The 144,179-nt window shown below is 40.2% G+C and overlaps 1 protein-coding gene across 5 annotated transcripts; it reads right to left on the bottom strand.

The window, feature by feature from the left end:
- Positions 1-44,718: 44,718 nt before the first annotated feature.
- ACSL3 (acyl-CoA synthetase long chain family member 3) lies at positions 44,719-125,364 on the bottom strand. 5 transcript variants are annotated; one of them, XM_065526166.1, is made up of 17 exons: positions 125,142-125,364; positions 98,171-98,229; positions 81,877-81,974; positions 79,523-79,937; positions 72,199-72,376; positions 70,550-70,659; positions 69,555-69,693; positions 67,318-67,468; positions 65,949-66,072; positions 65,629-65,700; positions 64,168-64,307; positions 61,700-61,872; positions 59,967-60,041; positions 58,066-58,257; positions 55,902-56,016; positions 54,500-54,657; positions 44,719-47,806 (listed from the first exon to the last, which is right to left on the bottom strand). In XM_065526166.1, the coding sequence occupies exons 4-17, from the start codon at positions 79,898-79,900 to the stop codon at positions 47,649-47,651; spliced, it is 2,163 nt and encodes a 720-aa protein (XP_065382238.1). In that variant the 5' UTR covers positions 79,901-79,937; positions 81,877-81,974; positions 98,171-98,229; positions 125,142-125,364; the 3' UTR covers positions 44,719-47,648. The 5 variants fall into 5 exon arrangements, with proteins under 5 accessions (XP_065382238.1, XP_005574486.1, XP_065382239.1 ...); XM_005574429.4 differs by lacking the exon at positions 81,877-81,974; XM_065526167.1 differs by lacking the exon at positions 98,171-98,229.
- Positions 125,365-144,179: the final 18,815 nt, after the last annotated feature.

Genomic DNA, 144,179 nt, shown 5'->3' with positions numbered 1-144,179 from the left:
TTCCTGCCTAATATTGTAATGTGGAATCAGGCAAGAGAATGCCTGCATCTTAAGGCAAGGATTATATGTATCTGGGGCTTATCTTTATTAAAAATTACCTTATCCTGAACCTGACCTAAACTCTTCTGCCCAAAGTGAGTGGTGGTGGTGGTTGTTATTGTTGACATGATTATCATGATGATGATAATGATGACAATAACAACCCATTTAGAATATGAGAGCAGACCTTTAACTACCATAAATTAAATTTGCTATGCTCCGAATGTTTGCGTACCCCCAGAATTCGTATGTTGAAATTTAACTTCCAAGCCTTTGGAAGGTAATTAGTTCATTAACATTCTGCCTTCACAAATGGGATTAGCACCCAATATGGTTTGGCTGTGTCCCCACACAAATCTCCTCTTGAATTCCCATACGTCAGGGGAGGGACCCAGTGGGAGATAATTGAATCATGGAGGGAAGTCTTTCCCATGCTATTCTTATAATAGTGAGTAAGTCTCATGAGATCTGATTGTTTTATAAAGAGGAGCTTCCCTGTGCTAGTTCCTCTCTCTCTTTGCCTGCTGCCACCTGTGTAAGACATGACTTGCTCCTTCTTGCCTTCTGCCATGATTGTGACCCCCCCGCCACAGACACATGGAACTATAAGTCCATTAAACCTTTTTTTTTTATATTGCCCAATCTCAGGCATGTCTTTATCAGCAGCATGAAAACAGATTAATCCAGTAAATTGGTACCAGTTGAGTGGGACACTGTTGCAAATACCTGAAAATGTGGAAGCGACTTTGGAACTGGGTAATAGGCAGAGGTTGGAACACTTTGGAGGGCTCAGAATAACACAGAAAAATGTGGGAAAGTTTGGAACTTCCTAGAGACTTGTTGAATGACTTTGACCAATGCTGATAATGATATGGACAATGAAATCTGAGCTGAGGTGGACACAGATGGAGTTGAAGTACTTTTTGGGAACGGGAACAAAGGTGACTCTTGTTATGTTTTAGCAAAGAGACTGGTGGCATTTTGCCCCTGCTCTAGAGATCTGTGGAACTTTGAACTTGAGAAAGATGATTTAGGGTATCTGGTGGAAGAAATTTCTAAGCAGCAAAGCATTCAAGAGGTGACTTGCATGTTGTTAAAGGCATTCAGTTTTATACAGGAAGCAGAGAATACAAGTTCAGAAAATTTGCAGCCTGACAATGTGATAGAAAAGAAAATTCCATTTTCTGAGGAGAAATCCAAGCCAGCTGCAGAAAATTTGCATAAGTAACAAGGAGTTGAATGTTAACCCAAAAGACAATGGGGAAAATGTCTCCAGGGCATGTCAGAGACCTTTGAGGCAGCCCCTCCAATCACAGACCTGGAGGCCTAGGAGGAAAAAGTGGTTTTGTGGGCTGGGCCAAGGCTCCCTGTGCTGTGTGCAGCCTAGGATCTTGGTGGCCTGCATCCCAGCTGCTCCAGCAGTTGCTCAAAGGAGCCAATCCAGAGCACAGGCCATGGCTTCAGAGGGTGCAAGCCTCAAGTCATGGCAGCTTCCATGTGGTGTTGAGCCTGCCAGTACAAAGAAGTCAAGAATTGGGGTGGGTTTGGGAACCACCACCTAGATTTCAGAGGATGTATGGAAATGCCTGGATGCTCAGGCAGAAGTTTGCTGCAGGGGTGGGGCCCTCATGGAGAACCTCTGCTAGGACAGTATGGAAGGGAAATGTGGAGTCACAGCCCCCCACAGAGTCCCTACTGGGGAACCACCTAGTGGAGCTGTGAGAAGAGGGCCACCATACTCCAGACTCCAGAATGATAGATCCACTGACAGCTTGCACCGTCCACCAGGAAAAGTCACAGGCACTCAAAGGCAGCCCATGAAGCAGCCAGGAGGAAGGCTATACCCTGCAAAGCCACAGAGGCAAAGCTGCCCAAGACCACGGGAACTCACCTCTTGTATCAGTGTGACCTGGAGGTGAAACATGGAGTAAAAGGAGATAATTTTGGAGCTTTAAGATTTGACTGCCCCACTGGATTTCAGACTTGCATGGGGCCTGTAACCCCTTTGTTTTGGCCAATTTCTCCCATTTGGAATGGCTATATTTACCCAATGCCTGTATCCCATTGTATCTGGGAAGTAATTAATTTGTTTTTGATTTTACAGGCTCATAGGTGGAAGGAACTTACCTTGTCTCAGATGAGACATTGGACTGTGAACTTTTGAGTTAATGCTGAAATGAGTTAAGACTCATGATTGCTTTTGATTTTTGTTGGGATTTTTTGTTTGTTTGTTTGTTTGTTTGTTTGTTTAGACAGAGTCTCATTCTGTCACCCAGGCTGGAGTGCGCTGGCATGCTCTCGCCTCACTGCAACCTCTGTCTGCTGGGTTCCAGCAATTATCCTGCCTCAGTCTCCCTAGTAGCTGAGACTACAGGGGCGTGCCACCATGCCCAGCTAATTTTTGTATTTTTTTAGTAGAGATGGGGTTTTGCCACATTGATCAAGCTGGTCTTGAACTCCTGACCTTGTGATCCACCTGCCTTAGTCTCCCAAAGTGCTGGGATTACAGGCATGAGTCACTGTGCCTGGCCACATGATTGGTTTTGAAATGTGAGAACATGAGATTTGGAAGGGGCCAGGAGCAGAATGATATTGTTTGGCTGTGTCCCCACCCAATTCCAATGTGTTGTGGGAGGACTTGGTGGGAGATAATTGAATAATGGGGGGAAGTCTTTCCCCTGCTGTTCTCATGATAGTGAGTAAGTTTCACAAGATCTGATTGTCTTATAAAGAGGAGCTTCCCTGTATGAGTTTTCTCTCTCTCTCTTTGCCTGCTGTCATCCATGTAAGACATGACTTGCTCCTCCTTGCCTTCCACCATGATTGTGAACCCCGCTCCCCTCCACCAGCCACGTGGAACTGTAAGTCCATCAAACCTCTTTCTTTGGTAAATTTCACAGTCTCAGGTATGTCTTTATCAGCAGTGTGAAAACGGACTAATACAGAACCCTCATTAAAAAAGCCTTGAGGGAGGCTATTCACCCCCTCTGCCCTGGGAGGACACATAGAAAGCACCAGCCATGAGGACATGCCCTAAGCAGACACTGAATCAGCTGATGCCTTGCTCTTAAACTTTCCAGCCTCCAGAATTGTGAGCAATATGTTTCTATTGTTTATGAATTACCCAGTCTAAGATACTTTGTAATGGCCACCCAAACTAACTAAATCAGAATTGAACACCAATTATTCTTTCAAAATGTTTGAAGTTGTATATTTGGAAATTAAGACACTATTATTGATTGAGGCTATTCTTGGCTTCAAATGGGAGACTTCAGGGACTGCTAAACCCCCAAACCAAGGAACGGAAACACTCACTGTGTTTATGATATTGGAACTTAAATATAGAGCAAGAGGTCTCCTTATGCTCATTCTTGCTGACCCTTGCTCTTCTCTCCAGCACTCCAGCCACAGCCCTGGTCCCCTGTACTGCCATTGCCCCTTCTCACTGAACTTTCACAAACTTTTCCACACTTATTGCCCTGGCATGTGCTGTTTCATCTAATTTTTTTAAAACAGAGTCTTGCTCTGTCACCCTGGCAAGAGTGGAGGGCCACATCTTTTCCTCTATCTACTCTGCGTTGAAACTTCAGCTCATTTCTCAATTTCCAGCTCAAAGTTCCTCCTGCCTCTTGGCAATATTATCTGATCCCAAAGAGGAAGCTCGTTGTTCAATATTTTGTGTGCCTATAGCACTGCACTCAAAGCTGTGTTATAGTACTTAGATATTAAATTGAAAGAAAGGAAATTGATTGAAAGAAAGAACAAATAAAGGAGAAAATATGAGAAAAATAGGAAGACAGCAATACCACAAAAAGTGAAGTGCAGATGAAGAATTTAATATAACCCAGTAATAACCAATAATTAAGAGCCAGGGCAAAATGTCTTATATGTGTGTATTTTTCTAGAAAGAGAATCCAACAGCCTGTCAGATTCTCAAAGGGGTCTGAGAAACAAAGTTTTTAGAAAAATACTTGTTGTACACAAAATGAAAAAGAGTTAACATAAAATATTTTAAAAGAGAGTGAAATACTTTCATGTATTTCTGTTGAGCCTTGTTATTCAATCACATTTGTGTATTGACAAAGAATAAGATAGTGAATATAAATAAAAAGCAGTTTTTAACTCTAGGGAGAATAAAAGTAGAATTATCCAATGAGTTCTGGCCTCAGATCAGACAAAGCCATATAAAATATTCAAAATCTAATAACATATGACTTCAGGTATATTTAAGTGTCGTATGGTCCTAGCAAAAAGAAAGGTTTCAAAGGTTCAAAAGTGCATAAAGTTTCAATTCTGAGGATTCTATAAAATTCAAAGATTTAAACATATAAAAGGAAAGACATGTACATATGATAAGAGCTTATCAGCCTAGTAGAGCTGTGGACTTCTCCCAGTTGACAGAAAAATAAAATAAAATGTGTAACTTCCATTCAAGGAAGTGAACTTCTGTCTCATAAAGTCAAAGAATCATTGACATTACAACATAAATAAAGTTAGTATGTTCTATCCAGGTCACAGACAAGAATGCAACCTCCTGGCCTAAATCTCTGCTACTAATAATATAAACTGTAACAAAACAAGGGTCAAGTGCCCAAAGTCCTTCCATTTGTTTTCGTGAATATACATCTACAGGTTCAAGGGTATGGGGTTCATCTCAAGGTTAGGTCAATTCTTTTTTGGCTGTTTCTTCCAATACTCAGGAAATACATTGCTACTACTGTCCTTTTATAGCATGAACATAGAATGCCAGGCCAACAGCAAATTTCACATCAACATATCTGGTCCAGCAGCAGAATGGGTCCACGTGGAGGGAGTCTGAAGAAAGAGGTGTCTTACATCCAAACGGACCAGGTCCTGTGAAACTCTCCTGGCAACCCTTGAAACTTCTTTTATAAAGATTATGACAGTGAGAGAAGTCTAACAGGGCTGACTCCATTCTGCTTCTAGCCTCACAGGCTGGCTGGCTTTGCTTATTCCTGGGCATAGGCCAAGCTAACCATGGGAGGAATTTAGTTTAGTTTAACTTGGAAGCAAGGATGAGAATAGTTCCTCCCTAAAACTCATTCTCCCCTTGCTCAGTGACAAAAACCTGGTGAAAAGTCATGAGATTAGGATTATGGGAGGGGCCTGAACTCCACTGAAATGTAGGTATAGTTTCTATAACCTCCTACTGCTCAGGAGTCATGTGGCCAGAGGTTACCAGATTTGCGGCTTCTCCGATTGCTCCTATAGACAACATTACTATTGTAGAACCTGAGATTGGTCTTTTGAGATGCTTTCAGACCTTTGCATTCTGGACGCTCAGTGATCCCACCTGGACTCATGGCTCATGACTCAGCTGACCTTTTTCACCCCCTAAACCTACCCAGAGGCAGACTCAGCACACAAGGACCATTTTCCACACCCTATGATTGCATCCCCAACAAATCATGTGGACCCATTCCCTAGTCCCCTGCCTTGGAAAAGCCTAACCTCCAAGTGTTTGGGAAGACTGATTTGAGTCTTAACTCCATCTTCCATGTGCTTAGCCTAGCATTAATTCAACTCTTTCTTTACTGCAATACCATGGTCTCAGTGAATTGGTTTTGTTTGTGCAGCAGGCAGGAAGAGCCTGTCAGGTGATTACACCTTTGTGGATAGAGTCTCCCTTCTGGGTCAGCCATGTACTATGAACCAGGGACCTATGGACCACGAAACTTACCTACATAAAAAGTGCCATCAAAGATGGGCATCTGCAAAGATAGATGAGTATCTGCAAATGACAGATACCACTTAATCTAAAAAAGAATCCCTAAGTTTCCCTCCCTGTGGCAGCTTTAGCCTACAATATAAAAATGTATGCCCCTGAGGATCTGATTCATCAAAACTAAATCTCAGAAAACCACATTGAGACACAGGATAGGAAACTTCAGAGCTGCCGGTGTGCTCTGAAAAACTCTGGGCCAATGGAACTAGCTGCAAATCAAGACAGTCTTGACCTTGCTCCAGTGGTCATTTGCTGCTGCTCATCGGGAAGGGCTCCTTCCTTGCCCCTCACTTTGACCACCTCCCTCAAGTTCTCCTTACAATAACAGTGAAGAATTACAAACTTAGGAAGTTATCATTTTAGCCAAATGAAATATAGATGTGATTTGTACATACACAGAAGGGAGTATAAGGAAGAAAGTAGGGCTCCAGAGTCACAACTTTATATCATGTATTCCTAAAACTTTAAAATGCTGAAAAAAAAATGTGACTTTTCTTTCAAAATGTACATCTGAATCATTTTTTCAAAAATATACTGAATTTACTGTGACTATCTTTGCTTTCAAAATGCATATTTAAGTCCCTTTTGAAAGTTTCCTATGATTCTCTTGAAAAAAAAAAAAGTGTGTGTGTGTGTGTGTGTGCGTGTGTGTATACATATATATTGCGACTAGGGAATGGGTCCTTGCGTCCTGCTAATTGGTTGTGACTGAAAACAGGTGTATGGAAAATGGTCCAGCTAGATAGATAGATAGATAGATACATAGATAAATAGATTTATAAAATAAATATTTAAAATAAAAATAAATAAAGACTGAGCCCAAAATAAGATGGCCTTGACCTCGGGGTTTTCAAATATTTGTGGCCATTTCAGAACCTTTTAGCAAGAGTCCATTTGCATTTCTGGGGTATAACCACACAGGAGCCTGAAACACCATCCTGAGCCCTAGTAGCTGAGCCACTCCTGGTGTTCTTTTCCACCTAATATTCACCCAGATGGGCTCCTGCCTCCAGGTCAGATCATTGTATAGATCTTTGCTACTCAAAATGTGGTACCCAGACCAGAAGTAACAGCAGCACTTGTGACCTTGAAAGAAATGCAGAATCTCGGGCAGGCACAGAGGCTCACACCTGTAATCCCAGCACTTTGGGAGGCCGAGGTGGGTGGATCACCTGAGGTGCTGGAGTTCAAGACCAGCTGACCAACATGGTGAAACCCCATCTCTACTAAAAATACAAAAAATTAGCCAGGCGTGGTGGTGCGTGCCTGTAATCCCAGCTACTTGGGAGGCTGAGGTAAGAAAATCACTTGAACTGGGGAGGCGGTGGTCACAGTGAGCCTAGATCATGCCATTGCACTCCAGCCTGGGCAAAAAGAGCAAAACTCCAACTCAAAAAGAAAAGAAATGCAGACTCTCAGGCCCCAGCCCAGAACTACTGAATCAGAATCCGTATTTTTCTAAGATTTCCAAGTGATTCCTACGCACATTAACATTTTGGAAGTCCTGGTGTCGAATACACTGTCTCTCCGACTATGGGTACCTAGAGAGAAAGGAAGAGAGGCATTCACATTGCTACCTCACAGATGGAGGAAAGAAGGACAGAGCCATGGGCCCTGACATTTTCTTGCTTGGAACAAGTAGGAACTAGATTTGGACAACGATGATTCTGTGACTCCCTCAGGTGCACTGGGCGGTTGCAGGCTTGAGTGATTTTTATAAATGTAATTAAATCTTACCCTACTTCTCTTTTGACTACTAGTTAACATTTTTTGACCATTTACTATATGTCACAAACCACTTTAATTTATAATAAGTACTGTCTCATAGAATCCCTTTAATGATCCCATGAGTAGGTTCCGTTACTACCCCCATTTTGCAGAGGAGGAAACTAAGGCACAGAGCCATGAATTAGCTTGCTGAAGATTACACGCTAGTAATCCACAATTCCCTCTAGGCACATTGACTCCAGAGCTCCAGCTCTCATCCTCCACACCAACCCCACCGCTCTTGCAGGATACAAAGCTGGGTCACATGGTCACGAGCAGAACCTCTATGCATATCTGCATTCAGATGATCAAGCTGTAGAATGGCTAGCCGAAAAACACAATGTTGAAAGCTCAGGGTTGCAGAAAGTCAGAGGCACACATCAGCTTCAAAGAGAAGGCTGTCAATGGAGACGGAAAGAGGGGAACGAGGGGGTAGCCTTCCCTCTGCCACACAGAAATGGCTCCAAGGCTGTGATGCAAGGTGGTCCCAGCTCTGTGAAAAGGCACTTTCACCTTTAAAGCACTTTGCTGAGAGGGAAAATCAAAGCTGATATCCTCCTTGAATAAAGCACTCGGGTCTACTGGGGAGTCCAAAAATAAAAGCATGGTGCTAAATATTTCTCTACCTGTAGCTACTGCTCACCCTTAAGAGGAGGGGCAAGGTGGAGCTGTTAGGGGAGCAGGTAGAGGAAGAGGCAGGTGGGGGACCGTGGTTGAAGCACTAGAAAAGGGCAGCCGGAAAGACTCGTAAATAGGAGTGGGGGAAGGGGCAGGCTTCTAGAGGAAGTGGTTTTTGTTGAGGCTGGCTGAGAGCAACAACAAGGCTGGGAACACCGAGGATGCCGTGGGAAGGTGAGTAACCCAGAACTCATCACGTGTGCTTCTCGAAATCAGAAGACATCTACTGACAGTAATATCTTTTAAATTGGAGCCCTGATAGCATAAATAAGGCTTCAAAAGTCTTTAAAAAGTCTTTATTTTGGTCAAAATACAACCTGATCCCTTTGCAGGCCATCTTGTCCTGGCTTCAAGACTTTTTCATCCTCCCTAGCACAGATGTCAGGTTTCCAAGCAGGCAAGTCTACCTTCAATATTAGAAGGAAACACAAGAGCAAAAAGAGATGAATGACGCAATCTAGTAGGTTGCAAATGGAACTGTTTGTGTGAGGCACTAGAATTGCATCAGCTCTACCAGGTCATGTGTGAAAAACAAAGTGATTACGCCCAGAGCAAGAGGCTGAAGTGCCCTCCACTGGCCAAACAGATTCTCCAGTAGCCTCAGCGTCACTGCAGAAATGGCTTGAAAGGACAAGAGTTTTTGGAAGTTGCTCCATCTGAAATCCTGGGGTTCAAAGATGTCGATGATGCAACCAATGGAAGAAACTAGCTGATAGTGTTGCTTCCTTTAATCCAAACTTTTAATTTTATTTAACATGGGAAATTTTCTTTAATCTTACAACAAAGAGATTTACTTTAAGTCTTTGATGTCTGAACCACAGAAGCAGAAATAGAAACATGCTATACTCAAGAAATCATCACAGATTTATCTTTTGTCTTAATGTTGTTTCATTTTGTTTGTTTTCATTTTTGAACCTCATTCTCCATCTTTTTCCAGGCATTTTTATTGGTAATCTGGTTAGCAAAAGACTAAAGTGACCTAGTTCTGCAGATGAAGCTGAAAGCAGATTCTGTTTCTCCAGCGGGGTGTACCTCGCTGTGTGAACACAGGCTTAGCAGACATGAGTGAAAAAGAGACAGGGGCTCTCTGGTGCCTCAGGACAGCTTTAGGCGCACATGGAAGAAGGGGAGGGTCTCTGGGCGAGAGAAAAAATGGGCACCTCACTCACCCTTCCAGGCAGAGTCCAGCACAGTCTTTGGAGCTGAGTTAGGCAGAAGAGATAGAGGTGGGTTGGAGGTTGTCACAGAAGCCTTTGAACATTGCAGGAGCCACTTCAGGCATTCCCCAAGGATAGCAACATCTCACAGGGACCAGCTTCACAGGTCAGGGAGGAACAGCTTCCTACAGGGACACACGCATGCGCAGTGTCTGGAGAGTGGCTCTGCTGGGCCAGGCTGCCCCATGGAGATAGCCAGCAGGATGTTCCTTTTATTTATTTTTTCCAGCTTTATTGAGGTGTAACTGACTGACAAAACTATCAGTTTAAGATGTACGATATGAGGATTTGATATATGTATGTATTGTGAAAACATGACCACAATCAAGTTTGTTCACACATCTGTCAACTCACCTACTTACCAGTGTGGGTGTGTGCATGTGTGTGTGTGTGTGTAGTGTTGAGAAGGAATGAAATCAATAGCTCAAAGAGACAGTTGCACTCCATTATTCATTGGAGCACCAGTCACAATAACCAAGATATAACCACCATAATTGCCCATTGATATGAATAGATAAAGAAATTGTGAAATACATATGTGTGTGTCTGTGTGTGTGTGCGCGCGCGCGCAAGTGTGTGTGTATAATTGGATATTATTTAGCCATAAAGAAGCAAATCTTGCCATTTGCGACAACTTGGATGAACCTGGAAGACATCATGCTAAGTGAAAATAATTCAGACACAGAAAAACAAATACGGTATGATCTTGCTTCTATGTGGAATCTAAAAAAGTCAAACTCAAAGAAATAGAGTAGACAAGTGGCTGCCAGAGGCTTGGGATGGGGGAAATGGGGAGAGGTTGGTTAAAGGCTGCTCCTTCTAAAGAGTGAGCTGAATGCAGACAAGGTGGCTAAGCAGTTACTGGTTAACCTGCCTGGGCACAAATAACCCTACAAACTTCTCAAATCAAATCTCTAAAAAGCAATCACACTATTTTATTACTAACTTGGGCACTATGACAAAATGTTATCATTTTGTTTTCAATTTAAGGTCTATAAAATCTTTAGTGATTTGTGGGAGAATTTGGTACACAAGACAGAAAGCCTAATTACAAAGACCCAGAAACACAAAAAGAGTAAGAGATGGTTCCCAGGAGCCGTTATCTGTGCAAAACCTTAGGGGTAAAATTTAGACCTTCTTGATGCCATGAGACCTGCCTTCCTGTACAGTTTTTCCATTAACTGCAGTGAGACCTTTGTCTAGTCACTTACTCTCCCAGAAGCCCCATCTCCTCGTTTGTTCAACATTCAACAAGCACATTTTGAGCCCTAAACACTTTCTGAGTACAATAAACTGAGATGGTTTCTAACCTTTCTAGATATAAAAGAACATATCTTACTTAACACCAGAAAATTTCCAAAACTATTCTACATGAATGTCATCATACTTTTCCTTTTGCTTCGTTTTTTAAAAAGCTATCTGAATGGCAGAAAACAATGGAGTCAAAGATACATCTAGTAATTTTATGTTTACTAATCAGAAGAGCATCTATGCAGACCACAAAAGTGGCAATAAATACATTTGCAAGACATAGTATTCGTGTAGTCTCAATGCCTGGTGCACCAACATATTCGCTGGCTCCTCACAAAAATGTAAAGGTCCCCGGAGCACAAGGTCCCATCGTTGCTCAAAATAGACAGTACTAGTCTAGGAGTCCAGGTGTTCAACCCCAGGGCACTGGACACTGAGAGGTGGACCTTGTCCTCTCCCAGGAAAACAACTTCCCCTAACTTTAAAGTACCACTGGACTCGATGGAAACAGTTCTGGCTTTACTTTAACCACCAAAGACTCATTGCCTGAGACAGTCTCAGAATTCTCAAACTCCCTTGCAATTCTCAAACCGTTATAGTCAGCAGATTTGGTGTTATTTATATTTTTATCTGTAATTTTCCTCTTCCCCCAATGCAGTTCTCATGCTCATGAGACAATGCTATCAGTAGGGAGTATCTGAAATCACTTCAAGAAAGAAGAATAAGCTGCTGATACATGTGCGAATCTCACAGACATAATGTTCAATGAAAGAAATTAAAGACAGAAGAGTACACACTGTGTGATTCCATTCATATGAAGTCCAAAAGTAAGCAACACTAACCTATGACGGTGGAGGCCAGAATCAAGGCTTCGTTTGGGGTACTGGCTGAGATGGTCATGCAGGAGCATTTCTGGAGGCTGGAAATTCTCTAACGTTGGTTTAGCTGGCAGCTACACAGGTGTACATATAAGTGAAAATTCATTGCATATATATTTAAGAAGTGTGCACTTTAAGGCAAATAAGTCATACTTCGATTTTTACATACAAGGGGAAAAGCAATGGGAATTAAACCAGGCAAATGGTTAAAAGGAACAGGTTGGTTCCGAAATAGAAACAGGGAATCTGGAAGAAAATCCTGGATGACTTCAGCACGTAAGATGAGTGGGCGTTGTCAGGTGTCCGGCAAGGGAGACTGGGAAAAAGAACTCAGAGAAGGGGGAGGAAATGGTATAGGGAGGGACAAGGGGACAGGAGTAGTTCTCAATGACTTGCAGATGTCAAAATAAGTCATTCAAACTCTAGGCTGTGGGGACTCCAAATTATTTTGAGTTTTAAAGAAATACGACTATGGTGACTGAGTCATGGGAGAGGCAGCTGTAACCTGGGCAGGTGTAACTGTTGTTTCTCTCATTATAGATTAGACTTCTTCCTTACCTACCTTGTTTTTAAAATGTTGTAAATGACTAAAGGGAGCCAGGGAAGACCCCTTCCCTCTTCACTGTTGATATTCATTATAGATTAACTTCCCTTTTACCTTTCTCACACAAAGACTTGATGGTTATCACATTTTCTAAAGACAGAATGTTGAATGCATTCTTTTAAATTGGAAAGAAAGCAAAAACAAGTCCTATGGAAAAGAAAACAAACTATAATGAATTACATTGCTGTAAATCACCGACAAGCCCTGTATAGAAAATGTTACAATCCTATCAAGCTTCTTTGTTTTCTGCCACTATAAGCAGGAAGGTAACTTTTAATTTTGGAGAACTGGACCCATTTTTCTGGAGTTTGTGTCTTCTGAAGAAAATGGTTATTCCCAGCTTTTCACTTGAATAAACTCTTAAAAGCTGGATTCTGATCCTTTTGATTATTTCATGCTGACATAGATAAAGAAGGATGGAGACAGGGTGATAGAGGGAAAAGACCTTCCAGTCGCATTAGTGAAAATAACATACACGAAAAAGCCGTATCTTTTCACAAGTTTCAGAAGTATCTGGGTAACTTTAACACTTGCTGGAGAAGCATCAAGTCTCCAGTCAAGGAAGCTTGAGTATCATGTCCAGGTGCCACTGTCAGAATCCAGAGCAAGCTGGGGACCCTCTGGAAGGATGTTCCGAACCCTTCAGAAATATCCACCCAATGGCCTGTTTCTGCTTGGAGAGGGAACGTTCACCATCTTCAGCTGGACAACAGAGTGACCTTCAGGGGCACCAAGCCAAATGCAGAGAAGAAAGGAAAGGAACGGAGCAGAGGCAATACTGGGCAACACCTGCGGTTAAGTGGAAAAACCTGGGCTTTTAAATGCACATTCACCTGTAGGGAAAAATTAGAATCAGGTTGGTTTAGGCTTAATAGTGTATTTATACTGCGTGGGAGAAGAGTTTTGAAAGCAGGGGCTTCTGCAATGCATCTGACATGGCTTGTATGAAAATACCATTTTCTTCTCTTAATTTCTATAGCACTTTGGTGAAGATACTTCTTAAGACATCTCTTACATTTTTTCTTACACTGTGCTTGTTTTAGATACTTTTGTTTTCCTCCACGTCAGGCTGTAAACACTCTGAAGACAGAAAGCAGGTCTTTTGGTCAGGCACGGTGGCTCGCGCCTGTAATCCCAGCACTTTGGGAGGCCAAGGTGGGTGGATCACCTGAGCTCAGGAGTTCAAGACCAGCCTGGACAACATGGCAAAACCCTGTCTCTACAAAAAATACAAAAATTAGGTGGGCATTGTGGCACGTGTCTGTGGTCTTAGCTATTCAGGTAGCTAAGGTTGACGATTGTTTGAGTCCAGGAGGTCCAGGCTACAGTGAGCCATGATTGCACCACTGTGCTCCAGCCTGAGTGACAGAGCAAGACCTTGTCTCAAAAAAAAAAAAAAAAAAAAAAAAGGTCTTTTCTTCTTGTGTGCCCCCCACTCCCCCGTGGCTACTCCAGTTGGAGGAGTGTAGCAGGTGTGCCCGGGACCTGGGCCCCGGTGCCTGAGCCACTCGTCTGCTGTGAAGAGGGACCCTGAGGGTGAGGTTCACCCCGCAGGCAGCCAGTTTTACCCAAATGCATTGTCTTTGAGCCAGAGGCACTGCTGCTTCTCTGAAAAAGGTAAAAATAAAATGTTTAAAATTCAAGAAGAATTTCAGAGAAATAGGGACTAGGTAAAGACAGGCCTGTGGCAGTAAATAGCAGACAGTGAAGGATGAAGAGAAAGTTTCAGAAGGAGGAAGACAAGGTCGCCTTGCCCTCTGGTCTCATTAGCGGAAATAACACTTACAGGAAAGTAACATCTTTGAAGATATTTGAAAGTTTCCTGGGTGATCATGAAATTGCAGGTGGCAGTATGAGGTTTTCAAAACACACAGAGCATGCCCTCTGAGAGAAACTCAATTGGCAATTAGGACATTGCAGGATCATAGAGCTTTTCTTCCCTTCTTTAGCTATGAGTCACAAGCTGCCAATTAAGAAATCAGTGACATGTAAGGAGCTTGATATTACCCAATGGGCTAAAGCCCTCGATGGTGATGACTAATAACATTGGTGTGTTCAGGATTTAATCTTTAACTTGATTTCCCGGGGTGATTAGATGATGAACAATAAGAGGAGTTATTTTATTTTTCAATAGATCCTTTATATGGGGATCTGGGTGATGCAGTAAAGCAGAAGGAATAAAGAATTGTATCCTCTTGCGTTCTTCCTCCTCCCCTTCCCCAGCAACAGACTTGTTAAGGTCAGCAGTCTTGAAGTACAGACAGGTGTTCTTGGTAAGATGTGCAGGAATTCACAGCGATCAGAATGCATGTGAACCCCATTGTTTTTACTGTGCAACAACTGTGTCAAAAGCTCATACAGGACAGCGTAGCAAAGATGTTTTTAAGAACATGAACTCAGAGTCAAGCAGACCTTGTTTGACTCCTAGATCTGCCCCTTACCAGTCTCAAGCAAGCTTCTTAACCCCTCTAAGCCTCCACTTTACTCATCTGTAAAACAGTGAAAATAACAGTACCCACCTCATATGATTGTTGAGGAAATTAAATGAGATATTACATGCAAAGGCTTCATGTAGTGCCTATTCCTGATAAAGTGCTAACAGACACCGGCTAATGTTATCATTATTTTTATTAGCAGCCTGTGAAAATGTCTTATAACTTAGCCATCTGTCTTTACAGAGTATAAACTGCGCTTCACTACTTCATCCAAGGAGAGAATAGATTCCTGTTGACAGAGGAAGATACCAAATAAGCTAGTCATATATACAGATTTCGGCCTATGTGCTTAGAAGACAGCTCTGTGATCGAGGCTACTGAAGACCTGTCAGGGGGCACTAAGATGGCCATTAAGATTTAAAAAGGACCTCTTTTTAAATATCACATGTCGTTGTATGTTTATGGTTCCAAAGCAAGCCACGATCTTCAAACACTTATCTTGTTCTTCCCATTGCTAGCATAGAAGGATCTCTTGGATTGGTGCTGGTTTGTTGCCAGAATATCAGTGGCCATTCTTTGGGAAACTCTTGGTTTTTCCCATCCCTGGTGAATAGGGTTATCCAGCCCTACTTACCAGGGACATTTAGAAGAGGACACTAGGAGAAGTGGGCATTTCTTCAAGAGAGGTCAAAAGAGGGAAGGCATGATGTCACTATCACTTCATATGAATGGCAAACACATACCAGTATATATAAACTACTGGCACAAGCACAGTCTCACTTACTGGCTCTGACTTACACACCAGGGTCATTGGCCGGGGCATCACGGACCAAAGCACAAATAGTGCTGGATGATAGGGTTCACCGCCAAGACAAAGAGGAGGAATGAAAACAGGGAAGGAGAAGTTTGCCACATGCTCAACTAAAGTCTCCTTACAATAAAAAGTCAAAAATTTATTTTCTCAGCCACATATCTGCTCAGATCTTACCATCTTCGTTTAGCCACCAAATTGTTGACTTAAAAAAATGGGGGGCCAGGTGCGGTGGCTCTCGCCTGTAATCCCAGCACTTTGGGAGGCCAAGACGGGCAGATCACAAGATCAGGGGTTCGAGACCAGCCTGGCCAACATGGTGAAACCCTGTCTCTACTAAAAATACAAAAATTAGCTGGGTGTGTTGGCATATGCATGTGATCCCAGCTACTCGGGAGGCTGAGGCAGGAGAATCACTTGAACCCAGGAGGTGGAGATTGGAGTGAGCCAAGGTCACACCATTGCACTCCAGCCTGGGCAACAGAGTGAGACTCCATCCCCCCCCAAAAAAAAGGTGGGGAAGTCAGGTTCACAAAGTTATAGAATCTTTTTCTTGGCTAAGACCTGAAGCTCCTTCATTTCTGTTAAAATTGGAAAATAATTCCCAAATGGCAATATGGAGTCCAGGGCTAGTGTGCAGTTCCTGAGAAACTTCTACAAATCACAGATGCCTTGAGCTTACTCCACGTGGATAGATCCCGAATTTTAGGGGAGGGTTCCATCCTTTTGAGCATCCCTGATGATTATGGCCAGTCTTGGGAACCCCTGAAACAGGCCATTTTCATGCCCAGCTTTACAGGGTCTGCATCTGAATGCCATGTTCATTAATTAGTGCATTTCCTTATAACTTACCAACAGGAAGTTTGCCCAGCAAGTTTCAAGAAGATAACATAACGCTGATAGCCAGTCCCTCCTATTCACCCAGGAGCTTCCATTCCCTTCTCCTCTGCTGCAAAAGTCTTTCATTTCTTCCAAAGTCCTGACACTTTCCACTTAAATTGGTCTTTACTTGAGTCATATCTAAACCTCCCCCATCTCACAGTGAAACCCAATTTACCCCTTCTCACTCTGAATACTTTTTCTGTTGAGATTCTTATATTTGCAACATGAGTGCATCCCCTGGACATATTGGCTAAATGTCCAGAAAAAGAATTGCTCCAGTGAGTGCTCAGTAAAACTCCTAATGAGACCATGGAGTAGATGCTTAAAATAAATTTTTAAAAACCAAACTTGTATTTCAGTTCTCTCCCCGTGTGTGTGTGCGCGCGCATGTGTGTGTACGTGACTGTGTGTGTGTTGAAAGGAAGGGAGAGATTTTTAATCAAATTTAAACAAAGCAATAATTTATATTCCAATGATGGAAAAAAACAATTTGGTGTCATATATGGAACCTGAGGGAAAGACAAGCTTCTCATTTATAATTTGGAAAGGTGCCAGGGGTAGAAGGTGGGAGAGCTGAGGAGGGCAGGGGAGCAGGGCTTTTTTTTTTCTTTTTTTAATAACGTTTTTTAAATAGTGTGACATGTATGGTCATGCCTAAATCTCCCTAAATTATATTTTAGAAAAACAATTCATTTAACCTCCAGTCTTCCTTTGTTGGGAAGACAGATGTCATGGAAACCTTGCCTCTGCCTAGAGCAGGAGATGGTAAAAATGATATCGCTATTTCCGTGGCTTCGAAAAGTGACGCTGGTCTCTGTGCAGGGACATTGTCAAGCATCAGGAACTTTTTCCAGGCTGAATCGCCTTCCGCACTCAACCCCAGCTACTCTCTGTCCATACGCTACCCAGCCTTCAAAGTTCAACTCAAACGTGTCAGCCTCTCCAGTACTTCCTCTGCCTTCGGTTAGGAGAGAGCTTCCTGTGCTAGAATTTAGTTCTTCACTCCTTGAGTTAGAACAGTGTTCTCAATTAGGGAAGATTTTGTCCTTTGGGGACTTGTGGCAGTCAGTGTCTGGAGACATTTTGGTTGACACAGTAGGGAGGGAGGTGCTACTGGTATCCAGCGGGAAGAAGACAAAGATGCTGCTAAACATCCTGCAATGCACAGGGCAGCCTTTGACAACAAAGGATTATCCAGCCCCAGATACTGGCAGTGCTGACATGTAGACCTCTCCCTCCTCCTCGGCCTTTTACCTACTTGGCTTCCAGGACACCACATTCTGCGGGCTTGAGTTTTCTCCAGCCTCGCTGGTCCACCCTCTTCAGTTACCTCTGCTGGTTCCTCCACACCTCCCCAAACTCTAAACATTGGAGCACGCCAGTGTTGGCCTTTATGTCTTGTCTACCCATTCTCACTCCAGTCTATGCCTTTAAATATCATCTTCAGACCTGCTACTCTCAGATTTATATCTGACTGGACCCTGCCCCTGAATTCTAGGTTCATAGATCTGAACATCTCCATTTGGACATCTGAACATCCTAATTCGGACATCTCAAAGGCATCCCACACTCAGCATATCCCAAACTGAGTTCCTGATCTTTCCCCACAAAACTTGCTCTTCCAGCTTATCTCAGTTAATCGCCATTCCATCTGCCCAATTGCTCAGGGAAATAACCTCAGAGTCATCCCCGACCCCTCTCTGCCGCTCAAACTTTCACTCAATCTACCATCAACTCTACTGGCTCCAAAGATATCCTAAATCTGACCACTTCTCTTCACTTCCACCGTCATTCCCTTTGGCGCTGGTCACCACGGTCTCTCACCCAGACAGGGCAGCTGTCTCATAACTGGTCTTTCGGCTCCTGCCTGTAGGCCCCTCTCAATACAAGAGCCAGAGTTATCCTTACAAAATGCAAGGCAGATCATGCCACGCCTCCATTCAGAACGCTCATTGGCTTCCAGCAATTCCCAAAGTAAAGTCGAAAGTCCTGACACTGTGCTGCAGGGTCTCATGTGATCACTCTGCTTGGAAATCTCTGGCTTTTCCCCCATTAGAATCTCTCTGACTCATATCCGGCCCCGCCCCTTCACCTGCCCCAGGAGCCACATCAGCCTCCTGGGTCCTCCCTGCCTCCTCCAGGCACCTCCCGACCCCAGGACCATTGTCTTTGCTGTGCCCACTGCCTAGAATGGTCTTCCCCTAAAACCACTGTGGCTCACACCATCAGTCCTTCAGGTCTTATTGAAATGTCACCGTCTCCAAGAGGTCTTCCGATGCCATGCTATTTAAAAGTGAAGCCCTGCACCTCCAGTGGTCAGCTGTAAAATCTTTCCCGTAGTGCTGTCCACCATCTGGCACACTCGTTATTTTTCTGGTGTGAGTTTTTGTCAGATTCAAGCTCTCTAAAGACCGGGACTCTTCCGTATGGCTGTCTCCACAGCATGCAGACGAGTGCTATCCACGGTAAATGCCCAGTGTGATGCACAGCTGAACCCCCCGCAGACTTCAAGATTCCCAGAACAGGAAGTGCCGTATCACCCACAGCAGCTTGCCCAGGTCTCCTTCCACGCCTTCCTGTATGACCTCCATCTCTTTTCCAGGCTAAGCCCTGCACAAGGAGCTTTTGTACACATTTGTCATTTCATTTTGTTTCCTGGAACCCAATCGATTTTTAATTGAATTTACAATCAGAATCCCGAAAATGTCAACGGTATCTTCACCGCGGTGAAAGCTTCATGCTGCTCTCCAAACCTCAATTTACCAGCAGCCTGGCAGAGGCTGCAAATCACTCTTCAGAGGTGGTGCCCTTGGAGGACAGACTGTGAGCAGGGTTTCTCCGCCATCTTGTGGACAGCTTGGGAATGACACCTACTGAAACACGTCTTCCATGTCCCAGCGTGTGTGTGTGTGTGTGTGGTGTGTGTGTGTGTGTGTGTGTGTGTGTGTGTGTGTGTGTGTAAGAGAGAGAGAAACGTGTACTGATGTCTCCTCCTCACACCAAAATGAATGCCTCCTCTCCTCACCAGTCCTCAGTGGTTGTGTTTTAAGCTGGTGATTCTATTTTTCAGTGAAAAAAAAATCCTCCTCCTGGTCCAGTAAGAAGAGAACAGAAGGCTCCTTGCAGTTTGGCTTCTCCCAGAGTGTCTCTCCCTTAGCAGCAGCATCTAGTTCACTCTCTGAATCAGGACACTGTGCAGGTAAGTGGAGTCTTCAGTATCTAAAGGGGCTGTCCTAGGAGGCATGATTTCAGCAGCACCATGCAAGGCCGGCACGCCACCCCCTAGTCCGGTGCACCCTCTGGAATATGTCTTTTATTCCACTGTCAGAACTCAGGTTTTAGATGTAAACACTCCTGGGAGAGAAGCACTAGTGTCCAGTCATACCGACCCAAATGACCAATAGCCAACCTACAGGTAGGAGGTGGAGAATGAGAGCAGAGAAAGGCGGCTAATCACCTGGGGGGATGGCAGGCCTGGGACAAGAAAGGCCACCTGACCCTCCAAATTCCACTGCACACACCTTACAATTACCCTCCTACTCGGCCTACCCATGCATAGTGTGAACTCACTGATTCCATCCTGTGTGTTTGGGATTGAAGAGGGAAAAAGGGCCAGATCCATCTTCATTGTGAAAATTCTACACTCCAAGGGTTTGTACAGCAATTCCACTACCTCAAGACCCTCGAACTATATTAACTACAGCCACTCAAGCTTGCCTGGGGAAAGACCGTGGACAAAGAGCCATGATCTGTAACCAGCGCATGATTTGTTTGAAAGAAGCATGCACTTCTGAAGTGTGAGAAAGTTCTAGAATCATTTTAGCCGGGCTCAGGGAGATTGTTTGCTTTTGTAATATGATAAGAAAATGGAAGAAAGAGTGTGGACTCAAAAGTAAATTTAAACTTTAGACCAGTATATACGAATTAGCATCAGAAAGGGAAGGGAAGAGAATAAAGATTTATTGAAAGCCCATTTATGGAATGCACTATCTAGCCACATTACAAACCTAAATTTAATAACCCTCATTAGAAGCCAGCTGTGTGATCCTGAGCTAGTAGTTTAACCTCTCTGAGCCTCATTTTCCTGATCTGTAAAATGATGTGCTGATGCTGTGAAAAGCAGTTGGGTGTTTCCTCAAAAAGTTAAACATAAAACTGCCATACGATCCAGTAATTTCACTTCTGAATATATACTTAAGAGTGAAAGCGGCCGGGCGCGGTGGCTCAAGCCTGTAATCCCAGCACTTTGGGAGGCCGAGACGGGTGAATCACGAGGTCAGGAGATCGAGACCATCCTGGCTAACACAGTGAAACCCCGTCTCTACTAAAAATACAAAAAAAACTAGCCGGGCGAGGTGGCAGGTGCCTGTAGTCCCAGCTACTCGGGAGGCTGAGGCAGGAGAATGGCTTAAACCCGGGAGGCAGAGTTTGCAGTGAGCTGAGATCCGGCCACTGCACTCCAGCCTGGGCGACAGAGCGAGACTCCGTCTCAAAAAAAAAAAAAAAAAAAAAAAGAGTGAAAGCACAAACTCCAACAGATATTAGTACACTAATATTCATAACAGCATATTCACAATAACCCAGAGGTAGAAATAACCCAAATACCAATGGACAGATGAATGAATACACAAAATGTGGTATAAACATACAATTGTTGTTTTGTTTTTGAGACAGGCTCTTGCTCTGTCACCCAGGTGGGACTACAATGGTACAATCATGGCTCACTGCAGCCTCAACTTTCTGGGCTCAAGTGATCCTCCCACCTCAGCCTCCCAAATAGCTGGGACCACAGGAACACACCACTATGCCATGCTAATTTTAAAAATATTTTTGTAGAAATGGGATCTCTCTATGTTGCCAGGCTGATCTCAAACTCTTGGGCTCAAGTGATCCTCCTGCCTCGGCCTCCCAAAGTACTGGGAATAGGTATGAGCCACAGCAACTAGAAAATATATTATTTTTAGGCCTTTTTCTAAAGGCCTAAAATGAATGAAATTAAGAAATTTAGGAATTAAGGAATGAAATTCTGATGTAAGCTACAACATGGATAAACCTTGAAAATATGTATGCTAAATGAAGTAAGCCAAACACAAATGGACAGATATTGCATTATTCCACTGAGATACCTAGAATGAGCAAATTAATAGAGATGAGAAGTAGAATAGAGGCTACTAGGAGCTGTGGGGAGGGAGGAATGGTGAGTTAGTGTTTAATGGGTATGGAGTTTCAGTTTGGGATGATGCAAAAGTTCTTGAAATGGTTAGTGGCAATGATTGCAAAACATTGAGAATGTATTTACTGCCACTAAATTGTATACTCAAAAAAGGTTAAAATGGTAAACTTTATGTTGTGTGTATTTACCACAGTGATAGAATAGAAGATAGATGTTAGATAGATGATAGATAGATAGATAGATAGATAGATAGATAGATAGATAGATAGATAGAAAATGATACTGGGTTACTATTCAAAGTCATGTCTTTCTTAGCCCTAAAAAAATATATATATATAAAAACATATATATATAAAACATATATAACATAGATATGCAAATATATAAATATATATAACAATTTAAATATATATTGCAATTTATATTTGTGGAAGGGATATATATATATATATCCCTTCTACTATATTGTCTAATTCTATGCTTATTGCGTTGCATATTTTGCTAAATTTTACTCTGTGCAAAACATGTATTGAATAGGTGTGAATTAATTAATTATACAGTTTTATTGACTATTGCAGTACAAAAGGAATAGACGTTATGATAAATTTTCTCAATACACAATACAAACTAAAAGGACTCTTCCAGTCCTGAGCTGGTTCCATCCTGAACCAGGTATCTCTCCCAAGAGGCCCCAGCAGGGCAGGCTCTTCCTCTACAGTTCGATGAGAAAAGTCTCCATGATGTACTTGTCTCATATTTACAATATTGAAGGATGGCTTTTTTTCCCTCTAGTTTTAATCGAGATGGAACATTCCAAGGCCAAGAAAATGTCATGCGTTCACTGGTGAGTAAGCTGGACACGACAGGAATGACAGTTACAGGACACAGCTATTTGCCAAAAACGTGACCTATGGGACTTAAGAACCATGTCACGCTGCTCTGCTTGACGGTTTCTATTGGATGACCTGAAATCAGAAACTTGGTTTTCTGTTGAAGAGAAAATTGTCCAGAGTACACTGGGCTATGCATGGGGGTGAGGGACACGTGCAAGTGTGCACATCCACGTGTTTACAGCCATGGGGAAGGGAGGAAAAATCACCCCTTAACTCAAAGAACTCTGGAAATTACAAGAGGGAACAACCTACTTTCCCTATTGAACAGCAACAAAAAAAAGAAGCAAGCAATAAGGGATAATCAACTGCCCAAGTTATGTTTTTACATGCAAGGAAAGTGAGTCAAGAGGACTATAATTTTGAAAACAAGTTATGGAATATGAATCTGTCCACATAGGGTACTTACTGTATTTTCTCATCTCTTTCAAATCCTGTAGAAGTGCATAGTCAAGACTGAAAATATAAAAGGCCATAAAAATGGACATACAAATGGCTCTCCAGATGTTTGAGTCAGTTCTAAGAGAAATCACATTTGTGAGAGCAGACAAAAATGTGAAACAAACAAAAAAAGGTAGAGCTTAAATGTTAAAGCAAACTCAATTGATAGACATTAATTGAGGACCTACAAAATAAAAGATACTGGACTAGCCTCCACAAAACAAAAAATAAAGCACAATTTCCTCCCCATTCTAGATTATAATCTAGTTGTGCCTTTTTGAAAAGGCAGTCCCATCAACAGGAAACTATCTTGATTTGAATGACTCGTTAAATAAGATAGAACGGGGGAATTCCGGCTCTAAATGGAAGCTGTTTAACTCCACCTTTAGCTGGGTTCCCTTTAAGATGATAGCAAGACAATTTAAAGGGAAAGAACGAGAATTCAAGCATGCTTCAGCAGTGTGTGGGGAATGCACATGAAGTCTTTGGCCTTGACCTTTAACTGGAATGCACATCCTAGCAGGGTAAGGGGACGTTGTCCATGCTCCTCCCCTTGGGCCCCTTTTTACCGTTTTTGTGTTTCCCACCTTGTTTCCTGTGCTTTTGCCAGCACCTGCTAGGGCATCTCTTCCCCTTCACGGCCCCCTGCAGGATTCAGTGGGAGCTTCCTTCTGTGGACATGGGAGAACCACTTGGCCTCCCGGTGCTCTGCTGCTCCTACCATTCCCTCATGGGGACCTGGAAGTGCATCCTCCACCTGTCACCCACATGCCCTCATCTTAAGGTCTGCTTCTGATGACCCCAGACTGAGACAGATAGGGGAAAGGTAAGAGCAAGCTTAGAACAGGGGAAGGAGAAGGAATGGGAGATTAGCCCTCAGAGGCTGCTATAGTTTGGCTGTGTTCCCACCCAAATCTCATCCTGAATTTTAGCTCCCATAATTCCCTCATGTTGTGGGAAGGACCCGGTGGGAGATAATCGAATCTTGAGGGTGGTTTCCCCCATACTGTTCTCATGATAGTGAATAAATATCACAAGATCTGATGGTTTTGTAAGGAGTTCCCCCTTTCACTTGGTTCTCATTCTCTCTTGCCTGCCACCATGTAAGACATGCCTTTTGCCTTCCATCATGACTGTGAGGCCTCCCCAGTCATGTGGAACTGTGAGTCCATTAAACCTCTTCTTTATAAATTACCCAGTCTCGGGGGTATGTCTTTTTTTTTTCAGACAGAGTTTTACTCTCATTACCCAGGCTGAAGTGCAATGGCACAATCTCAGCTCACCACAACATCTGCCTCCCAGGATCAAGTGATTCTCCTGCCTCAGCCTCCCAAGTAGCTGGAATTACAGGCGTGTGCCACCATGCCTGGCTAATTTTGTATTTTTAGTAGAGATGGGGTTTCACCATGTTACAGGCTGGTGTCAAACTCCCGGCCTCAGGTGATTTGCCCTCCTCAGCCTCCCAAAGTGCTGGGATTACAGCCATGAGCCACCGTGCCCAGCACGGGTATGTCTTTATCAGCAGCATGAAAACGGACCGACTCAGAGGCCCAGGTAGGATGCAATGAGGAGCCTTACTCCTTAGCGACTATGGTGCTCGGGCACAGCAGCCCCACAGAACGTGCATGTGGCCTTGTGAAGCAGCCCCGAGACAAGACTCAAGCTGCTCCCAGAGTCTGGAAAGGTTCCTCCAGTCTGCAAGAGATCTTGAGGATGACCCCAGAGCTCCTTTAGAGTTTGGCATTATTGTTCCACAGCCTATCTGGCAGCAATTTCCTGTCCTGGAGTTTAGAGAACTGCAAGAAGGAAGCCTCAACGTTCAGAAGGCAGCCAGACCTTCGCTCTCAGTGCAGCTACCTTTATCTCCTTATTCCCTAAAACCCACTAGGGGAGGGAGGATGCGTCTTTTAAAAATGTTCTTGTTTCATAGTTTAGGGGAAGGGAGGAGACACTCACTTTATATTCTATTTATTTATTTATTTTGAGATGGAGTCTGGCTCTGTCGCCCAGGCTGGAGTGCAGTGGCGCGATTTCAGCTCACTACAAGCTCCGCCTCCCGGGTTCACACCATTCTCCTGCCTCAGCCTCCCGAGTAGCTGGGACTACAGGCGCCCGCCACCACGCTCAGCTAATTTTTTGTATTTTTAGTAGAGATGGAGTTTCACCGAGTTAGCCAGGATGGTCTCGATCTCCTGACCTCGTGATCTGCCCGCCTCGGCCTCCCAAAGTGCTGGGATTACAGGCGTGAGCCACCACGCCCGGCCCACTTTATATTCTAATTAAATACACTCACTTTATATTCTAATCCCTCTGAGGCAGATGCAGGGATTAGACAGGAAGTCAGTGGAGGTGTCCTGTCATAAAAGCAAGCTATGAGCTCTTGACCCTAAGAAATACACGTCATTTTACCCTAGAGTAATTGAGTTTGGTGGCAGACCCGGGGGTTCCTTGCTCCGTGAGAAACAACAGTCTCATCCCCGGTGAGTTCACTTCCCAATAAGCCTCCTGAACTCATCCACTGTTGAGAAGTTACCTGCCACCAGTGAAATTTTATTCAGTTGCTGATATGGTCTTTGGATAGGCTGTGCCATTTCTTTGTTGATATCTATGTCATATTTTAGCTGGAAAAAATTTAATGCCCAGAGAGAACTTTCCAGACCTACAGTTTAGTGAAGACAGGGGATGAAAAAAGCCCACTGTGGCCAAAGTCCTGGAGAAAAAGAGGAAGTAGAAGTCAGTCTGTATGAGTCCGTTTTCATGCTGCTGATATAAACATATCCGAGACCGGGGAGAAACAGAGGTTTAACTGGACTTATAGTTCCACATGACTGGGGAGGCCTCAAAAATCATGGCAGGAGGTGAAAGGCACTGCTTACATGGTAAGAGAAAATGAAGAAGAAGCAAAAGTAGAAACCCCTGGTAAACCCACCAGGTCTCGTGAGACGTATTCACTATCACGAGAATAGCATGGGAAAGACCGGCCCCACGATTCAATGACCTCCCCCTGGGTCCTTCCTGCAACAGGTGGGAATTCTAGGAGATACAACTCAAGTTGAGATTTGGGTGAGGACACAGCAAAACCATGCCATTCCACCCGTGGCCCCTCCAGATCTCATGTCCTCACATTTCAAAACCAATCATGCCTTTCCAACAGTCCCCCAAATTCTTGATTCATTTCAGCATTAACCCAAAGTCCACAGTCCAAAGTCTCATCGGAGACAAGGCAAGTCCCTTCCACCTATGAACCTGTAAAATCAAAAGTAAGCTAGTTACTTCGCAGATACAATGGGGGCACAGGTATTGGGTAAATACAGCCATTCCAAATGGGAGAAATTGGCCAAAACAAGGGGGTTACAGGGCACATGCAAGCCCGAAATCCAGTGGGGCAGTCAAATTTTAAAGCTCCAAAATGATCTCCTTTGACTTCAGGTCGCACATCCAGGTCACGCTGATACAAGAAGTGGGTTCCTATGGTCTTGGGCAGCTCCACCCCTGTGGCTTTGCAGGGTACAGCCTTCCTCCCAGCTGCTTTCACAAGCTGGCGTTGAGTGTCTGCGGCTTTTCCAGGTGGACAGTGCACGCTGTCTGTGGATCTACCATTCTGGGGTCTGGAGGATGGTGGCCCTTTTCTCGCAGCTCCACTAAGCAGTGCCCCAGTAGGGACTCTGTGTGGGGGCTCTGACCCCACATTTCCCTTCCACACTGTCCTAGCAGAGGTTCTCCATGAGGGCCTTGCCCCTGCAGCCAACTTTTGCCTGTGCATTCAGGCATTTTCATACATCTTCTGAAATCTAGGCGGAGATTCCCAGACCTCAATTCTTGACTCCTGTGCACCCTCAGGCTCAACACCACATGGAAGCTGCCAATGCCTGGGGCTTCCAACCACTAAAAACAGAGCCTGAGCTGCACGTAGGCCCCTTACAGCCAACTGGAGCAGGTGGGACACAGGGCACCAAGTCCCTAGGCTGCACACAGCACGAGGACCCCGGGCCTGGCCCATGAAACCACTGTTTCCTCTTGGGCCTCTGGGCCTGTGAATGGAGGGCCTGTCTCAAAGGTCTCTGACATGGCCTGGAAATATTGTCCCCATGGTCTTGGGGATTAACGTTAGGCTCCTTGCTACTTATGCAAATTTCTGCAGCCGGCTTGATTTTCTCCCTAGAAAATGGAATTTTCTTTTCTATTCCGTAGTCAGGCTGCAAATTTTCCTCTGCTTCCCTAATAAAATTGTGCCTTTAATAGTACCCAAGTCACCTCTTGAATGCTTTGCTGCTTAGAAATTTCTTCCACCAGATACCCTAAATCATCTTTCTCAAGTTCAAAGTTCCACAAATCTCTAGGACAGGAGCAAAATGTCACCAGTCTCTTTGCTAAAACATAACAAAAGTCACCTTTACTCCAGTTTCCAACAAGTTCCTCATCTCCATCTGAGACCACCTCAGCCTGGACCTTGTTGCCCATATTGCTATCAGCATTTTGGGCAAAGTCATTCAACAAGTGTCTAGGAAGTTCCAAACTTTCTCACATTTTCCTATCTTCTTCTGAGCCCTCAAAACTGTTCCAACCTCTGCCTATTACCCAATTCCAAAGTCGCTTCCACATTTTCGGGTATCTTTTCAGCAACACCCCACTCTACTAGTACCAATTTACTGTATTAGTCTGTTTTCACGCTGCTGATAAAATCATACCCGAGACTGAGAAGAAAAAGAGGTTTACTTGGACCTACAGTTCCACATAGCTGGGGAGGCCTCAGAATCATGGCAGAAGGTGACTTCTTACATGGCGGCAGCAAGAGAAAAATGAAGAAGAAGCAAAAGCGGAAACCCCTGATAATCAAAAAAAAAAAAAGAAATGGCACAGCCTATCCAAGGACCACACCAGCAGCAAGGCAGGTGAGGGTCAGACCATATGGAAACTTGGGCACCAAGAAAAAGGAGACTGAATTCAGCATAAGAGCCATGAAATGCCATTGAAAAGCTTGTAAAAGAATATGATTAGCATATGGTCAAGTAATTCCATTGCTAGATATATATCTGAGAGAAATGGAAACACATCTGCACTCAAAAACTCATATGTGAGGCCAGGCACAGTGGCTCATGCCTGCAATCCCAGCACTTTGGGAGGCTGAGGTGGGCAGATCCTTGATGTCAGGAGTTCGAGACCAGTCTGGCCAACATGGTAAAACCCCGTCTCTACTAAAAATACAAAAATTAGCCAGGCATGGTGGCACATACCTATAATCTCAGCTACTCAAGAGGCTGAGGCATGAGAATTGCTTGAACCCCAGAGGCAGAGGTTGCAGCGAGCTGAGATCGTGCCACTGCACTCTAGCTTGGGCAACAAAAGCTAGATTTCATCTCAAAAAAAAAAACAAAAAAACTCTTCTATGTGAACCTCTCAGAAGCATTATTCAGAATAGCTGAAAAGGAGAAACAGTGAAACATACTAAGTGAAAGAATGTAGTCACAAAAGACTACATATTATATGACTATATTTATGTGAAATGTCCAGAAGAGGCAAATCCATACAGACAGAAAGTAGATTCGTGGTTGCCCAGGGCTGGGGTGTGGGGGAACAGGAGGTGACTGCTAATGAGTACAGGGTTTCTTTTTGGGATGATGGAAATAGTCTTAAAATTAGATTGTGGTGATGTTTGCACAACTCGGTGAATATATTTAAAAGCATGAATTTTATGCTTTAAATGGATTAATTGTGTGGTATGTGAATTATATCTCAGCAAGTTATTTTTTAAGACATAATTAAATTTACATTTTGGGAAGATCAGCCTGGCAGTCATGTGGGAAAAAATTAGAGGAGTGTAGAAATGTTTGCAGAAAGGCCAGTGAAGAGGCTGTTTTCACTGTCAACGTGGTTATAATGACAGAAGGGACTACGGTGGCAGTGGATGTGGTGGTAGAGAAAAGTGAATCACTCAAGAGAGACTCAGAAGGCACAAGACACAGGAACTGGTACTTGGTCAGCTACGTGCATGACGGTGAGGGGGAAGTCCAGCATGACTCCCAGGTTCTAGCCAGTTGGAGAAGTGCTACACTCACCACATTAGAGCAGAGTGCAAGCGGACCAAGCTTGCTTCTGTGGACGGGGCTATTATGAATTTAGCTTGGAGGTGCTTTTGAGACATTCAAGCAGAGATGTTTAGCAAATAGAGAAAGTGCTGCAACAGACATGTGTGGGTAACCTTCATGTTGTAGCAATGAAGCTCTGGGCTTGGGTGAGACCACCTGGTAAAGAGGACTGAGTCTAAAGAACTCCCTCTGTTACATGGCTGGACAGAAGAGGACAAGCTGAAGAAAGGCCACAAAATGTAGGGGAAAGCCAGGGAGGTCACCAGGGAAGATCTGTGCTTCAAGAACCATGGGTCTGTGGCATTGAATGGTGCTGTGAAGTCAAGGAAGACAGAGCTAAACTGTGTGCACTGGATTTAGTGACATCATGTTTTGGGGGTTCTCTGAAAGAGCTGCTTCCCTGTCCCAGAAGCCAGACTGTGTTGGGTTGGAGAGTGAATAAGAGGGGAGGAGATGGAGATTAGGTGTCTTGGGTTAGGTCTTTCAGATGCAGACTGGGACAAACATTCAAGTGTAAGTGATTGATTAAAATGCCCCAAGAAAATGCCAGTCCGGGAGGGAAAGGAGAACAAACAAGAGAAGAGAAAGAGGCCAACCAAGGTGCAATCTCAGCAAAGGCCAGCAGAGTGTGGCTTCAGTCGGATCCCGGATCCCACTGGAAGCCCTGGGTGTCAGTTGTTCCAGCCTGAGGCGAAGGAGCATGGCTTTCAAGCATTGCCCCTGAGTCACCCTGAGTAAATTCTAGGAACTTCTGGAATGTACTAGAATTACCTAGAATATATTCCAAGGCCTTCTGGATCTGTGGAGGGTGGAGGTGGGAGCTGAGTGGTTCTTGTAGCCCAAAGGCAGTCCTCATGAAGCCATAGTGCTGGGTATTAGAAGCAAAAGCACACTGAAGGGGGTCAGGCACATACACAAAGCAGGGATTCAAAGGCCTGGGTGGACAGCCAACACTGTCTGATACATCAGATAAGAAAACATTATTTTGAAAAGTTTGACTTTGAAGAATAGGAGAAAGAAAAAATCATAGCTGGAGGGGACAAGGGACGGTTTTGATTTAATGGGAACAACTCACAAATGTTTAAAATCAACATGAAGAGTCAAGTTGAAAGAGAGAGGTAAGCTATTCAAGAAATGAAAGGATAATTGATCATAGAAGAGTTGAGAAAGAAGAAAGAGAACAGGTGCAAAGCACAGGTGAAGATGTTGGCCTTCTATTGACGACTTGCAAAGGGCACTCAAATACGGAGCTTATTCAAACCTCACAAAATCATGAAAGACTTTTTTAATGTGCCTACTACATGCAGCCTTTTTTTACATGAACTATTTCATTTAATCCTGATAACTCAGTGAGGTAAAATACTATCACTTTACAGATGAAGAAACCAAAACTCCGTTAGAATTTTGATTGGCTGCATGTGACTGGAAACTCCAAGGAATAGTAACATAAACAAGGTAAAAGTTTTTTTTTTTTTTTTTTTTTTAATCTCATGTAAAAATGCCCAGTGGCAGGCAGTCTTGGATTGGTATAGAACTCCTTGATAATTAAGAACACAGGCTCTTTCTGTCTTGCTAATGCAGCCATCCTGATGCATGGCTTCCATTCTCAAAGTCACCCTGTGGCCCAAAATGGCCTCTAGAGGTCCAGCCATTACATCCCAATTCCAGGTAGTAGCAAAGTGGTGAAAGAGAAGGATCTAAAGTACCATATAATGATTCCACTTATTTCTCTTTTACCAAAATTTAGTCTCATTATCACACCCAGCTAAAGTTACATCTAGATTGCAGTTCTTTAACTGAACCCACTGCTGACTGAATAAATTTGGGGTTCTGTTGCCAAGAAGGAGTGAGAAAGTGGGGTAGGAAATCAGCCCTCTGAAACACTGAGTAATTTGTTGAAAGCTATCTGTACTATCTCCACTACTCTTCAACATGTACTATAATCTTAGACAGCACAGCTAGATAAGAGAAACAAAGCAGAATCATACAAATTTGAAAAAAAGTGAAACTATAGCTATTTGCGGATGACATGCGAGAATACCTGGATACTCTTAGAGAATCGATGATAAAACTATCTCAAAAGATTCAAATAAGATAGCAGGACAATAAAGTTAATGTACAGAAATCAATAGTCTTCATATACGTAAGCCATAACCAATTAGAAAGTTTTATGATAAAGAAAACCTCATTCACGAGAGCAACAAAGAAGGTATAGCAATAAACTTAAGAAATGTGCAAAATTTACATGAGAAAAACTTTAAAACAATTCTAAAAGATAGAAAAGTTGAACAAATGAGAGACATACTATATTTTTATTTTTTATTATTATAAATTTTTAAAATCTTTGTGGGTAGATAGCCATTGTAAATATTTATGGGGTACATGAGATATTTTGATACAGGCATGCAATGTGAAATAAGCACATCATGGAGAATGGGGTATCCATCTGTCCCCTCAAACATTTATCCTTTGAGTTACAAACAATCCAGTTACATTCTTTAAGTTATTTTCAATATACAATTATTATTGACTATAGTCGCTCTATTGTGCTATCAAATAGTAGGTCTTATTCATTCTTTCTGGTTTTTTTGGTACCCATTAACCATCCTCACCTCCCCCACAACCCCCACTACCCTTCCAAGCCTCTGATAAACATCCTTCTACTCTCTATGTCCATGAGTTCAATTGATTTTATTTTTGGATCCTACAAATAAGTGAGAACACACCTTATTTTTAAATAGGAAGAATCAATATCATAATGATATCAGTTATCCTTATTTTATAAATGTAATGCCATTCCAGCAAGCATTTTTATGTAGCTGGAGATATTAAGACTGAAATTTATATAGAAAAACAAACATGTAACAATGACCATTAAACACTGGAAAAGAAAACACTGAAAATGAAATTCTACAAGGAAGGTCTATCCCTACCAGACACTGGAACATACTATAAAGATTCCATAATTAAAACAGTGTGGTACTGGTGCATGAATGGATAAACTCAATGAAGTGGAATAGAAAGTCCAGAAATAGACCCAAATACACATGGAAATTCAGCGTATAACAAAGCAGCATCTCAAATCACTAGGGCAAAACTGACCTTTTAATAAACAGTACTTGCATATCTAAGTAGCCATTTCGATTAAGAGAAAATTAAATCTATACTTTAGACCACACACTGAAATAAATTCAAAATGGATTAGGAATCTAAATCTATTAATAGGTACCCACCCCCAGGCTATACCCATTCTCAGGCCTTCTGACTCCGAATACATCATTGGCTTTTCTGGTTCTCCAGGCTGTAGGTGGCACAGTGTAGGATCTCTCAGCCTCCATAAGTGTGAGCCAGTTCCCATAATCAATCATGTATAATCTCCTATTGGTTCTGTTTCTCTGGAGAACCCTGGCTTGTACCATGACTTCCAGGAGGTGAGTAGTAATGAGGGTTAAAGGGTGGGAGTGGGAGCAGGGTAAGGAGTTAGGGGAAGGATAATTTCCTGAGTGCATACCTTTTGGTATAATTATGTTATAGCATATATGTAGAATCACGTTAACATTTCACATATTCAAATAAAAAGGATGGGTAGATAGACAGATAATTAAATGAGAAGGAGTAGGAAAATACCCAAAATGGAAAGTAAGCAGAAATAAATTAACCTATTTTCAAGTAAAAAATATAAATACACTGAAAGGGATTGAACACTTACTAGAGTAACTTTTGAATTCAGAATTTTGACCATATGCCCTCAAGCTAAAGATAAAATGAACTGTAAACATTGAATTCTAGTTCATATCTTCACTTTCCACAGTGATAGGTTAGCAATTCTGAAATGACTTTGTGGCCAGGCACAATGGCTCACACCTGTAATCCCAGCACTTCAAGAAGCCGAGGTGGGTAGATCACTTGCGGTCAGGAGTTTGAGAACAGCCTGGACAACATGGTAAAACCCTGTCTCTACTAAAAATACAAAAATTAGCCAGGCGTGGTGGTGCATGCCTGTAATCCCGGTTACTTGGGAGACTGAGGCAGGAGAATCGCTTGAACCTGGGAGGTGGAGGTTGCAATGAGCCGAGATGGCACCACTGCACTCCGGCCTGGGCAACAGAGCAAGACTCCGTCTCCAAAAATAATAATAATAAAATTACTTTCTGTGTGTTCTAGGATTGAGCATTTAAGTGACTCTATTCTGAATAAGTGGAGTCAGGTTTATAACTGTTGAAGAGTGTTACAGACATGGAAAGAAGGAAGGCTAGAATGAACCTTGTGTTGCCGGGTTAGTATTGGAGGTACCAGTATGAACTCAAGGTTTTAGAATGGATGGATGGATGGACAGACAGAACAAAGCAAGGAAGAAAGGAAGACAGATACAGATAGTAATATAGGGTGTGTATGTGTCTGTGTGTGTGTGAATACATATGTGTATTTATTAATGCTGTCCTCTGAGACAGCCTAGAAACGGTGATCCCCTCCCTCAATAAGAATGAGTACATCAGGCCGGGTGCGGTGGCTCAAGCCTGTAATCCCAGCACTTTGGGAGGCTGAGAAGGGCAGATCACGAGGTCAGGAGATCAAGACCATCCTGGCTAACACGGTGAAACCCCATCTCTACTAAAAAATACAAAAAACTAGCCGGGCGAGGTGGCGGGCGCCTGTAGTCCCAGCTACTCGGGAGGCTGAGGCAGGAGAATGGCGTGAACCAGGGAGGCGGAGCTTGCAGTGAGCTGAGATCGTGCCACTGCACTCCAGCCTGGGCGACAGAGCGAGACTCCGTCTCAAAAAAAAAAGAATGAGTACATCTAGCACCCAGATCTTAACTGAGTCCTGACCCCCAGGGGGAGGTGAATTTCTTTATTTACTTATTTTTCTCTTGCCCTAAAGGACATTAACAGGACAACTAGAAAAATAATTGAATAAAATCTATAAATTAGAAAAGAGTACTATGTCATTGTTAACTAATCGATTTAGGTGATTGTAGTCATATAAGATAATGCCATTGTTTTTAGGAAATACACTCTAAAATATTTAGAAGTAAAGGAGTATCGTGTCTACAACTTACTCTCAAATGGTTCTGAAAAAGATTTGAGAGAATGATAAAGCAAGTATGGTAAAATGTTAACATTTGAAGAATTTGGATGAAGGGCATATTGGAATTCTTATACTATCTTTGCAACTTTCCTGTAAGCATGAAATTATTTCAAAATATAAAATTATTTTAAAGAAGCCAATAAAAAATGTTAGCTCAGGAATTCTGAAGGTGGCACAGAACTGTGACTGGTTATTAGAGTTCAAACTGTATTAAACACCAGTCCAGGGCAACTGACGTCCCTTACAGAAAAGGAACTTACAATGCAGTAATTACAGTTTCGGGGGGAAGTTGCCAGACTAACACCCCTTTTACCATTACAGTTTGCTACTTTTCTATTCGAAAACCGCAGAAGGAAATTCATTCAAGAAAATGTGGGAAATGCTGAAAGCTGTAAACCGGAAGATGATAGGCTAGTTTTCATTACGTTTGTGTACACACTTATATGTGCCTTTTCATAAAATTAGGATAGGATCAGCTCATGCTTTACACACTTTAATATGCTCCCAGTTTTGGAATATTATCATAAGCATTGCTCTTGCTATTAAAATTTTTTAAAGGTAGAGAGGGTTGAGTCAGTCATATTCCCCAGTGAATGACACGTTTGTGTGTGTTATATTTGTACTTACCTTCATTCCCTTCATCCCATTCTCCTCTTGTTTGTATGTGCTCCTGTAATGCACATAGCTCTGTGCAATGCATGCATCTTACACAGCTCATGCTGTTCTTAATGTTTGACTCAGCATGTCTGTAAGTTCCCTTTAGTCCATGACTTCCAACTGCTACAGATACTCAAATATTTTTAAATAGGTGAATTTTCAAGACTGCATAAAACTTCATCATAGGACTGTACCATCATTTTCATCTCTTTCCCTGGTGTTGGCAAATAGATTCTTGCTGCTTTCTTCTTTGTTTCTTGCTTCTCCCAAGTCAGGAGTAAGATGAGTTTGTGTGTATCTCTGCTGTGTGGCCATGCCAAGTCTCCTTAACATCTCTGAGCCTCAATTTTCGGCAACCCTAGGGTTGAACATAGACTTGTAACACTGATATGTGAAGGACCCAAACAGAAGGAGGAGGGATTACTGTGGACAAAGCACTTGGTGACAGCAGTCTATATTCTACAAGGCTCAGTTCCAGGAGCCCAGTTCCTAGAGTAAGGATCTCAGTTCACACTACAATCCGTAAGAGGCAGATCTGCTTTGACATCTTTTGCAAATTAAAAAAAAAAAAAAAAAAAGTGGGCAGGAAGGAGGGATCTAGGGAGCTTAGCATGTTGACCTTGGACTCATCTCCTGGGGTAGGGTGGAGGGTGCCCTTACACCTCACTAGCAATTTGATAACAGCTGGACCAACCAGGGAGCCACCACTGGAAAGATGACAGTGCAGCCTCTTAAGCCAGGAAAATCCCTGGGAACAGCACCACCACAACCACCATTTCCCCAGTGCAGAGGTAGGCACTGGCATGGGCATGGAGGTGGGAAGGTGTCTGGGCAAACATGGGCCCAGAGAAGGCTGCCAGAGATAGCTAAGAACATGCCAGAGGTAGCTAAGGGCATGCTGGTATGCTTTTGTTTCCCCAGAACCTCCCCATCAAGGTGAAAGGGACCCAAAGAAAGGCCGGGTAGAAATCCTGCTGGGACTGCGGTGGGTTTCGTGTTCCCATAGATGCCCCACAGCAGAAGGCTCTGGGGGAAGCTGCCAGGTGACAGGCTGCAGGTGTCTGAGTTCACCTGAAGGAGCCAGCCTCGAACATCATGAGGGGTTGAGAGAACCAACATCCATTAAAGAAAATGTGGTACATAAACACCATGGAATACTATGCAGCCATAAAAAGGAATGAGATCACGTCCTTTGCAGGGTCATGTATGAAGCTGAAAGTCATCATCCTTAGCTAACTAACACAGGAACAGAAAACCAAACACCACATATTCTCAATCACAAGTGGGAGGTGAACAATGAGATCACAGGGACACAGGGAGGGGACATCACACACCAGAGCCTGTCAGTGGTGCGAGGAGAGGGAGAGGATCAGAAAAAACAGCTAATGCATTCGGGGCTTCATACCTAGGTGACGGATAGGTGCAGCAAACCACCATAGCACACTTTTACCTCTGTAACAAACCTGCACATCCTGCACATGTATCCCAGAACTTAAAGTAAATTTTTTTTTTAAAGAAACAACATCCAGGCTATTAGCAACGATGTCCCACACCAGCCGGAAATGACACCACAGGGAGAGGGAACAAGGAAAAGCCAGAGGGTCTACAGTGGCGAATCCTGCCCCCTCCCTGTGAAAGTTACTTAAAAGTCCAGGGCCAGGGGCCAGGAGGGAGCAAATAAAGCCTCCAGAATAACCGTAAGTGGGCATGAGGCATTGCTGTGAGGCGAGGAACTTGTTCTAAACTGGGCTACGGTGATGATTGTCCAACTCTATAATTTACTAAAAATCATTGAATTATACACTTCTAAAATGGGTGAATTTTATGGTATGTAAATTATACCTCAATAAAGCTATTTTAAAAAAGAAAAAATCCTTAGATGGAAAATTCAATCATGAAATGTGGCCTTCATTTTAATATGCAAACCAAACCAGAAATAGCCAGAATGACTGAAGTCTCAAGAACAGGATAATTATGTTGCCTACTCTAAGCCAAAGTTAACAAAACTCCATTCTGAGGATACAGCAGTCCTTATGTTTGCACATATCTAATGTGTCCGTTTATACTTGGTGCTATACAAAGCACCTGGCACAAAGCCAACAGCCAAGTGTTGTTTTATTAACTGCTCAGGGCAGATGGTCAGTGCCATGCTTGGAACTGGAGACCAGGTGGACAGAATACAGTAAAGTGGGGTGGGGTTGAGGGGTTTGGAGTCAACAAGCCAAGACCAACAGGATGGCTCAGGAAGGTCTGGCAGCATTAGTCAAAAGGCTGGAGTCTGGGGCACCAGACCACATCAAACTAGTGTGCAGTGAGCTTCAGACAGACAAGGTTCCAACCTAGCTGTCACTTACTCTTTTAACTGCTGTAAGCCTCATCCTCATCTGTAAAACAGCATGAATAAGGACACCCGTTTTTGTGTCACTGTCATGCAGATTTATGGAGGTAACATGTATCAAGTTCTGAGTTAACTGTTGTGTCCTGTTGTTCTGTTTTTTTTTGTTGTTGTTGTTGTTGTTTTTGTTTTGTTTTGTTTTGTTTTTTGTAGAGATGAGGTCTCCCTACGTTGCCCAGGCTGGTCTTGAACTCCTGGACTGAAGAGATCCTCCTGCCATAGCATCCCGAAGTACTGAGATAACAGGTGTGAGCCATCATGCCCAGCCTGTATAATGTTCCAGAACTTACAAGCATGAGGATTGCTAATGTCTTGCGAGCATAGCTTCTCAACAGGTTTTTCCAATAGAAGTGATCATCTTTCTGTAGCCTTAAAAGCAAAGAAAAAGCAGGAAGGACTTGGAAGGGGGGGAAAAAAGGACATCCCAATTATAAAATTCAAAAAGCATTTTTTGAATTATTGTTACCAGTACTACAATAGGAAAACTGTCCTTTTTTCACGTATCTGTAATCATATCTAATTGTCAGCCTCGACATCACAGACACACAGGTGACTAGTGATCATGGGCGTCTTGCTATGGTGAGTCTGCGTTCTTCATCCTCTCTACCTGTGAGAACAGTATTGCCAGGGTTTGGGGTCAGGGGGGCAATAAGAAAATGGTGTTTTCTACTGCATGATTCCCATCACTGTGTATGAGCAAGGCTCTGTGTCCGTGCCACTTTGGGAAGATGGGGAGCTGCAGAGCTGGTGAACATCAGCTGCATGGTGGACAGCCCTGTAGGCTGGTGATTCAAAGAAGAGGAACGGGCGGCAGACGGTCACGGACAGCAACATCCATCACCCACGCAGCCCTGCTGCTTCCTGTAAATGCCACAGAAGAGAGAAGATGAGATATACAAACACAAAAGTGCCTTTGGATTTTACATCAAATTCCTGCCCTTTTTTATTTTACTCATTATTAGCATATTCCCGGGAGGCAGAACAAAACCATTTCTCAAATGACTCAAAAGGCATATGAAATTATTGCTTATTAGCAGGGAGGGAAGGGAGGAAGGAAGGAGGTGGAATAAAAAGGAGACACATGACAAAAAAAAAAACCTAACACAGGGCTGGGCGCGGTGGCTCACGCCTGTAATCCAAGCACTCTAGGAGGTGGAGGCGGGAAGATCACTTGAGGCCAGGAGTTTGCAACCAGCCTGGTCAAGATAGTGAGACCATTTCTCTACAAATAATTTAATTAATTAATTAATTAGTTAATTAATATATAAGCCAGACATGGCGGTGCACTCCGGTAGTCCCAGCTACTTGGGAGGCTGAGGCAGGAGGATTGCTTGAGCCATGATCACGCCACTACACTCCAGCCTGGGTGACAAAGCAGGACCCCATTTCAAAAAGAAAAAAAGGGAAAAAAGAAAACTAACGCAGGGTCTACAAAGGTTCAGAGGGACGGGACCTGCCTGGGTCACACTACGCACCATGTTTCCCCTTCTTTCCTGCATTTTAGCTACATTGATGATTAAAGGCTAACTGATGAAAAGGCTAAAGTGGCCTAAAACTGGATTACTGGATTAGAGTGATGATTTCGTAGTTCTATGGTTTACTAAAAATCATTGAATTATACACTTAAAATGAGTGAATTTTATGGTATGTAAATTGTACCTCAATAAAGCTATTTTTAAATGGAAAAAAAAAAAATCCTTAGATGGAAAACTTAAGCATGAAATGTGGCCTTCATTTTAATATGCAAACCAAACTAGAAATAGTCAGAATGTCTGAAGTCCCAAGAACAGGATAATGATGTTGCCATCCCAGGGACAGGACCTGCCTGTGTCATGATACACCATCTTTAGCTAAAATGCGAGTACATTGATTAAAGGCTAATTAATGAAAATGATAGTATATGCAACATTCACTCAGAATCTCTTAGCAGCAAGTCACATGACACTAGACTTGGAGGACACAAAGAATCACTAAAACACCCATTCTTCAGGAATTTAAATTTATCTGAGAAGTCAGGAGATATATATGTACACACACACACACACACACACTCAAAACCAAATAACAATTGGATAGTTTACAAAACTGCTAAGGTTTGATCTACCTTGTCATTCCTCTGTTAGAAAGTTGTCCTGGAGATGAGCTTCCCATTAAGCACAAAAATGTGAGTAAAGGCTTTGTGTTGTCACACTGATTCTAATGGTAAAAGCTGGAATAACCTAAGTGCCTAACAATGAGAGAATGGTTTACATTATGATATGTCCATTCTGTGGAATATTGCCTCGCCATTAATAAGGTTATTTATGAATCAGGTCCACTACATGCGTACCGACATAGGAAGATGCCCAATGTATGCTCACAATAAAAAAGGCAAGTTATAGAATCTAGACCAGGATCTAACTGCAGTCTGTATTAGTGTGTTAGGGCTGCCATAACAAAATCACAGACTGGGTGGCTTAAGCAACAAAAATTTATTTTCTCACAATTCTGTTGGCTAGAAGGGCAAGATCAAGGTGTCAGCAGGGCTGGTATCTTTTGAGACCTCTCTTTTTGGCTTGGCATCCCACACTCTTCACTCTGTGGAGACCTGTGTCCTAATCTCCTTGTGCAAGGACTCTAGTCATATTGGATTAGAGGCCACACTAATGACCTCATGCTAACTTAATCACCTTATTCAAGGCCCTGTCTCCAAATTTACTCACATTCTGAGGTACCAGAGATCAGGACTTCAACATATACATTTGGGGGGAGAGACAAAATTTAATTCATTATATATTTTCTAAAAACCCTGTGTGTATAGGGAGGATTTCCATTTTTAGTCTGTTATCTCCAAATTACTAGAAATTTTATAATGAGCATAAATTCATGTTATGCTAAATAAGCAAATCTTTCTAAAACTAATATGGTATCTTTACACCTGTTTGCCTAACATTCCAAATAAGATTAAAAAAAAAATCACAATAGCAGGGAGCCTCAAGCCTGGTCTGTAAAGGACGTCTGGTACAATCATCCACAGGTCTCAGCACCGGCCCTGACGAGGGATCACAGGTCAACACTGACACCAGACCCAGAGCCAGAATCCACCAATAAAACAACCGAAAGGCAAAGAAGCACTAGGCAACTTTCAGGGAAAAGATAGAAGAAAAGCATCTTTCTGAATTTCCCTTTTCTTATAGGAGCTGTTTTTAAAAATTAGCAAATCATCTCCTCTTTTTCAAATGGATGTTCTACAGAAAAATATACCATATGATATTGTATTAGTCCATTTTCACACTGCTGATAAAGACATATCCGAGACTGGGTAATTTATAAAGAAAAAGAAGTTTCATGGACTCTTAGTTCCACGTGGCTGGGGAGGCCTCACAATCATGGTGGAAGGCAAAAGGCATGTCTTATATGGCGGCAGGCAAGAGAGAATGAGAGCCAAGTGAGAGGGGAAACCCCTTATAAAACCATCAGCTCTCGTGAGACTTATTCACTATCACGATAACAGTATGGAGGAAACCACTCCCATGATTCAATGATCTCCCACCAGGTCCCTCCCGCAACATGTGGGAATTGTAGGAGACACAATTCAAGATGAGATTTGGGTGGGGACACAACCAAACCATATCAGATACTGATACTAATAAAGTTTTACATTTAACAGGAGGAGGAGAAAGGGCATAGCAAATCTATTGGACACACAAGAAGAAAATCTTCTTGAAAAGAGCTGTTTAGGGGCCAAGGTCCTATGTAATTCAGTTATAGAAAAATTAAAATTGAGTCATGAAGCAGTAAATAAGAGAAAAAAGTCAGATTAAGAACATGAAAATAAAGATATGAAGAACATGGGCAGAATTACAAGAAAAAAAATGGACATACAGAAGACAGGCACAGATACCCATGTATCATGTTATAAAGATGGAACAAACAGAACAAGATTGACAAACAAGGGTATAGTTGAAGAGAGCTTTCAAAAAATATATAAATATGAATGGGATTAGAAAATAAAAGGGTTTCTAGTTTCTTCTTTACTAGAACACTTAAGATAGTTTCAAATATTTTTTCTTAACAATTGATAATTTTGCTAAGATAAAAAAATTTTAAAGCTTATGGTCCATATTTTAGGTGAGGCTTCTTTACACAAGTGTGACTTTTTATTGTAGAAGTAAAGCCAATGTAAAGAATTGTGAAAGTATGAAGAGGAAAATGTCAATTACAATTTTTGGCCAATGTTGGCACATTTCCTTCTAGACTTTTCTCTATGAAATATACACACAACACACACACACACACATTATGACATAAAGTGCCTACTAAATTTTGATTCCTACTTTCTTCCCCCTATATAATTCATAGTATGAAATTCTCACAATATAAAAAGCTATATAAACATTTTTTGTGCCTCTATGATCAAGTGGATGGTGTATAATATTTAACTGGTATCTTACTTTAGTGCACTTAAATTGTTTCCAATTGATGGATTGCTATAAACAACTTCACAGTGAAGGTCTTCCTGGAAGAAATCTCAACCCACATCTCTTGAGTATTTTCTAAGGATAGATTCCTAGATGTGGAATTAGTGGGCAAACCACAGGAAATTTTTTCAACTTCTGGTGCATCTAACTTTCCTACATGAGGTGAGCTGCTGATCTGCTGAACAGGGTTAAAAACAGATTTGGGTGGCTATTTTTGACCATGTCTACCAAATGGCCAACTTTTCTTACATTTGTGGAAGCGTTTAAAGGAATTCTAAGGCCGGGCGCGGTGGCTCATACCTGTAATCCCACCACTTTGGGAGGCCAAGGCAGGTGGATCACCTGCGGTCAGGAGTTCGAGACCAGCTTAGCTAACATGATGAAACCCCGTCTCTCCTAAAAATATAACATTAGCTGGGCGTGGTGGTGGGCACCTGTAATCCCAGCTGAAGCAGGAGAATCACTTGAACCCGGGAGGTGGACGTTGTAGTGAGCTGAGATCACACCACTGCACTCCAGCCTGGGCCAGAGTGAGACACCGTCTCAGAGGAAAAAAAAAAAAAAAAAATCTCGGAGTTCTTGCCCCAATGCTCTCAAGACATCCAAAACATTCAAACCAAGAGACGACTGGAGTGAGGATGGCGTTAGCGCTAAGGCTGAGCAGAGAGGTATTATACAAGGCAGGCAGAGCATCTAGCAGAATAAGGGACTGTGCCCTGGCCACTCATGGAGGTCGTCGAACAGGGCACGTGACCGACAGAGGGGTTGGGAGCTTCGAGGGCAGCACATTGCTGAATTGTTACAGCTGGATATTTTATATGTGAGCACCTTCCCACACAACACCGTTCCTTTCCTACCAGGCCTGAAGCCCCATCCTTCCAGGCCCCCATTAAAGGCATTCGGACTTTCAAGTCTTCAACATCTTCCTCTTCCCAGATTCCAGACGAGGACCTTCTGAGTGGCAACAGGGCCCAGAATATGGTCATGGGGTTGACAAAGTGGCAGGGCTAGGCAGGGTGTTGGAGCTATAGGCTTTTATACATAGACATTTGAAAGTTGGGGCATCAAATTATTCGGACAATGTAGTTATATGTTTTTCATTTCTATTTTGAGGAAAAATGTGGAATTTTGCCTTTATCACAGAACAAATCTTGCAAAGCTATGTTCTTCTGACAGCTATGATCTTTTTTCTTGGGAGTCAGGGGTGGGGAAGGCATACACACAGCCCTCCTTAATGAACCGCTATTCTTTGCCACTCTCTTATACCTTTTGTATTCTTAATATGATTATGGTCATGAAGAAAAATCAGAGAGAATGATTTACTTCTACATGTTTCATGATAAAGTACAAACCCTTTACAAAGAAATATTGATATAAGCCACATAAACAAACATTCTGGAGTCCTCAATAATTTATTTCAGAACATAAAGAGGTCCTGAAACCAGAAAGTTTAAGAACTACTGCCTTAATCAACATGTGAAAAACCATACAGGCGAGAAATCCTATGAACATATAGTATCTAAAATCTCTAAAGACTGCTCCTCCCTTATTCAACATGTGAGAGTTCATACAAGTTAAAAACCAATAACCTACGAATATAAAGAGGGGAAATCTTTAGCAAAAAGCGTCGTTTAGTAACCAGTAAAGAATTAATACTAGATAAACTCCACAAATGTGGCCAGTGTGGAGAATTTTCCCCTTGTAGCTTGGAGCTTGATGAAACACGAAAGAACTCGCACTGAGAAGAACCCTACAAGGGCAGACAGTGTGGGAAAACCCACAGCTATAGCTCTTCACTCTCTCAACATGAGAAGGTACATTCCAGAGAGAAAAACCATAAGTGCACTAACATGGGAAAACTTTCAGCACCAAAACATTCATATGGGAGACAAACTTTGTTTCTACAAAAGTAATCCATGCAGAAAAGTCACTTTCTTATAGAATAACAAAAAACCCACACAGAACAACCTTTCTTCACAAACAAATGAGAATGAATCTAAGAAAAAAATCACCAAATGCAGGAAGTTGCTTTTGAATGAATCCCACCAAAGGCAACATAATTCAAAAGCACTAAATAAAGACACTAATGGGGGTTTGCTGAAAAGCATTTTGAAAAATCCAAACCAGAAATAGGCATGTAACATTAGAGGATACGTATGCACTGTTATAATTTTGTTAACATTTCAATTCACTCAAAACCAGTTACTCAACACCTCCTCTGGGGGCCATGCATGCACCATGTTAAGGCATCTGGTAACAGAGGCAATTCTGAGACGGACAGGCCCTTGCGGACTATATGCTTGCGTGTGGACCAACTAATTAGGAAGAAAACAGAGGCAGATTTTATCAGATTGAAGATAATGTTATTAAATAAATCAGGCTATATATCAGCATATAACCTGTTTAATGTTATGCCATAAAAACCATTCCATGACACTATAGACCAGCCTCATTCTAAAATCATTTGCATATTTGGTGTGGTAGAAATATTAAGTTACCAATATTTAAAAGAATTACCTGAGCAAAGTTAACGAAGAGAAATTAGGCACAACTGTCTAATGCAACACACACAGCGAGAAGATGCCAAATGTTTATGTAAAGATACCTTTAACTCGTTTTGTTACAGGATGACACAGAGACGAAAGTATGCTATGATAAAGTTACATACACCCACAAATACTGACTGGCAGTCAAAGATGGGATGGGTGAGGGAGATTCGTTTCCAAAATACAGCATGATACAACTCTTCCTCCCACAATCATTGGATTAAATGTTGGCACAAAGTTTAGATATTTCTGCCACATTGTAGATTCTACACCAATAATTTTGATGCCAAATTTTAATTTACCATCTCCATTCGAGATTTTATGCTGTATGAATATTTTGGAATTTAAAATTCTGACAGTATATCTTCTGGGCAGTCAAAACCAAAAAGGAGGAATGGAAAGGAGGAATTCAGAAAGGGTTAGGGAAAACTTAGAACATACAAAGGCTAGGAAACAAAGTAGATTATTAACAGAACTTCTAGAATAAAAAGTTTTCCTTTGGTTAGGGTGTTAGGTTGTTAGGCCAGGATGGAAAATTCCCCAAACTCCTTCTTCAACAAGTATTTCAGGAATGTCAATTAAAGTTTCACTTTTATGGAAAGAGTTTTTCCTAAAAAACAAAACCAAAAAAAAAAAAAAAAACCCAATATATTAACAGCTTTAATATCAGAAACTTCAATTTTTATATATCTTTATTCTTCAAACTTCATGTCAAATTACAAATAAATAGTCCATACCATGTAGCTCTTTATGATTTACATGTCTTCAGGCAGAAAACAGCAACAACCAAGAATACATCAGAAATGAACTCACAGTAAATAACCAATTTTAAGTAGAGAAAGGATATATGACATTTCAGTGTGGTCCAATATGTACACTGTTTAAAAGTGGATCCCCCTGTAAAACATCACAGATGTACATAATTCTTATGGAAAAAAAGGAGCCCACACATCAGAGATTTCTTAAAAATTTTTCAAAGTTGTATCACAGGGACTAGTTAAAAACAGTAAAATCTTGAGTATTTTAGCAGCAAACAAATAAGTTATTACAGGTTAATCTGTTTTTAAACGTTGCTGAAAAAGTTGCAAGCTTTAGAGAACATTACAAACATCAAATCCACTAGTGAAAAGCAAAGTAGTATTTAGAAAGTAGATACTACTTCAAGGTTTGTTCTGTGTCAGCAAAAACTTTTTAATGCAGTTTCTGCTAAGAAAGATGTCAGTGGAGGAGGGGTGGGAGAAAAATGGAGGTGGCCACCAGTCTTTGCTATAAGCTGCTAAACTTACTGGAACATGAAATGTTTACGAATTCTTCATACAGCTTAGCTTATTCCCAGTAAACAATAGTTCTTAAGAGCCATTCTTTTAGATCTATATCCTGTTGTCAAATATTTGTATTAGATTTAGCAATTTGAAATTCCTTAAAGTTTTCCTCCCCAAGTATCTCCTGGTTAAACCAGTGTTTCTTATATGAGTCATAATTGGGTGGTTTTTTTCATTGAACAATTTTTTCCTCTTGAAAGGGTAGTTTTAGAGGATATTATAAGTCACTAAAGATAGTTTTGCTTACAGAGAAATTTGTTGAAAAGGGGACTCTACTTACTTAATTTCATGTTCTACTGTGGCATCTGACACCTGCCAACTGACATTTTAGGACTGAAAGGAATTATAAACTTCATATGGGAAAACAAACCAAACTAGATAAAGTTTAAGCCTGCCTCATTAGATGGTTCAATCAGTGATCAGCTACTCAAGTCACAATTATCAGTATCTCTCCTTTGAAGCATTAACACTTTTTTCCTAGATACAATCTCCTTTTTCAATCACCTGAAAGCAAACAATTATTCTAAAGACAAGGCATCGGAAACAAATTCTCTCCACCCACCAAGATTTAATTTGTAGATCACAACATCCTCATATAGAAGTTCCATTTAATATTTTTACTTCTTCTTGGCAGTTATCCCAAACATTAATATTTAATTATGAAAAGAGAAAAGCATTCAAAACATAATACAAATATACAAGAATACAAGAAAAGTTTAAAACAAAACAAACACTGTATTGTAATGTCTCCACACAGGATGCTTGTGATGTGACCACACACTACATGGTCCTGGCTGCTCCAAACACTCCCCTTACTTTACACAGACCTAGGTTCATCTTTGTTTTTTTTCTTTTTACTGCCTTTTGATGCCTACAGTAACTGAGAATCAAGAAAACAACTAGTCTGACATGAAAAATGTGGTGCCTACGATTTAACGCCTGATTTGAGCATATCTTAATTGGTGTACTATTGCTTTTGATAATCCAGAAATAACAACAGACAAGCAGTAACATATGAAGAGACTTACTATGTATCACACAAGCAGTGTTTCTGAATCACAAACAATTTCAACACTGACATCAAAACCTATAAATTAAATCTTAACTCACATGGTTATAAAGTTAAATTTTCATGTATCTTAGTGAGAATGCTATTATCAAATGCATTCTAAATTATTTCATTTTCTAGTGTAGAAAGGTTATGGTAGAAAGGATAAGGTGCTTTTTAAATAAGCTACCACTGACTCTCTCACACACATCCATACACGCATCAGTGCAAACTATGAAAAATACTAATTTTCAAATGAGATATATGATTATCTAGACTAAAAGGAGACTTTGGGATAGAATAATTTTCCATGACTAATTTGTTTATAAATATAGATAACTCGATGTACATATAGGCAATGAAATATTCAAAGAATAACTTTATATACTCTTTTAAATTCTATCCTCTCTTTCAGAATTGCTTCCACTTAAGTTTGGACATTTTCTAGTTTCGACAGCTGAATAGAAGACTTCATTGAACATTCTGATAGTAAGCTACTAGAGACTAATTATCATCTGGTGCTACATGTGCTGTGTTATCTCCCTTACTATTAAACTATAACCCTCTCTTGCTATTTTGTTTCATGCATCACCAAACTTTATTTTTTCTAATAAAAAATAAATATATAAAGAAGACACTGACAGGCATATATTCACAAGATCTCAATTTCTTAAAACATAAGTACGGGTATATTTATTTCTCTCAAATGCATACAAGACAATAATTACACAGCAACAAATCTTTTGTTCAACAATGATTTGATTCACAAGCATTTGAAATTTACATAATTTCATATCAATACCCTTGTATTTTTAAATACAGTAAGTAAAAAAGCCCCCAAATAACCAATTCTTATATTTCCTATTTACCCCTCTATACATCCAAACTTTAAAAAGTTACAAACTGAACATTATACAGAACATATAAATCATGTTTAAAAACTTGAGGTTTTAAAATCACTGCTTCCCCGATATGATTCAGAAAAATTCTCATACTGACAAGTACAGTCATAGGTGGTAAAGTAAGTTGGTGGCGGGGAAAATGAAAGAAGAGACAGACACAAGTTTTCTGTCTTAATGTTTTACTAATCCTGTCAGTTAAAAATGGTGACGTCATGAGAAGTAATAGTTTAATATGAGGAATGGAGTTTGCCTCGCAGCTTGAGACATGCATTTCAAGTATTTTCCTATTTGATCTGAGCTCACTGTAGCAAACTGATGCCAGAAGAGAGTAATTATTTTCTTCCATACATTCGCTCGATGTCTGCCTGGTAATGTGTTTTAAGCTCTTTGCGTTTCAGCTTGAAGGCATCTGTCACCAGACCAGTTTCAGGGGTCCACGGTTCAGGGCTCAAACGAATTTTTACTGGAATTTCGAACTTTTCCAGACTTGCTAAGATGATTTTAAAAAAAAGAAAATGTATTTAAGTTCTTAGCAAATGGTGTCACTTCCCCACTTTTTGAGTACCCATCAAAATGCACAACCAACAAGTGAACCATGCATGTCACTTCTAAAGAATCCACTCCTCAAAATACTAACGTAAGTAAAACAAGAAACTACTTAACAAGTCCCCACCAAGAGGAAAATGAGCTAAATAAAATATGATAGAGGGACAAAACAGAACATAATTCTATCATTGAAAACGATGGCTCATGCCTGTAATCCCAGGAACTTTGAAGGCTCAGGCAGGAAGATCGCTTGAGCCAGGAATTTGAGGCCAGCCTGGGTAACATAGCGAGACCCTGTCTTGTCTCTAAAATAAATAATTTTAAAAAAATTTTTAATAGAAATAAAAAATAGGAGCTGGGTATAGTGGCATACACTTATAATACCAGTTACTCAGGAGGCTGAGGTGGGAGGATGACTTGAGCCCAGGAGATCTGAAGATGCAGTGAGCTATGATTGTGCTACTGCACTCCAGCCTGGGCAACAGGATATCTAATAGGATATCCAATAGGGTATCCAACAGGTATCCAATAGGGTATCCAATACAGTCATGCATCTCTTAATGACAGGGATATGTTCTGAGAAATGCATCACTTGGCAGTTTTGCCATCATGTATATAGCCTATGGCCCCTTGGCTACAAACCTGCACAGCATGTTATTGTACTGAATACCACAGGTAATTGTAACACAATGCTTAAGTGTTTGTGTATTTAAGCATATCTAAACATAGAAAAGGCAGTAAAAATATATTATAATCTTCTGTGACCACTGTCATATATGCAGCATAAATGCATAATGTTAGGTTTAAAAAAAAAAAAAAAGACAAGTTCCAGCACCGGCCACATAAACTTATATGCACCTAGATGTGAGAAGGATACATACACCAAGCTATAAACTTCACGCCTCTAGAGCCCGGTATCCAGGAGAAAAGAAATGGGGAAATTCACTTTTTCCTTTACATCTATTTGTTTTCTTTGAATTTATTATACAGAGCACATTTACTTCAGAAATTAAAAATAATAATGTTTAAGACAAATTATGTCACTGAACCAGGATATTCCCTACAAGCTATGTGGAGACAGAATGCCTGCTCACTATTGTGTTCCTAACATATTGCCTAATACTCAGGAGATTCATGAGAGTGCAAATGTAGGGAGAAAGGAAGGGAAGAAAGTAAAGCGTTTAAAGGAGATTAAGGGGCAGATGTAGTTTTGAAAAACCGTATGTCATCACTAGGACTGACTTATTTTTCTAAGCATTCGTTCAACAAATATTAAACACCTATTACTACATGTAAAGTGCTTTACTAAACATTCTTTTAAAAATATAAAAAATGACGAGTTTCTGCTCTCAAGTGGCATGCAATCTAACAAAGGGAAATGGGTAAACAGCTAGCCATATGACACACAAAAGAAATGTGTTAAGGAGTGATGTCAGCAAGATGACAATATAGGAAAAGACAGTCTCTCCTTCCTCTACAGAAACATGGATTTAACAATGCTATATGGGCCTATTTGTTGCCTGTGTAAGAAACTCAGAAACCAGTTAAGAGGTTCCTGCACTCCAGTACAGCAGGAAACCAACCACATCAAAGGCTGATAGAAAAATGCAAGGCATTCGCTTGCCAAAGACTCTCCCCTCAGCACAGTACAAAGTAATAAGGAAGAAATCCCTAACTTCTGACTTCTCCCTAGGGAAGAGGAGGAGTGGAACATACACCCAATATTCTGACTTCTGTGGTGCAAGGAACTTGCTTCTGTCTTTCCTGAATCTAAATAACAGGAATAGGGCACCAGGTTGGGAACTGTCAAGAACAAAGATTAACATGCACCAGAGGCTGCAGTATCACAGACACTAGGTAGAGCTCCAGTACCAGTACCATGGCTAACTATAGCACCAGTGAGGCCACAATATCACAGACAGACACCAGAGGGAGCTCCTGAGTAGAAACCAGCAGATCTCTTGAATTAGACTGTACCCGACAAACCCAAAAAGGACACAGCCTCAGAAAAGGCTTAAGATGGCTGGCTCTAGAACTCGTAGTAGGGCTGACTGGACAAAGTCCTCTCAATACAAAAGCAGACTGTAAGACAGAGAAAGGTAGCTGATTTTTCAAATTGCTGACATCCCAACAAAAATAAAGACATACAAAGAAATAGAAAAACATAGGCTATCAAAAGATCAAATTAAACCTCCAGAAATAAACCACAGAAAGACATGGAGATAGATGAATTACCAAATTCAAAATAACTGTCATAAGAAAGCTCAATGAATTACAAGAGAGTACAGATAGACACCTGAAAAAAAAACAAGAAAACAATGCATGAACAAAATGAAAATATAAATGAAAGAAAATTTTTTTAAATGAAGAACCAAATAGAAATTCTGGAACTAAATACAATAAATGGATTGAAAAATTCACTAGAGGATCAACAGTGACTTGATCAGGTAGAAAAAAGAATCTATGAACTCAAAGACAGAACTTCTGAAATGAGTAAGAGGAGCAAAAACGTAAAAATGAGGAGAACCTAAGGAACGAATGGGACACCATCAAGTGGAAAATGCTCGCTATAGGGGTTCAGAAAAAGAAGAGAGAAAGGAGCACAAAGCCTATTTGAAGATATCATGGCCAAAACCTTCCTATATCTGAGAAGAGAAATGGGAGTATAAATTCAAGAAGCTCAAAACACTCTACTAGGAAGAGAACTACACCAAAACACACTTGTAATCAAGCTGTCAAAAGTCACAAAAAATCTTGAAAGCAGCAAGAGAAAAATGACTAATCACATACAAGAAAGCTCTCACTGAACTATCATTTATCAGCAGAAAGCTGGCAGGTTAGAAAGTAGTAGTATTCAAAATACTGAAAGAAAAAAAAAATTGCCAAACAAGAACACTGTAACCTAAACCTGTCCTTCAAAAATAAAGGAAAAATTAAGACTCCTTGATAAACAACAGTAGAGGGAGTTTATCACCACTAGACCTGCCCTACAAAAATTAATACTTCAAATTAAAGCAAAATGAAAACAAACAGTAACACAAAACCATAAGAAACTACAAGACTCCTTGGTAAAGGTAAATACACAGGCAAATACAGAATTCTGACAGTAATCTGATATAGGTGCATAAGTCACATTTAAATCTGTATAGAATTTAAAAAACAAAGACATAAAAAGTAATTATGAATCTATATTAATGACTATACAATAAAAAGGTCTTTTTTGAGGGAGTAGCAGAGATAAAGGAGTCAAGTTTTTATATGAGATGGAAGATTAAGCTGTTATCAAACTAAAATAGACTGTTATTTTAAGATGTTTTATGTAACTGCATTGACAACCACAAAGAAAATGTCTATAGAACATACACAAAGAAAAAAGACAAGGGAATCAAAGAATGTAATTATACACACAAATAATGAACAAAACAAAAGAAGGCAGCAAGAGAGGAAAAGCTACAAGATATACAGAAAATAGTTAACAAAATGGATATAGAAAAGTCTTTCATATCAATAATTACCTGAAATGTAAATGTTGATTAAATGCCCAATTAAAAGATACAGATTGACCAACTGAATATAAAACAAGACTCAAGTATATGTCATCTACAAGAAACACACTCTAGATCTAAGGGCATGCATAGCCTAAAGTGAAGGATGAAAATAGATATTCCATGAAAATAAGAACCTAAAGGGGATGGCCATACTTAAACAAAACAGACTTTAAAACAAAAATTGTCACAAGAGACAAAGAAGGACATTAATTATAATATAATGATAAAAGAGTCAATTCTCCAGGATGATATAACAATTATAAATATACACATAACTTGAGTTTCTAAATACATGAAGCAAACACTGACATAACTGGAGGGGGGAATAGAAAGCAATACAATAATAGTAGGAGACTTCAATACTCCACTTTCATTTATGAGTAGAACAATCAGAAGAGCAATAAGAAAATAGATTATATGTAGACAACTCTAAAGACACACACACACAACCTTTATAACCAATAAAGATTCCAGCAAAGTTGCAGGATAAAAAAAAATCAACATGAAAAATCAACTGCATGTCTATACACTAACAGTAACTGTTCTCAAAAAGAAATTAAGAAAACAATACCATTTAATGTAGCATTAAAAAGGATGAAATACTTAGGAATAAACCTAACCAAGGAGGTGAAAGATTTACACCCTGAAAACTACAAAATGTTGCTAAAAGAAATTTTAAAAGACACAAATAAATGCAATGTCCTGATAAGGTTTGGTTCTGGGTCCCCACCCAAATCTCATCTCAAATTATAATCCCCATAATCCCCACATGTCAAGGGAGGAACCTGTTGGGAGGTGATTGGATCATGGGTGCGGTTTCCCCATGTTGTTCTCGTGATGGTGAGTGAGATCTCACAAGATCTGACGGTTTTAGGGGCTCTTCCCCCTTCGCTCTCTCTCTTCATTTGCTCTCTCGCCTGCCGCCATGTAAGATGTGTCTTTGCTTCTCTCTCCCTCTCCCCTTCTGCCATAATTGTATAATAAGTTTTCTGAGGCCTCCCCCAGTCATGCAGAAGTGAGTAAATTAAACCTCTTTCCTTTATAAATTACCCAGTCTCTGGTATGTCTTTATAGCAGTGTGAGAACAGACTATTACATGTTCAGAATTTATAAGAAACTTGCACAACTTAACTACAGGGGTGAGGTTGGGGGGGATCCTGATTTTAAAATGGGCAAAGGACTTGAATTGACAATTTTCTGCAAAAGATACGTAAATGGCCAACAAGTATATATAAGAAGCCCAACATAACTAATAAAAAGAGAAATGCAAATCAAAAACCACAATGAGGTATCACTTCACGTCTGTTAGAATGGATATTAGAAAAAAATATATATATAACAAATGTTGGTGAGGATGTGGAGAAATGGAAACCCTTAATACTGTTGGTGGGAATGTAAATCAATAGTCATTATGGAACAGAGTACAGAGTTTCCTGAGAAAATTAAATACAGTATTAATAACTGCCATAGGATCTAACAATCTCATTTCTAGGTATACATTCAAAATAATTCAAAGCAGCATCTCAAAGACATATTTGCACATCTACGCTCATCACAGCATTATTCACAATACCCAAGAGGTAGAAGCAACACAAATGTCCAAACATAGATGAATGGATAAAGAAAATGTGCAATATACATACAATGGAACATTATGCACCCTAAAAAAGAAAAATCCTATCACATGGTACAATATGAATAAACATGAAGATATGCTACACTAAATAAGTCAGTTACAAAAGAATAAATACTGTATGATTCCACACGTATGAAGTACCTCAAGTAGTCAAAATTTTAGAAACAGAAAGTAAAAAGGTGGAGGGAAGGGAGAGAGGGGGAAGGGGAATTAGTGTAATGGGTATAGTGTTTCAGTTTTGCAAGATGAAATAGTTCTAAAGATCAGTTGTGCAATAATGTAAATACACTAAACACTACTGAATTGTACACTTAAAATGTTAAGACAGTAAATTGGATGTTATGAGATTTTTACTACAATAAAAGAAAGAAATACGCAAAATTAAAGACATAAAGTGCCTTGGGAGTAAAAAAAGATGTATTAACTCTAACTTGTAAAAGTAAACATAGAAATAATACACAAGGTTTGAGTCTTCAAAGATTAAAAGTATTTCAGGAGTGGTTTCCAAAGGAATATACACTATGAGCAAAACCAGTAAGGCATGTACCACAGGGCTGACTTAAAAGACTGAGTGGAATCTGACATTACTGAAATGTGAAGAGACTAAAAAGTAAATGCTGGAGCCTGGCATGGTGACACATGCTTGTAGTCCCAGGTACTCAGGAAGCTAAGTTGGGAGGATCGCTGGAGCCAGGCTGGTTCAAGACCAGCCTGGCCAACATAGTGAGACCTCGTCTCAACAACGAAATAAAAAAAAAAAAATTTTTTTTTTTTTAATTAGCTTGGCATAGTGGCATGCACTGGTAGTCCTGGCTACTTGGGAGGCTGGGGTGAAGAATCGCTTGAGCCTGGGAGTTCAAGGTTGCAGTAAGCTATGATTGTGTCACTGTATTCCAGTTTGGGCAACAGAAGAGACCCTGTCTCTTAAAAAAAAAAATAATAAATAAAAAATAATTCATGTTTGTTTTATGCTTGACCCAACAACTCAAAAGACACAGATGTTTTGATTAAACCAAAAATATTAAACTAGTCTTCGGCACCCCTCACCCCACCAAAAATGGTTATGAAGCTATTAGTACAACCAACCACCAGTACTCTTCTAACATTGTATAAAGTTTCAAAAGGAGTTCTGGCCTAATCACTATGGGCTAGTGTGGCCAGGAAGCTGGGCAAGGCCTTGAAGAACAGCTGAGAAAAGAGAAAGGGTCAACCCAGAAAGCAAAGGTTGCAGAGACAAGAACATTCAAGATACATGTACATCAGTTTGGTGGGAGAGGAAAATTTGTGTAGCAGGGCTTGATTGGCGGACTGATAAGTTTACTCTTCCATATACTAATGGTAGAAATGGTTTCTGAGCAGAAAGTGATGAACCCTAAACCTTAAAACAGGTTGAATGCATGTAAGTACTCTCTTCCCATCTCAGTTCTTACTATCAGTTTAACCGAATACTCACCTGAAATAGCAGCTTCGGAAAGCACTTTAAGTACCTCATTTTCCATTTCACAACTGTTACACAGCTCCTCCCAAGTCCCTTTAAGTCCTTTCTTTCGAGCTAGTTCAGTTAGTTCCTTTTGATTTGGCACAACAAATCCAATGACATAAGAATGATAACTGAAATATAGAAAGAATAACTTAGATAAGGAACAAAATGGTATACTGTGTTAACTACAGTTATTATTGCAGTGACAAGCAGTAAATAACTCCTCACTATTTTTTTTAAATGCATGTGCCATACTTGGCACTGGCATACCCATTTCATGCAACTGCCAGTTTTACTGTTTGACTCATAATATGTTCCAATGCTTTGGCAGAGTTCATTGCTAAATAAATCTCAATCTGACATTTCATGATAAACTTCCACTATGAAAAACTGTTATGAAGAGTGCCATGTACACATTTAAAAAGTTACAAATATTAGAAAATTCATCTTTAAACCTTATCAGTATTTCATAGCACGTGTTTTAAAAAACTTAAAATCTAACATAAATTTAAAACTATCTAAAAAATTCAGCAATGAATCAAAACGACGTGAATATATTCATTTTTTTCTTTTGTTATGAGAATTTGTATTGATAGAGGAACTCTATGCCCAATGAAGGCAGATACTTTTTTGAAGGCCATAAAACAGTAACATCAGGAAGAGGATACTTCTGGTTACTATCACATAAATAAATTCAGAACTGTACCATCACTAAAGAAAATACTAAATGGCTAAAGACTGGAATCATTTATAAATAAATACAATTCATTTCTAACTTAGGCTGTACCCCCAACGTCTGTTTCTAAATTAGTTTTTCTGGTAACAGATTTTACTTTCTCATAACAATTCATGTCAACCGTCGTAGTCAGGTTCCCAGCACCCTCATCATCATCACGAGGTGGGGATGCTGTGCGTTAGGTTGCAGCTTAACACAGCTTACAGTAGGAGCCCCAAGACCTGCCTGGAGTGCCGAGCAGGCTCAAGTGTAGAGTGGGGGTAAGCACTAAGCAGCACACTGCTCACTGCCACTTCTTTACTCCCCATTCCTCTGGAGTAGTTCTGTGAAGCTTCCCCTCCTGAGGGACAGGTAGGTAGGGATACCAAGGCGGCAGGAAGGAAGATTTTATTTTCTTCACCTCCCTACATGGGACACTGCAGTGAGACGTAAAGCAGAAAACAGACACAGAGAGAAAGACTGGGGAAGCCTTACGAGGAAAGAGTCAGCTAATGGCTGGAATGAGGAGGAGGCTGTTCCCACAAGTAACAGATAGGAAGAGTTCTCGGAACATTTTTACAAAGAAGGTCCATACAGGTAGGAAATGTCTATGGACATCAAATGTTTTAAGCAAAAGCAGTATGAATTCCATGTTCTTACCTGTTTGCATATGCACAAATGTTATCTACTAGTGGAAGATTCTTCAAAGCTGCCTCTACTTTCCCAAGAGAAACATATTCTCCTGCCTGTAGTTTTACGAGGTCTTTTTTACGATCTGCAAAACAGAGAAGAAAGGTGGAGAGGAGAAAACAATGAGTAATAATATTAATAACATTTAATACATCTATAAATACTGGCCATTCTCTAAGTAATTTGCTATCAAATTGTTTAAAACTTTGCAAACTTAAGCATTAATGGTTATGCTGAAATTAAAAGCACATATTACAATTAGGCCCTAATTTTTGTACTGCTAAATACATGGTTTTAAAGAAAAACAGGCCAGGTGCAGTGGCTCACACCTGTAATCCCAGAACTTTGGGAGGCCGACGCGGGCAGATCACTAGAGGTCAGGAGTTCGAGACTACCTTGGCCAACATGGTGAAACCCCGTCACTACTAAAAATAAAAAAAATAAGCTGGGCGTGGTGGCGCACACCTGTAATCCCAGCTACTCAGGAGGCTGAGGTAGGAGAATTGCATGAACCCAGGAGGCGGAGGTTGTAGTGAGCTGAGATCATGCCACTGCACTCCAGCCTGGGTGACAGAGCAAGACTACATCTCAAAAAACATAAAGAAAGAAAACCAATTAACTTCTACTTAATGGACTCCATTAGCAGGGCTTCAAGTATGTTCTTCTGAATGAGTTTATTCCTGGTATCCATTAGTACCAGGCAGGTGAGGAAGATATTCAATGCCATCTGCAAGCTCACAATCTATCTGGAGACATGCATAATGCAAAAACATACTACTTCAATACACTGGTACTACAATGGTAGCACTAAGGGTTAAGACTCTCCAACCTGGGGATTCGGAAAAAATTCTTGCAAGTGAGGGCTGAGCTGAGGGTTGGTTGGTTGGTTGGTTGGTTGGTTTTGAGATTTTGAGACAGGGTCTCACTCTGTTGCCCATACTGGAGTGCAGTGGCACAATCACGGCCTCCTGGGCTCCTGTGATCCTCCCACCTCAGCCCCCTGAGTAGCTGGGATTACAGGCCTGAGTCACTACGCTCAGCCACTTGAGCTGAGTCCTAAGGGAAGAGTGAGAGGTAGTCAGGTGGAACAACACTGGCAAAAGCCAGAAAAACATCACCTCTAATTTCAGCTGCATCAAGGAGGAGGAGGAAACAACTGACGATGAAGGAGAAGATGCGAAGAATGTTAACAGGGGCACCCTGCACTGAGCTTCTAGGAGACATTAAATGGTTGTGGCTGGTAAGATCCATGTTTAGTGATTACATGGTGGCAGTGAGAGGGTGTGTTTAAGGAGGTAAGCATGGTGACAGAGAAGAAATTCTTGGGAAAGGGTGGCAGAAGGTATATGCCTGACCAATGATCAGGTAAGAGAGACAAAGAGAGAAGAGTAGGATTTTGAGACATAGCTCATAAAATAAACTAGTGAGATATAAAATAGGAACGGGAAGCTGACTGAAGAGAACAGTCTTGAGTCTCCTCCCAGGCTTCCAGTTAGCAAGACAGGGACAGAAATGCCATTAACTTTTTTTTTTTTTTTTTGGATAGAGTCTTGCTCTATCGCCCAGGTTGGAGTGCAGTGGTGTGATCTCTGCTCCCTGCAAGCTCCGCCTCCCAGGTTCATGCCATTCTCCTGCCTCAGCCTCCCCAGTAGCCGGGATTATGGGCGCCCGACAAAGACACCATGCACGGCTAACTGAAATGCAATTAACTTTAAAAAAAAAAAAAGAACCTAAAAGGAGAAGCAGAATAAGGTATTTTTCAACCCATATGAGTCACAGCACTTGAGCTGCCTGGCTTTCCTTTGTTCTCCTGGGCAAGGCACAGGTGCAGTTCAGACTGTGAGAGCTCCATCCACTAACCTCTAGATGTCAGAAACGCAGGCAGGAAAGAATGACTAAGGGTTATCTAATAGTAATTTAGAATACCACTGCTGCTGAACCATCTTTGAGAACTCATAACATGTCAGGCCTCATAAATTCCACAGTCCATAATATTTTATATTAAAGGAGTGATGCAACAACCCAAACTAAGATTACATATTTATATTATTAAACACCTTCTCTAAATACATTGTACCTCTTATGTAAACTATTTCAGAAACATTCATTTTCAAAACTATATTAGACGACTTACCAATAATCTTTAAGCACCCATCAGGATCAAACTCTCCAATATCCCCAGTACAGAGCCACCTCTGTCCATTTTCATCTTCAAAGAAATCAGCTTTTGTTTTCGCTTCATTTTTGTAGTATCCCATTGTCACATTTTGGCCCCCAATAAGAATTTCACCCCTGGGGTGTGGTTTATCAGTATTAAAGTATCCACCTAATAAAATAGTAATTGAGTTAATTATTTTAAGTTGAGCTAAACACAACACATGAAAATTTGAAACTAATAGTTTCTAAATAGAGTCACTATTTTAATCCAATTAGAACTTCCCAAAGGAAAAAAGGCAGACACTGTGAACGAGCAAAGTTTATCAATTTAACAGTAGGCACAAAATCTCAGCTGCTAAACCATAAGCATTTATGTTTTCAAACTTCTATTCCAAGAAAAATCCAACATCTTCCATTTGTTGTATAAAATTACAAATACAACAGAAGACAAATTTGAAAGATTCTGCATTGTCTTAAATATCATATTGATAAACTGATAAAAGTATTAAGTCATGCAATTAATAGAACAAATCCCTATATAAAAATGAGTTACTGCTGGGCGCAGTGGCTCATGTGTGTAATCACAGCACTTTGGGAGGCCAAGGAGGGTGGATCGCCTGAGGTCAGGAGTTTGAGGGCAGCCTGGTCAACATGGTGAAACCCCACCTCTACTAAAAATACAATAATTAGCCTGCAGTGGTGGTGCACGCCTGTAATCCCAGCTATTAGGGAGGCTGAGGGAGGAGAATCGCTCAAACTCACGAAGTGGAGATTGCAGTGAGCCAAGACCACTGACACTGCACTCCAGCCTGGGCAACAAGAGCGAAACTCCAGGTCAAAAAAAAAAAAAAAAAGTGAGTTACTACATATTAAGATTTATTCTTACAGATAATTTCAAAATGACTCCAGGTCTAAATTTATTAAATATTTTCACTAATTCTGCTAAAGATAGCTAAAAGATATCCAAGCCTTAGAATCTTTATTTATTTATTTATTTAATTTATTTATTTTGGAGACAAGAGTCTCACTCTATCGCCCAGGCTAGAGTGCAGGGGTGCAATCTCAGCTCACTGCAACCTCCACCTCCCGGGTTCAAGTGATTCTCCTGCCTCATGAGGCCTCCCGAGTAGCTGGAATTACAGGCACACACCACCACGCCTGGCTAATTTCTGTATTTTTAGTAGAGACAGGGTTTCACCATGTTGGTCAGGCTGGTATCAAACTCCTGACCTCGTGATCCACCCATCTTGGCCTCCCAAAGTGCTGGGATTACAGGAGTGAGTCACCGCGCCCGGCCAGAATCTTTATCTTTACTTGATGTAGAGGAAAGGTGCGTCACAATAAAATTTGTGTATTTTGATAATTTGTATATTTTAACAGGATCAAATAAATTTTTAAGTGACCATTACTTTAAATGGCATGAGGATAAACAGACTTTTATGGAATTACAGTGAAAATTTCCTTCTGATAATACAAGGTTGACGCCCTCAGAAAAAAAGAAAGAAAAAAAATTATGTAAAAATCCACAATTTCATAAAATAAATTTTACAATTTTACTTCTGCAAAATAAAGTTATGATCACTCCTAATTTACTGACATTATTCACTTACTAGTACATTTCTCAAGTTTTTGCCACAATTCTCACTTGCATCTATGTAATAAGTAAAATAAAAACAATTACAGTTCCTCAGAAACATCTTTGAAACAAGAAAAATAAATGCATTCATATAGTTCGAGATAAAACACGTCTATTACAAAGGACAAAAATGAGCACTTATGGGTGTTTACATTCTAAAGGAAGAACGTGAAGCACTAATTTTAAAGTGATTCTAATTTTAAAGTTTAACACTTTAAAAATTAATGCTCTGTGGTTATTACCTTCCTCCCAGTTTTTTAATTTGATTTCACAGCAAACTAATGGTGCTCCCACTCGGCCAGTATTGTAGTCCCACACTAGGAATTAAATGAAAAAAAAGGTATTTGAGAACAGTAAGATAATACATTGCTTCATTTTTCTAAATTACCAAAAATGATTATTTATCCCAAGGCTGAGATATCCCCAGAGAATCCTTAAAAGCAGAAGTCACGTACTGGTGAAGCACAGGCCGTGAGGCCGGTAGAGTCGTACTTTCTGGCCTACATTGAGGGTTTTTTTTTTTTTTTAATTAGTTATTGCCATTCTTAAAAATCAGGAAATTTTAGATGTAAGTGTGGAAGCACCAGCAACAATGGGCCCACATTTTGGGAACAGCAGAACGGACAGCCTCCGTTAGATAGGGCATGCCTGCTCCTGTTCCTCCAGAATCAATCCTTACCCATCACATTGTCTTACATTAGGGCCCACTTGACTCATTTAAATAGGTAGCTGTCTGGTTCATGAGTTTGAAGTCCCTGTCCTAAAGGATGATGAAAGCAATGGTTTACATCTATTTTACTTTCTTATTAGGCCTCACAGATGTGCAGTACAAAACACCTCTCTAATCTTTTCCCATGTAATGTATCACCATTTCAAAGTGAGACCTCTGCAGGTTCCATCAGCTTATGCTATCATACCCTGTTTAAAATTAATACAGCAATAGCTCAAGAGGCAGGCTGAAGAAAAAGACTGGTAGCTTTCAAGGATGTGAGGAAAGAACCCTCTACTATTATGAATTACTACTGTATTATGTTTCCTCTTCAAAGACCAAATATCAGAAATGAAAGGCTGATATTTAATGCTTTAAAGACTTTCATTTACAACATAAATTGTTACTGATTAATCATTCAATTTGAATCTTAAAAATAGAAGAAATTAAGGATCCTCGGAAGAAATCCTATAAGCATGTATTTGAAGGTTGCTTATTTCCTACAAAACATGACTTAGAAGTAGCTTCCAAAAATACATAAAACACAGAAAACATAACCAAAAAACAGAAAAATGAAGTAATACGTGAAAATGGTATACAGAGGCACTCAAATAGGGAAAAATCAGTTATGAGGTTTTGTATCTATACATATATAGCAAATACAAAGTAGGAGAAGCATAGCTGTATCTTGTACCGGAAAGCAAAATAACTTTCTCCCATAAAAGGGACACATGAGGCCCTATGCGATTCATCTCAGAACTGCTAATTAGTTGGTAGATCTCCTCCTCAACCACAACCACATGATAAACTCTGGTAATAATATTCCCTAGACCTGAACCTAGCTCCTCTCTAACACTTACAGAAATCCTCATAAACATTTCTGAACCTGAGCCTTAATATACTTACTACACAAATAAACAAAAGCACCTTAATTTTCCTACATAAAAATTTAATCACTGATGTGAGAAAACAAATATAAACAAAACAGTCAATGTTTGTTACTAAAGTTTCTTTTCCAGAATGCTAAGTGGTTTTTAATATTACATATCAGTTTGATATAAAAACTTCTCTAGATGAATTATTTACTCTAGATGCAGCTAATACATTGTAAAAATTGGTATCAATGATCATAGTACTTGGGATTTACCATTATTCTGCCTCACAAACACCTTACTACTCTTCTCCTATATATTTGCAGAACGTATCCCATATCCCCAACAAAACGTCCGGCATCACACTCCAGCCTCTGATCATGGAGAACACTACCTTCTGTAATTGTTCCGGCCCCAGCAGATTCAGTGAGTCCGTATCCCTGACCAACAGGACAGCAGAAACAGATGTTCATGAACCGCTGCGTGGTTGCAGAAAGTGGAGCGCCACCACACAACAGGAGACGAATATTTCCGCCTAGCAAGCTTCGAACTTTCCGGAAAACAAAGCTAAAGAAAAAAATTAGAGAACCACAGGATTTTAAAACTGAATGGGATCTTCCAAATCACTGAAACTAATCCCCCCGTTTTGATATGAGAGATTTTGAGATGAAGTGACTTATCCAAGGTTACACAGCCAATGTGGAAATTCTCTTGAGCCTCAAATCTTAATTTTTTGAAGTTCAAAAAGGTAAAGAATTTATGATTTCCTCTTAAGAGCTTTTCAATTAATATTAAAATTTGAATTGTCAGGTTTAGTTTTATATAGAGACAGGAAAACCCTTGCTTACAGCCACTTATATATTATTATTTACGTAAAATATTTATCATATATCAATACTGAACAATCCTATCATCTTTATGAAATACATTTAAATCAAATTAATTTTTGCTTTAATGTACTTTATTAGAAATGTGTATAATTTGTATACAACAATCTGTTTTTAAAGTTTCACTAATTCAAGCTTTGAAGTGTTTACTGTTAAAAATAATCTAGTAAATTATCTGTGAAGCATCAAAAAAAGGAAACCAGTTAAACATCTAATTGATGTTTCTGAAAACACACTAATAAAAAGATTGCATGCTGCCTTGATCAAAAAGGAGAGGTAGTATCCTCTGGTTACCAAAATCCTCAGATGTATAAGTCCCTTATATAAAACGGCATAGTATTTGCATAAAGCCTACACATATCCTCCAAAATACTTTAAATTATCTCTAGATTACTTACAATACCTAATACAACATAAATGCTATGTAAATAGTTGTTATACTGCATTATTTGTCTTTTTCATTGTTGTATTGTTATGTTCTATTGTTTTTCTCCCCAGAATATTTTTGATCCATGGTTGGTTGAATCTAAAGATGTGGAACCTGTCGATACAGAGGGCCGACTTTATAACTCACTGAAGAAATAAGTAACGTAAGGCAGGATAAAAACTTACAAAGTTCTAAATTATGTGAAGCATCTGAAAACTATATTAATATTCCCATAAATAATACTTTGAATGTAATACTTCCATTTTCTAACTTCTAAGCTATTTCATGATAAAATCATAAATCTATGTACTCTATTAACACTATACAAATACAGGTTGGAACAAAACTGATCATTTAAAACTTTGAATACAAAACATTTAATTATATTCATACTGAAATAAATATAAAAGCAAAAGAGAAACTATTTCTCAAAATAATTAAAACTAAGTGTTCACAGAAAATATAAACACACAAATAGCAAAATCTTAAGTGAAAACACACTTATAATGACAATGCAGGTTTTTTTAAACTGCTCATACTGTTATACAGGTTTTTGGTTTGCTTGTTTTTTAAAGAGACAGAGTCTCACTTTCACCCAGGGTGGTGTGTAGCGGTGTAGTCATTGCTCCCAGGCCCAAATGATCCTCCCACTTCAGTCCCTGAAGTAACTGGGATTACAGATATGTGACACCATGCCCAGCTAAGCAGAGGAGTCTTGCTATGTTGCCCAGGCTCGTCTTGAACTCCTGGCCTCAAGCAATCCTCCCACGTCAAAATGGATTTCTTTCTTTTCTTTTTTTTTTGAGATGAGTCTCGCGTGCTGTCACCCAGGCTGGAGTGCAGTAGCACGATCTCGCTCACTGCAACCTCTGCCTCCTGAGTTCAAGCGATTCTCCTGTCTCAGCCTCCCTAATAGCTTGAGACTATAGGCACATGCCACCACCCCGGCTAATTTTTGTAATTTTAGTAGAGATGGGGTTTTGCCATGTTGGCCAGGCTGGTCTTGAATTCCTGACCTCAGGTGATCTGCCTGCCTTGGCCTCCCAAAGTGCTGAGTTTACAAGAGTGAGCCATCGTGTTCAGCCAAGATGGATTTTTTTTTTTTTTTTTTTTTTTTGAGACCAAGTCTCGCTCTGTCGCCCAGGCTGGAGTGCAGTGGCGCGATCTCAGCTCACTGCAAGCTCCACCTCCCCGGTTTGCGCCATTCTCCTGCCTCACCCTCCCGAGTAGCTGGGACTACAGGCGCCCGCCACCACGTCCGACTAATTTCCTTTTGTATTTTTAGTAGAGACAGGGTTTCACCATGTTAGTCAGGATGGTCTCGATCTCCTGACCTGGTGATCCGCTCGCCTCAGCCTCTCACAAAGTGCTGGGATTACAGGCGTGAGCCACCGCGCCTGGCCTGGGATGGATTTTTTTAAAGAGTTCTCTTGACTTTATGAAATAAAGTTATTTTTTATTACTATCTCAATTAATTGGGCTATTAATGTGAACTAAATGATTAAATCATCAAGGGGAGAAAGAAGGAGGTAGAGAGTCTTTACTTACCTGTTGCACAGTGGAGTATTACGTCCTTTTGAAATCTGTTCCATTTTGTAATTATAGGCCAGAATAAACAGATTACGTTGAAAACTACTCATTTCATTCACTTTATTCATGACATTTTTGTAGATCCGGTCCATGATCTCCTAAATGTATAAAAATGAGTTTTACATAGTTAATAATGATAACAGCTGCCTTACATATTCAAATCTTAGCATCAGATTAATATTTTTAGCAATATTAAGGCATTTTAAAAGACGTATTCTTCAACTGTGGATGTGCTTCAGCAAGAAGAAAAAAAAACTTTTTTGAATTTTTCAAAAAGATGTATCCTATCAAGATCAAACTTTTAAAATAGAACCACCATTACTTTAAAAATAAAGTTTCTACAAAAATAATTTTTAAAAGCAGAAATATATCTAGATACTCATATAAATTGTAAGATATTACTTCTTTATATTGCTTTGCTTATCTTACTGATTCTGAACTAAAACCTACTCACAAAATAAATGAACAACCACCTGAAATGGTTTTTCAAAATTTCCTAACTTTATCTTATGAAAGTATACAGAACCACATTCTTTGCTCACAAAAAGACCAAGCAACGTTTTGGGGTTTTTGTTTGGCTCTTTGTCTTTCGATACCGCACCAGGAAGCTTTCCTTGTCTGTGCTGCATTTTGCTGGCTAGTTCCATGACTGTGAAGTATACCTTAATAACTTAAAATAATGTTTCCTCCATAACTTTAAATTATATGTCATTTTTAAGTGAACTAAGAATTTAAGTAGGATACTAAAGAAACTATAATTATAGAAAGAAACTATAAAACTACTGATTATTTATATTTGACTTTGAAGTAACTATGTAATTATTCTTGACATAAGCATTTAGGTATCTGACAATAATTCCCATCATTTCCAAACAAACTCAGCCTATGTTATAAGGAGCCAGAAAATCACTGCTGTCCCATTTCCCTTGACTTATTCCCAGGCCCCTGTATTATGTAAGACGCACAGCCCCTCTTAAGTCATTCGAAGTTGCACCAGCTTCTCTGTCACTTTGTTTGGTGTTTAGACCACACTTTCCCTGAGGACTCAGGAGGTAACTATACAGCTTGCTTAAAAGGAGGTGATCTCTCACTTTCCCTCCTAGCTCTCAACAGGCTTCAAGTGTCGATGAATTCACAAACAGATGTCATGGAAATAATTTTTTATTTTAACAAGAAGGCATTTAGGGAAAGGAGCTGATAATTACATATAGAAGCTGAAATTAAGTTGAGTGCTTAGTAAATAAGAAAGCTAAAGCAGAACTGAAGAAATCCTGTAGCACCTAAGGCAATATTCATAATCAATAAGGAATAAATCCTACATAAACTACCTTGTCAACAATATATTTTTCACTAGCACTAATGCCTTGTAGCGGGTGACACTTCTTTAATACTCAATATTAAATAAGGGTCACTTCTTACCGGAACTGCTGCCATCAGTGTTGGTTTCAACATGGATGTATCTCCTTTGCTTCCTTTTTTAATTTTTGAAGACTATAAAATAAGAAAAAGTGATCTACAGAAAGTGATCCTTATTTTCAAAATTCAATGGTATTCTTAGATCAAAAAGTCAATTATAAATTATTTTAATGTACTTATAGTCTAAGAAGCACTTAAAAGGCTAAAGTTCATTTTAAAACGAACCATCGCTCAGTCATAATACACTGTCATACTGACTGAAAAAAACGCATTAAAATTCATTATGATTTTTTAGTATTTCAAGTCACAGACACTGAACTTACCTGATCTGCTAAAGTCTGCGGTGAAGAGTAACCAATGCGGCATCCGTGAGACAGACAGACAAGCTCAGCACTTAATTCTAGAACATGGGCCAGAGGCAAATATCCAATGTAGACATCTTCCTCTCTAAAAGAAAAGGGAGGCATCAGAAACAAAAGTCAGGAGCCATCTATGCCAAAAGTGCCCTATAATGGGAGCAAGCCTGAAAGCACATGGAAGGGCCCCAGGCATCAATTTGTTGGTCAAGTGTGCGTGTGTTTGTGAGAGCAAGAGATGAAGAGAGGACAGACAGACGCTGGGGATGTTAGGGAAAAAGAATTACAGTTCAACCTAAAAGCAAGGAGACAGACACGCTCAGGAAGGAGTGCTGTTTCCAGTCCTACTTAAAAGCACTCAGGAATTCTAAGCGCTGCTGAAGCAAAAGTACTGAGGCAGAAGCAGGAGTGGCTTAAACAAATAATAATACAGGGTTCTTTTGAAGAACAGAATAAATCATCCAAGGAGGAAATGGTCTTTACATCTAGTGGGTTGCCAACCCACTGCTATTTGCCAGAAATTTTACAGATAAGACTCTTGTTCTGGGAATTGGATTATGTAATAAATGAGAACTTAATATATAGAAAATATGTATTTGTATATGCTTCAAGAGTTTCCCCCACAACCAAAATATAGACGGCAACTGAGAAAAACCTGTAAGAAAATTGTTGCACTTAATTTTTTTCTGAAATGTATGCATACATAAGAGACATTTCTCCATCCCCAAGTTCAATCCCATAGCAATTATGTGTGTATGTGCGTGTATGTTTGTAATTTCTGTGCATAAAAGCATCAAAAATATCCAACCACTGTACCCTATCAGTCATCAGAATACCGACTGCATCTCTGGCAATGTTTCTTTGACAGTCCCTCAAACTTCCATCTGGTTTCTTCCATCAGTCTCTTTCCCACTCCACTCTACCTTCCGCTGCTACCACTGGAGTTTGTATTAACAAGAAAAATCGGAGACTGAATAGTGAAGCTCAACAAATACTGAGTGGATAATTTAAATTACCTGTTCACCTGAATTGTATTTAGATATAAAAACAACGACAGTGGCAAATACAAGCTGATTAAAATAACTTAAAGGATTTACAACTATAAAAAGTTAAGTTCTGTACTTTTTAAAACGTATCTATACGATATATTTTCAATCTCACAACTGTAACTATTTTGCCATTAATTTTAATCTTCTTTTTTATTTTTTAAGGAAATGCCTACTACAGACAGACTCTGAAGGACTAATTCAGCCTTATGTTAATAAAATGACACAAATGCTAACATTATAACAGACATAAATACTTAACTACTCAATGTTACTTTACTCTGACATACCCCAGTTCTGGAATCCTTTCTGCCATCCCAGTTATACCAGCAATAATGTTACTATGTGAGATCATGACTCCCTTTGGAAGTCCTGTGGATCCACTTGTGTACATGATTACTGCAATATCTGAGGGCAATGGTTTGCTATGAGGTTGGTTTTCTGCATTGAAGAGAAAAAACAAACACATACACTTTTATGAGATTCAGCTGTATCAACAATTTCTTTTCATTATCAATTCAATCAAATAACTCAATCAAATTGAGTTAACTCAATTCAACAAATATTAATTATACTGAGATCAACAAAATAGATCAAGTCCCTGCACTTATGGGAAATATATTCTATCGGGATATACAAACAGATTAACCTATGAAGAAAAATTCATAGCAAGTTTTCCTGCAAGACAAGGTGAGAAGACGACAATAGATGCTATTTGGATGGAAAAGTCTAGACAGCGTCTCTGTAGAGTTTACTTTAGCAAAGGCCTGAATAAAGTGAGGAAGGGAGCCATGAAAACCCTGGAACTGGGAGAAGAATGTTCTAATTAGAAGAAAATAAGGAAATGCAAAGACCCAAAGGTAGGAATGTGCTCAGCATATCTAAAGACCAGCAAGGAGTGTGGCTGGAACAGAGTGAGCAAGAGGAAGAGTGGCAAGAAACAACGGTCAAGTGGCTAGCAGGGACCACACATAGGACCTCAAAGGCCATGGGAAGAACTTTGGAGTACGTTCTGGATGTAAAGCAATGTTGTTTTGAACAAGAGTATGTTATTATCTGTGAAAAAAAGATCACTTTGGCTGCTGTGTGGCTAACTTTAGAAAGGCAAAAAAAGTATCAGGGAGACAAGATTATCCCAGTAATTCAACTAAGAAATAAAGGTAGCTTAGACTAGAGTATCTAGGTGTTTGCTAAAAATCATTCACTGCTTCAGAGTGCTGACTAACTTGGTTACACCCAGAGTCCTGCATTAAAAGACAATGTGAACCATTTGAAATCAGAAGACTACGAGCCTAAGGACAATAGCTGACAAGTTATAGAGGTGGCACAGCAGAAGAACAAAGAGAAATAGGTCGTGGTTGGCATTGTTGATACATCTGAACCACTCCCAGAAATACTCTACATGTGGACTTCTAAATGAGTGTGAAAAAATTATTTAAACGTACTCCTAATAGAATACCCTTCCTCTCCTGTCAGTCAAGATATATTTCTTAAATAATATTTACACTTGAAAGTCTTTACTTCCAAATCAGCCCTTCACTCCTTCAATCCACAGCACCCTTCTCCAACACCACCACTTCTTGGAAACTACCATCCTTGTGTCATCTGACCTCTGCATGCAGCCCCTGATCCTGCTGATGACTCACCAAGATCTCCTTTCCCTTGGCTTCCAGGAACCACATACTACTAAATAGTTTCTTCTTTCCTCTCTGACTAGTCCTTGGTACCCTTTGAAGCCACCATTCCCTGTTGGTGACCTCACTCCCTACTCCCACAGCTATAATTAAAGCCAAACCGCTTCCAGCTTCCAAATCTCTAACTCCAAACATAACTCAAGTACTAGACTTGTACACACCACTGTCCACAATATATCTGCATCTAAATATCCCACTACCACTCAAATTCCAGGTGCCTAAAATTTGAGCTAAGTGAATGCTTATATCTAATTAATTACTGTTTCCAACTACAGAGGAAATACAGTTCCAGCATCCCAGCAGCTTTTGCAGTATCTGTAAACACTAGTATACTAGCTAACATCTTCTGACACTTTTTTGAGAGTAGAACTTCTAGAGTCACCATGCCTAATTGTGCTAGCTGGAGGGTAAGGTTGTCATCCCAGGAAAGGGAAGAACTGGAGCAGGGAGTAAAAGGAGGCCTCCAGGTTTAGCCATTCTGTTAAAACTACTTACAGGTAATTCACATAGGACAAGATTAATGGTACTATTTATAAACTAAATTTAAAACCACCCAAAACTATCATAAAAAGGGAATGAAAAAAATTGAATAATGTAAAATATTTTAAATTTCAAATAAATACTACTTGTAAAACATGAATAATTAATGTTTATATTTTTTTCTTAAAACTTTCTTTAAAGACTCAAGTGTACCTAGAGGGACCTGTTTTCCTAACTGATGTTAGAAAACTGATGTGTCATTTGAGCTAACCTCAGGATCAAAACTTTGGCATAATTCTGGAGAATGTGGTCACCAGAAAGCACACGTAAGGAATCAGAAAAGTGTAACATACCCATGCTGGCCTTGGCTCCCAGGGCCTCCACTGCAGCCATGGTATGCACAATGACCCCCTTGGGGAACTCGGACCAGGTTGGTGGCTTTCCATCAACAGTGATGATGTGCCGCAGGCGTGGGACCAGAGAAACTATATCCTAGAAATACAACAACATTCATCGTGTTCATTATTTTTCAAGCAGTTTAGCAAATAAGCAAAGTAGTTTACCATATTCAGTGAATTGTTAAGTAACTTCTTGCCTCAAAAAAGTAAGAAGAAAGGGTACCCTGGCATAATATCACTTTTTACAGATGGGTAAGTATTGGTCTGAATTTAAATTATTTCACAGCATTAGATTCACTGTGTGTACCCCTGGCCTTTGGTAAAACCCTGATCAAGAACGGTACTGCCTTACAAAATGGGCATGTAAACACATGTTGCCTGAACTGTAGAGAAACCAGAAGCCCCTCATATTTTCAAGAGACTACATAAAAATATATGGGGGAAGGAGGAGAAAATTCACATGTAAACTTGTTCAAAAAGAAAATAGCAGCCCAGATATTTCTGGGAGTTGTCTAGAGACCAAAGAAACCTCTTTTTACTGTAATTTCATTAAAAGGCTCCCTTTTTAATTTTCAAACAATTCTAAAAACTTGTAGTTACTTAATGCTTCAGAAGTAAAATAAAAATTACTAGTTTAAAATATAACCCATCAAAACTACAAATTTACTACAAGTAAACTAGAAAATAGATGAGCACAATAAAAGAAAAAGTAGTCATAATTTCTTCAATTTAAACATAAGTATCTTAACAATTTATAACTCTGGATTACTTACACATGAATATATACAAAATCTACTTTTTATTTTCTAAAGGAAAAAATAAAGTATGATATTCATAAAATTCCACAAAGATTAAGGACTCAAAAGTCATAAAAGAACTAAGTATCAATAATAGGGCTCATGACACTGAAAATTCTAAAATATCAGACAGTTAGTAACTAGAGTCCTCACCTTCAACTTTGTTTGTAAGAGCTCTTTACTAGTAATGATGTTGGTCACCTCTGTTTCATTTAATCCATGAACAATGGCTGGACCTCCTAGAGTAGCATATAATGTAACAACTAAAAGGAAAAGAAGCAGCCAGTCAAATATTAAAACATTTAACTCTATATAAAGTCTCTGAATGGAGAGATGAATCATAATAAAATATTGGGAGCCCTAAACTGTTAAATCCATAGTTTATAAGTGTTATGCTTTTTAAAGTTATCTTATCATACTAATCAACATTACACCTACTCATCCTTCCCTAAATGCCCCAAGATTTCCAATTTTTAAAGATGAAGATATTTAAATTTTTATTTTGTTTCACTTACAAATGTTACTATGGGACTACCATATTGTGAAGAAATTATAACTGATTTCTAAAACTTCAAACTCTTAATTATTGACCACTTGGTTCTATAATGTGAAAAAGAACATATACAAATAGGATGACACACTGAATGTCAGATTTACAGTGTATGTCAAGAGCACAAACAAGTGGCAGTAGCGTTTATTCTCAAGCAAAAATATCTAAAGACAAACATCGTCAGAAATGCTGAAATTACATAACATGAATAATGTAGATTTTTATTTACTTTCTGCCTAACTCAAAAAAAAGATACAAAAAATGACTTTGAAAATAATTCTTTTAAAGCTCCTCAAAAGAAACAATGTAAATCCAAACCTGTGAAAACAAAAATGGAATGTTTGTTTAAAAGAAAAAGTGGAGGAGGCCAGGCGCGGTGGCTCACGCTTATAATTCCAGCACTTTGGGAGGCCGAGGCGGGCAGATCACGAGGTCAGGAGATCAAGACCATCCTGGCCAACATGGTGAAACTCCATCTCTACTAAAAATACAAAAAATTAGCCGGGTGTGGCAGTATGCGCCTGTAGTCCCAGCTACTCGGGAAGGTGAGGGAGGAGAATTGCTTGAACCCGGGAGGCAGAGGCTGCAGTAAACTGAGATTGCACCACTGCACTCCAGCCTGGTGACAGAGCGAGACTCCATCTCAAAAAAGGAAAAAAAAAAGTGGAGGAATTTACAGCAAGAAATCTGGTGAAAGTGTATTTTGTTTCATCTGAAAGATGAGACTAAACATCCACAAATTACCGTCACATTTTGGCACCCAGACCTCTGAACTTACACTTCCAGAACTATCTCACAGACTGAGCCACCACAATTACCACTCAAATAACTACAATATGAAAACTCTATTGTTTAACCCAGCACCTTGAAGTTCACCAGGTTTCAGTATGGAAGCGTTTTGGAGGTCAACTGTTGTTACTGATAGAGATGACAGAACAAAACGACAGTAACTTCTAAAGAGGATTCCTGAGAAACGGTATTGGAACAATGGCCCCTAAGTGTAGGTCTAGTTCTCAAGACCCTGAAAGTCTCCTATTAAGAGGTGCAAGCCTCACTGCAACATTCATTGGTACAATTTGTCATATAATTGATTTATTTTCCAAAATACACCAAGAATTCCAAGTCACAACAGAGTTCTCCACTAACCGGACACTGGGTGAAAATTAACATCAGAATTTTAACCTCTTCAGAGTAAAGTATTTCAATAAATATCTGTTAGTTCATTTTTCCAGAGGTAAGAAAGTCTACATACGCTGAAAATTATACATAAAACACGCCTGTGCAGCTATCATCCACTCGGCCCTGGTCTCACAGAAGATGGCGATGTTGGTCTTTGGTTTCTGGCCCAACATCTGTAAGCCATTCCCAAAATTCAAGGCTCGAACGAAGACATCTTCATAGGAGAGCCAATTATACTGTCCAAGAATAACCTGACAAAACAAAAGACAAATACCCTTTAATGTAATCAAAATAATAATTTACAAAAAGAAACCAGAATATCGTCCAAATGTTATGATGAACCAGAAAGTTGTTTGCATAGAATTATTTTTTGAATAAAAAGCTAGAGATTGAGTTTGAGTGAAAAATACATTTTAAAAATGAGCTATTTTGTGACATCTTCTATACAACTTAAATCTTATACTGTAACTGGGGGGTTTTTGGCTTTATTTTTGGTTTTCAAAAATATTGAGAGTTTGATAGGATCCTAAAAGTCAACTGCCTGGCCAAATGGTCATATACTAATCGTCTACTTACAAATTTCATCTATTTAAATGATTTAGGTGTTAACTTAATATTTAGCCTAGTACCAAGTACCACAGATGCCAAAATTTTAATTTCTCTCTATTCAGGAATTCCTAAATGTCAGTATCAGATGGTACAATACGATTCACAGAAACTTTCTCTACCCAAGCTAACAGAAATCTTTATGATTGTTGAACTTGAACTGCAGTATCAAACTCTGGATAAGCAAAAGCAAAGTAAACAAGTTTCTGTTTACACAACCAGGTGGACTAGTTATATTATTCAAAGTCCCTCTGTTCAAGCCTTAAATGCTTACTGGCACCACCAGGCTTTCAATATTTTATCTGTTTATCAAAAGTGCTGGTAATATCAAATATGCACTAGTAAAAACTCCCTTTTAAAGTTTTTTAACATATTGTCTTTAGAAAGTTTCCTCAACTTAGACAAAACCCTACATATAGATTGTATAAAATCCTTAATTACATACAGATTGTATAAAAAGTTCCTCTCTCTGCAAAAACATATAGGTGATTAATTCCCAAACACGGCTGTGTCAGTAACATACATCTCAAACACCTTAAAATCATCTGACCATGTTCATTTTATCAATATAAACATTTAAGAAATTTCTAGAAGAGGCTGGATAAAGATAAAAATGGAAAAGGATAAATGCTGCCATCTAGTGTCCCATGCAATTATGTATTTAAGAAATAAATGTTTATTTTGATGGATAAAGCAACTGCATTTAAGATGATACTTATTTACTTTACTGGCCCCAAACTCTCACCTTGCTCTTCACCCCCATGAAATGCTCAGCACAGGGAGCTCCAATGACTTCAAAAGGAGCTCTGTGGGGGTGAGAAGACAGATGAGAACTTGGCCAAAACGTGCAGGAACTGGATTACAATTATTAAGAATGTTACACTCTAAAGGTTAAGAATGCACTACCTTCCAGATTCTAGCATGTAAATGACAGGATTTCTAAATTTCAAAGACTAGGTGTGTTCTGAAAAGGCGTTTGATGTATAATCCAAATATGTAAACTCATGCAATGATGCCACCATGTGGCAAAGGAATCAAATGAGCGTGAAGATTTCCACATATGTAAAAAATAAAATGGAAAAATCTGAAGCTCATGATTTTAATTCTTTCAACCACGGAATCATCTAGTAATTATGTTTTTCATAAATATTTCATTTAGAGGACACTACCCACTCTATATTTTATCTGATTTGTGCTGGAAAAGTTTCTAATCCTAACTTTGTCCCTATGGCTAGCCCAAGACAAGATTAAACTATTTATTCCTTGCCAATATCATTGAACACTGCTGCAGAACAGCCAACCTTTAATCCAGGACCTCCACACCCTGAAGCAATCCTATCATACATCCCTGGTCTATTCGTTTTCTCACCCTCTGAAATACCTCTGAAACTTTCTCTCTATTCAAATAGCCTCCTCTGGGCAGGTGCAGTGGCTCATGCCTGTAATCCCAACACTTTGGAAGGCTGAGACAGGTGACTCATTTGAGGCCAGGAATTTGAGACCAGCCTGGGCAACACAGCAAGATCCCATGTCTAAAAAAATGTAAAATTAGCCAGGCGTGCAGTACATGCCTGTTGTTCCAACTACCTAGAAGGCTGAGGCAAAAGGATCACCTGACCCCAGGAACTCAAGGCTGCAGAGAGCTGTGATCATACCACTGTACTCCAGCCTGGGCAAGAGTGAGACTCTGTCTTAAAATACACACACACACACACACACACACACACACACACACACACACACACCCCTTCCACCCTTCCTTCTCTACTTCCAGGTGGTAATCTTGTCTCATATCGAACACCTCTTTAAGCACTAGGACTTGTTTTACTTTCACTATTTAGAAATATTTCAAAATTACACACGTTCCTGTCTTCTTCAGTACACTACACCTGGCTTCATTTAACCATTCTCTCTGCAACTGAAGATCATGGTGAAAAAATTAGTCTGAGGGGAGCCACAGAGTAAAAATATTCAAGAGATCTGGATGGTTGTAATAATCATGATCATGATAATGAGGGTAACTAACCTTTATTAGTGCTTACTACATGCTAAGGACATTGCAAGTGTTAACTTACTAAACTCTTAATCATACCTGTAAAAAACTGTTACTATTATTATCCCTATTTTACACATGAGAATACGGAGATGTAGAGTAAATATAACCTGTTCAAAATCATGTAACTAATAAGTGATGGGACTAGAATATGAACCCAGGCAAACTCATTCCAGAGACTAACCATAAAATCACAATGTTTCCACTGCACTATAGAAAGAAGTCGGGGTGTTATTAAGCAGGTGAGTAAGATGGCCTGATTAACAAAAAAAAATCCTTTTTATGCTGTGTGTGAGAGAACTATAGTTGGGGGCAAGTGTGGAAGCAAAAAAGGAGGGAGGAGGCTGTAAGAGATGTAAATCAGACACCCCTGATGTTTTGGCTTCAACAATTTGGTATGCAGTAGTGCCTTTAATAAACAGGATGAAAGGAGAGGGACAGTTTGGATGGGGAAACTAAGAGAAGAGTAACATAATAGCCAGCCTACAAATCCCAGCCAAGAGAGTGACCATAATTTGTTACATACAGCATGATGCAAATGTCCTAATAAATCAGAAAATAAATATTATACACATACACAAACAGGGTAAAAAATGTGACTAGAGTAAGAAATAACACAAAAGATGGCATTAAGAAAGAGGAAAAGAAAAGTAAGTCAACTTACAAGGACATAAATGAGTGTTTCTATTATCTTTTTGGATCAATTTAGAAGGAATGTCAGTGAAGTCTTCTCTAAGTACCATTATTACATAATCCCTCATTCTCTTCTTATTTTTGTAAAATACCTAAGAAAAAATTAAGTGTTTCTGATAGCTCACAAAGTATATGAGCCAGCTGTACTCTTTTCTGTTTCTATTTTTAGTCTTTGCAGCTTTGTTCTATTTCAGGTATACATGTATTTTAAAGTTGTTCTGAAACCATTTCACTGTTCATTTCAAGATTGATGTTAGTGCAATGCATTTACTGCTGGGAACACTGGAATCAGGTGATGCTGACACAGGTTCCAGCTCTTAACTCTGCTACAGTTTTATAAAACCATATGAAACTTAAAAAGAGCCTGAAAAGGCCTGCCAAGCAACCAAGTGCCTTTTGTTTTTCTGTCCCCCCAGAAGAATCTGGTCGCAGTGAAGCTGGTGGCTACTCTATCCTGGACACAATGAGAGCAGGGTCATTGCCACTGTCTTTTTTCGTCCGCTCATCCTCCCCTCAGGACCTCAAAATAGACTGTTGGGATAAGATGGAAACAAAGCTTCAAAGTTCATTAATTTGAAATAAGGCTTGTGCATCTTTCCTTCAACCATATCAGATACAACATTCTGGGGTTAATCCCCAAAAATCTTCCTCAAAAACTATTTTAAATATTGCTACTCCATTCATTTTCTTTTCCAGTTGAAGATGATCTTCAAATATGGAAACTATTTAATGAAGATACACTCCACTGAGCTTGATCAGCCAGCAGGCATTAATGGCAGAAAGTACACAGCTTAACCCATCGGTTGTGAAAGTTCCCCTTCTCAACATGCTAGGCAGATGCTGCTACTGACGCAATGCAATGGATGTAACAAGAAACCAAGAGAGGGGAAAACAAAAAAAGAGCCTAACATGTTTAACATGCAGCTGAGATACCCACTCTGCAGTCTGCAGATCACTGCCACAGCTGCAACACAGAATAAACTGAAACTAAGCCTCAGCTAACCAGCGATACTGCACACTTTCTTCTTGAGTATGGCCAAGAAAAAGTACTTGTTTCATTTATTATATGCAAAACCTAAATATTAATTCTACTTTCCCAATGACCCTAAAGAAAACTATAACATGTTCCCAAGTCAGAGTCTAGACATAGCCTTCTGAACAAAGTCTGATGAACCACAAATGCCAATTTCATAGCAAATGCTAGCAGGCAGATCTGACATATAGAAATTCAGAACCTCCTATACTAACTAAATAAAACTTCACAGTAATGAACTATAGACAAAAAAAAAATTGCTAAAAACCAATCTGTCTCACTTCCTACCTTTTATGAGTTCAAATACTTCATGCTTTGTTGAATAATGAACGAATACAAAGGCACTATGGTCAAGACAAGCAGGAAAGAGCCACATACACTTACACACGCACATTTAGGGAAGAACTATCATAGCTGAAGGATTTTATTTTGTCCAGTTTAATGACACATGAATTAGGAAGAAATATGAATTCACCACATAAGCGTCTCTTCTTTTTACACAATTGAGAACTAGTTTGCTGCTGCACATACTGAATGACGACTGAAAGACAATACTAGCCACATAAAATGAATAAAGTATGTGTGGGATACTGGAGAAAAACTAAGCTTCCTGAAAAATAATATGCTTAGACTAAAAGAGAATCTAACCTTTGCATTCAAATAGCATATCAAAGACCAAAAAATGAATCTATAAGCAGATAGAAAAGTAGGAAACTTTTGCACGTAAAAATGTACTGTTTTCAGTACCTTCTCATAACTACCCGATTTCTCAAACACAGACTCAAGAACAGTGTGCCATAAAAAGAAGTGCTGTTCGGGCGCGGTGGCTCATGCCTGTAATCCCAGCACTTTGGGAGGCCGAGGTGGGCAGATCGCCTGAGGTTGGGAGTTTGAGACCAGCCTGACCAACATGGAGAAACCGTCTCTACTAAAAATACAAAATTAGCCGGACGTGGTGGCACATGCCTGTAATCCCAACGACTCAGGAGGCTGAGGCAGGAGATTCACTTGAACCCAGGAGGCGGAGGTTGCAGTGAGCTGAGATGGTGCCACTGCACTCCAGCCTGGACAACAAGAGTAAAATTCCGTCTCAAAAAAAAAAAAAGAGCCGTACTAAATATGACAAAAGCAAACTTCACTATGATAAAACGTTTTGCAAATTACAATACATAGGCTAGAGAAGAAAAATTGAACATGCTTAACTCATGATTTCAATTTCTAGAAATGTGCTATTAACTTCAGCGAGATCTTAAACAGAAAACAAACTCAGTTTTTTCTAAGTCTGCAAAAGAAATAGGGAATATGCCTTAAAAGTAAGGTGACCATATAACTATCCAAACTAGGGCACTTTTGAGACCGTAAGGGGGCATTGTTAATGTCACAGCAACAAGTATAAATCAGGACTGCTTGCGATAAAGTAAAATATACAACTACTCTATTTAAAGGTGAGGAAATTTACAGATTCTGTTGTCGAGTTAAAATGTTTTTAGTTTCTAGGAATTACTGACATCAACTTGCTTGGCATCTCCTTCATGTTTTGAGGAAAATGATGTATGAAACTTGTAGAAGTGGCAAAATTAATGGGCCATACGGAGGAGGCTAAGCAACATCCCTCTGGCCCTCCAGTAAAAGAGGAGTTCTGAGTTTTTCATTCCATAGTTGCAGTTATTTGAGTTATTTGGACTCTCCTTCAAGATCTGATGGTTTCCTTGTAACTGACAGAAAAACAGGCAGTTGGAGATCAAGGTAGCTGGAAATGGTTAAAAGATATTAAACCTATTAACTAACCCAGTTATCAACCAACTACACATCACTATACCCCCTCTAAAAAATACTTTATCTTCAATTTTTAACACACTAGAGTTTCAAGAACTGCTTAAGGAAAGTCACATATCCAAGTTCATAAACAGCATTCTCAGGCCATTTCTATACTACCAGTGAAGCACTACACTATTCCATGATCTAATTTTCCTCATTGAATTTTCTACTGTAATTTTCCTCATTGAATTCTCAAGATAATAGTAATGCAATAATAAAGGCTAGAGCATTTACATTAAGTGCCACAAACTGTTGTTCCAAGCACATTGCAGATACATACACACACTCAATCCTCACAAGAAGCCTGAAAGCTGTGATCAGTGAAGAATGGAGGGTATGAGTTCTGGAGCCAGAAGGCCTGAATTCTAGTCCCAGCTTCACTAGCTGTAGTGTCCTTGGGGTAGGTTACCTCAACTATCTGTGCCTCAATGCTGTCATCTGTAAGGTGAAGATAACAATAACTAACTCATAGGGTAACTGTGAGTCTTAAGATGATATACGTAAAGCTGTTAGAACAGCTTGGCTCTTGAGTGTCAGTAATGATCACTATCTTCATATTACAGAAAAAGAAACTGAGGCAAATTAGTTAAACTACTTTTCCAGGGTCAGAAAGCTAGTAAGCAGCAAAGCCAAGATTCAGACCTATAGTCTGGGTCTGGAGTCCAGGCTCTTAATTGCTGTTACACTGCCTCTAAGAACATCTTGCCCGTTGTTTCAAACCAACAATGGCAGGTTTCTCCATATTTCTGAAAAGAAATGTTTTAAGAACCATGCAATTGCCACAACCAAAGTACAAAGACATGAAGCACTCACTGCAACCCACATCTAAGCCACATTTAACCACATTTAACACAGCAGATCCCACCCTAAAACCTGGAGCCACTTCCAGCACCCAGCTGCTCTAGAGACAGGGAGTATGGTTTCATATCCAAAACTGCCCTAGACATTCCAAACCCTGGTAGACATTGGAGAAGAGCTCCACACCAGTGGGTCGCGATGCCCTTCTGAAAACTCAGAACGTATCAGTGCTGGTAAGTACAGGAAGAAATCAGAAGGCAGTCTAGCCCCCTTCCTACACCGTTTCTCCTTCAACAGCAAATTCTAATGGAAGCAGGCTGTGCCTGCCCTTTACTTCATTTGTAATAGGATATTTTTGTTCAGAAAGAATTCAAAGGCAATGAAAGATCACCTTACCTTTTTAAAAATTTTTCCATTTGGTTGTACTTCGTCTTCCTCATTTAAAACTTCACGTGTTCCCAAGAGTCTTTTGTTCTTAAACTTGTTTTTTGCATATGTAAAAACTTTATCTAGAGTATCACATCCAGGGTATAATACTGAAGCCAAACCATCCAAACTATTCACAGATCTGTATGCAGAATCAGGTTTTGAATTTACAGGCTTTGCTTTAATTTGGTTTGATTTTTCTTGTCTTGACTCAGAGAAAAAATAAAATGGAATGTATGTTAAAATAGTATAAAGTGATATTAGAAAATGTATAAAATATAAAAGAATAGGGTTGATGGTATGTTTTAGCTTCATGGTAGATGGTTTTGAAGACACGTGGTTATTCATAAGTACTCAAAAAGAATTAACAGACTTCAGCGAGAATCTAGAAGGAAGAAAAAGAAAGGCGTTAGTTCAAAATCATTTTTAAGTAATTTAAAGAAAAGTTACATCAGCAAATGAAGATTTTTTTTTTTTTTCTATCAGACAGCAGCTACTATACTGGTCCCCTACAATGTCTTGATATTTCTAAGAGACTCATTTGTACAGTATCTATTAACAACGGAATTACAAGAAAAGTTTCCACATCATACTGTAGACAGATGGCCATTCTAACCAAAAAAGTATCCACAAACATTTCCCAGTACTTTTAGTCAGAAAGAGGGTTGGGGGAAGACCAAAAATTTACCCATTTCCTGTGCTTTAGCATCTCACTGCATTAGGGATGACAAGTACTTTACAAATACGACACATCCATCCTCTCTCACAGCCCCAGCAGCCACTGCCAAACAATCGCCGCATTCCATCCCTGTGAACCCCCTTCTCACTCAAGTCAGCAACAAGCAACTGGAGTTTGCAAACACAAAAAATTCATTTTCCACAATGGCTCTACAAATAATTTTCAAGTTAGGTTAAACTATGACGCAGGAAAGCAGTATACTTTGGTCATTCTGTACCTTGCATTCATCAGATTTATTGAAAATCCACTATGTTAGATATCGTTCTAAGCACTGCGAACGTAACAGTAAACAAAACGGCCTAAGTTCCTGCTCTCATGCAACCTACACGTTCACTGGGAGAGGTAGACAAGCAAATACATATGTCTGCATGCATGTGTACATGCCAGGTGGTGATAAATGTTATGAGGAAAATAAACCCAGCTAAGGAAAATAGAAAGTGACTGGGGCAACGTTGGAGAGGTGCTAGAGGTAAGTGACATCTGAACAGACTCATAAGGAAGAGAGAGTGTACCCTGTGCCTATTTGGGAAAGAAAGAGCACTCTGGGCAGAGGGGACAGCCATTGTGTGGCAGGTGGGTAATAATACCTTTTTTTTTTTTTTTTAAAGACAAGATCTCACCCAGGATAGAGTACAGTACCAGATTATAGTTCACTGCAGCCTCAAACTCCTGGACTCAAGCGATTCTCTCTCCTCCGGGACTACAGGCATGTGTGACCACACTCAGCTAATTTTTCAAAATTTTTTTGTAGAGACAGGGTCTCATGATGCTGCCCCAGCTAGTCTCAAACTCCTCGTTTCAAGGAATTCTCCCCACCTCGGCCTCCCAAAGTGCTGGGATTACAGGTGTGAGCCACCGCATCCGGCCATCATTCTTGAAGAAACAAAATTGAAGCAAACTAGTAACTAGTTACCCTACCCAGCTCCAAATCCAGGACTACAATTTCTTAACAAGTGATGGAAGCAGCCAGTGTTTTTCACCTCCTACCCCTAGCTCTGTGTTGCAGAAACTCTATTCCAGGCAAGTGTAGATAGATGAGAGAACTAAAGAATCCTTTCTCTTTCATCCAGTCCCCACTCTTAGGGCAGAAGCTCTACCCCAGGTGCAGCAGGCCAAGGACACCGAGCACAGATCATCTATGCCTCACCTCTTGTAAGGCAGAGGTTCCATGCAGGCAAAGAAGTTCCAAACAGAGAAGACTGATGGGTACACTGATGGCCTAGTAGACCACTCACAGAACAGATTAACTATAAGAAAATCAAGCTGCTGTCCCCAGCCCCAGCTCCAGAACAGTGGCACAAAGGTTCTGCACAGACTAGAGAAGCAAGCTGTAAGACCACAGAGCCCCTTAGCAACTTCTAAGACTGACTATATTTGAACAAAGAATGGAGAAGTTCATGCCTAATGGCACTGTCAAAAACAACACAGACTTTGGGGGTCAGCAATTAAGATGAGGCTGCCCAGTAATTTAGGAGGCCAAGGCGGGCGGAACACAAAGTCAGGAGATCGAGACCAGCCTGGCCAACATGGTGAAACCCCATCTCTATTAAAAATACAAAAATTAGCTGGGCGTGATGGTACATACCTGTAGTCCCAGCTACTCGGGAGGCTGAGGCAGGAGAATCACTTGAACCCGGGAGGTGGAGACCGCAGTGAGGAGAGATCGCGCCACTGCACTCCAGCCTGGCAACAGAGCAAGACTCCATTTAAAAAAGAAAAAAAAAAAAAAAAAAACGAGGCTGGTAGTTCTGTGACAGCACCAAGTGAAAGACTAACCAACCACTGTAGAAGTTTCACAAAGAGCCAGGGAAAGAGATACCTAAGAACCCTCCTTCTTGACATGACAAGCCTCAAAGACTGCCCTCAAACACAACCATACACAAAGGGCATCTGAATTTAATTGGATCACAAGTGGGGAAATTTATGGGCAGAGCTTTGTCCAAAACAATAAAGCAATCAGTTAGCAATTAGTGAAGAATAATTGCTGGGTGGTGATACCCATGAAAGCAGAAGCTTAACAAGGAGATCTGAGAGTTCAAGAAAGCCCTGCTGAAAATTGGCTACCATCTCTCAAGAAGGGCAGTCCAGGGTGACTATGTGTGTGCCCAAATGTGCCCTCTTGAGGAGAAACATCAGAGGGTACACTGGGCAGAATAAACAAACCTCAGTGTAATAGTTCAGCCACGTCAGTAAACAAATAAGGAAACAACACAACAAGCAGCAGCCCTGGAAGAGGGGCGGGAAAATCGGTATTCTGAGTTGCTACAAAATACCATCTAAAATGCCCAGTTTACACCACAAAATCATGAGGCATGCAAATAGACAGGAAAGTATGACACACGGAAAGAAGGAAAAAGCAGGCAGCAGAAATTGTCCTTGAAGGCCCAGATGTCAGACTTAGTAGACAAGACATCAAAGTAGCTATTATAAATACGTTCAAAGAACTAAAAGACTGAATTCTAGCACTCTGGGAAAAAGAAAAAAGAACTAAAGGAAATCATGCATACTAAAACTCCAAATCGATTTTACAAGTTAAGGAACGCCTCCAAACTTGCTCATGCACAGCTGGTGAGAACTCAGGACTCCAACTGAGCCCCAGGCTCTGTTCATCATTCCAGGCTGTTTTCTTTGACAATATATTGTGTAGTAATCCAAAGACCGGACCAGTCGAGGGAATTTGGTTTTTGCCATAAAGGTCATGGGGAGACATTAAAGCTTTCTGTACAGGAAAATGGCAAAATGAAAACAAATGGTCTTGCTACACCCAGAACAGAGTTGCAAAGAATAAACATACCCTAATAACCCAGGAGAAAGATGTTATCCAACTAAGTTCTCTAAAATTTAATTTTGCATATTTGTTTTTGAATTAAAAATAATATCGTGGCCAGACATGGTGGCTCATGCCTGTAATCTCAGCACTTTGGGAGGCCAAGGCAGGCGGATTGCTTGAGCCCAGGAGTTCAAGACCAGCCTGGGCAACATAGTAAAACCTCATCTCTACAAAAAAGAGAAAAATTAGCAGGGTGTGGTGGTGCACACTTGTAGTCCCAGCTACTCGGGAGACTGAGGTGGGAGGATCACCTCAGCCTAGGGAGATCGAGGCTGCAATGAGCTGTGATCAGGCCACTGCACTCCAGCTTGGGCAACAAAGCAAGACTCTGTCTGAAAAAAAATTTAAAAATAAAAAAATTAGCCAGATTCTGTGGCTCGTCGTGAGGCTGAGGCAGGACTGTTTGAGCCCTTACCACCCCTGAACAATCCTTTCCAAAATCTCAGCTGGGACCTAACAAGATGGCAGAAGCTAAAGACCATGTCACAGCTACCTGCCTTAACTGCTGCTGGCAGCAAAGGACTTACAGAGGTCTCCTCCCAAAAACAGCCACTTCGGAGCCCCCTTATTCCACTGTAGTTTCCCTGGGGACATAGGATCCTGGTGGCAACATCAAGAAAAATCTGACATCCTACTAAAGGCTGTGGGAGATGTTCCTATTATGAAAACAAAGAAACAGGCAGTAGAGTGAACTCGAACCATCCAAAGACTCCTGGACTTCAACAAAAAAGTTCCTTAAACTTGCAACCTTAGTTGTTTATTTATGTGAGTCAGGCTTTTGCTCTTTCCTTGGACCAGGAATTTGGAACTTTTTATGAGTGTTTCAGCAGTGATGGTAAACTAGTTCTACATTACTGCAAATCTCAAGCATGGGAATGAACCACAGAAAAAAATAAGTTGCTACTTAAAATGAATTTTCACAGAGGAAATAGCTCTGAAAAGTTTTGATGCTTTGTAGCAAGAGACTTAACAGATATGACCTATTCAGTATATGTCCACTATGACCTATGTTTATGCCTAAGAAAACATCCACGGCATGAATGGACTCACAAAAATGTGATTTGTATTAATATACAAATCATCATAAAAGACTGACATCAGAGTATACCCACCATTCCTATACATTACTATTCTTATTGCCGCAGATCTGCCTCCAAGGTTGAAATGGATACTAAGACTATACAAACTTCATTACCAGTTCTCAAAATGACCAGAATTGTTTTAATGGTAAAAGTTTATTAAAGGGCTTCTTTTTTTAACCTATTCAGGGAACTTCAGTTTGTCTGGGATATGGGATGTTTACACTTATACCCACTGTGTTACGTTCTTGTAAAAGAGTCATATTGACCTGCTCACTGAATACCTTAAATAGTCCAGTAGAGGGCAGCCCTGCTGGCAAAAAGGGTTTTACATCTTTACCACACAGTAATAGGGGGAAAGGCTGTTTTTGTTAATTTTTAGCTAATATCTACCTAGGGAGAGCAAGTATGCTGGGCAAATTGAAAGACTATTTTAGAGAATATACATAGTTTAAAGTTATTTCATTGGAATACAGAAAAAAATTATAAATTCTGGACAAATGACTCATATAATAACTCTTTTCAATTCTATCATTTAATAATTCTTGAGTTCCAATCACATAACTATGGTGTTACTCTGTCATTTATTTACACAGTATCGAAAGTACTCGATAATCCCAGCAACATCTATGAGTGTTTCACAAGGCATTTTCCAACTTGAAAGTAATCAGTAATTGAAAAACAGGCCAGCATGGTGGCTCACAACTGTAATCCCAGATCTCTGGGAGGCCAGGATAAATGGATCACTTGAGCTCAGAAGTTTGAGACCAGCCTGGGAAACATGACGAAGCCCTGTCTCTACAAAAACTACAAAAATTAGCCAGGTATAGTGGCACACACCTGCAGTACCAGCTACTCAAGAGGTTGAATGAAGTGGGAGGATGGCTTGACACCAGGAGGCGAAAAGTGCAACAAGTCAAGATCATGCCACTGCCCTCTGGCCTGGGCAACAACAAAGCCAGACCTTCCCTCAAACAGAAAAAGAAAATCAACCTTCGATTTTACATGTATTTCATGCCATGACTAAAACAGTACCATTTTTACTGATGCTACTAGGCTGGTAATTTCCCAAGGTGTGATTTAACTTTTTTTTTCTTCCTTCTGTGTTATATTTGTAATACCACATTGATAGAGGCTGGAAAAATACCTAGGCAGATAGTACCCTATCTGGTCCCTGGTGAAACCTCACCTTCAAGCCTAAAGCAACCTGAAGGTTGAAAGACGGGACTGCTGGTCCAGGGTGAAACCCATCACCCAAAGGGAGAAAGTCTGCCCCAGTCTGCCCACCGTTTCCTGACTGAGTCTTTCCGAATAATGCCCTGGGGTGGAGTCACCAGGAATTCGAGCCTTATGCAGAGGAGGAGTCTCAACTCTTCAGCTCCTGTGTGGTGGCCCTGGTATTCAATTTGTGAGGCGGAAACCTGCTGCAGGACCCCTCTCTTTGCTGAGCTTTCCTTCTGCTTAATAAATTCCACCCTCCTCAGCCTTCAATGTGTCCACATGCCTTATTTTTTTTTCTGGTCATGTGACAAGAAGCTGAATTTAGCTAAACTAAGGAGCAAGAAACCTGCATCAATGTTTTTAAAAGCATTGCAATACACTGAATGGCATGTACAAACAAGATCTAAGGTAATGGTGTGAATGGTATCATTTTATTGAAGGATTTGAATTATATTTTAATCCCTTAAAGCCCAGAATGCAATTTATGGCTACAGGGATCTGCCATACATTAGCATTCGGGGACACTAAGTAACAACTAACTTTATAGTGATGAAACCACTGTCTAGTTCTCGTTTTCTACCCAAACCTGTGAATTTTTGAGTCCCCTTACACCAATGTCCTTATGTAATTAATAGAGCTAATAGCACTAGAACAATACTGACAAGTTGAATTACGTAGCATCGTCTTACAAGATTATAAATATTTACAATATGTTGGAAGCTGGAAAGTGTATCAAGTTAAATAAGTTGGATATGAAAAAACTATCTAATTTTGTCCACTTAGTTTACTTAAGTGAATATATTTACACGTACATATTTAACAAGTAGCAAAAATATGTTAAATTGGGGTATTGTGTTTACCACTGAGGTTTCAGATGATAGAATATTTGCTACCTCAACAATACTTGAGTTTGATTTTTTTTTTTTTTTTTTTTTGGAGACAGAGTCTCGCTCTGTCACCCAGGCTGTAGTGCAGTGGCGCGACCTCGGCTCACCACAACCTTCGCCTCTGGGTTCAAGTGATTCTCCTGCCTCAGCCTCCTGAGTAGCTGAGACCACAGGCGTGTTCCACCACACTCAGCTAATTTTTGTATTTTTAGTAGAGATGGGGTTTCACCATGTTGGCCAGGATGGTCTCAATCTCTTGACCTTGTGATCCACCTGCCTCGGCCTCCCAAAGTGCTGAGATTACAGGCGTGAGCCACCATGCCCGGCCTTTTCTTTTTGACCTAAATAACTAGTTCATTAAATCTAAGGTTAGCTTAAAAAATATCTCAGCTGTATAAAAGCTGGCTTTTAGACAGAAATAAGTAAGCTGATTTTAAAATTCACATGGATATTAAAAGCACCCAGAACAGCCAAACAATCTTGAAAAAGAACAACAAACTTGGATGACTTATATGTCTTAATTTTAAAATTTACTACAAAAGAACAGTAATTAAGACAGTGTGGTACTGGCAAAAGGACAGACAAATAGATCAACGGAGTCAATTTCAGAATCCAGAAATAAATCCTTCCATTATGGACAACTGAATTTCAACAGGGTGGTGAGAAAATTTAATGGAGAAAGAACAGTCTTTTCAACAAATGGTACTGAAATAACCAAAAAGTAAAAGAATGAAGTTGTAACCCTTCCTTATATTACACAAAAAGTTAACTCAAATGGATTATACAACCTAAAGGTAAGTATTAATCATCAAGTATAAATGGTGCTTCAGGAAGAGCACAGTAAAAGGTAGAGACTAGTTCTAGCATTTTCTGAGAAATCTCTTTGGATCAAATGGCAATTTTTTTGTGATCTTAAAAGGCTAAGGACACATGAGGATGGTGTAGGGGAGTGGGAGTAGGGATGGAGCTTTAGAAGTGATGGCACCGCACAGATTGACCAAGTCCCAAAAAGTCTGTCTTTTGTTCAAGAAAAAAAAACAAACCAGAAGAGCAGGGTGGGGAGGAGATGAAGTTGAACTGTTGTGCCCTTTGAAAAGAACTTAGTTCGCATTCTAATGTACCCAAATGCCGGCTTAGAAAATAACTATATGTAAAAGACAATGCGAAGGTAGCAGAAACTAGAGGCAAACAAATTAGATAAAAAACAGTGAAAATACTTCTTTACCCTCCTCGATCAAAAGGTGAAGGTGGTGTGACACAGGACCAGCAGCTTCCAAGGGTGGCAAATGTTGCAGCTGTTCCCCCAGTCCTTCCCAACAATTAATTCTGTATCTGAACACAATACAGAATTCATGAATTACAGCTGTAATAATACAAAGAGAGAAAATGATCTTGGTGCCTTCCACCAAGACAGAAATACAAGAAGTAAAATAGGTGGTCAGTGGTTGGATGGTTGGCAGAAAGGAAATAAATACAGTCTTGAAAATACGGGTTTAAGATTCCTGTGAGTCATCCAAATACACATAAACTGTGAAACTTAAGAGAGGCCAGAGCTACAGGCACACACTTTGGAGCCATAAAGGGAAGAAGGATGAGAATGCCCCAAACGGAACAAATAGGAAATCTACAAGATCAAGTTCAAGGACAGAAAACTTTGAAAAGAAACCAATCTACGGCGCCGAGAAGGGGAAAGTACCACTGAGGAAACCAATAAAGGAGAAACTGGAGAGGACAGTGTTGCAAAAGCCAAGGGAGGGGAGAGCCACAGAGCAAGTGTTTAAGGGCATCAAACGCAGCCTAGTGATACCAGCCACATTCAATTAAGCCATTTGATTTTTCTAAAATGTTCTAGATAAATTAAGTAAAGTAACAAATTTGGACAACTGCATCTTATTTGCTAGGTGGCTCTAAAAAATCTTGAGAACTAGTCATAGATACTTTATTTGCTACACCTTAGAATGAGCATAATTGTCAGAAGCGTTTGAACCAGAGCAACTCCATCTTTGGTGAGGGATAGGAAAATGAGGCTGGGACTTGCTGGGCTGCATTCCCAGAAAACTAGGCATTCCGAGCCTCTGGGTGTTTACAGTTAAGGGAACAAATTAATAATGTTTAAAAAACAGACTCAGACTTGGGAGTGTCCAGATATCCCGATATCTGGAGAACAAAAGCATTCCTAATTTTGCTTTAAAGATAACATTGATTTTTGCAAAATATAGTAATTAAGGAAATTATTCATCACAAACCCTGTAGCAGAGCACATCTTCCCATGTATACCAGCATCGTACCTAGGGTGGGCGCGTTCCTCCTCTTACTTTCAGGAGTATCCTACTCTGTCTATGGAGTAGCTGTTCTTTCGCCACTTTATGTTCTTAATAAATTTGCTTCTACTTTGCACTATGGACTCACCCTGAATTCTGTCTTGCGCAAGATCCGAGAACCTTCCCTTCGGGTCCAGATCAGGACCTCTGTCCTGTAACATTATCTTTCTCTTTTTATTTATTTATTTATTTTTATTCTTTTTTGAGACGAACTCTCGCTCTGTTGCCTGGCTGGAAAGCAGTGGTGTGATCTTGGCTCACTGCAAGCTCCGCCTTCCAGGTTCAAGCGATTCTCCTGCCTCAGCATCTTGAGTAGTTGGGACGACAGGCACCGGCCACCAAGTCCAGCTAATTTTTTGTATTTTTTAGCAGAGATGGGACTTCACCATGCTAGACAGAACATTATCTTTCAAAAGTAAAAGTAAACTTAAACAGCTAAATCTGTCAATCTTTTCTTTCACAGCTTCTAGGTTTCCAACCTAGTTTTAAAAGGTCTCACCTATCCAAAGGTTAAACTATTGGGTCTCCTGTATTTTTTCTAGTGTTTGCCTGATTTTTACATCTAGATCTTTAATTCAACAGAGTTTATTTTTCTATATTGTATGACGGTGAAAGCTAAATTCTTTCCTCTCAGATAAACTGCCTAAAGCATTTTTAAATAAACCACTCTTTTCTCAAATAAAACAAAATGTCCTCTTCATTAATAATTTCTCATTCACACTTGGATGTGTTTCTAAACACCATTCTGTTCCTGCCATGTATTTGCCTACTGCTTTGCTAATATCCTTTAATACCAAATATAAATTTACAGCAATGTTTCTTTTTTTGTTTTGTTTTGTTTTTGTTTTTCTGAGACAGAGTCTCGCTCTTTCGCCCAGGCTGGAGAGCAGTGGCGTGATCTCGGCTCACTGCAAGCTCCGCCTCCCGGGTTCACGTCATTCTCCTGCCTCAGCCTCCCGCACGTCCGGCTAATTTTGTCTTTGTATTTTTAGTAGAGACGGGGTTTCACTGTGTTAGCCAGGATGGTCTCGATCTCCTGACCTTGTGATCCGCCCACCCCAGCCTCCCAAAGTGCAATGTTTCTTAAATGTGGCCCATGGACCAATCATATCAGAATTACCTTAGAGGTTATTCAAAACGAAGACTCCTCAGACATGCCTCCCTATCTTCCTTACTGTCCCAAGACCTAAAAATTGAAAACTCTTGTGGCAGATTCATTTTTAAATTGCAACCACATGGGTTTTTTCTACACTAATGCTTGAGAACAAATGGTTTAAATATCTGGTAAGACCTTCACTACCCAAATTTTTCAAAATTCTCTTGTTGATTCTCATAGATTTATTCTCCTACAAAATCCAGAGGATTTAACATTTCTGTATGATGAAACACAACTTTAAAAGAATCAAAAGGAAAACAAGTATCCAGGAAAAAATGGTGACAAAATATACAAAGAGCTCCTATAAATTAAAATAAAAGGCAAGCAACACAAGGAAAATGGGCAGAGAGTATGAATAGGGAAGCCAAAAAAGAGGAAATAAAAGAGGAAGCCTGGAGGTTAAATACTGGATTTGACAATGTGAAGGTCTCCATTGACCTTAAACTTGAAAAGAGCTTAAGTGTTAAGGACCAAAGCTCAACTGAAGAGGGTTCAAAAGAAAGGGCAGAAAGAGAGTAAGTAGAAAGATCTCTAAAGAACAAAGCAATGGTAACAAGCCAGGACAAAAGAGATTCTTTTGTTTTAAACATAAATACTAGAGCTTGTCTGCAGACTGATGGCTACCATCCAGCAGAAGAAAGTATTATGCAGAAGAGAGTCACACCCTGGAGGAGGAGCGAGGGTGGGAGAAACAGGGACACAGATGTGCGGGGACAGGAGCTTTAGAAGATTTTCTTCTGGGTGCTTCTATTTTCTCAGAGTAATAAGCAAAATCACTGGAGGGGAGGGAGGCAGAAAGGAAGATATTAAAAAATTAAGGAGGAAGTATAAAATAGTCATCTAGGAGAGTGGGAGAATGAATGGTCATGGAAAAGGAGTAGCAAAGGCAGGTTGGAGTATGAAATAAGAAGACCACAGTATTAGAAGGATATTGAAATCACTAAGAATCACGACAGAGTAGTGTCAGGGTCACAGGAAGACATTTACAGATTTGGGGATGGGTAGTTAACTGTAACTAGTAGTAATATAGTCTGAAGATAAAACTTGGACACACACACACACACACACACACACACACACACACACTCTCCTGGGAGACAGGGCAGTATTGTTTCAGTGGCAAAAAAAACAAAAATAGAAAATAATCTAAAGATTCATGAACCAAAGAATGCCTGAAAAACATATATACCCATTGAACAGACTATTATGCGGCCATTAAAAATAAGCTGCATGTACATGCATTGACTTAGAAGAACTTCTATGATACCTTGCCAACTGAGAAGAATGTACACACGGGCATGCCTGACTTCATGCCTGATTATAGAAAAAGATACAGGCAAGTCAAGGTTTTTAAGAAATTATCCCTAAATGTTTAAATGCAGGTCAAAGTCCATTAATCTTTCACCAAGAAGAATTTAACAACTCCCAACTTCACTAAACTCTCAGAACTGCTAATTAAAATAACAAGATGAATTAAGTTTAACAGCATTAAAAGAAAATGACCTATTACTACTTACACAACAAAGATGAGCAAACAAAATCTTGAAATACAAAATTGTGTGATAAACAGCTAGGTTCAAACATCTGAAATGTGTTTTTAAAATGTTCTATGCAAATGGTCAGCTGCAATATATCAAAGAGTTATTTACATCTTATATTTTAAATAGCAATTGTTTTAAATCATAATGATCAAGTATAAGGAAGATCTCTTCTCTGTATGACCTCTATTATTTGAGAGGAAGAACACAGGTGACTTGGAAAGAGTGGAGGAAGAGGAGACCAGACAGGATTTTGTGTCATTCACATCTCGTGTTATGAAACAACTGTACATAAAGTAATAGAGCTTAACCACCACCCAGGAAATCACTTACAAATGATAAACTTCCCAAAGGTATGAAGTGGATGTTAAAATAAACTTTTATGTTAAAAACAGCTATTAAAGAATATTATTAATATCATAGTCAAATGCCCTGTAACAACTCCCAATTTAAAAAAAAAAAAAAAAATTGCTACAAATGTTCATATGAAAGCCTCCTGACAGGAGTGGTGGCTCATGACTGCAGTCTCGGCTACAAAGGAGGCTGAGGTGGGAGGATCTCTTGAGCCCAGAGGTTGAGGCTGTGGTGTGCCGTGATCGCACCAAAGCACTCCAGTCTAAGCAACAGAACAAGACTTTGTGAAAAGACAAAGTCAGAAAGAAAGAAACCCTGTGAGAAAAAACAACCCTGTGAGGTGAGAAGGGGCAGGGGAGGGATGGGGAGGCGAGAGAAGGGAAGAAGAGAGAAAGGAGGCAGAAAGCGAGGGAAGGGGGAGGAGAGAAAAAAATAGAAGAGAGAAGGAAGAAAAAGAGAAAAGAGAGAAGGAAGAAAAGCTTCCATCAGAGATGACGTGTTTTCCTAAGAGAAAAACAGGAAAAAAGTAGGTTGCCATAGGGATCACTTTCAGACTAAGTATCAAATGGTTCTATCTGCTTAGATCTGGGGTTTTAAGAATCTCTTAGGCGCAGGAGAGATACAACATGGTACCTCAACCCAAAATTGGCAGACTTGTGAAATTAACCTCCACAAAACTCGTAGACTGAACAAAGAAAACGGGAGTCACCCTCAGAATCTAAGACATGTACAATGTCTACAGGAGGGAAGAACTCAATGATGGTATTACATTCGCACTCTACTAATAGAGCAAGCAGACATTTTATGCCCCTCACGTCCACCACCATCATGAAAAGGAACCTGAAAACTCAACTTGCAGAGCAGGGGAAGAGCCCCAACACTTAGAAATGCTCCCACAAAGTCAAAGGCAGCAGAGGATGAGGACGGGGGAAGAGAGGACAGAAAAGCAGAAAATACTGCAGACGGGGCATCTTGATATGCCACAATTTAATTCTCAGTTAATCCTGCCCACCACTCAATCTGATTTCCTCCTCTGTATTTTTCTTTCAGCCTACCACACTCGGGCATCAATACTATACAACTGTTCATATCTGCAAATAACACTAATAATAACATGGCTTAGCATTTTATCTCTAATGAAGTATAAATGAGCGGCTTGCACAATGCTGGGTATTAAGGAATTCGTATTTGCTAGTATGAAATGTGGCTGCAATTTTTCACCAAGCTAGCAATAAATGGGAAACAATTCTGAGTGCAGGCAAACAAGGACAGTGAAGGGAACTTTTTATATTATCTCATTTAATTCTCACAAACGCCAATTTCAAACAGATTGTGCCCAAAGGCACTTACAACTAGCAGGTAAGGTAGGATTTTAACCTACATGTCTCCCAAGGCATGTCCAAACTTTTTAATGCCCCCACACCCTCTTAATAAACTCTATGATTAGTATCTTACTGTTGGGGAGAAAAAAGTGTCCTTTAGTACACTACTTCTGAGATTCTCCTTTCCACAAAAGTTAGGTGACAGTCATACACATTCTACAGAGACTGAAAGAGTCCCAGAAGAATGACGCAAATCATGTATTATGAAATAGGAAACTAGGGTCAAGAAGGGCAGAAAGAACTATTTCCCACTCAGAATTAGTCTCTCAGAGTTGTAATGGAAAGTGCAACCAGCGACTATTATTTACTATCAGGAAAGAGTTTCTTTTTAGAGGGGCACCCTGGTTCTCACAAACATGTTTGCTTCTCAGGCATCCAAAGCTAAAAGCATAATAAAAATACATACCTAGTTCAACAGAATGGTTTTAAAACATTTACTTACTATATATCCTGCTGCCTCCCTCCCCAAAAAAGCAGACCTAAAAGTAGGAAAGTTGTTTTAAATTCTTACAAATATCAACAACACACACACTAACTTACTATGTGTAATACAGTGGTTCTTACTGTATTTAGTAAAGACAAAGAATTTTTCCTCTCCAAATCCTCAAATACTAACACAATCTTTCAACAACTTCAAAGATTTCAACTATGACCACACAGTTGCAATGTATGACATCGAAATGACTACAAGACTGAAATCGAGATCATTAATCCATGCAAGAACTTCCTTAATACAAAAATAAAATTGTTAAAAAGACTCTGGACAGGAAATCAATTAAAAACATTATTAGAAGATTCAGTCATATTACTATCTGATTAGATAAAGTTCCACTTTACAACTAGGAAGTTTTATGGGGAAATAATAATTTGGTATCTTATTTTTAAGAAAACTATTAAGCCTGTATTTATTTTAACCTCAGAAAATGAAACGTTGGCATTAAAGATATATATTGGAAAGAAGGGAGGGAGGAACATTTATTATAGCAAGTCTTTCCCATGAATATATCTAAATTAAAAAGCAGTTTAACAAAGCCAACTTTTTAAGTTTCAGCTATCCAGTGTAATTTTAAAATTGTTTCAGTCCTATTAGTATGATAGCGGAAATAACAGTAGGACACTTGAGTACTCTCCTTGAACTACAAATACCGTCCCCTCGATTTCCCCAAAACTGATCAAGACCCATTATTTCTTTAAAAAACAGTTTTTATCCCCTCTTCTAGATAAAAATAAATAGGAAACAGAAATCAGGCAAGGGAATATACATCTTTTTCAGTTAGATACACAACACGGATTTTAAATACATATACACACATGCATAAACACATACACTAGACTAGACTGAGCTCTGCTGCCAATTACTAAGAGCTCATGAGCAGGTCACTAAATCTTAATTTGCTCACATTAATATTGATGCAGTTCAACTAGATCAATTTTAAGACTATATTCTACGGATGCCTAGTGTTCCCAAAATTGATTAAGACAATACTGAACAGGATTCTTTATTCTTTTAGTCCAATCATTTCCTACAAAATGATTAATGAGAAAGCCAGCTATACAAATATTTCAGGAGAACATGAACTATTAGGTTACTTAATGACATCAACCTGGCTCATCAATATTTGAGGATCTTCATAATTCCAACTCAATCCAGCTACGTACCACATTTGGCATTACATGAACCTGTACCAAGTAGATTGAACAGACAGACTAATTTTTAAGTGACAGTTATGTGTGTTGAAGTAACAAATTCACTTTTAAATATACCTCTTTTCGGCCAGGCACAATGGCTCACGCCTGTAATCCCAACATTTTGGGAGGCTGAAGTGGGCAGATCACTTGAGGCCAGGAGTTCAAGGTCAGCCTCGCCAACATGGAGAAACCCCTCTCTACTAAAAAATATAAAAATTAGCCAGGTGTGGTGGTGTGCACCTGTAATCCCAGCTACTTGGGAGGCTGAAGCACGAGAATCACCAGAGCCTGGGAGATAGAGGTTGCAGTGAGCCAAGATCACGCCACTGCACCCCAGTCTGGGCAAAAGACCAAGATTCTGTCTCAAAAATAAATAAACAAACAAGCAAACAAAATTCTTTTTCCCCCAGTATGAAATAAAAAATAAAATTAAAGAAAATCCAAAGCCCAGAGGAAAAATGCAACATTTCCAAACATACAAAAAAAAAAGTTAGAGAAAGTAAATATAATGAACAAAGTATGCGTATTTGAGAGAAGATAGCTCCTCTGGTTATGTTTAACCTTTGAGAATGTAAAAGTTTCTGAAGATTTTCAAGATGATTTTAAAATGCTTATTCCATTTATAAGAGCTTCAATAGCTTAAGATAATTTTGCAAGCTAAGTCTACCCAGAATATATTTTATTTAATTTTAATGATTTGTATATCATTCAGTAAGATTACTTAGATGTTTCCTTTTCTCTTCCTCCATTCCCCTTCCCACCACCAAAAGCCCAGTTTCTTATCCGTAGTTTGCATGGAGCAGCTAAAAAACAAAGTTGGCCGGGCGCGGTGGCTCAAGCCTGTAATCCCAGCACTTTGGGAGGCCGAGGCGGGCGGATCACGAGGTCAGGAGATCGAGACCATCCTGGCTAACACGGTGAAACCCCGTCTCTACTAAAAATACAAAAAACTAGCCGGGTGCGGTGGCGGGCGCCTGTAGTCCCAGCTACTCGGGAGGCTGAGGCAGGAGAATGGCGTAAACCCGGGAGGCGGAGCTTGCAGTGAGCTGAGATCCGGCCACTGCACTCCAGCCTGGGTGACAGAGCAAGACTCCGTCTCAAAAAAAAAAAAAAAAAAAAAAAGTTAAGGCAAATAACATATAATTAGAACTTACAAGTATGTTGTGGAAATATACAGAATTACCTGCATCACAATTAACATATTGCCTTCATTTGTACCATGTAAAGATTAAATAGCTAAAAACGAGGTTTAAACATCCAATTACTTCCTTTAGTCAATAGCCTTGTGTTGTATTCAAATATTACTCACTTTTTTATCTTTAAATTCTTTACAACATATTTTCTTCTTCCTACAAATTCCCAATTAGTTTACCACTAAAAAAAGCTTTTCCTGTTTCAAAACCAAAGCTACTAAGATCACTAGTTGTCTTCCCTCTCGTCACCTCCATTCTCTGCTGTGTCATTCCCTGGCCTCTGCAGCTTTTCTGCAAGTGCTCAAAAACCAGATTACATTTAAAAAAACAGAAGAGACAGAAAAAAGGATCACCTTAAGTAGCTATGAGAAATACCTGGCCCAACTCTTAAGAAACATTTTCCACTGAAACCAAGGGAGGAGCAAACTTGCTGCTGTCTCCGTCTCCTTCCATACTTCTCACTAGGTCACTTTCACATACAAATTCACATTTGCTTCCCTACATTTTTTAAGAAGTTTAAAATGTTTCAATCCGACAATCGCACAAAGGACATGTACAAATGTGAATTAACTTCCATTTTTACATTATCTCTTAAATCATGGGACTTCTGAACATAAGCAATTTCCAAATGTGAAAAGGCTGAGTTCTAAGTTTTGGGATTCAAGACACTGGGTTTCCCAAGTAGTTCATGACATTCCCTTTACTTCATCGTACAGCTAACCTAAATAACATGACAATGAGTCTTACTTCTCTTTTTAGGCAAAATTATGACAAAGTTATCTTTGTCACTGTACCATAGTACTTCTTCCCTATGCACCGCCCTCCCACATCAGTTTCTGACGTCCTTTTCCCTCCTCAAATATCCTAAGTACCCTACTGAGTACACGTAAATGCACTGAAGCTCCAAAACCACTTCTTCACCTACCCAAACCTAGCTGATCCTCAATAGTAATTAGTCATTTCTATAAATGTCTTCCTATTTAAAATCTATCACTTAATATGCCATAATTATCTTTGCAATTTCAATTTTACTGTAAATCTACTAAACTCTCTTGATGCATTCTTAGTTAAGAATTCAAAGTTTGGAGTTCCCATAACCCATTAACTACTAAAAGAAATTTGTAGAGGAGTACTGTGTTACAATGGGTTTACTTAGTCACTTCAAAAGCACTCTTAATTTGATCATGTATATCCCTCAGAGACGTAGGCACAGACACGTCTAAAACAAAGTGAGGAATACTATTAAAGTGGACAGAGTATATTGCTTTTTCCATCACATCTATTTCATTAAAAGATGACAATCTTGGATATGCAAACAAAGTGTCTGGAAAGATACACTCCATGAAAATAAGGGATAATCCCTAGCAAAAGAACCGGGGGGAACAGAGGAGTTTCCTGTTTACTTAGATGCTCCTACATTGCTTACAGTTTTTAATAATAAACATATTACTTGTGTGATTTCCTTTTAAAATCAGTTAAAAATGTCAAGATTAATACATTCAACTGATGTGAAAAAAGACTTTGAAATGAGATCCTGAAAACGAAGATGTCAACTATCACGATTCTAATGGATAAAATGCTTACTGCCTTTACGTCATCAAAGCACTTTACCAACAGAGACTATTTCCTATAGCAGTCCTACTCAATTTTATTTTCATTTCACAGAATGCTAAAAACCTTCAGGTCACTTGATCCTTAAATTTTTGCCCTAAAATTTCATAAACTCTAATTCACTTCAGATGACACAGAAAGAAATAAAATTGTGCTATATTTCTTATGCCCCATGACAACTGCAATAACCATGCAGAACCTTCTATAGGTTGACAAAAAGCCCTTGAAACTACAATCTCTACTAAAATGTAGTTACAAATTTACAGTAACATTAATACACATTTTAAATGACCATCACATATTAAAATGGTAATAAGTCTAATTCATGCTAAACTATCCAAAATAAAGAGGCTACTGAGTTCAAATCCCTTGCAGACACTTAGTGAAATTCAAGTTAAGGAAAGGAAGCTAGATGGTATTGCGCAATGACATGGTTTAATGTCCCAATTGATTTATATGGAATTAAAGTAAGTATAAAACTATTTTCTATAACTGTCATAGTTCTACAATCATAAAATGAGAATTACAATTTTTTGGTCAGTTTAACCATAATTGGTTTTAACCTAATATATTTTATAACAAAAGAAATCTATTGTAATAAAAAATTAAATATTTTACCAGTTGACAATGGTAGGAGGTACTAGGTGCTTTAAAGATACGCGCCCTTGTGTCAAAACCTGTCAAAACAAACATAAAGAAGACAATCATTACTACTCATAATCCAGTTAATCAGAGCCGAATGCCAACTTTTTCCTGGAGGTATTTTACTTCTAAACCTCACATGAAAAGTTTCTGGTGAGTTTTTCTGGAAACACCAATCTATCACACTATCTAACAATATTTTTATCATGTAACCTTTCTTCAAAAACATATAGTACACATACTACACACCAGTAAGAATGCCCAAAACCCAAAACACTAACACCACCAAATGCTTGCAAGGATGTGGAGAAACTCTCATTCATTGTGGTGGGAATGCAAAATGGTACAGCCACTATGGAAGTTTGACAGTGTCATATAAAACTAAACATACCCCATATATATTATCCAGCAACCACAGTGCTTGGTATTTACCCAAGAGTTGAAAACATGTCTACAAAAACACCTGCACATGAATGTCCATAGCAGCTTGATTCATAATTGCCAAAAGTTGGAAGCAATCAACATATCCTTCAATAAAGTCATGGTTAAATTGTGGTACATCCAGACAATGGAAAATGAGTCAGTGTTAAAAAGAAATGAGCCATCAAGACATGACAAGATATGAAGGAAATTTAAATGCATATTACAAAGTGAAAGAAGACAGTCTGAAAATGCTATGTACTGTACGATTCCAACTATATGACATTCTGGAAAAGAAAAAGCTATGGAGATGGTAAAAGGATCCATGGTTGTCAGAGGTTAGGGCACAGAGGCGGATGAATAGGCAGAGCACAAAAGGACTTTTAGGGCAGTAAAACTATTCTGTACGTACTATAACGGTAGATACATGTCATCATGTTTTGTTAAAACCTACGGAGGGCACAATACTAAGAGGGACCCTAATGTAAACTATGGACTTTGGGTGGTAATGATGTGTCAATGTAGGTTCATCAGTTATAACCAATGTAGCACTCTCGGGAGGTAGGGGGATGCTGATAAAGAGGGAGGCTATGCCTGTGTAGGGGAAGGGGCATATGAAAAATCTCTGCACCTTCCTCTCAATTTTGCTGTACACCTAAAACTGCTCTAAAAAATAAAATCTATTATAAAAAATAAGGTATTTCCAAAACTCAAAAAGTATACTATAAAGACTGTGTTCATTTACCCATGATGATGATAAATAGTAAGTATTAAGATGTACACGTGGTGATATTAATACACTGCTTACAAAAAACACTTTTAAATCTTATTTCAATGATTTTCTCTACCACCTGTGAAGCAAATAGGTTAGCAGTCATTACACAGTTATTTTTAAGAATATATTAACAAGTAGAGCTAAAAGTAGGTTAGCAGTCATTATACAGTTATTTTTAAGAATATATTAACAAGTAGAGCTAAAAGCTAAGGTTTTTTGAATCACTTAATTCAACATACATACCACTGCTTCATTAACTTTTAATTCATTATTAATTTTTGTAAAAACGGACAGACCTTGCAGCCATAAAAAAGAATGAGTTCATGTCCTTCGCAGGGACACGGATGAAGCTGGAAGCCACCATCCTCAGCAAACTAACACAGGAACAGAAAAGAAACACTACACGTTCTCTCACTCATAAGTGGGAGCTGAAGAATGAGAACACATGGATATAGGGAGGGGAACCTCATACACTGGGGCCTGGAGGTGAGTGGGGTAAGGGGAGGGAGAGCATTAGGACAAATACCTAATGCATGTGGGACTTAAAACTTAGATGATGGGTTGAAAGGTGCAGCAAACCAACATGCCACATGTATACCTATGTATACATGTAAACTTGCACGTTCTGCACATGTATCCCAGAACTTAAAGTAAAATAATAAATACATAAATAAATTTTTTTTAAAAAAAGTCAGGCGTGGTGGCTCATGCCTGTAATCCCAGCACTTTGGGAGGCTGAGGCGGGTGGATCACCTGAGGTCAGGAGTTCGAGACCGGCCTGACCAATATGGTGAAACCCTGTCTCCACTAAAATTACAAAAATTAGCCAGGCGTGGTGGCGTGCACCTGTAGTCCCAGCTACTCAGGAGGCTGAGGCAGGAGAATCGCTTGAACCCAGGAGGCAGAGGCTGCAGTGAGCCGAGATCATGCGACTGCACTCCAGCCTGGGTGACAAAGTGAGATTCTTGTCTCAAAAAAAAAAAAAAAAAAAAGACAGACCTTAAACTCAGCTACTACTGGGTTCAAAATCCCTGCTGTTTCGTATTAGCTATGACTCCAGACAAGGTCACGCATCTATTCATCCAGGGGGGAAATAACTTAAAAATCTTCTTGTTATTAATAATTTCTTGTGCCAGTTTTCTCTTATGTAAATGAGAATGGTGCTATCTACAAATAATTCATATCCATATTTGTAGAATTTCTATAAATAAAAAAGAGCAACAGGAGAAAGCAGGCTACGTATATTAACAGAAAATTCCACATTGTTTATTACCTATTAAAAATGGTCAACCTCATTAATTATCAAGGAAATACAAATTAAAACAGCATCATTTCCTCTATTAAATTTTTTTAATGAAAAAAATTCACAAGTGTTGGCAAGAATATGGCAAACAAGATACATCCTGACACTCTTAGGGAAGTACAGCCAGTTAAGAGAGCAATTTGGCAGCATCTAGCAAAAGCTGAAAATGTGGACTCCTATGACCCAGCAATCCCTTTTGAGAAATATGCCCTGGAGAAACTTACGTGCCATGCTTACTTTACACTGCTTTGTTTATTAAATGGCCCAAGGTGACAGGTCCTACTAGGTATGTAATTGGCCCTCAATAAATGTTAAAAACTCTTCAACAAATATTTATTAAATGCCTTACTCAGCTCCAGACTTGACACTTTGCATTCTAAGAATGACACCATAGTACTGAAAAAAAAGAATTCCTAGTCAGTGGTAGAGACTGACAAATCACTTTAACACGGCAAAAACCATGAGAAGTGCATCAGCTGCATTAGGAAAACTGGCGATTGCAGCCTTTTGTCTAGGGTGGAGAAGGTCAAGGAAATCACTGTAAACTGAGTTGATGCATGTATTTTTGTTCAAGCAGACAATAACTGCAGGCAGTAGTAACAATTATTTATATAAGAAAATAGAAATTTCAGAAGACTCTTTAAGTAGTTGTGGTAAGCTGAATAAAGGACCTCAAGGGTATCAGGCCCTAATCCCTAGAATCTGCAAATGTTACCTTATTTGGAAAAAGACCCTAGATTACCCAGCGGTCCCTAAATGCCCTCACAAACGTCCTCATAAATAGTGGCAGAAGGAGATTCGACACACATGACGGAGATGGTGACATGAAGATGGAGCAGAGAGATTGGAAGATGCTGGCCTGGAAGATTGGACTGATAATAGGGAATGCCAGCAGCCACTAGAAGCTGAAAGAGGCAAGGAACACGTTCTTCCCTGGGGCCTTCAAAGCTCCGCTGATACTTCTATTTCAACCCAGTAACACTGATTTGAACTTCTGGTCTCTATTAACGTTAACAGAATAAATTTCTGTTGTTTTAAGCCACCCAGTCTGTGGTGATTTGTTGCAGTGGCCCTAGAAAACAAATGCCTCACTGCCGCTGTGCATGTTTGCTGCCCTAACTGGTTGAAACATTATCCAGATCTCTTAAAAGTCTTCTAACTTTTATTAGCAGGGGGATGACATACTCGGATTAGCAGAGGGATGACATACTCGGATCTCTGTTTCATAATATTAAACCTGGTGCCAATGTTGAGAATTTATTTGTGGAAAAAGAAACTAGAAACAGGAAAAGCATTTAAAAATTCAAAATCCAGACAGAAGATAAAGTTCTTAATCATCAGGTATTTGTGAAAAACCATCACTATCAAAGAGACAAACAGCAAAGAAAAGGTGCCTCAGTGGAAACAGACAATGTAGGAAATGTGGGAAATTTTTAAATATGTCTATGTAATATTCTCAAAGGCATAAGAGAGGCTATTGCTATCTATGAAACAAGAATGGGATGCTACATATAAACACAAAGAATAAAAATAAGAAAAAGCTCTTTGAAATTAGTAGCAGCTGAAATTAAGGAGTCAACACAAGTGTCAGAAAATGAGGTGGAGACTCTTCCAGATAAAGAAGAGCAGAAGCAAATGGGGTAGAATATAGAAAATCTGATTCTCATTTTAAAAAACAAAGTGTTAAATTAATCCAAGAGATTCAGTTCCCATTACAAGGAGTTCCAGAAATAAAAAGAAAAAGCAAATGAAGAGGCTGAAATTCCTAAAACATTTTGCAAGCAGAAATTCCTGAAGCATTCTGCAATATAATATCCCAGAGCTGATAAATACTAGTCTTCGGTTTGAGAGGACTGGGCAGATCAATGAGGGAGAAGATAACTGACTTCTAGACACAGCCATGTAAATTATCAAAGCACAGAGTATAAGAATATCCTCAAATCTTCCAAAAAAAAAAAAAAAAAAAACAGAAAGTCTGGCCGGGAATGGTGGCTCACGCCTGTAATCCCAGCACTTCGGGAGGCCAAGGCAGTGGATTACCTGAGACAAGCCTGATCAATAAGGAGAAACCCGTCTCTACTAAAAATACAAAATTAGCCGGGCATAGTGGTGCATGCCTGTAATCCCAGCTACTAGGGAGGCTGACTGACACAAGAGAATCGCTTGAACCCGGGAGCAGGAGGCTGTGGTGAGCCAAGATCGCGCCATTGTACTCCAGCCTGAGTAACAAGAGCAAAACTCTGTCTCAAGAAAAACAACAGCAGCAGCAACAAAATTAAAAAAGAAAAAAAAGAAAAAAAAAGCAAGCCACCTACAAATAAGGTGATTCTATAACTGATCAACAAACAAGAATACATAACAGAATAAAAGGAGGTACTATTAAAAAGTGTGATTTGGGCCAGGTGCGGTGGCTCACGTCTGTAATCCCACCACTTTGGAAGGCCAAGGCGGGCGGATCACAAGATCAGGAGATCGAGCCCATCCTGGCTAACACGGTGAAACCCCATCGCTACTAAAAATACCAAAAATTAGCTGGGTGTGGTGGCACCTGCCTGTAATCCCAGCTACTCAGGAGGCTGAGGCAGGGGAATTGCTTGAAGTCAGGAGGCGGAGGTTGCAGTGAGCCAAGATCATGACACTGCACTCCAGTCTGGGCAACAGAGCGAGACTCTGTCTCAAAAAAAAGAAAAAAAGGTGTGATCTAGGGGTATTCCAGACAAATCAGGATATATGGTCACCCTTCCTGTAAGGCAGGAATTCTCAACCCCCGGGCCACAGACCTTACAGGAGGTAAGCAACAGCAGGTGGACACATATTACCACCAGAGCTCTGCCTCCTGTCAGAACAGCAGCCACATCAGATTCTCACAGGAGCAGGAACTGCGCATACAAGGGTGCTAGGTTGTCCGCTCCTTATGAGAATCTAATGCCTGATGATCTGAGGTGGAGCAGTTTCATCCCAAAACTATCCCCCACCCCTATGCCTCCTCGACCCCCATCCGTGGAAAAACTGTCTTTCACGAAACTGGATCCCTGGTGCCAAAACGCTTGGAGACCGCTGTTATAAAGGAGTAAGAATCATACTGGCACCAGATGTCTCAGAAACACAGGAAGGTAGGCAACTATGAACAAGGCCTTAAAAGTTTTAAGGGAAAGTTTTAACTTAGAATTCTACTCTTAGCTAATTTCCCAATCAATTGCAAGTACAATAAAGAAATTTTCAGACTTGCAAGGACTTATAAAATTTATATTCCACAAATACACTTTACTAAGAAATTACTTGAAAAAGTCCTCAACCATGTGCATATATTCCTTTAAGTTTTAAAACAATTTTTTTAGGCCAGAATGATCTGAAGTTTTGTTACCTAGTTTACAAGAGCTAATATAATGCCGATTCCAAAACCTGACATATCACATAGGACAATCTCTCTAATGAATATGAGGAAAAAATCCTAAAATGTCAGCACATCTAATCCAGCTGAGTTAAAAGAATGATATACCATAACCAAGCATGGTTTGTTTACTGTGAGTGCAAAGATGCTTCACCATGAGAATTCTTCATTACTACCATTCTCTATATTTAACAGGCTAAGTAGGAGGGGAAAGGTGTGAGCAACACCTTATACTTTCTTAAGTATTTAAGAAAAGTGAGGCCAGGCGCAATGGCTCACACCTATAATCCCAGCACTTTGGACAGGTGGACCACCTAAGGTCAGGAGTTCGCGACCAGCCTGGCCAACATGATGACACCCCATCTCTACTAAAAATACAAAATTAGCTGGGTATGGTGGCGTATGCCTGTAATCCCAGCTACTTGGGAGGATGAAGCAGGAGAATTGCTTGAACCCGGGAAGTGGAGGTTGCAGTAAACCGAGATCACACCATTGCACTCCAGCCTGGGCGACAAGAGTAAAACTCCATCTCAGGGGTGGGGCGGGGAGTGAATACCAATTATTAATTTTTAAAGGAACATCTTACTCAGAAACAAAATTGCTTAAACTTCAACAGTATATTTATTAGAAATCAACATTAAACATCATACTGAAAAGCAACTTCCATCCAAGTAAGGGACAACAAGGCCAACTATGATCGTAATTATTGTACATCAAGAAGGCTCTAACTCTATGCTGTCCAACGTCGTAACCACAAGCGCCACTGCGCACTCGGTGGCTAGTCCAAACTGAGATGTGATCTAAGTGTAAAATACACATGAGATTCCAAAGACCTAGTAGTAAAAAAAGAACGTAAAACAGTTAACTAATAAATTTTATACTGAATATATACACTGAAATAAGATTTTGGATATATTACATTAAATAAAATGTATTAAAATCAATTGCCTACTAGAAATGTAAAACTACATATATGGCTTATATTTATGGCTCTCAATGCATGCCTTCTGAACAGCACTGCACTTTAGCCAATGCAATGAAACAACAAATCAACAGTTACGAATACTGAAAAAGATAGTCATTATTGTGTGCAGATAAGTGCCTGTCTGACAAGAAAATCTGCAGGAATCATTTGAAAAATATCCAACCAGATGCAGAATTGACAAAGATAATTGGATACCAAATAAAATTGATAGTTTTTTTAATATACTATTAATCACCAGTTAGAAACTGAAATGGAAATATAGTCACAATAGCAAAAGCAAGTTTGAAATACTTCATGTAATACAGCATTCATATTTACATATGGGTGTCTGTGTGTCTAAAATGCTACTGACAGACACACACAAAAAAAACCCTGAATATATGAAAAGACAGACTTGTTCCTGGGTAGAAAGGATAAACGTAATTCTGCCAAAATTAACCCACAAACCAAATGCAATCCCATTTAAAATCCTACTAGGATTTTTTTTACACGTTTGTTTTGTATGCTTATGTTACAATTAATTCTAATATTTATCTGGAAGAAAAAACTTTGAGAAACAGCATATTTAATGCACATTTGCCCTATTCTGTATCAAAACACTAATTGTTTTAATACAGAATTTTAAAACCAGAAATAGTCATGGGACTTACATATATGGCAATAGTGACACTGCAGTTGCACAGCATCAAAGGAAAATTTTAACCGAGGTAGTAGCTGAATTAAGTCCCGGAAAGATGAGAAGCAGATCCCTGAAGCAAACAACCAGCCTAGTAATACCTCTCTTCCATAGCTCCCATATTCCATAAATAGGAAAAAAAAGAAAAAAAAGGTTTATTATTGGTCTTTATTCTGATTCTGAAACAGTCTCCAGTGATGTCAACCCACAGTCCACATTGCCTGGCCTACGACTGTTGGGGAGGGAAGCACTGGCTCTGTTTCACATATGTGATGCTGTTCTGTCCCCATCTCCAACCCCGCAGACTATGGCAAATGTGGCCATCCACAGGTATCCAGCAGACCTGTGACCAGTGAAGCCTGCATCAAAAACACGGATGTGTTGGTCCAATCATACTCTTCTGTTCAAAACTTGGAATGGGGTATGGAATTGGAGAGAGACAGAAGCAGCTAAGAAGACTGTCAAAATAAACTCATCTTTCAAGATTCAGGATGAGTATAATTACCCACAGACAAAGCCAAATCAATCTCTCCAGACTCTGATTCCTCCTTCACTGCTGCCTAACAGGGAGGCATGAATGAGCAGAGCGAGTAATCACAAGTAGCCTGAGATCGCTGGAACACGTGAAATATATGGGGGGAGTTAGCAATGAAAATGTTGTAGATAGGATGAGATCGGTTTTCAAGTAAAGCATTTAACCAATTTTTTTTTAATTTTTTTTATTTTTTTGAGACAGAGTCTCACTCTGTCCCCCAGGCTGGAGTACAGTGGCACCATCTCGGCTCACTGCAATCTCCACCTCCTGGGTTCCAGCGATTCTCCTGCCTCAGCCTCCTGAGTAGCTGGGATTACAAGCGCCCGCCACCACGCCCGGCTAATTTTGGTATTTTTTGTGGAGACGGGGTTTCACCGTGTTGAACAGGATGGTCTCAAACTCCTGACCTCAGGTGATCCACCCGCCTTGGCCTCCCAAAGTGCTGAGAGTACAGGTGTGAGTCACCGTGCCCAGCGCTAAATGTGTTTTTTTTTTTAAGAATGATTACTTGGGGTCAACACAGAAAATAAACCAAAAGGGATTCCAAGTATGTGGTTATTACCACAGCCCGAGTGATGAAGTGCAGAATTTAAGGCAGTAGACGCAGAAGAAACAGGACCAACTGCAGAGGCTTCTCTGAGGTAAAATTAGTAGGACCTGTCAGGTACGACGTAGAGAGTAAGGGCTCTGAAAATTAAAGTCTACATTTTCAGAATGAAAGAATGGTGGCATGTAACGAGGAGTACAGGAAGAACAGACACAAATATGAGCACATGAATATAGGACTGGATGTTAAGTTTGTGGGAAAGACCAGAAGAGAGATTCAGTATATTGTTAGAAATACAGGGCTGGGGCTCCAAACAGCTGAAGATGCAGATGTCACAGTCATCACTGATTCTATTCATAGAACACAGAATTCCTCAGAAACAGTATGTTCAGTTGTAGGATACAGGATTAAGGGCAGATGCCAGAAGAACCAACAAGAAAGGTAAAGGAACAGGAAACAGTGACCCGGAAGCCAAAGACAAACACAAAGGTTGATGAGGGTGTTGTCAGGAGTGTCAACAAGGCAGGGAAGGCGACAAGCAGCAATGACATTAAAGTACAGCAAGCAGATGGCCTGGCCTGAAACAATCCATCACTTTCCTGCCTTCACAATCACACAAATTTTTTTAAATTACATTAGCATATATTACTCAACCAGTTAGTTATTCAAGTACATATTCATCAACAGAAAGTCTATTCTTCAGGAATTCCTGAGCTTCCATTAATAAGTATATACTGGTCATTTTGATGTGAGCTTGTTGGCCTTCCAAAAATTTTCTGGTAATATATTCAAAACTTTCAACTCAATTTAATAAATGCTTACTCAGTATCTCATGTCCATTACTGTGCTAGGTGGCAGAGATGCAGAGACTGGTTCATTCATGCAACAAATGTCAGTGTCTCCTATATGCTGACCACTGGGTGTGTAGCAGTGAATAAAGCACAGTATCTTTCTTTCTAGTGGAAGAATAAATTAAACCTACTCTCCCTGAAGGAGCTCAAAAGAAACACATTATGTTCTTGACTTATCTAAGAAAGACAGAAAATATAATTATTTAATAAAACTATTTGAAATTAATAACAAGAAACAAAAACTGTAATCATCTATAGTTAACATGCCCGTACTCTGGCATCATATAATATAAATAAACTTTATTAACTTAAATACACATACATAGAGTCAGCTCCCAATTATCCACAGGTAAATTATCCATGCATCAAGGACAATTCCCAAATAGTGACTCACGATTCTGGGTAGTGTACTATCTAAATTTCTAGCATGTAATCTTCTAACACATGATGGAGTATAATATATAGGCATTACATAGGCCAGTTTTACACTATGTCCACCATTCTCCCCAGAATCATCAATGCAAAGAACAAAAACTGTTACATGCCTACAAAATCATTTCTGAACTAGGTATTTATAAAGGTATAAGTGTATATGTAGCAGTCACTGCAGTTAGTATCTAATAAAAACAACAAATGCCAATATAGATGTTTCTCACCAAAAAAGTATATCTACGAAAGTGCGATGCTTTTCATTCTCAATACCAAAGTTCAGATTTACATAAACAGGCCCTGAGTATTCAACTGATCCTGCCTTCATAGAAATTTCCATCTGGGTTATCATCTGCTCCACTTCTTCATTACAAGGAAAATCACAAAACTAACTTTTAAAAGACACCCTCTAAACAATCTAACTACAAAACCATCTCTTAAGTTCAAAACTCCAAAACTACTCTTACCATAACCAGTCCTGTTCCACACCAACTCTTTCACTACAATCCTTTGACTTCATCCAGAACTCCAAACCCCTTGATCTCTCCACCGTCTTTCTCAATCTATCAGGCCTCCCGCTGCCTGCTCTCTATTGTTAACTGACTTATCCTGTAACACACTCTTTCAGTTCCCCAAGCATCCCCATGTGTGTTTTTGTCCCACGCCTTTATGCTTGGTATGTCCCAGGGTTCCATCTCCAATCCCCTCCTAACTCAGAAAAACTATGCTCTACCCAGAAGTAAAGGAATATAGATTTTGACTGAACTCTCTCCATCTATTTTTACCTCCATCCTTTTTCTCCCCTCTTCCATCAAGGCTGGGTTAGATGTCCTTCCTCTGAGCTTCCAAGACATGTCAGGCATACCATTAACATAACTTATTACAACTGTATTTTATTTAACTTTGCTTTTCTGTCTTCCCACAATAGACTGTGAGCTTCTTGAAGCAAGGACTTTTTATTTCTCTGCTTTCCTAGAATCTAGCAGAGTATGTGATACACAGTGGGTATGAATAAATGTATACTTTTATAAATACTCTTATATTCTATAATTTAAATAGACAGAAAGAAAGTATTTTAAAGCCATAAAGTAGGGTCAGGTATGGTGGCTCATGCCTGTAATCCCAACAGTTTGGGTGGCCGGGGCAGGCGGAATGCCTGAGTCCAGGCGTTCAAGACTAGCCTGGACAAAAGAGATCTAGTGTCTACAAAAAAGAAATGTTTTTAATTGGCCAGTCATGGTGGCACACGCCTGTAGTCCCAGCTACTCGGGAGGCTGAGATGGGAGGATCACTTGAGCTGGGGAAGTTGAGGCTGCAGTGAGCCACAATTGTGCCATGGCACTTCAGCCTAGGATTGAGATTCTGTCCCAAAAAAACCAAACCAAAACAAAACAAAACAAAAAAAAACATAAAGCAACAATTAGCTCTTGCTCAAACATCTGTTGAGAAAAGCTATCCCACATGAGGGTAGGCAATGGGTACCAGAATCAGAACTGCTCCTATGATTTACAAATCACACACTATTGCTCCTTCCCCTGCTTATTAATCCCAACACTTTTATACTGGTGAAACAGTCCAAACTCTAGCTCAAATGTCACTTCTTTTATGAAGTCTTCTAATATCTGCTTGCAGTCCTCTAAGAACCCAAAACACTTTGAATATACCTCTACATTAGCACTTTTAACTATGGATTGTATGTTTACTGTTTTACCTTCTACTTCAACAAGGTAAACACTCTAATGATGCATCTTTGAAATATGAATCCCAAGAAACCTACAAGGTATTACCTAGCATATGTTCAATAAATTTTGGCTGATTTTATGAATAAAATTTTAAAACAGGGAAAAACAAAAAGAAACATCACCCAAAAAAACCCAGCAATAAGCTAAGGAATTATGTCTGTGCTTGTGACACTGAACTGGACAACCCAAAAGAGGAGGGGAGCAGGGACAGAAACTCTGGTCAATATCAGCTCATTCAACAACCAGTCAAGCAGTAATCACTAAGGCCATCTATGTTCACAGATGCGATCATTTCTACGCTATAACGTAATGTAATTAAAGAGGAAAGAAGCCTCACCAATAAGTCATCTGCCATAGGCACTTCTTTCTAAAACTGCCATATGAAAGTTAATACCAACAAGGTCAAATTTACAGAAATTACTCCTATCATTTTCTAGGAACCAAAAGGAATACAGAATGGGATATGAATCAATCAGTGAAAAGCCAAACCAATGAATTTTTTTAATTTCATTGAATAAAAATCAAGATTTCAACTGGCACTATACAGATCAACTCATTATTATCCTGATCTGAATCATGACGAATAGACATGAGGTTCCTCCCTCCAACCCACCATTCCAAAGGTTTTTACTCAAAAACAAAAATCCCATTCCTTCCGTCCCCAACCTTCTTGATTTTATCAGTGATAAAATAAGTGATAAAGTTTTATCAGTGATAAAAACTTTGAGACATTGTATTATATAAGCTAATCCTCAGAGAGTTCGAAGGAGAAATTTTTAAAGTAACAACAACAGGTACATTTACTGAGCATTTAATAAGTGCCAGACACTGTTCTGATCACTTAGCATATATTATCTTTAACATTAGCAGGTTATACATAACACAAAAAAAGTAAATCAAAAGCTAAATTTTTACAATTATTCCTAACTTTACCTCTCCAAATTTTCACATAAGTGAAAATTTTTAATTCTTCAACTCATTTTTTACTTTCTTTTTTTTTTTTTTTTTTTTTGGTAGAGACGGGTTATTGCTATGTTGCCCAGGCTGTCTCAAACTCCTGGCCTCAAGCAATCCTCCCATCTCTGCCTCCTGAGTATTGGGATTCCAGTAGTGAGCCAATGTAATTTAAAAACTGTAAATCTATAAATTTTCTATTCTTTCTCCAAATCCTTCAGCAGGATATATCCAATAAGCAAAATTATTGCTTTTTATTTAAATCAGGTCTATATTAAGACCGGTTTAACTAAAATAAATATTCGGTTGCTAATTTTTTTTTTTCCAGACAGGGTCTCTAGCTCTGTCGCAGACTGGAGTGCAGTGGCTTGATCACAGTTCACTGCAGCCTTGAACTCCCAGGCTCAAATAATCCTCCCAAGCAGTTGGAACCACAGGCACACACCACCCCACTCAGTTAATATTTTTTATTATTTTTATAGAGACCAGGTCTCCCTATATTGCCCAGGCTGGTCTCAAACTCCTGGGTGCAAGTGATCCTTCCTCCTCAGCCTCCCGAAGTGCTGGGATTATAGACATTAGCCACTGCGCCCAGCCAAGATTTTTTTCTTTAATTATACAAAATATTATTCGTATGAAACAACATCTTTCTTTTGGTTTTCAATATATAAATGCAAGTACAAGGCCGGGCGCGGTGGCTCACGCCTGTAATCCCAGCACCTTGGGAGGCCGAGGCAGACGGATCACCTGAGGTCAGGAGTTCAAGACCAGTCTGGCCAACATAGTGAAACCTGGTTTCTACTAAAAATACTAAAAAACTGAGCCGGGTGTGGCGGTGCGCGCCTGTAATCCCAGCTACTCGGGAGGCCGAGGCATGATAATCACTTGAACCTGGGAGGTGGAGATTGCAGTGAGCCAAGATCACATCACTGCAGCCCAGCCTGGGTGATAGTGACTCTGTCTCAAAAAAAAATAAAAAATAAATCCGAGTACAGGTGCGATGCAAAGACACACTCAAACTAAAGGGCACAGATATAAGTACAACCTCTCTGTAATTTTTATTAAGAGCCTTTAAATTTTTCATATCTTTTGACCAAACAATTCCACTTCTGTGAATATTTAATGAAGAAAAATTTACTTGAGAATTTCCATTTGCTATTTATAATAGGGGGTAATGAAAATATGCAAATCTAATAATTGGGAAAGGGTAAAGTACTTTGCATACATATAGTAGATTATTACACAACCACTAAAAATATTTTCAAAAACATTCAATACCATGGGAATTGCTCATGATATGATAAATGAGAAGAAGTAGGTTAAATATTAAATACACACAATACATTTCCACTTTTGTTAACATACACACAAACAGGTATCAGGACTGAAAGCACCTCAGCACTGGCTACATCTAGAATGTAGAATTTATGCTTTTATATATTTTCCAAATCTTCTCATCAAATATACATTAGAAGAAAAACTTAAAGCAAATATATAAGTCCATTATAATTTCTACAAATTTATATAGCAACAGTATTGACATGCCTGAAACACTAGGTCAATTTTATGATCTTTTAAACAAGAAATTGAATGGTAAACTTAGAGAAGACACTAAAAATATTTCTGTTCAAAACATACAACTCTACGGAATTATGAAATAATATCCAATCTAGCTGAAAAGTTTCCCATTGGCCTTAATAGATGAACGATACCAAAATCGACATAAAATATGATCAGGTATATTGTTATATTTATAGATGTTTTAATACTGCTGAAGATAATTTTGGTAAATTGTAACATTCCTAATCATAAAATTCAAATCATACAAAGTTAACTTTCCAAATTCTGAATTCTATAATAATAAAATTTATACTTTTTGTAGTAGCTGAGGACCAAAGAAGCAAACTGACTAGATACAGATATTGCTTACTAGTTGTCACAGTCAAGCCTCCAAGTTCCCTAATCTTCCCAGTCTACTCTCAATGGACGGCTTGGCAAGCGACGGCTTTATTTTTATTCCTGTCTCATGCGTGCTGTGGCCCATTTATTTTTGCATCTAGTTTCATCCCAGAGGGCCTCTGCACAAACTCCTGCCCCTCTGGCCTTCCTGTGGATTTTTCCCAAAGCCAAGTCACCATCCCACCCCACCCCACCCCACTGCTTCAAGCCTCTGCCTAGAAAGCGGCCCAGTCGCCCCACCACCACACCATCCCATCGTCCCACCACCATCCCCCTTCTCCTAGATCAGCTGGATGCCACTTCCTCAGAGAAGCCTTTCAAGACAGCCTACTCCCGCTCCCCACCCTTGGCACCCTACAACTTTGCCTTCACAGGACCTATTGCAGCTGTAATTTAATAACTACTTTGTGGAACTGCTTAATGTTCATCTTCCCACTCTATGCACCAGGGAAGGCCCATATTTGTCTTATTCATCACTCTATCCTTGGTGTCCACTAGCAAAGTACCTGGTGGGAGCATCCATCACACAGATGGACGAACAGATGGACGGATGACAGATGTTGAGAATAATAATTTATTTAAATTTTCCTAAGACACTTTTATTTTCTTTCTATAAAAAATATGTAATTGTCGGCCGAGCGCACCTGTAATCCCAGCAGTTTGGAAGGCCAAGGCAGGTGGATCACCTGAAGTCAAGAGTTCAAGACCAGCCTGGTCAACATGGTGAAAGCCCGTCTCTACTAAAAATACAAAAAATTAGCCGGACGTGGTGGTGGGTGCCTGTAATCCTAGCTACTTGGGAGGCTGGGGCAGGTGAATCACTTGAACCCAGGAGGCGGAGGTTGCAGCGAGCCAAGATCGTGCCACTGCACTCCAGCCCGAGCAACAACAGCGAAATTCCATCTCAAAAAAAAAAGTAATTGTCTTAGTACTATTATCTATTTTATAACCTTGGGCATACCTGTATTCTAAATTGCGAACTTTTCCCTGTTGAGCATTTGCCCTACTTAAGTTTTTCCTTAGAATTATACACCTTTTTTATGGTGACTATTATGTTCCCAAAAACAAGGGAGTCGGGGGTGGGGGGAATGCCACAAGAGCAGCAATGCCACAGATAAAGCAGAAAAGCAAAAAACAAATAAATAAGTAACATTCACATCTGTGGTCCTAAAGGAACAAGATTCCTATCATTAGAAAACTAATTCAAGCCTTAAAAATGAACAGAATGAGAATAGGCTGTTAGTAACCCCACAACCCCTCACCCACTAGACCTGCTCTCCCACCCCATCTTGGCCACCAACTCCCTTGTGGCTTCTCTTGCCCCCTGAAAGCCTAGTCCCAGGAACCAATGTTTCTGTGACAACCATGTCCTTCCTAGAGGACTCCCGAGCACTCACTATCCCAGAGCTCTAAAACACAACAGCTCCCTGCAGATTCACGGCATTTTCTTCACTTCTACCCACAAGGCTGCCAGCTGGAGAGTTACACAGCCAAGACCAATGCCACATGTTTGTGAGACCTAGCCTTAGCTGAGGCCTCCATAGACAATGCCTACTGAGAAGCACTCTCTTCCCTAGTGAGAAGCACTTTACGTATCTTTCATTGACTTCTCACTTTGTTCTATAAACATCTAAGTCCAGAACTTTGTTCACTCTCTGCCACTCCCTGATCTCACCATCGCCTACCCAGATGACCCCTCATCTGGCTTCTTTTGAGTAGATCCCAGCTATCCCACTTGGCATTTTTAAAAATAAAATTTTTTTAACTGAATTCTCCTTTCCACATCTTCCACCGTCACTCTGCTTTTCACCTTTCCCACCTCAAACGGAAAGCTGAACCTTCCCATTTCTAGAACCTACTAAAAACTTAAAAGCATTTGGTAAAATTCCCTTCACTTTGTCCTGCAAAGATCCAGTCAGTTGCCAAGTCCTGATGGTTCTGCTTCCTCTGTCATCCCCGACCTCCTGCCCTTTCTCATGCTTTTCTTTGTCAGTTCAGGTCCTTACTCCTATCACCTGGCAGAATTCAACTGTATCCCTAGTTACTCCTCTGTCTCTAGTGCCCTCTCCCCCTCCTCCATCAATGCATCCTTCATCCACGTTGCCAGCGTGACACTGCCACTCCCTTATAACCCGTATTTCACATCAATCCTCTCTTCAAGAATCTCAATTCCCTCCTCACTGTCTAAAAGGCGGGGAAAAAAAGAAGGAATAAAAAAAAATTCCAAACTCGTCTGCCAAGTACTTAAGGCTCTCCACAACTTGAAGTCAGCTTACTTTTCAACTCTCACCTTCCAACTCTTCCAAGAGATTTGGAAACTTCCAACTCTTCCAAGAGATTTGGAAACTTCCAACTCTCTACTTCACACACTACATACAAATCAATTTCAACCACCTCTCTGCCTCCTTTACCTGTCTTTTCTGCCTTTGCTCACTTTGCCGTTAGCTCTACCTGGAATGTCCTTTATTCTGCATACATCCAAAGTCTAGTTGTCTCTTAGCATCTATATTGATTAGGCATTCTCTGATACCCAAACCTCCACTGGCCCTAACCCCAGCCTGAACTTCTCTACTCATCCGCTGACCCCTTAGGGCACTCTCTTACGGCACTCATTTTCTTTTGTAATTATTTGCTAACCAATTGTACATCTCAATATAGAATGCTTGTAAGCTCCTCACATCAGAAAAACAGTTCTGCCTCATCTTTCACTCCATCTATTTACTGCCCACTGCCTCTGAGATGGTTTCCATGAGAATCCTGTTTGTTGAGATGTCAAAAGAAGAAGAGACTCATGCAAATACCCCAGTAAATTCCAGGTAGTAAACACATCAATGAATACATGGGGAAATGCACAAAGCTAACCAATAAAGCAAAAGACACCTAAAAAATAAATACGGCATGGGTAACAAAAATCCTGAGTCAAGTAAAAGAGGGGGAAAAGGAGGTAAAAAAGAACAGTGATGAAGAAGCAGGTCCCTCTCCAACCCCCAAAAGCAACAAAGGATTACAGAACAAAAAAAAAAACACACACACCAGAAGTCCAGTCAGACTAAATGGCACAGACAATGCCACACCACCAGTCTCAACGGCAGGGTTACAAACAACTGGGGCCAGACCTTCAAAGCTCTTCCTGCAACAACTCACTCTCTTCATTTGCTAGCTGCTAGTTCTCCCTTCCTATTCCTAGAAGCTTTAATTCATTCAACAACTACTTTCTGAGTTTAATCAATAAATAAAGAGGTTATGCTAGGTCTTAATTGTTTTTGTCCTCCAAGTCAGTGTTCCTTTCTTCCCCACGGGATGTGATTTATCCTCACAGCTTCCTGAGTCCTCCTAAGCAGTTCATGGCTCAGTTTTATTTGCCAGTCTTCCAAACTCCACCGCCCCCTGGACATCCTACGTGAATACCTTCCTCACAAATCTTTCTTCAGCTCTAACAGTCTCATTTTGCTCAGCTGACCATTCCCTCGCTACTTTGGCAAAACGTGAGCTCTCTGTCCTCTATACTGCTCATCTAACATTTACAATATCTCCTCCGTAACTTCATATGGCCTAAAAACCCTTGTCCTTACAGAATTAATATTTCCTAGTCCCCTTTAAATAACGTGTGTCTTTATTAATATAATGGGTTCACTCACACACTGGATTCAGAATGTCTTGTTGCCATTTATCCAAAAACTACTTGTGAAGGGCAGAGAAGGGACAAAGAGGAAGAAAGAATATACATAGGGAAAACAGGAAAAAAGGAAATTACAAGACAAGACAGGGGAGTCAGAGAGATGAAGAAAGCAACTAACATAAGTCATGATAACCTTGTGAGGTAAGAATTGAAATATTTATGTTACAGAAATTGAAATGGAAGGCTGAGAAAGGTTAAGTCACTCGCTCAAATTTACCTATCAAGCTTTACATACACGAACGGCAATGGTTCCTTGATTCCTTCTCCATCAACACAAGGTTAATGATATAGGATAATATACTTAGAAACACCATCTGAATCATTATCAGGATCATATTACAAAAGGTATTTAAAACTAACAAGAGTAGACCCTTGGTAATTATCTGAGAATTTCACCACGTCAACCCACTTTCAATGTGCTTTATACATATTTCCAAAAAAATGAAACAGGATAAATCTTAATTTTTTTTTTTTTTTTTTTTTGAGACAGAGTCTCCCTCTGTTGTCCAGGCTGGAGTGCAATGGTGTGATCTCCGCTCACTGCAACATCCACTCCCATATTCAAGCAGTTCTGCCTCAGCCTCTCGAGTAGCTGGGATTACAGGCACCCGCCACCACACCCAACTAATCTGCATTTTTAGTAGAGATGGGATTTCGCCACATTGGCCAGGCTGGACTCAAACCATTGGCCAGGCTGGACTCAAACTCCTGTCCTCAGGTGATCCGCCCGCCTCAGCCTCCCAAAATGCGGGGTTAAAGGTCACCATGCCCAGCCAAATCCTAAATTACTGATGTTAAGATATAACAAAATCTAGTTAACGTCCCTCAGCTTACAATTCGCTACAGTTTACAATATCTCTTCCCAATCTCCACTAGCAAACAGTTATAATACATCAGACATTTCCTTGAATCACAGATATTTGAGTTAAAATGCTGCCTCAAAAAAGAAGGCAACACCACAAACTGAGTAGACTTAGAAAGAAAATACTGCATACCCTAACAAGAAATAAAACTAATAAAAATAGTTAATATGTATTGAGTAATGACTTTGCCACTCAGTCACCTCATTTGAATCTCACAACAATCTAAGGGTAGATTTCTATTATTATCTCCATTTTACAGAAGAAGAAATTGACACAGAATTAAATACGCTGACCAAAGACACACAGCTAAAAAGTAGAGCCAGGATTCAAATCCAAGCAGTCTTAACGCTGAGCCTATGTTCCTACCCACCAAACTGCAACAAAAAAAGTACACTACATTTAGAGGAAAATATGTAAAGGAAACAAACACTAAAATACAGAATTAGCTAAATCAAATGTACATTAACACAGAAACACTTCCCAAGAGAAAGGGTACAAGTGAATTATCCCTACAGTCGTGCAGGGAATTAGAAGTAAAATAACATGTATCTGTAAAATGTGTACTAAGATATTTCTCTATTTTAAGATATTTTTATTTTTAAAAAAAAAGCAAAGAAAGTTAACTAAAATAAAGGTTACTAAAAAGAGCCTTAGAGGAAAAGTGCCCATTATAGTTTTATACTGTAAGTATAATGGACAAAGAACGGTACCTTAGGTCAAATAATGAAAAGATTAGAGGAAGGCTGAGATAAAAATGTAAAGAATAAAGAAAAAGGAGCACAGGTTAACTACAGTGCCAAAAATTAAAATAGACAAAGATTTGTGTTCAATAATACTTACGGTAACAATGTTTGTAATAACAACAACCAAAAAATAGAAACAGCCTAAAGGTCTATCAACAGAGCAAAGGTGAAATAAATATGGTATAGACCTAAAATGTACTAACTTGTCACAGTAAAAATAAATGACATAAATCGACATGAACCCACACTGATGAAATGAGTTGAAACTCAATTCACGAAACCACACTGGTAAGCGATTTTGAGTGGGGGTAAAATAAACAGTATGCTGAACAAGAATAGATGCAGTACCATCTATATAAAGTTAAGAATACACAAAACAATACTATACACTGTCTAAGGAAACACACGTGTAATAAAGCTGTAGAGAAATACACAGGAATAATAAACACCAAATTCAGAGCAGTGGTTAACTGTAAGATCTGGGGGAAAGGCATGGGTTTCTTTAAGTTGATTACATTTTATGAAATATTTTTCAAACATACAGAAAATGTGTCTATATTTTAGTTAAAAGACAGGAAAAGAAAATGGAACTAGCAGACTATGGGATCCCAAATTCCTTTATATACCAATCTAAAAAATCAATGATAACAATTCCTGTGAAGGAAGGTTAAAGGGGAAAGCATCCTGAGGAATTATGTCCAAAAAAAAAATTCTAGGCATGGTGGTTCACATCTGTAATCCCAGCACTTTGGGAGGCTGAGATGGGCAGATCACGAGGTCAGGAGTTCGAGACCAGCCTGGCCAACATGGTGAAACCCCATCTCTACTAAAAATACAAAAATTAGCCAAACGCGGTGGTGGGCACCTGTAATTCCAGCTACTAGGGAGGCTGAGGCAGGAGAATTGCTTGAACTCAGGAGGCGGAGGTTGCAGTGAGCAGAGATCACACCACTGCACTCCAGCACAGGCGACAGAGCAAGATTCTGTCTCAAAAAAAGAAAAAGAAAAAGAAAATTCTAGTTAAATTATATCAATTTCCTTATGATTTCCCGGGGGGTGGGGGTTGCAGGGACAGTTTTATTTGGGGCAGCAACTTTGTGTAATTAAACCAGACATAAAACTGCCCCTAAATGTCATCACAGCTCCTTTCCCTACACAATGATGACTTCAGAGGTTAATATGAACTTCAAGTGAACTGTCACTGCGGGGAGGAGATGCAGCGTCCAGGTTAAGAACATGGACTCTGGAACCAAACTGCCTAGGATGAAATTCAGCACACACTTAGCACACAATCGCCCAAGTCACTTAAATTGTTCTGTGCTTCAGTTTCCTCATCCGTAAAAATCAGAATGATAAAAAGAACCTATTTTCCGGAGGGCGCGGTGGCTCAAAAACCAATCCCAGCACTTTGCGACGCCGAGGCAGGAGGATCACGAGGTCAGGAGATCCGCGACCATCCTGGCTAACACAGTGAAACTCCCGTCTCTACTAAAAATACAAAAAATTAGCCGGGCGTGGTGGCGGGCGCCTGTAGTCCCAGCTACTCAGGAGACTGAGGCAGGAGAATGGTGTGAACCTGGGAGGCGGAGCCTGCAGTGAGCAGAGATCGCACCACTGCACTCCAGCCTGGGTGACAGAGCGAGACTCCCTTTCAAAAAAAAAAGAACCTATTTTGCAAAGCTGAGATAAAAATTAGAACAGCATTCGGCCACAGTATCCCATAAAGGTGTCAGCTATTATCCTTATTCCAAAGACTGTTCATTCAGAAAAACAAAAACTAGGCTTTGTATCCAAATAATGTAAGTTCAATTACTTTCTGCATCAAATAGGAGACAGAAAAGTTGACCATGACAGGACAGTGGAAAATGTGCAGCTTTTCATGGCTTGAGCAATCAACGTTAGGATAGTAAGATAAGCAATTTTTAATTTTTCTAACAATATTCTTTGGTAGTGTTCTAACATCTCCAATGCGTACACATCTGTGTACATACACATACACACACACACACACACACACAGAGGATCCAAAATCAAGGTAAAACATTCTATTTCTTGGCTCCCTGTTAACCTGGCAAAACTCCAGTTCATCTTGGAAAACCTAGTTCCGCTATCATCTCCACCGAGAAGTCTCCCCTTTTCCTTCCCTACTCTGTGCCCGCTCTGCACTTTTTCTCTATTTCCTAACAGTTTCCACTGCTGCACTGATTATACCATCCTGTAATATATTTGCTCATATGTCTTCTTCTGTTGCACCATGCTGTAATTTGTTCATACACCTCCTTCCTGTAGTGAACTGTGAGCTCCTTAAGAGCAGGAACTCACTCAATCATTTCCAAATTCCGAGTACCTTGCAAGACAGACACTAAATAAATACATGAATGAACGAATCCTTAATAACAAATACCTTCACAAACAAGCAGAAACCTGTATTTGGAGGCGACTTATCCAAAAAGTTGGTTATTTAAGTATCTTCAATTCTAAACAAAAATTAGCAGATCAATTGAAACTACCAAATCATCCAATTCTTTATCCTTCAAAATGGGAAACATCAAAAATATGTAAGTAAACATATTCCAATAATAACAGAAGCTAAACTTTAAATAAAAAGAATTAAGGCACCTATGATGTCAGGAAAACAAACAGTCCGAAAGCTTTTTTCTAATGAAACCAAAAATAAACAAGCAAGGAAAGCATCACAGGACTTACCATTTAGAGTGTCTCCTTTTTCAAAAAATAAATAAATTACGATCAAAAGTCAGATGAAAATATATACTCTATTGGGGTGGATGAAATTAAGACTGAGCCACATTTTAAATCAATCACACAATGCTCTTGTGGCAAAGTTTTCTAAAAGACTATCTCATGAGTCAACTAAAATTGGGCTAATTTTTAGAAATTTAACAGTTCTTGACAATTTTTTGGCATTTGCTTAGGACTCCGTAAGTTGCAGGCCGGTTTTCTGTCGCTGTGGGAGGTGTCCCTCCTCCCAGCGAAGACACGGGCCTTAGCTGTGCTTTCGGTTCCATCCCAGCCCCATCCTCTCAGGAATTCTGCACAAACCCTTTTCTAGTCTATATTCAACCACTCCCTCTCCACGGAGCCTTCCCACCAGCATTCAAACATGCTGAAATCAAACCTATTGGAAACAGTTTCCTATACTTACTGTCTCCGTTTTCCTCACCTCCCACTGCTTCCCATTCCACCCCTACCTGCAGATCAGCATCTCTTTCAAAGGTCACCAGTGACCTCCATGACCTTCACCTTGCTAAGTCCAATGGACGGCTCTCAATTCTTCTCTCATAGACGCATTCCACAGTACTGACTCATCGCCCTGCAGGGACATCTGTTTCTGGCTGTCCTCTGACCTTCCTGGCCACTCGTCTCCTTGGCAAGCGCAACCTCCTCTGCCCAGCTCCATCCCAGGCCTCCTTCTCTTCTTATTGTATAGCCTCCCCATAGGCAATCTCACCCATGCCCATGGTTTGAGCTCTTGCCTCTACATGGAGGGCTTCAAAACAGTAAATGGCCACCCCAATTCTGAGCACTAAACCAGCACCTCAATAAAGGCCTCAAAGGCAGCTTCAACTGAACACTTTCGAAACTAAAGTCATGCTCTTCCCATATCCAGAACCTAGTTCTCTACCACTAAGCCCCAGCTCAGTGAATAGCACACATACCCCTTCAGTTGCACAGGTCTGAAACCTAGTAATCACTTAACATCTTTCTTCCACTCCATCTACTATTTATCACCATAACCTGACAATTTTATATCTCCATTTTCTCAGTATTTCTGTTTACCATATATGGCTCTTAAGAGGATCAAATGAGCCAACATATGCTAGTACTTTGAAAAATAAAAAAAAAAACATTTCAGTATTCATTAACTGAAATCTCTTTGAAAGCAGGAACTTGGCCGGGCGCGGTGGCTCATGCCTGTAATCCCAGCACTTTGGGAGGCCGAGACGGGCGGATCACAAGGTCAGGAGATCGAGACCATCCTGGCTAACACGGCGAAACCCCGTCTCTACTAAAAACACAAAAAATTAGCCGGGCTAGGTGGCGGCGCCTGTGGTCCCAGCTACTCAGGAGGCTGAGGCAGGAGAATGGCGGGAACCCGGGAGGCGGAGGCCTGTAATCCCAGCACTTTGGGAGGCCGAGACGGGCGGATCACAAGGTCAGGAGATCGAGACCATCCTGGCTAACACGGCGAAACCCCGTCTCTACTAAAAACACAAAAAATTAGCCGGGCTAGGTGGCGGCGCCTGTGGTCCCAGCTACTCAGGAGGCTGAGGCAGGAGAATGGCGGGAACCCGGGAGGCGGAGCTTGCAGTGAGCTGAGATCGCGCCACTGCACTCCAGCCTGGGCGACAGAGCGAGACTCCGTCTCAAAAAAAAAAAAAAAAAAAAAAAAAAAAAAAAAAAAAAGCAGGAACTTTGGCAAGTTCATCTTTTTTATTTATTCCACATGGTACCCCTAGGACGGTGTTTTGCATGCAGATGGCCCTTAAGCAAATATATTGCAATGTATTATTTGTATTGGCTTCATACATGTTCAACTGAGGCATTTATGTATTTTTAACAATCTATATTTCCCAATCCAGCCATCAAAAAATGATCTCATAAGAGGTGAGACTTGTAAGTTAAATGACCCTGTGAAGCGTATGCTACAACGGATACTTTTGATTGATTATGATGCTCCTTAATTTAAAAGTCTATCACCCTTGGCCTATCTTTCCTAAAAAAATCTAAATCCCATATTCAAGCCCAAATCTCACATAAAAGAGTCTTACTCCCTCTTACAGTTCATCTTGAGTGGGAGAAAGTATTAGAGAACTATTTAAGCTTTAAGTACCCTGAAGGCAGACAGAATGACAACTTGTAAAGTTGCCTATCTCATTTTCGTATCTTGCAACGTAGGCTGGGATGACATTCAGAGTACGAAAGACACTGTGAAATGAAAAGAATTATTGTTGCTCACAACTTCCCAAACTCTTGCATTATGTACATAATTGCAGGCTCAGATTTCAAGACTGTCCTCTAGCAAAATCTCACCACTTCAAAAAACAGCTCCCTAGACTAGATTTCCATCTGCATCACAATCTTGTTCACAATCCTCATTCACACAATACTTTTCCTTCATCGTACCTATCAAACTTGCAACCACTTATTCCTTTGTATGACCATTTGCTTCTCGTCTATTTTTCCCTCTAGTCACTGCTGTCTTCCCAGCACCTAATAACGTGCCTGACATATCACAAAAATTTAATGGCTCTAGGTGAGGCAATGAATCGAATGAAGAATGAAACAGTCACTTAACTGGAGCCAACCAGCAGGGAAGCAAATAAGCAAAAGAAACAGATCTTGAGGCTTTAAGATCTGACCCTCACCCCAAACCAGACAGAGGATGATTTTCCCCTCATAAGTTGTGCGTCCTTCATTTCTCCCATTCTTTCTTCCTTCCTTCAAGGAGAACATTTTAGACTCTCAGAATATTTAAGCTTTAAGTCACTGAGTCTAAAGCCTTACAAATTCAATAACTGAGATCCAAAGATACGACGTGACTTGTCACCTTGACCCTTAGGTCCAATGGTCCACTCTGCCCCTACACTCAATGTCATCCTACAAAACCAGTAATTTTTATACAAACGAGAAATCAGGAAAAGTCTAGAGAGAAAACGCATGCGAGAATTACAAGAGAAGGCTTACTCATCCCCAAGTGTGAGGAACTGCACAGAAAAATGCCAGAAAACAAAATAAAGTGTGCAAAAGACTCCCATGTCACACCACCTCTCCCCTATAGTGCTCTTCTAATACACTTTCAGGAGCAACTCAGCAGCACCCTCAACTCTCAGAACTAATTTGGGGAAAACCAAAATAGGCTGATGATCATGAAAGAAGGTATCATCAAACCACAACTCTCCTGGCCACCCAGACTAAAATCCACTGTGGAAACTATTCAGCCATCCACCAAGGAGAGGCAGCAAAATATAGTGGTTAGATTTAAGAGCTCTGGATTTACACAGGCCTGTCTGAATCCCAGCTTCTTACTAGCTGAGATCTGAGGCAAGTTAATACGTCCAATCTGCAGTTTCTCCCGCTGTAAAATGGGAATAACCTCCACCCCAGAGGACTGTTAACAGTGTAAAGACACTGTACATAAAGCTCTCCGAACAGTGCGTAGCATGTAATAAAAGCTCAATAAATGTCAGCTATTTGTCATTCTTTTCAGCTATAATTTCATTCACAAAGCCTATTGCCTTTCTAGCTTCCATATAATTTTAAAGACATTCCTCCAGCCTTTTCATTTTCGAGGGGCCTTTTATACAACAGCTTACAGCACACTTTCTAATATCAGACTTCCTGGGCAAACCATTTGAAAACCTGTGCCTCGGGCTCCTCCTCTGTGAAACGAGCCTGATAACGCCTACCCCGCAGGATTGCTGGTAGTAAGCAGTCCCCGAGTTACACAACCTATCACCAGTGTGTGATTAAAACGCACTTGGGGAAAAGTAAACCTGCAACTCTCAATCCCAAACATCAGTCTTAATCCCAGTCCCACCACCACGATAGTGTCCAGAACCAATCACCAAGGTCGACCCACCTCACGCACCCGATTTCTTCTCACCCCACGCAGCAACAGCCCCTCCCGCCCCCGCCAAGCAAGGGTTTTCCGAAATCGCAGGGCTGAGTCTCCTCCCACGGACACCTCACTGCTGGGGCCGCGGCAAAGCCCCCCTAATTCAAGGGACTGGCCTCCCCACCCCGCCCCACAGCGCCGGGAGGTACGCAGTGCATCCTCCTTGCCTGGTCAGCGCCGCCCCACGCCGTTCGCTCTGCAGCTCCCGGCTCGCGTGGGCTCAGGGCCGAGGTCCCACGTCAGCCGCTTCCCGGACCCCAGCGGGCCGCCTCCCAACCTGCGCGCCACTGCTCCCGGCGCCGCGGGCTGCCCGCGCGCACACCCAGCGGCCAGGTGCGGCGCCGACGTCGGGGTCCCGGGCCCCGAGGCTGGGGCGCCCCTGGGGCCCAGCCAAACCGCACGCGGAGGCCGCACCGCCAACCGGCTCCCGCCGCTCCCACAATCCGCGCCGCACTCACCGCGACGCCGGAGTCCGGGTTCCTCCGGCCTCGGGCCCACGCAGGCCTGGCTGAGCCCCAGAGCGTTCACGCGCCGCGCCGCCGCCCAGGGACCCTGGCGCAGCCGTCGGGGCCGCACTGCGAGGGGACAAACGTCTGCGACCCCGTCCGCCACCTCCTCGTTCCGGCCCCGGCCGCGTTGACAACGGCAGTGTCGCAGCCCGGCGCCGGCAAAGCAGCGTCTGTTGAGCGGAACCGCCTGGGACGCTCACCCCCGGCCGGCACTCGTTGCATATGCAGAGAGGCTGCCGCCCATTGGCCCGCGGGCGGTGGCGCGTGCGGGGCTGGGCCTATCGAATTCGGGCCGGGGAGCGCGGTGCTGGCGGCCCGGGGCGGGGTGAGGTTACTACGGGTCATTCCGCGGAGCCGCCGCCGACCGGACCTGGCTGCAGTCTGCGCGGGGCGGGGGCGGGAACGGGGTCGACCGGGAAGGACGAACCGAGGGTGGGGGAGGGGAGCGGGGATCTGCGGCAGGGACGTGGGAGGAGAGGCCAGCCCAGCAGGGTCTGCAGGAGCTGCGTCCCTCCAGGAAAAAAACAACCCCCCCCCCCCCAAAAAAAACCAAAAATATTACAGACGCACAATTACTGCTGTACTGTATAAATTTCAATATAAATTATGAAACAATATGCATATTCTTTTTCGTTTTTAACTGGATTAGTTATCCTGTTCTTGCACAAATTGCTGTCAAATCCTGCCAAATAAAATGGCCTTTGGAACTGCCTGGGGCAAGAAGAGCCTCAAAAACTCAAAGCTTATGCATTATCATTTCTATTGTTTTGGCCTCACTTAACCTTGCATATAACCCGTTTTCCCCTGAATGCACTCACTCACCATGCAAATTTGCTATTTCTTTTCAAAAAATAAAGTTTACTCCAAATTACTGTTTTTGAACGTTCTTAGGAATCCAGTGTTTCTGTATTTTAAGGAGTTTGCCATTGTTTCTCGTTTTAGACACTAAACAAGGAAAAGAAAGCATCCAGTGCAGGTAGACTGCCTCCCCACAGACAAACAAAAAACACACACGCACACTCACACGTGCACACACACCCCAAAACACAAATGATTACATGTAGTACAACTGCATGTACTATAAGAGAGAAGACTTTCATTAATCCAGTAATAGTAGGATTGGTCTCTTTTTTTTAACCCAACATATTGTTTAGTTTGTCTGTGAACTTTTCCTTAAGTAGGTGAAAGGTTGCCTTCCTGAGCCAGCCTCAGGCTAAAGCAGGGGCTCATTTCCCAAGAGAATCTCAAAATCAGGAAGCCGCCAGAACTTGAACTAGGTGGAGCGATGATGCACCAAGCAGAGAGCTCACTCACCGTGGGCCCAGGGCCAACTGGGAACCTGAAGGGATGGATACCTGACTCAGGCAAACTGTTCTCCCATTTCAAAATATGGCAGTTCAGTTGCTCATTAATCTGTTGAAACCTTATCAAAGAATACATCCTGAAGATAAGTAGAATGCAGAATTTCTTATCTGAAAAGACATTCGCAGTTCTGCAGAGAGAAGCTGGCTTTAGAAGTGGTACTTCCAGAACCACGAAATCCTCTAGAAAATACTGGTTTTCTTCCAAGAGAAGAAAACTAACATTGAACCTCTTTAGCTATCCGTAAGCCTAAAACAGACTAGAAGAATTCCAACAATATCTTTGTTCGTTATCTCTATATTATGGAATATATATATTATGGATATAGACCTATATTTAAAAGAAAATAGTCCTGGGAATTAAAATTCTAAATTCTCATCTTGTTTGCTGTTTAACGCTTAAGCTAAGTAGAAATATATAGAGATACTTCAGAGATATTGTGGGTGTGGTTGCAGACCACTGACACTTAAAGGGAATATCAAAATTAAGTGAGTCACATGAATAGTTTGGTTTCCCAGTAAATATAAAAGTTATGTTCGCCGGGCATGGTGGCTCACGCCTGTAATCCCAGCACTTTGGGAAGCCAAGGCAGGCGGATCACCAGAGGTCAGGAGTTCAAGACCAGCCTGATCAATATGGTGAAACCCTGTCTCTACTACAAATACAAAAATTAGCCGGGCGTGGTGGCATGCGCCTATAATCCCAACTACTCAGGAGGCTGAGACAGGAGAATCGCTTGAACCCAGGAGGTGAAGGTTTCAATGAGCCAAGATCATGCCATTGCACTCCAGCCTGGACAACAAGAGTGAAACTCCATCTCAAAAAAAAAAAAAGTTATGTTCATACTATAAAGCATGCAATAGCATTATATTTAACAAAACAATGTACATATCTTAATTTTAAAATACTTTATTGCAAAAAAAATGCTAGCGATCATTTGAGTCTTCAGCAAGTTGTAATCTTTTTTTGCTGGAGGAGGGTCTCATCTCAGGGTTGATGGCTGCTAACTGATCAGGGTGATGGTTGCTGAAGGTGGGGATGGCTGTAACAATTCCTTAAAATAGACTACAATGAAGTTTGCATCATAGGTTGACTCTTCCTTTCACAATTTCTCTGTAGCATGCAATGCTGCTTAATAGCATTTTACCCACGTTAAAATTCTTTCAGAATTGGAGTCAATTCTTTCAAATCGCCACGCACAGTGGCTCACGCCTGTAATCCCAGCACTTTGGGAAGCCGAGGTGGGCTGATCACGAGGTCGGGAGTTCGAGACCAGCCTGGCCAACATAGTGAAACCCCATCTCCACTAAAACTACAAAAATTAGCTGGGCATGGTGGTGCACACCTGGAGTCCCAGCTACTCGGGAGGCTGAGGCAGGAGAATTGCTTGAACCTGGGAGGCGGAGGTTGTGGTGAGCTGAGATCGCGCCACTGCACTCCAGCCTGGGCAACAAAGCAAGACTCCATCTCAAAAAAAATAAAAAATAAAAAAAATCCTCTCAAACTTTGCCACTGCTTTATTCACTAAGTTTATGTAATATTCTAAATCCTTTCTTGTCATTTTAACAATGTTCACAGCATCTTCAACAGGAGGAGATTACCTCTTGAAAGACCACTTTGTTTATTCATATGAAGCAACTCTTCATCCGTTCAAGTTTTATCATGAGACATGGCAATTCAGACACATCTTCAGTCTCCACTTATAATTCTAGTTCTCTTGGTATTTCTAACATATCTACAGGTATTTCCTCCACTGAAGTCTCAAACCCCTCAAAGTAAACCATGAGAGTTAGAATCAGCTTCTTCTAAAGTCCTATTATGTCAGTATTTTGACCTCTTCCCATTAATTGTGAATGTCCTTAGTGGGATCTAGAATGGTGCATCCCTTCCAGAAAGTTTTCAATTTACTTTACTCAGGTCTGCTGGGCATGGTGGCTTACGCCTGTAATCCCAGCACTTTGGGAGGCCAAGGCAGGCAGATCACAAGGTCAGGAGATCGAGACCATCCTGGCTAACACGGTGAAACCCCATCTCTACTAAAAATACAAAAAAATTAGCTGGGTGTGGTGGCGGGCACCTGTAGTCCCAGCTATTCGGGAGGCTGAGGCAGGAGAATGGTGTGAACCCAGGAGATGGAGCTTGCAGTGAGCGGAGATCGCGCCACTGCACTCCGGCCTGGGTGACAGAGCAGGACTCTGTCTCAAAAAAAAAAAAAAAAATTTACCCAGGTCTATCAGAGGAATCACTATGGCAGCCATAGCCCCATAAAATTTCTTAAATGACTTGAAAATCGAAACTAGTCTTTAATCCATGGGCTGCAGAATGAATGTTGTGTTAGCAGGCATGAAAACAACATTAATCTCCTTGTACAGCTTCATCAGACTTCCTGGGTGACCAGGTGCATTGTCAATAGTAGTAATATTTTGACAGTAATCATATCTTCTGAACAATACTTCTAAAAATGTGCTTAAACTGTCTGATAAACCATGCTGAAAACAGATGAGCTGTCATCTAGGCTTTGTTATTTCATTATAAAGCACAAGCAAAGTAAGTTTAGCATAATTCTTAAGGACCCTAGGATTTTCAGAATGGTAACTAAGCATTGGCTTCAACTTAAAATCATCAGCTGCAATAGCCCCTAACAAGAGAGTCAGCCTGTCCTTCATAGCTTTGAAGCCATGCATTGACTTCTCCTCTCTACCTATGAAAGTCTTAGATGGCATCTTCTTGTAATATAAGATTGCTTTGTCTACCTTGGAAATCCGTTGTTCAGCGTAGCCACTTTCATCAACAATCCTAGCTGGATCTTCTAGAAAACTTGCTGCAGCTTCTGCATCAGCACTTGCTGCTTCATCTTGCACTTTTATGTTATAGACATGACTTCTTTTCTTAAACCTCATGAACCAAACTCTGCTAGCACCAAACTTTTCTTCTGCAGCTTCTTCATCTCTCTCAGCCTTCACAGAATCCAAGAGAGCTACGCCTTGCTCTGGAATAAACTTCGGTTTAAGAGAATGTTATGGCTGGTTTGATCTTATATCCAGATCACTAAAAGTGTCTCCATATCATCATTAAGGGTATTTAGCTTTCTTAAGCATTCACTAGAGTAGCACTTTTAATTTTCCTCAAGAACTTTTCCTTTGCATTCACACCTTGGCTAATGGCTTGGCACAAGAAGCCTAGCTTTCAGGCTGTCTGGGCTTTTGAACATGCTTTCCTCACTAGGCATAATCATTTCTAGTTTTTGATTTAAAGTGAGAGACGTGTGACTCTTCCTTTCACTCGAATACCTAGAGGCCATTGTAGGGTTATTAACTGGCCTAATTTCAATATCCCTGTGTGTCAGGGGATAGAGAGGCCCAAGGAGAGGGAGAGGGTGGGGACTGGGGTTGGGGAGGGGAGGTCATTAGAGGAATCAGAACACACACATTTAACAATGATGTTCACCGTCTTATATAGGCATACTTCAGATCAGGGTGCCACAAAACAATTACAATAGTAACAACAAAGATCACTGATCACAGGTCACCATAACAGATATTTAAAAAATGAAGAAGTTTGAAATATTGCAAGGATTACCAAAATTTGACACAGAAACACAAAGTGAGCTGATGCTATCAGAACAGTGGTGCCCATAGAGTTACTCAATGCAAGGTTGCTACAAACCTGATATGGTTTGGCTGTGTCCCCACTCAAATCTCATCTTGAATTGTAGCTCCCATAGTCCCCACATGACGTGGGAGGGACCTAGTGGGAGGTAAATGAATCATGGGGGCAGGTTTTTCCTGTGCTGTTCTTGTAATAGTGATTAAGTCTCATGAGATCTGATGGTTTTATTAAGGGGAGTTCCCCTGCACACGCTCTCATGCCTGCCACCATGTATGACGTGACTTTGCTCCTCCTTCACCTTTCACCATGATTGTGAGGCCTCCCCAGCGACTGTAAGTCCATTAAACCTCTTTTTCTTTTCTTTTTTTCCTTTTTTTTTTCTTTTGAGATGGAATCTTGCTCTGTCCCCCAGGCTGGAGTGCAGTAGTGTGATCTCGGCTCACTGCAATCTCCATCTCCCGGGTTCAAGCAATTTTCCTGCATCAGCCTCTGAGTAGCTGGGAATACAGGTGCGTGTCACCACGGCCAGCTAATTTTCGTATTTTTAGTAGAGACAGGGTTTCATCATGTTGGTCAGGCTGGTATCGAACTCCTGACCTCGTGATATACCTGCCTCAGTCTCCAAAAGTGCTGGGATTGCAGGCTTGAGCCACCGAGCCAGGCCACCTCCTTTTCTTCACAAATTACCCAGTCTTGGGTATATCTTTATTAGCAGTGTGAGAACAGACTAATATACCTCCAATTTGTAAAAAACACAATAAAGCAAAGTGCAATAAAACCAGGTATGCCTGTAGTATTTCTACTTTCTACATTTTTAATTTTTTAATTTTTTAATTTAAAAAAAGTCATGTGTACAATTGATTTTGTCTTGAAAAGTTTTCAATATATTTTTATTGACAGCTTTTGAGAATTACAGAATTTGGCTATATTTTCCTTCTTTTTATAAAAATTAAATTCAGAAACCATTATGTCCAACTGAATGAAAACATCTACAGGAGTACAGCAGTTCCTTTATAGTTTTGCTATTTGTCCAAATAACAGGGACATTGAGAAGGGATGTCTTCATAATTCTCATGAATACCTAATGATCTGTTTCACATGAAGGGCGGCAGAAATAGTCTGTGACTAGATAATAAAATACTATGAGCACTTTCCATAATCATTATAGTACAATACCAAGACCAACTGATGTTTAAAATTTTTACAGAAATCTTTCAGTTCTTTCACTTCTGGTGAATTTTGGGGGCAGAAGATAGGAGTTAAGGTGGCATATAATACTATATGTTTGAGTTCAGATGACTCTGGCTTCGAGAACAGAACATTCAACAAAAAACAGTTTTTAAAATGACATTTATTGTCCAGGTGTAGTGGTTCATGCTTGTAATCCCAACACTCTGGGAGGCTGAGGTGGGAGGTTTGCTTGAGGCCAGGAGTTCAAGACCAGCCTGGGCAATGCAGAGAAGTCCCATCTTTAAAAAAAAAAAAAAAATTGGCCAGGCATGGTGGCTCGCACCTGTAATCCTAGCACTTTAGGAGGCCAAGGTGGGCGGATCACAAGGTCACAAGGTCACAAGGTCAAGAGGTCGAGGCCATCCTGGCCAACATAGTGAAACTCTATCTCTACAAAAATACAAAAATTAGCTCGTGGCGCACACCTGTAGTCCCAGCTACTCAGGAGACTGAGGCAGGAGAATTGCTTGAACCTAGGAGGCGGAGGTTGCAGTGAGCCGAGATCGTGCCATTGCACTCCAGCCTGGCGACAGAGTGAGACTCCGTCTCAAAGTAAATAAATAAATATTTTAAAATACAAAAATTAGTCAGGCATGGGGGCTCATGCCTGTAGTACCAACCACTTAGGAGGCTGAGGCAGGAGGGTTGCTCGAGTCCAGGAGTTCGAGGCTGCAGTGAGCTATGATTGTGACAGTGCACTCCAGCCTGGGCGATAGAGCGAGACTCTGTCTCAAAAAAAAAAAAAAAAAGAAAAAAAAAAAAGACATTTACTATGTCACATAAAAAGAACTAAGGAGGCAGGGCAAGTCCAAGGTGAGTTCAGGGACTCTGCATATCATTGAGGACCTGGGCCTTCCCTGTGTCATTCTCAGCATATTGGTTTCATCCTTAGACTGTCCATTCATAGTCACAGATGGCAGCCACAGTTTCATATATCTCATGAACACACAGCAGCATCTGGCCAAAGAATAAGGGCATGTTCCCTAAATGCCACTTTTTATTAAGGAGGAAATCCTTTCTCAGAAGACTCACGACAGACCCCTCCACAAATCTCATTGCCAGGAACTGAGTCACACATCCATACCTTACCTGTAAAGGAGGCTGGGAAAGTGTTAAGAGGCATTTTGGGCTTCTGGAATGGAAAGGAGGTACTATCAGCACAAAGGAAGCCATGGGAAGGGATACATGCGGGAAAGCCTAACTAGCAACATCTGACATGAATATCACTATCACCTGAAATTACCCATTTTGGACTAAAAGTGGCTTAAACGATAAAACCATCTGTTGTTTAACTTTACAAAATGTCCAGAGGAAAGCAGTTCCAAGGCTGCTTTTGGGGTTTTTTGTTTGTTTATTTGTTTTGTTTTTGTTTGAGACAGGGTTTATTCCCATCTCCCAGGCTGGAGTGCAGTGGCACGGTCTTGGCTCAATGCAACCTTCGCCTCCCAGGCTCAAGCAATTCTCCTGCCTCAGCCTCCCAAGTAGCTGGGACCGCAGGCGTGCACCACCATGCCCAGAGAATTTTTGTGTTTATGTAGAGATGGGGATTAGCCATATGGGCCAGGCTGGTCTTGAACTCCTGACCTCAGGTGATCCACTCACTTCAGCCTCCCAAAGTGCTGTGATTACAGGTGTGAGCCACCACTCCCAGCCCTAGGGCAGCTTTAAAGGCTCAATAATGTCATCAAGGACCCAGCTCCTCCTGTCTCTCTGCTCATTCTACCATTCTCGGTCTCTATGTTGTCTCTCTCCTCATGGTGATAAGATGGCTGCCACTGCTCCAGATGTTATCTTACACAACACTTCTAAAGCCAGAAGAGAAAAGCAGTTTCTCCTTACATACCAGGATGGGTTTATTGAACAGCTACATCTTTCCAAGATGCACTCATTTCCCCTAAACCTATCACTGGCAAATGAAATTACCCTGATAAATCTATCTCAATCCTAGATCATCTACTAGGGTCTGGGGAGGGTATTCTAGCCACTAGGGACACAGTAACATTTAACCTTTGGTTCAAAGTACTATATATGCCACATTTTGAAGGACAAGACTCCACTCCAATAGAATATCATCCTCAGGCTGGCTCCTTTGCTTGGTTTTTAACAGGATTCTAAGGGTTCCATCGGGTGGTACTTCTCAGTGATGAGGCACTTGGTAGAGCCCATAGGTCCCACTGTCACATGCTCATTGCTGCTCCTCTGCCATAAAGTGGGCCTTCACTCCCAGAACGAGGCTATGTAGGAATCTATGATGGCAAATCAGACATTTTGTGAGCCCTCGGATTGTGGTACTAGCAAGGCTCAGTGGGCAGAAAAAGCAAACTCACGCCTAGGTTATAGATCTATCCCAGAAAGAACAAATCAATGGCTTAGGCACTGGTAGAGGCACTAAGGTGGAGATTCACAGGTGTCATCAGCACATCCTAGACATGGGAACGCTAAGGGGATGTGTGCAGGGCACCCAAAACCTCTGCTACAAGTGGGCAATCAACAGTGGCTGCTAGGCTGGGCGCGGTGGCTCATGCCTATAATGCCAGCACTTTGGGACGCTGAGGCAGGTGTAACATTTGAAATCAGGAGTTTGAGAGCAGCCTAGCCAACATAATGAAATCCTGTCTCTACTAAAAATACAAAATTAGCTGAGCTTGGTGGCGCATGCCTATAATCCCAGCTACCCAGGAGGCTGAGGCAGGAGAATTGCTTGAACCCAGGAGGCGGAGGTTGTGATGAGCCAAGATCGAGCCAGTTCACTCCAGCCTGCGCAACAGAGCAAGACTCTGTCTCAAAAATAATAAAAAATAAAAATGAAAAACCGTCGCTGCCGTTTTTCCTTATGTTAAAAAACTGGAACGTATGCATATTTTGTGTGTGTGTGTGTGTGTGTGTGTGTGTGTGTGTGTATTTTTTTGAGATGGAATTTTGCTCCTATTGTCCAGGCTGAAGTGCAATGGCGTGATCTTGGCTCACTGCAACCTCCACCTCCCAGGTTCAAGCAATTCTCCTGCCTCAGTCTCCCGAGTAGCTAGGATTACAGGCATGTGCCACCATGCCCGGCTAATTTTGTATTTTTAGTAGAGACAGGGTTTCTCCATATTGGTCAGGCTGGTCTCAAACTCCAGACCTCAGGTGATCCGCCTGCCTCGGCCTCCCAAAGTGCTGGGATTACAGGCGTGAGCCACTGTGCCCAGCCTCGAATATATTTCAAGGAATTTTCCAGTGACTGAATTTCAAAGAAAGAATCAGGAGAAGAATTCTGAGTTTCTGTGGCCAAACATCACTCCGTCTTTCTAGGAAGTCTTTCTTTTCAACACAGGCTCTCAGCTTCAGGAGTGAGGCTCATGGTTGATCACGGGGCGAGACATCACAATGGGATGTCTCCTACATCCCCTCCAGGATTTATAAAGATCTCTAGGGATCGAGAGTCTTCCGCTACCTTCAATGACACTAGATATTTGTCAACGCTCTCAATAAGCAATTTCTTCAACCCAAGGTAATTTGATTCTGTTCTACTTTAATGATTAAAAACTGACTAGCCTTCTTTAAATAACTCTTCACATGCATGAAATAGTTTGTCTTCTTTTTCTTTTCCAAGCTAGACAAAACTTTTTTTTAACTTTTATTTTAGATTCATGTTCAGGTTTGTTACAAGGGTATATTGTGTAATGCTGAGGTTTAGGGTATAATTGCACCTGTCACTCAGGCAATGAGCACGGTATCCAACAGCTAGTTTTTCAACCCTTGTCCTCTCCCTCACGCCTCCTATAATCCTCAGTGTCTATTGTTCTCTTCTTCATGTCCATTTGTAGTTCTTTGAGAAATCTCCAAACTGCTTTCCATAGCAGTTGAACTAATTTACATTCCCTCCTATATCGTGAAAGCTTTCCTTTTTCTCTGCAGCCCTGCCAGCATCTGTTATTTTTTGACTTTTTAATAGTCATTCTGACTGATATGAGATGGTATTTCATTGTGGTTTTGATTTGCATCTCTCTAATGACTGGTGATGATGAACATTTTTTCATATGCTTGTTGGCCACTTGTGTGCCTTTTTTTGAGAAGTGTCTGTTCACATACTTAGCCCGCTTTTTAATGGGATTATTTGTCTTCTGCTTTTAAATTTTTTTTAAGTTCCTTACAGACTCTGAATATTGGACCTTTGTTGGATGCATAGTTTGCAAGTACTCCCATTCTGTAGGTTGTCTGCTTACTCTGTTGATAGTTTCTTTCACCGTGCAGATGCTTTTTGGTTTAATTAGATCTCACTTGCTAATTTTTGTTTTTGTTGCAATTGATTGGAGGGCTTAGCCATAAATCATTTGTCAAGACTGATGTCCAAAATGATATTTCCTAGATTTTATTCTAGGATTTCTACAGTTTGAGGTCTTACATTTAAGTTGTTAATTTATCTTGACTTGATTTTTGCCTATGGTGATAAGTAGGGGTCCAGTTTCATTTTTCTGTGTATAGATAGCCAGTTATCTCAGCACCATTTAGTGACTAGGGAGTCCTTTCCCCATTGCTTATTTTTGCCAGCTTTGTCAAAGATCAGATAATTATAGATGTGTGGCTTTATTGTTGGGTTCTCTATTCTGTTCCATTGGTCTATGTGTCTTTTTTTGTACCAGTATCATGATGGTTTCATTACTGTAGCCTTGTAGTGTAGTTTGAAGTTGGGTAAAGTGAGGTTTCAGGCTTGTTGGTTTTGCTTAGGATTCTTTTAGCTATTTGGGCTCTTTTCTGGCTCCACATGAATTTTAGACTAGTTTTTTATAGTTCTGTGAAACATGACATTGGTAGTTTGATAGCAATAGCATTGAATCTGTAGATTGCTTTGGGCGGTATGGCCATTTTAACAATATTGATTCTTCCAGCCCATGAGTACAGAATGTTTTCCCATTTGTTTGTAGACAAATCTTTTTTAAAAAAAAGTCTCTCTGAAATGACCTGTTTTCTATCCCTTTGATTATTTTTAGTGCACTTTTCCCCTTTTCATCATTTGGAGAATAAAATAGAATACCCAGATTTTAACCAAGGACCTGACAATTGTAAAATATATTGAAAGGGTCTATTCCCAGCCCTTATACATCAGAATGTCATTAAAATATCCTAAAAATGCATTTGCTTTTTAAAGTAGCAATGCATACTTTTTTATTCCTGTTTCATTTTGATTGATAATAATTCTCAGTTAAGGAAGTGGACATTTATGAGCTGCACACTCTTGTGTGTGTAGAAGTCTCTTTGAATCTATTGTTGGGCTTGTTTGTTTGCTGTTCTATGTATGAACCTCTGCATATAAAGTCTTTTATATTATACTTACTAAAGCTTCCCTGAAATTTATCAATTTGTTTGGGCCGTTCTATTTTATCAGTATATATGTAAAGAACCCTGAATTCAGGCAGTTTCTGAAATAACATTTTCTCTCCAAAATAGCTGTAGCTCTATTATTTCTTAAGTCTTTTATAATATAGACTTTATATGTTTGATTAAAAAGAGAAAATCAAGATCATTAGAATTAAGTTTGGTTGTATGTAACTAAGAATGCAAAATAATAGTAGTTAAAATACATAAAGATTTTTATTTTACATAAAAGGAATCTGGAACTTGGTAATCTAGGGCCAGTATGGAAACTCCATGAAATCATCAGGGACCCAACCCAAGATGCTTCTCTCTTTTTGTTCTTCCAGCCTCCGTGTGTGACTTACTAGTGTCTGATGTCTATATCCAAAGTCATCAAATGGCTGCTGGGGTTTTAGCCATCACATCTGTGTTCCAGGCATCAGAAAGAAAGAAGAGGCAATGCAAAAGGGATGCAATTCCTAGTAATTCCTTTCAAGCGTTTTTTTTTTTTTTTCAACACAACACCTCATCTTACATCACATTGGTCAGAATATCACCACATACTAAGGAAGCCAGAACATAGGCATAAGAAGCACACAAAGGCATCTGAAATAAAATCTGGGTGCTGTTACTAACTGTGAAGGGCAGAAGAGTTATCGGGTAAGCAACCAACAGTCGCTGCCCTCTTGATAAAGGTAGGGTAGCTGAAGAAAGGCACAATATATTGGGTGCTGAAAATACTACTTCCGGGAACCTGAAGATAGTTCAAGTTCTTCTTTAGGGCCAGTGGAAGTCCTCTTCTTTGTTTCTCCCTTTGATTTAGAAGTTTGTGACAATACAGAGCAGTTTTTTTTTTTTTTTACATTTTTCTAATAAAGAGCCTTTATATAATCGTGAAATACATAAACAGTCCCTGAGTGTTCTCCAACATCATTCATATTAATTTCTTTTGAAGTTCCTTAATGAACTTACTTCTCTTTTCTCTGGAACTGCTGTGGTTTCTCTATATCAATGAAAATATTTGGAAGCCAAGCCTGAGGTTTCGGGGGTAGTCCTTTAAATCTCATGTTTATTTTATATTTACAACACATCTCAATTTGGACTAGCCACCTTTCAAGTGCTCAATCACCACATATGGCTAGAGGCTACTGTATGGATCAGCTCAGTTCCAGACTATAAGATGCATGAAAACAAGAAAGCATGTCTGTTTCACTCACCACTGTATCCCAGCACCTAGCACCGTGCCTGATGTGTAATGGGCACTCAATGTGTGTTTGTTGAATTAGTACATTTGAGGGGAAGGATGTTTAAAATATTTGTCAGCAAAGGTGCTGACAAAACAGGTAAGTCACTTTAGTTTTTCTCTTTTGCTTTTTCAGATCTTGCCTGTCGAAAAGCTTTATTGGCCAGGTGCGGTGGCTCACACCTGTAATCCTAGCACTTTGGGAGGCCAAGGCGGGCAGATCATTTGAGGTCAGGAGTTCAAGACCAGCCTAGCCAACATGGTGAAACACCGTCTCTACTAAAAATATGAAAATTAGCCAGGTTTGGTAGTGTGTGCCTGTAATCCCAGCTACATGGGAGGCTGAGGCAGGAGAACCACTTGAACCCGGGAGGCAGAGGTTGCAGTGAGCCGAGATGGTGCCACTGCACTCCAACCTGGGCAGCAGAACGAGACTCTGTCTCAAAAAAACAGAAACCCTTGTAACGTTTATATTTTTCTTACCATTATAAGGAGAGTTTCCAGTCTAGAAATTTTTAATGAAGCAAGACCATGCCATCACAACCAATGTTTTAGAAATAAACTCCTTGTAAAGGTTATTAGTATGCATCTTGCTAGTAATTTATTCTTGTTTTTACTGAATCTCTACTGATCTTGGGGAACATTTCTAGGACCCATACACAAATATGAAAACATTTTATATGTTGTATATTTTATCTGTTTTATATATTTTCTGTGTAATCTTTAAATCACAACACTCTTGTATTCATTATGTCATCATACTTTGCTTAAGAGCATATTTCTCAAACTTGCGTAAATTGTGGAAGTATCAAAGGATTAACTAATAGTCTACCGAGAGTGCCTATTTACCTCACCTAGGTACAAAACAGCTTTACTTAAAATTTGGGAAATCCTGTCACTTTACTGCTGTGTTACTTAAAATGTGTTTCATGGGCCAGGAGTAGCAGCAGCCATACTTAGGAGTTGCTAGAAGTGCGGAGTCTCAAGCCCAGATCTACAGAGCTATCACCAGATCTACTGAATCAGAATCTGCATTTTCACAAGAGTTTAGCCAAATGACTCATGCGCACATTAAGGTTTGAGAAGCACTGACTCAACATTATTGTCAGTTCCTTTTACCACCAAACGTGGATATATTCGCGGCTTACTTTAGAGCCAGGCACAGAGAGAAGAAAACGATTGGCCCAGAGAACAGATACAGGAGCTCTGATTTCTAGTGCCTTGGCATGCGGAACAGGGACCTCATGGAGCTTTCTGCACGTAGATGGAGGAAAGGCTTGGGGAAGAGCGATGGGAGGACAGACCTGATGTTTATACCAGTTGTTTGCTACTCATCCAAAAAGCAGGAGCTCCTGCCAGTCCCTGAGCATCTGGGCTAAGCAAAAAAATAAAATAAAATAAATATATACATATGTATATATTTAGCTGTTTTGAAGAACCAAGTTTAGAGGCCACGGAGGGCAGATCACTTGAGGTCAGGAGTTCGAGACCAGCCTGGCCAACATGGTGAAACCCCGTCTCTACTAAAAATACAAAAATTACCCGGGCATGGTGGTGCATGCCTGTAATCCCAGCTACTAGGGAGGCTGAGGCAGGAGAATGGTTTGAGCCCGGGAGGCAGAGGTTACAGTGAGTCGAGATCCTGCCACTGCACTCCAGCCTGGGTAACAGAATGACACTCTGTCTCAAAAAAAAAAAAAAAAAGAGCCAGGTTTATTCCAAAGTGTCAACTAACCTTAAAGACAGCCTTCCCTACGCCCACCCTCTCATGGAACTAAACTGAGTGATGACAATGAGTATGCAACAAAGTCACATGCTTCCCAGCCTCACTTTATATTGATGGGATTAAGTCAAAAAAATCCAAGTAATTCATCACACATTCATTTTAACTACAAAATTGCAAATTCTCATCTATCCACTTCTGAATCAGCTACTTTTAGCAAGTACAGAAAGAAAACCACCAAATGACCAATTAGGGAGAATTTTTTGGTTTTGCTGAGATACCTCATCATAGCCCTCCCTATTACCACTATTAAAGCAACTCTAAAAAATAATAATTTCCCTCAAAACGTTAGGACACATTTACCAGGAGTAATCATGTGAAAAACACACTCTCCTAGGGAATAAAGAACGTGATACATAAAATTGCAAAACTCTAATCTATACAATCACAACAAAATTCTAGCTATTCGATCATTTATGAAAGATTATCTCCAGCATGGGCCTCTGGTTGCATTGTCTGCCCAGCAACCCCTCCTACTTTCTATATTAAAAGCTATCTCTTACCTTTGGAAAACAACCCTCCCAATTCTGTGTGTTTCTAGTGGAACTGCAGGTCATCAAACCTCATCCACATTAGCCACAGAAGTGGGTACAGAAACCAACCTGCCAATCAAAACATCCCCTCTCCCCTTACCACAGGTATTGGTTCAAAGGGTGGTCAGATGGTCCAGGGAAGACCAATTAGAGTTCATCCCTGGCATTTTACATCTGTATCCTGGGAGACTGATTTGGAATATCCAAGCTGCAAGTTTACTGAATTCATATCTACTCTCTCTTAGAAGCCATCTGGCCAACAAGCAGAGAGTGGAGCCCAGCAAAGAGATGGGGATGTGGATCCCCAAATCTAGTAGTGCTTGAGGTCAACACCACCCCTATTATTTCCTGTAACATGATTCAGTATACTCTGTGGAAGGGTATGTATGTGCCTACGTTTACTTAAGCTAGTTTGAGGTCATTCATAACTCAAACTTCCTGATATATACAAACAGGAAAATGAAAGAATGTTAAAAGGAAATTCATTGACACTTAGAAAAGTAGCTTGTTACTATTGTGAAATTGCGGTTATGTCTTTACTGAACAAACATTTAGTAAGACATTATGCTGGTTCCTGTATGTGTTTTGCAGATATTCGATCATCCTGTTTCTGTAAAGCAGGAATCATATTTCTAGAGCTTCCTTTTCTTCCTGCACTAGGTCATGCAAGCTCAGGTTTCTGAGTGAATACAGCAAAAGAGAATCATAAAGCAGTGTTTTCTTTTAGACAGATCATCTGACTGAATTTCTCTCTCCTTTTCTGCCTTGGCTGACTTGGTGAGTAGTATAAAATTTCCATAGACTATTCTCAAAATCAAAATGCTAGGATGGGAAAATAGTACTCATTTATTGCCTTTGTGTTTTATCTCCTAGAATTAGTAGAAGTACTCATTTATTGAATCAGTGTTATATATACAATTTTCTTTTTAATCTGACAACTACCCCAGCAGGCATCTCCCTGTTTTACAGAATAAAACACTGAGACCTGTGAGGTACCTTCTTGAGATCTTGAAACTAGTGAGTGGTATAACCTGGATATACACCCAGGCCTGTCTAACTTTCTATAGCTCATCATTTTCTCCCTGGCACTACATTACTTTCCAGAAAAAAGGGCAGTATAGTCAGTCATCCTGGTGATATATATATTTTTTCTTTTTTTCTTTTTTTTTTTTCCTGAGGCAAAGTCTTGCGCCCAGCCATCTGGTGGTATATTTTATATCACACCAAAGCCCATATACTCCAGTCTCTTGGAAGTGTATTCAACATTCTATGAACTTCAGCGTGGAACAGTTGGCATGTTAGATAAGTAATCATAAGATCGAGCCTAAATTAGGGCCAGGCGCAGTGGCTTATACCTGTAATCCCAGCACTTTGGGAGGCCAAGGCAGGCGGATCACTTGAGGTCGGGACCTCGAGACCAGCCTGGCCAACATGGTGAAACCTCGTCTCTACTAAAAATACAAAAAGTAGCTAGGCGTGGTGGCACATGCCTGTAATCCTAGCTACTCGGAAGGCTGAGGCAGGTGGATTGCTTGACCCCAGGAGGCAGAGGTTGTGGTGAGCCGAGATGGTGCCATTGCACTCCAGCCTGGGTAACAGAGCGAAATTCTGTCTCCAAAAAAAAAAGAAAAAAGAAAGAAAGAAGAGGAAGATGAAGAAGTTAAGAAGGAAGTGGAGCACAGGGAAGAGGAAATTTCTTCCAGATTAAAAAAAAGAGAACTCGACACAAGAACAATTCTTCAAAGATTCAATTTATGAAATTACCACATAGGGAGGAAAAAGGTATTTACCTTGATTTATCTGAAAAAAAGGAACAGTAAGCATTGTGGTAAAAGAAGGAAAGAAAGAAAAAAAACCCTGAATTTTAATAGAAATTAGGAATACAATTAGAGCTCCATTACTGCCACTAACATAGCCATCCTCCCAGGTGCAAGATTTGACAAGCAGGTCTGGAAAAATTGGAAAGTCAGTGAGCTTTGCTATTGACACGGCCCCACTGAGTTCCTCCACCCATACGAATGTTCAACACACCACCCGGCCCAGCCCAGCCTTCCCTATTTAGGCTTGGGTACAACCATTCCTAACCCCACCCTGCCCTTCAAAACTTGCCCATCCTGTACATCATTACCAAACGGCATGTTCGCTGTTTCTCATAGCTTAATCTTTTCATCTTGTGACACGGACTTGAAAAAGTTTCTGAAATATATTGCTGCATTACGTTATTGCTGCATTACATATATAAAATAAAAATACATATTAGGTTGGTGTAAACCGCAATTACTTTTGCACCAACACAATAGAAAAAGGACTAGAAAAGTATGCCATATAACATATACCTAATGCGTGTGAGGCTTAAAACCTAGTTGAGGAGTTGATAGGTGCAGCAAACCACCTTGGTACATGTATACCTATGTAACAAACCCACACATTGTGCATATGTATCCTGGAACTTACAGTAAAACATTAAAAAAAAAAAGAAAGAAAGAAAAGAAAAGAAAAGAAAAGAAGAGGAGGAAATGGTGAACTGAGATTGTGAAACGAGAGCAGGTTTTTACCTTTCGTCCCATGTATTTCTGTCTTTTTTAATCTTTTAAATTAAGCACATATTCATATATTACCTATATAATTATTTTTCATGAGTGAAAGAAAATATGAGAAAAATTATATTTAGCTTATCCTCCCCTTCCCAAGGAAGTTTTAAATAGCAGCCTTTTAGAGAGGATTTCTAAATACATAGAAGGGATTTAAAAGAGAGGTCGGTTTCAGATATCTCTGGGGTTGGATGATGGAGTAAGACAGGAAGTGTTTTCTGCGGCTGGGACGTTTTAATTCAACTTTACTCTTGCTGTGTATGTGGGCAGCACCTACATAATCACTGTCACCGTCACCTGCACAGCCACCATGTGACACAAACCTCTATATTTCTATATGCTCTTACACTGAGTTACAAGGTTTTAAAGGATACTAGCTGGATGCAGGGTGACCTCTGGAAGGGAATGGTCAAGTAAAAGTCAGGGGACTGTCTCCTTTATCTATAATGTTTCAAACAAGAATGTATTCATGTTTTGCTTAGTAATTAAAAATGTAAAACAAAATACATTTGGAAAACCCTTTTTTTTTTTTGGAATATGTGAATGGAATGGGGAGTAGGTGTGCTCCATGTAAGCGGGCCACAGTTAAAGTAGTTTGAGATTACCACTCCCTTCCTGTACTGCATGCCCAGAGAGTCACTGGCTGAGATGATTTGGATGGAAGGAAGCACATCCATGTCACATGATCACAGAACATCTGTATTCACATTTTTTCTATATGTGTCGACTATTCTGATTTCTATATTAATAAATACTCTTTAGGTTGCAAGCGACAGAGATCCAAATTGAATTTCCTTATTCAAAAAGGAGAATTTGTCCGGGAGTGGTGGCTCATCCCTGTAATCCCAACACTTTAGGAGGCCAAGGTGGGTGGATCACCTGAGGTCAGGAGTTTGAGACAAGCCTGACCAACATGGCAAAACCCTGTCTCTACTAAAAACACAAAAAATTAGCTATGTGTGATGGTGGGCACCTGTAATCCCAGCTACTTGGGAGGCCGAGCGAGGAGAATTGTTTGAACCTGGGAAGCAGAGGTTGCAGTGAGTCGAGAGCGCACCATTGCACTCCAGCCTGAGCGACAGAGCAAGACTCTGCTTCGAAAAAACAAACAAAAAAAAAAAGGGGGGGGGGAATTTATTTTATCATGTAACTAGAAAATCAAAACCAACAGGCTTGGAGTCATGCAAAGTTGGATTAGGTACTCAAAACGTTACCAGCAGCAATGTGATTTTATGCCTCTCAGGACCTCTTCCTTTTACATAGGCCTCATTCTCAAATCTTCTTACAGATGGAGGCAAAAAT

The sequence above is a fragment of the Macaca fascicularis genome, chromosome 12, assembly GCF_037993035.2.
Source record: "Macaca fascicularis isolate 582-1 chromosome 12, T2T-MFA8v1.1".
Taxonomy (NCBI): Eukaryota; Metazoa; Chordata; class Mammalia; order Primates; family Cercopithecidae; genus Macaca; species Macaca fascicularis.
This window is presented reverse-complemented; position numbering and strand designations above follow the sequence as displayed.

What these genes read in the sequence shown, in the direction of transcription:
- ACSL3 (XM_065526166.1), bottom strand. Translation starts at nt 79,900, where the DNA reads ATGAATAACCACGTGTCTTCAAAACCATCTACCATGAAGCTAAAACAT. An exon ending in TTTTATGTATAATTTTCAGC is followed by an intron (nt 70,660 to 72,198) that starts GTATGTAGACTT and finishes TTTTCCTTTTAG; the next exon opens with TTGTTACATTATATGCTACT. An exon ending in TTCCGAAGCTGCTATTTCAG is followed by an intron (nt 47,807 to 54,499) that starts GTGAGTATTCGG and finishes AAATCATCTTAG; the next exon opens with CAAGTCTGGAAAAGTTCGAA.